Source organism: Chiroxiphia lanceolata, chromosome 2 (genome assembly GCF_009829145.1).
Source record: "Chiroxiphia lanceolata isolate bChiLan1 chromosome 2, bChiLan1.pri, whole genome shotgun sequence".
Lineage (NCBI taxonomy): Eukaryota > Metazoa > Chordata > Aves > Passeriformes > Pipridae > Chiroxiphia > Chiroxiphia lanceolata.
Window position 1 is genome coordinate 24,792,255 of NC_045638.1, and position 144,179 is coordinate 24,936,433.

The window sequence follows — 144,179 nt, forward strand, 5'->3', positions numbered from 1 at the left end:
CTGAGAGATCACAGACACATGTTTAGAAACACAGCACAGTCTAACAATGTCAACCGATTTGATATGGAACAAAAATTAATGATCTCAATTCTGCCAGGTTTTCCAAAAAGGTGGGAGGCATATGAATTCTGTGCAAGGGTATCACCTATGACTGCACTGGATAGAACTACTTTACATGTAGCTTCCTTGCATGGATTACTTCTCAGTACAGAGCAGACTTTGTTAGATCAGGATCAGGTAGCCTGAAGTCTCTTTTCCCTTAGTTGTTCTTCACAATCTACTGGTTTGGCTTTGTTTTTAAGGGCATGGGGGAGAAAAAACCCACCCTGCTGGAAGGGAAAAGATGGGGTGAATCGCCATCTCTGTTGAGGTCCTGCTATTTTATCAGAAATCTTTGAGCAGGATCAGCAGCAGGAGTAATTTGCCCTCCTTTAGGAAATGTCTACATAAACTATCAAATGAACCCTCCTGGGACCAAATTCAGACAGTTATGGCTTTGATTCACTGTCCATATTATTTGACACAAGAAAGCAATGCCCTGTCAGGAAGTGCTACAGCAGAGGGATGTCCAATAACTGAAAAGAAAGGGGTTGCAGACACGCCCTCAGGTAAATCTGCACCTGAAGATCAATTTCAACCTATAAAAAATCCCTGCATCCTCCAGACTCAATAGCATAAATTCATGACATCACTGCATTTTGGAAGCCCCACACAATTTCAGGCCATCTCCCTAAGAAACAGTGAGGTGGCCCAGGAAAGGCTGGCAGAATGAAGACAGAGACTGGCAAGGGTGTGGAAAGGCTGCTCTGAAAAGGGAATTAAATTGTTTGTAACCTCTCAGTCTGGGAAGGGGGCAGTAGAATATGACAGGAGTCTTAAGAGACACGAGTGGCAGAGAGGATTGAAGAGTTGTTATATTTTTATAGTATAAAATCTATTTTCTCTTCAAATTAAGTTAGTTTTTGTTTGTTTGTTGTGGTTGTTTTATGTGGCACATAATTAAACTATGGGACTTCTGGCAAGTCTGATTTTGCAGACCTGCAGAAGAAAAATCTATTGTGAGCTACCAAGAGGCAAGCTAGCACCTTTGTGCTAGGTGGATCCTACCTAGCCCGCTGCTGTTAAAAAGCATAAAGCTAAGGAGCATTCATCATACTCTGCTTGTTCCTCTGCTCTCCCCTTATCATCAGTTACTGAATCATGTCAGAGATAGGATAGGGAGCCTATGGCCTGCCTCAGTACAGCTTGTTCCTTACATGCTTACACAAGCTATATTTATAATGCATGAGCTCAGATCCAGCAGGAACCTATATCTGTAAAGACTGGCTGTTGCTTGCACAGTAAATGACCAAGAAGCATGGTTATATTTAAAAAGCCAGTTCTTTGGCTCCCATAGCACCAAAAATTTCCAGTATTGAGAAACACCTGTTCAGTATACATTCATACCAGTTACACCAGAACAGCCAATGTGTGTATGTATCTCCATGTTAAGCCTCTGGTTCATTAAGGCAAGCTAGGTCATCTAAGTGAGAACCGAGAACTGGAACACAGTACATGAAGTAGTCACAGCAAAGCAAGGGAAAAGACATATGTAGGAGCTATAGAACTCCTTTTAGAGGAGAGCAGATCACAGAGTCACAGAATATTCTGAATTGGAATGGACCCATAAGGATCAAGTCCAGCTCTGAAGTGAATGGCCCATACAGGGACCAAACCCATGACTTTGGTGTAATTAGCACCTTGCTCTAACCAGCTGAGCTAATCTCAGGGATGTTCCATGAGAGTTTGCAGTGGGAGGAGCTAGAGCTTGGAGCTTGTAAATAATTTCATTAACTACTCCCTCTTTGTGAGCTGGAGAGTTCAGTTTGTTGAATTAGTATATTTTCAATCAGTACTGATGTTACTATCGCTAGGAAAACAGGACCAAATCCTGAGAATATGGAATTTATCAACAAAACATTGGCTAATTGAAGTCCACTTAATACTTATCTTCATAAATTATACCATTGTCAAAACTGAAGGGATTATTATACCTCACTGTGACACTCCTATCTGTTTTAAATATTTTGAAATTTATTGTGTTTATCAGCATTGGAAGAAGCTTCATGCAAGGGTAAAATAACTAAGAAATAAGAGAGTTCAGAACTTTGAAAAGAGTATGTACTTTATTTTCCTAATAAATACTTTAATAGATTTCACATAAAAAATACCTCAGTAATCTCCCTGTTCAGCTCAATTTTCTCCAAAATTAAAAAGCACCGGAATACAGCTGAGAAAATAAGCTCTGGATAGTATTACTTTGTTTACATTTTATTTATGTGTATCAGCTGCAAAACAGAGTGTTAGTGCTATCCCTCTTTAATGAACCTTTGTACTAAGGACAGGGAGTTTATGAAGACTAAACCCTGTGAATAATATTGGACTTCATAACTAAATCAGCACAGTAGGACTAAAATGCTTTATTGGATCTTATTCACAAGAGGTTTATACTATACTGCTGATATCTTCCATTTCACTTAATCACTTTTACGAATACAAGCCAAGCTCCTACTGCAAATTGCCACCAGAGAGCTTAGGAGTCTAAATGATATTCCACTGAAGCTTCAGAAAGTCTCTTTGTTCTGGAGAAAACATACTAAATCACAGCAACCACCTAACCCTCTTAGTTTCTTATTTGCTTTAGAAGGTATTTGTCTCCACTCTTATTTGGTAGGATCATATGCATGAACAGAGACATTATTGAAATGCATCTGCTATTCATCTCTATTGCCACAGCCTGCATTGTCTTTAGGTAACTCAGTAAGTGCAAGGCCATTTATTTGCATTTCCTCAGGCAGAAGTTTAGTACACGGTTTGATAACTAATTCTATAGACACCATTATTGTCATTGTCACAAGTGTCATTAATTATCTCCCAATTTATGGCAGCAGTTTTATCTTTAAATTAGTTTTGATTCACCCAAGCACTCTTTACATCAGTAGCAACTTGAATCCTTATTGAGCAGAGGTCTGAGGGATTTGACAGGTCATCATGTCTGTAGTAAGGAACTAAGCATTCCATGAGCTGTACTCTGGCATCCAGATCAACTATAACTGATTATTTCATAAAAATTCCAAGCTGTTCCCAGAGACTGGGAGAGTGCCAACTAATTTGGGCCAGAACCAGGGCAGGAGCACCCTAGCAATTCACCAGGACAAGCATGCTAATAAAGACACAGACTTTGGTTGCTCTGAGCTTGCACTTCAGTTCTCTGTCAGGGATAGTGGCACTTCACTGGAACATTTTGAATTTCCAAATACTGAAGATCATATGGTGCTCAGCTACAATATTAATAGGAAGAGGCGGCTTTGGCATGGAAAACAAAAAATAGACACTTTTTCCATAATAACAATAAATGCACTATGCATACTAAAAGTAATTGAGAATAGCAATATTGTCGGCTTAGAGTTTCTTGGTAATATAGTGAAAAACATCAACATATTTTAACTTGTATGAGGGTGCAGGAATGCATCTCTAAGAAGGTAAAGTGCATTCAGATCACAAAAGGAATACTCCATGCAGTGCATCTCTAAAGATATTTCATTTCCTATGGAAGCGCAAGGAGGAAAAAAGTCTACATTGTCATGAAGAGAACCTTCTTTACAAAAGTATTCATTTTAATTGGCTTTTTTTGAAGTCATCATTTTCAAACAATACTGAAAGTGTCTTCTGACAGTAGCAAAACTGCTCCTGCATTATTGATGATATTATAAAAGAAAGTAATTAAAAATTCCATGAAGCCATTCATTCTGACTGTCCCATGTGTAGCAAGACATTCTTTCCCACTGTGCTAAAATTAACTGTTTCAGAGAAACATATAAACAACATGAACTACAATCGATAACATCTGCCAGCAGCATTGCAGAGTGACAACCAATCTAGCCAGCACTGGGACTGACTGCCCAGATTACTTTCAGTAGATCGAGTTCTAGTGATCAATACCAAATATTAACACTTGTACCTCCTCCTTTGCTCAAGTACTAAGAGGACAGACTGAAACAAGTTTGTTGCACAATGCTTTCTCATCACTGGATTTATCTGTTAATTGATTCCCAAAAACTTCCCAGCTTTGATCTCCACATTCCTCAGATTTTACAGGGAAACAGTTGGTGAATTGACTAAGAAAATAATCTGTGTGAGTATTGTTATCATATATTCCCAAGGCCTGATGTCTTCTTTTGTGGGCACTGTGAGTAACTTACTTACTTTATTTATTTATTTAATAACAATCCCATTACCTTTTCTACTGATCAAGTCAGTCTGAGTCTGCCAGCTGATTAGCTATTATGTCAAAATACTTTGTAATCCCCTCCGATATCTTCTTCACAGTGATGCTGGGGCAGTGATACTCTCATTTGAATATGCTCAAACATGCAGTCATAGGAACAACTCAGCATGCTTACCAGTTTTTTATTTTGGTTTCTCTGTGTCCAGAACCACAGGCGAGTCTAGAAGATAGTATTTGTTGCTCTGACTTTCTACAGGGGCAAGGCAGACAGTGAGGCTGCTCCAGAGCTACATGGGGCAGGGGCAGAAGGGACTCAGAGCTCCTTAAGTCTCTGATCCTCAGCTGCCCACATTTCCTTTCATAACAATGAATGGGAGATCCTAATCATTCATGCCTTCCATTGGTGTAGAACTGGGATCCTGCTCTTGGATCCGGGATGTGGGAAGCAACCTCTGATTCCCTAATCCTCAATATTTATATTTCTGGTGCTTCTACGCCTCAGAATAAGTAAATTCAGCAGCTGTCCTGCCTGAAGTTTACAGATGAGTATCTTCATCTCGGGTCTTAACCACAACAAAAAATGTAACAAAATGGGAAGAAAGCAAACAAAAATTAATATTAAATCTTGGAAGACAAAAACACTGCAGTGCCAAATTATCCTTTGGTAAACCAGCATAAATTCCTTGTTGTTTACATCAGCTAAGTGGAAGAATGGAAACTGCTGACAGAATTGGAGCTCAAGGGCACATCAGTCACCACTCATTGAATTTCCATACTCTCCTGACCTAGTAATGTTGTTGAGGCATTCAACAGAAGATGCTGCTTAAGATGCTTTTTCATCCCAATAAATGAATTTTTGCATTCAGGCTCCATACAAGAGGTTTCCAGAAAGCTTTCAAACAGTGAAGAAAAAATTCAGACTATCAGCTTGAAATCAGTTAGTCTGCATCTCAGGCAATAACTGCTTGCCAGGGAGATCAGCAAGGGTAAAACAGTCTCCTAAGGGAAGCAATGGAAATTTCATCTTCATACATCTCAAGCTACCTGGATAAAGCAATAGTACATGCACAAGAAGAAATAACCTTGCTTTTCCAGGGAGGTAAGCTGAAAGATTGAGCTGCTAAGATACTTTAGGGATAAGTGTGATGAGGTCTAAAATAAACAGAGTGCTTCTTGCACTATCGGTAATGTACCATAGACAACTATCCTGGTTGTTGTACCCTGTCAATAGGGTTTTATCCTGTAAATTTCCCCCATTAGAGAGAATGGGGGAAAAGGAAAAACAACTCTGCAATTAAATTTTAAAAAAAAACAACCAAGCCATTCAAAATTAATTACTTATGTATTCTCACTTCAGAAAGATAACTAAAGAGCAAACACATGAATTGAAAATCCACAACATAAACATTGTGTTATTTTATAAAACACTTCTATTCAATGTCACTTTCAGTTGCCTTCATATATGCAATGCAATTACCCTCAGTTTCATCATGTTACTTCAAAGGGGATTTATGGACAGTATAAACACATGTCAACATCTCACTTTAACTGATTCACAAAAACTCTTCCTGTGTGAAAAAATTTGCTCTAGATTGCACTCAGCATTCACCATTTTCAGTATGTCTTACTCTATCTCAAGAAAAACTTCTTTTGATGCAGAAGTTGGAATAAACATTCCAGCCATTTCAAAAAATTAAGTGAATAGAATTTGAAGGCAGAATATTGGTCTGGCTCATGAAGTACTTATCACAGTTTGCAGAATTTGCCAGTGTAAAACATTTATCCTAAAATCCAGAAATCTGAACCAACTCGTCTTATTTTCTAATCCTTCAGTAACACCTGTGGTTGCTTAAAAAATCTTTCAAGGGACAGAGGCAAGAAAGAATAACATAACTTTTGCTGTAATTAAATGTGAAATCAGGAACTTGTGTGCTAATATATGCATGGGTGGGAAATCCCTTTCCATTTGTTCTGCTTTGTCAAGATTTTTCTTCATATAAGTGCAACCGTTCTTACAAAAGAATTTATCAATGACTCTTTATTTAAACTTATACTTCGTCTCATAGACTTGGACATATGCAAAGCACATTGTTTCACTTTGAAGTTGTAACATAATAACTTTGAGCATTTTGTGAACTAAATCTCATTATTCTCCTCCTTGTGCCTATGACTTCTTCTGTGATGACACGGTGCTGCAGTCGCATCAGTAGCATATGGACAAGAACTACAAATAACAGTCCTGTATTTCCATGGCTCGAGGCATTCATAGCTTCAGAAAAAAAAAAAAAAAGGCACAAAAAAACACCTAAACTTTCAAGGAAGATTTTAAATAATTTTTAATTGAAAGAACACTAATATAGTGTTTGCAGTACATAAAGCTTCGTCCCAAAAACATGCTTCATTCTAGCTATACACAAGACTGGAAAGCTAGTTCCTCTTATTTCCCATCAAAGCTAGTTCCTCTTATTTCCCATCACAGTCAAGTGATCTATTGGCATGACAGAAGATGAAAATATTTTTGTTGTCTTTGTGGGGGAAAAAATGTTATTTATTTTATTTTCACATTTCTTACTATAATTTTTTTTCCTCAACTCTTTTTTTGGAGTCCCATTAGACTTATTTTTATCATCTGCTCCATTTGTATGCAGGCCTCCAATTGACAGACTGCTATAACTAACAGAGACACTTCTGTATATGTTGTGATATGTCCTGTGGTAATCATTTCTATCTGATCCGTGCAAAATCATTTCCCTGCTTCTTCCAGCAAGTGCCTGCTGGAAGTTTCTGCTTTTTAGTGTGTATATCCCTGCCTCTCGTCAGAGTGTGGCCACTGAGTAGTGGTCATCATGGTTCACAAGAGACAGTGAGAAGTCAGCCAATTGAAAATAAAAAATTGTGCCTCAGTCCAGTCTCAGATGCCTGACACTTTTGTCTGTTCTACATCGCACAGGACCAGTTTATCTCAGATGCTACATATACATTGTGAAGTGAGCATTTTTCCTATACAGTAAGTTTTCAGTCTATGTTAGACATATGGAAAGCGGCAAACTCCATGTACCAGAAGTTGAGTATAGAAGGGAATCTAGTTACAGTTCTCCTGGGCAATACATTTCTAGTTTAGCTTTTCATACTTCAGCAGTGATTTGATAATTTATGTATAAAGTCTGCAAAGAAATATAAGTTTTTGATTTTCAAAGAGTTATATAAAATCTAAACCGCTGTTGGTTCTTATCAAGTATATAGACCTTGATTTCAAGCCATAATGTGGCTTTGATAAACGAAATGGCATTCAGCAAAGGTAACTTAGATCAAATCACTCAAATGTTGCTCTGAGTGAGCGAGTACTGCTGGTATCTCCCTGGCTTATTCCCAATCTCGCAGTAGCCAGGTCCTTCAGCCTTTGAGCAGCATGTCAGCCTGGAAAATGGGAGACTTCAACTACATAATTTTTACAATGAATGTTTTACCCCTGTCCTACGTCACCCTGCCCATGACATTGCCTGGAGCTGCAGGGGAACCCATTTCTCTCTCCAGCTCAACCCAGAGCTCCAGACTCAGCAAGTAGCTGCAGTTCTGCTCTAGCCATAAGATACTGAGCCAGGTGGAGATTTCCAGAGAGCTCCGGCAAAGACCCTTAAAACATCCCAGCTCTGACAGAACAAGCTGTCTGGACCCCACATGTCGAAACTGTACTTTATACACAGTATTCACTGACCCTCAGTAACCTAGGGGTGTCAAATATTTGCTCTTTATAAAGCCAATAACTCTTTTTTTCCCGGAAGTTTCCTTGCTTGCTTGAAATTTCTTGTATGGATTTCAAAGCAGAACAGTGAAGCAATGTTGTGTTTTAAGCAGCAATCTCAAATAGGAAGCCAAATTCACGATTATTTTTTTCAAAGCATTCAATTAAGTGTAATCTTCAAAAAACATGAAAAGAAGAGCCTTATTTCTTCTGTGCTTGGCAGTTACTTTTTGTTAAAGGATTTACCTAGGTTGAATTTTGCACTTAGAGCAACGTTTAATCAACACTTATATTGCTTAGCGTTGCTCTGTGAATGTCTAATCATTTGACTGACTAATTCAACTTCTCTTTCCCTGTGAAACACTGAAATGAGGGACTTCTTTTAAAATGGGAGAAGGCTAGTTGCCTGAAGGGCCCAGTTTAGGAGAAAAGCCAGTCTCCTAACATACAGGACTGGCAGCCACCCTAAGTGACACAGGTGGAGCTCTGGAGGGTACCACACATGAAGAAGGTACAATGTCCCCCATGCCACAAGCAGCAGCTCCAGCAGTATCATGGAATATGTGCTGTCTCTGTTCCTTGGCAGCCTACAAACTACTCCTGGTAGTTGGGAGGAAAGGAAGCAGGAGAGACCTCTTACCCTGCTTTCCCATTCTTCTCTCAAAGATGCTAGCACCCACCATAGCAAAAGACCCTATCATGGTTTGCAAATTGCACAGAAGACAAGCTTCTGCCTTCTCCTTCTGTGCTGTCTATGCTGTGGTTTCCCCACTGACTTAGCCTAATCCACCTACTTCTGCAGCCCTGTCTCAGCCAAGCAGTCATGTGGTCCTTCTCTTTACCTGTCGCTGCAAACAGGAATCCCCACAGAATGTGTGTGAGACTCACTTAACATCTGCAAATCATTTTGAGATCATGAGGAGCAATGTATAGTTTAAGCAAACAATATATCTACACAAATCTTTATCCAACACTGCATATTGACTTATTTAGATTTTTCATTTAATACTAGTGTTCATGTAATTTATAATTAAACAATTCAATTTGTCTGCTTGTGGAATTTCTTTCATCAAGGTCATGAATCAGAGCTCTACCAAAACACTATGAAGTGTTTTGAAAAACCCGACTGACTCCCATAAGTACACAATTACAGAATCACAGATGTAGGAAGGGATTTCTGCAGGTCATCCAATCCAAACCCCTGAGTTTTGAATATCTCTAAGGACAGACTTTCCAGTCATCAGGAACCTCCCTCATCTGTCATGATCTCCCAAAAATGACAGAAAAGGACCTCACAATGACACCAAATAGCTCCACGAGCACCCTCGAGTTCTTCCCGTCTAGTGCCATGGACTCATGTATGTTCAATTGGCTTAAAGGCTGCCTGCCCATATCCTGCTTTGTGTTTCACTCCCGCAGACTCTGCAGATAAAGGAAACAAATGTTTCTTCACTATTTCTTATAAATTAGGAGAATAGATCTGTGAATGGGTTCAAAAAGCAATTAAACAAAGTCAGGGAAAAAAAATCTGACATCATGCTGCCACTGCTTCACACCAGGTAGTCCTTATTCCAAAGATTGCCAGACAGCGGGATGACAAACATGGGAAACCTCACAATATGATAACCACACTGCTTTTCTTTTCCTTGTGCCTGGTCACAATTGTTGTTGGCTTATGCTGAAGAAGAATAGATACGACAGACTTCCACACCACCACACAAGGTCCTGGACTAAAGAAGTTTTTGTTCTACACAGTAAATTCTTGCCTGGGATGTTTAATGTTTTTTCTCTGCAATTTAAAACATAAGTTTTAAAGCTTCCAGTTATGGTGAGAGCAGTAGTGTATTACAAGTACTCCAGTGATACAGGCCCAGATGTGAATGCCTGGTCATTCCAATGAACCATCCTATTAAAAAATGCTTTCATTGCTGTAGCTGACCACCTACAAAAGCCTCCTGCTAACTGGACTATAGCAGCAGAAAGCTGAAAACGTTCTAAAAATAGGTTTTAAACAGCCAACATAAACTGCACTTGCAGCACCTACGAACACACAAACTGGCTGCGGTTTGCTGTAGCCTCTTCTGCTGCTTTCTCCTACTCTGTCAAGGCTTCTGAAATAAGTGTTACGAGCCATTTCAGTGGTATGTAATTGCAGGGCAATCTTGAGTCTTTAAAGCTATTTATTGATTCCTGACCTTGGCAAAACCGCACAAGATTTAAATCTGCCTCCTCTTTAAAATATTGTCATACCCTCGAGCAACAAGTGAGGAATTCTACTCATGTCAAAGCTAGTGGTTTCATGAGGATAGCAGAAAGTGGAATATGAGGTTGTGCTTCATATAGATGATTATCTGAAGCCATAATGACCTTTCTTGAAAGCTGCACTGAAGAATAAAGAAGCATTATATAAACTGTGCCTCCTTAAGAAAAGGCAAAGGGTTAAAATAGCATCAAATTCCATTAATTACTAATAGATCCTGTCAAAAAGGGGACTTTTGCTATTTAATAACTAATTCAGACTACTCAGTTATTTTTATCTCTAAAATTCTGCCTTATCAGTCATTTCATACAAAAAAAAAGAGCTATTACTTCTGATTTTCAGGATTTTTTTAATGTGTGTATTTAAAATCTCACGAATATTCTGAGGGCTTCACATGTGGAGGTCAGCAAGAGACTGTGCTAGCACTGCCCTCTTTAATATGTATATTAGCCACTGGTAGTTGGGGAGATTGCTAAGTGTACAGCATAAGCAATTTGCCGAAACCACAACTCTCTGCTTCCCTGCTATTGAATGTAGATGAAACAGGATTTTGTTCTACCCACAAAAGAGGCTCTCTCTGAGACTAGAAGTCAATCCAGCTAAGGGACAGGTATTAGAAAAATGCAAAGAAAATGAGAGCAAAATAAGTACAATGAAAAAACCCAAAAAAACAGTACTGGTGTTAGTCAGCTATATGTTATTTATTCTCTCCAGTATAGGTTTCATCGCAACATTGATGGAATACAAATTGACACAAAATTAATGTAAATTTATGTAAATGCATATATAAATGAGTTGCAGCCCTCAGGGTCCTGGCAAGTTGCCACAGTGGCTCTGAGCAGAGCAGACTTTGCACCACTGTAGTACTCTGAGAGGTGTTATTGTGAACTGGAGTGTAGTTTTCTTAGAAACATTAGCTTTTATCAGTTTCTACATGGAGTTTGCCAGGGGCAAAAGAAATACCACTTGTGAACTTTTGGCTTCCTAACTGAGTTAGTAATAGTACTGAGCTTAGAAATAGCTCATGTGTGACCATTACCACTCTTTCACTTTCTCAGCAGAGTTTATAGGTACTGTGAGACAGAAACACGCAGCTCATGAACATGATAAACTTCACTGGCATTTCTTTGGAATCTTTAATAGCTATGAACTCAGAAATAGCTGGTTCATGACCATTATAAACTCCTTTGGCTTCTCAGTGGAGCCTTCTAATAGCCATGAGCACAGAAATAGCTGGTTCACAACCATTAAGATCTTTGGCAATATGTCCATTGGGAATATAATGGTTGTAAACCCAGGAACAGCTAGTTCACAGTTTTTACACATTTTTTACTTCACCATACTGAAACACAAGCCACGTAGATATTTTGCCTGTAACAAATAATGCCATCATGCAGGCTTACTTAACCATTCAGGGATAATGCAGAACGAAATAAAATACATTAAAGTAAATGGCAGGACTAGATTTAAGTAGGTTTCCAAAGCTTGTGCCTTATATCTGATGTATTTCTATATATCTGTTATGCTATTTAGCACCATTGCATTGGCATTCATAGAGTCCAATCCCACCTCCATTCACAAGGGGAAAGGACACCTCACAGACAATAACAAGAGCAGGGATGGGGTACTAGGCTGAAAGTGTGATGGACTGTTCAGGGAGGCAGCTCTTCTTATTTCCCTATAAAAATAACAGGATGAATATGACACCTCTACAGCCTGTCTATGAAAATACCTGTGGCCAGGTCTATAGAAGTACTTGCTGGATTTTTCTAACTGAGGGTATATTGAGTCTAGCTGGTTGTCTGTTGATCACACAGCCCAATTAAGACATTGACATGGTAGCTGATAGTCTGCAGCAGAACCCATGGCTCTCACCCATACACATAGCCTATGCTTAGCCATGGCATGATGTGAAGGAAATCTGCTCACAGCCCTCTTATTCTCCATGAAACACCCGATCTTTGCAAAAGAACTTCCTCCACTTCAGAAGTCCTCTGGAGCAAGTATGGGAAGCCTTCAGGGTCCTCAGAGGTCCTTTGCTAGAAATTCTGTATATTTACAGAATACCTACATGACAGTTTGCAGACTTTTCCAAAGGAACAAAAAATAACCAGTCCCAACTTCTAATTCTCAAAATAGAAAGGAAGCATGGAAGCACTTTTCCTCTATAAACTTCTCCACAGCCTCTGACTCCATATGTTTCCTTCAAATTCCCCAAGATCCCTCTCCTTTCAACCACTTGCCACTGATCTGTAAACACCTCTCTTGTCAGACAGACAGTTTTCCGGGGGCAGAAAGTCTCTCCTTTGCCCAGCTCACATGAAAAGGACTGAGTCCAACAAAGCATAAAAGTCCTGGTGGTACAGGCAGAAGAATATGTATCCATATGCTCTTCTCCCTAATGCTTTGGGGAATTTATTATTTCTTTTAATAAAAGTGTTGTGCAAATTAGCCCCTCTGGGGCCATGTAGTTGTAGTCTTGGGACCCAGTTCTGAAGTCAGTGGCCAACTCTCTATTGATTTCAAATGAAGCAGCTCCAGGCTCTTTGGTGTTTTCTCTGTATTTCCCATTAAGAATTTGTTTTCTTTAAAGCTCTGACATCACATGATGCAATCCACTGTAAAAATTATGCTTTTGATGTGTATAGGTGTTCAGAAATGGAGAAGTGATTTTTCAGTGATAATGACATTTCTCTGTGGCACAGCAATCATGGGAGCCAAATTACTGCAGGACAGAAAGCCTCTGGAGAAACCATGTACTAACACATCAGGTTCAGAGAAGAGATCATGTTCCAGCAATTAAGCATAAGAGAAACCAACTATTTTAAATAGTTTTATCTTAATTTTCCCAGTTTAAAAATGTCCTACCTTTGGAGAATTTGGAAAAAGGACAGATGGGGTTTTCGAAAGTTGAGGGATGAAATAAAAGGTTGAATAGGCAAACTGGCAGGAAAACAATAACAGAAAGAGATGCTGGAGAGTGTTGTGGTGGTGGTGCTGGGAAAGGACATTAGTCCCAAGATAAAAGAGGACATGATCAAGGGCTGATCCTACAAATCTTTATTTGCTTATGTGAATGATCTCATTGATCTTACCTGGACTCTGTGCCTGAGAAATTGTATGTGGAATCAGATCACAGAATGTTAAAGAGCAAATGCTACCTCATTCCTTGCCTAACCTGCAAACATTTAGCCAGAGGAACAAATCGGGGGTGGAGGGAGGAGGAGGAGGAGGAGGAGGGTACATCAGAGTAAGAAGAGACAGTAACACAGCTGGCGAGATTTTGCTCTGGTGTTAGCAGAGTGATATCACCTTGTCACCCCTTGATCTAAAAGAAAGGGGAGATCCAGATATTCAAAAGCCATGTAGATGATGCACTTGGCGATGTGGTCCAGTGGTGGACTTGGCAATGGTGGGTTAGCATTTGGAGTCGATGATCTTAGAGGTCTTCTTGAGAGTCTACTTAGGAACATATTTTAAAAATTAAATGCATTTCCTCGGCTGAGGTTTACTTCTTCCAAGGCTTAGGCCAAGGAAAGGTTGGACAATAAAGTTATGAAAACCCTCAAAAAGTAAGAAATATTGATAGGAATGCACGTGGGCTGGTGTAAAAACTGTATCCTACTGATATATCATGCTAGTCTATGAAGTATCATGAAACTGCTAAAAAATAAACACCTACTGAAGAAATAAATGTGTCAAAGTAACAATTTTGTGTTAAATATTCATTTCTTCCTTCTCCCTTGTACTCATTAAAGTACCTGAACAGTCTCACATTCTAAAAATGTATTTGAATGCCTCATTCCTACCGAAAGCAGTAGGAGTTAAGCACTTAAATGTCTTTAAGTGCTTGAGCTCTAATTCATTAATTTTACAAATGTAACAGTGCTCTATCTGTTTTCTCCTAATCATGCTTCATCCAGTTTCTGATTGTTTATTTTGTTTCACTGCACTGGTAGCACATTAAGAATAGATATTTATATACAGGAGCTATCAAAAATGTTTTCCATTGAAAAAGATTTTCATTTCCAAAATCTTTGAACTGAGTAACAAGTTACACATTAGTTAGTGCAAAAAATTATTTCTGGCAGTTGTATTTTCCCTAGGACCAAAAATCTATATTTGTTGCTAGGTGCTAAGGTCCTTCTGACCTTGAAGGCATAAAAGGTTACTTTATCAGCCCTTAGAGAAAAAGCAAAACAGTAGATGCAATGTCCTCTCTTCTACTGCATAACCTGCTGCTAAACACAGAGCAGCTTAATTGCTACAGTGAGAAAGATAATGCTTTTAGCTCTAGCATTACAGACACTCGTGTTTTAGAGCAAAGCTTAGGAAAAGGATTTTTAAAAATTTAAAACAAGAATAAAATGATACAGGAAAGTTGCCTAATTTGGCTGCAAGGTCTACTGTGCAAAAATATATTAATGCTGAAACAATGGCAGTCATTTGCTGACATGCACTCAGAAGAAATGCAGACGGAACAAAACTTTATCATCTACTAATAATTTTGGGAAATAAAGAATATTTCCTGCTAATCCTTTCCATGTTGTAGAGAGGTAGGAAGGTAGACAAAAACCCCTGCAAAACACAGGTAGGTGACAAGAGAGATTTCTTTTAAGGTCCTGAGCAGCATAGAATAAATATCTATTTTCCCCACCCTGCATATAAGTTTAGTTTCAGGAGAAATAACTCAATAATACATCATGCCAGAGAAGTCTGTCCTTTCACAACTTCAAGCATAGTTTAATCTGTTTGAGGCCATAAGAATCAGATATATTTTTAGCAAACCTAATGCTAAAAAACTTTCTTTCTGTAATTGAGATCACTGTAATAATCATTAAAGGTAGGAGATCAAGGCACAGTTCCTTAAGAACTATGACTGCAATAAATATTGACAATATTGGCAATCTTTTCTAAAATAGAAAAGTATAATATGATTCTGATCTCTCCTGAGAATGTAATTCTATGGCCTCACTAAAGCTTCTCCACATTTACCTCAGCATCAGTAAAATCTGTAGTAGACTTGCTAATTCACCATTCTGAGGAAACTATCTGACTTTTTGTAATGGTAGAATTTTTTTAACCACTGTTTTTGTGAGCAAACTTCTTTCATGAAATACTAAGGGTCATACAGGGAGGTGCAAAGTGAAACCCTAAGACACATTAACTGCGGACAACAATCCCCACTAAGTTTCCAGACCTAGAATCATATACAAGAATCATATAATTTCCTGTTATGAATATGAATAATTACTAGGATTTTTTTGGTTTGTTTTAAGGTTTGACTATTCAGACTCAAGATTGTCTACACACATCAAGTCTGAAAAAAGCATGCACTGAATTTGACACATTTTCTTCCCTTTATTTAAAATTCTTGTCATGACACGTTTTTTTCATAAATTATATTCTGAAGGTTTTCCCCACTTCAGCTATCTCTCCTCCCTTTACTCTTGTCAATATAAATACTTTCCAAAGGACGTTTGTTCATGAGTGCTCCCATTTATCAAAAGGTGCCCACTACATAAATATAGAACAATGCACACTTGCTAAAAATGCTCTGGGACTAGTAAGGAGGAGTGGTTACATGGTAAAGGGACATAAGGGATAAGGTAGAGTCCATTTAATTTCTGTGAAGGTGTGGCCTGGCATTCAAAGGGAAAGGCAGCTCTGGAATCCTAGCTGTGGTCAGTATCAACACTGTTCAGCACCACGTGGCCTAGAGCCAACCTCCACATTATTGTCACCTGAAGTAGGCACATCAGAAGCACCCCTTTATTTTCTGTTGCATAAAAGGCACATTACAAAATGACAAAACCAGCAAGTTATGCATATGCAGACGAGTCACCTGCAGCCAGTTATACTGCAGATGAGGTGGAGCATAAAATTGCTGATTAAGCCTAAAGCTTACTAAACAAGTAAGAAAATTGCACTTTGATGGTCAATATAGTGACACATTGTGCACCAAAGACAAGTGTTAGGAACATCCATATTTGCTGGTAAAAGCTTATTCAGATGTCTGAAATGTTGCTGTTCCACACGACTAGAGGATCCACCGTTGTGGTGGTGATTGGCACCCTCTCAAAGACTATTTGGAGATCACCTGTCTAAGCACCCAAAGTCTTCTGGGACCCAGTCTAACCCATGCCCGCATGTCTCTCCTTGACTATTCAGAATTAAAAATGATGTGTGTGTGTCTTCTTTCTAATAGCCAAGCAATTAGACCATCCCACCTTGTGGTAGGAGATTTGGTATTTCCAGATTGTACCTAAACAATACAGTTATTCATACTTATTAAAAGAAGTTTGCGATGAAATGACAGAGAAAAACCTATGATGAGCAGGAGTCTCCAATTCAAACTAAAAGTATCTCATTCTCTCTGTGTGCTGTATAAATCTGGCATGTATTTTGGAAATACCTAATATGTGTCACAGCTGAAGCTTGGAATGTAAACAGGCATAAGAATTTGGCAGATAACCCAAATTACAGCCTCGCCATCGCAACTTCATTAGAAAAGAGATATATTAGAAAACTAATCTCCTAGGAGGTGTGGAACAAACTGACACTTGTCTTTAAGCTCTTAAAATCTGAATTATAGAATTTATTATTATATCTTAACATATTTAAATGAAGTCAGTCAAGAATGTATCTGAACTCTAGAATGAATTATTATCTCTGTGTCACTGCCTTGAAATCTGTTAATTATCTAGGAAGGATCCATTTGCAGAATTGCTGCATAGATAGATATGTACCATATGCCTGAACTGAAGACATTCACCTGTCACTTAAAATCAGATTAATCTCTTGCATTTCAACACTTGAGTACAGAGTCATGAATCTGAAGGAAAAGATTCTAAGGCAATTCTAGTTTCTTTTTCTGGAGGGATCTAAAGTCCTTGGGACATTAGCCACTTGAGAAAGATAAGAAACCACCTACTCTATAGTGGAATTTAGGACATTCAACAGGCTAAATATACTCAAGGTGAAATCCTGACTCCAGTCAAGCCAACAGCAAAACTCCCTAAGACTTTTAAAGGCCAGCATTTTCTCTTATCTCATCACATGTGGTTTTGAGCCCAACTTTGTAAGATAATGAACGTACAGAAGTAATGATTATTCACAGTGACTGCCAGAGTTATGACTTGGTTTTAGATCTGGCATATCTGAAATGTTTCTTCATACCCTATATGGGAGGAGATGCTCTATACATGTGGAAAAAGGTCCTTCATAAACTGGCAGTAAAGTCTGTCTTCCTTATCAGAGTACTGTTTAGGGATCCAGAGAGTGGAAAAAAGCTTCAAAGGAAGAAAATCCTCTGCACTCATTTCTTCCATCTACACTCCTCCTACCCAGGGGCAATGAAAGAAGTCCTTTTTGCTACCTCCATAGAGAAATTTTCCTAAGAACCTATATGTTGAATTTTCCTTAGAACCTATATTTTGAATTTTCCTTTGACTAAGTGGAAAAGGAACCAACAAGAAAATTTAACTTGGTTACTAGTCTTCCAATTAAAAACAGAATAAAAATAAAAGTTACAGGACAGCAGCACAGTAAGGAACAAGGAAATAAAGCAGAAAGGAAACAAGCAATAAAATTCCTATTGATTTAATAAAATAGTCCAAATTGTTCTCAGAACCTGAGTCAGGGTCAATTATGTTATGGGAAAGGGAAAAAGGACAAAGTCCTAGTAACAGAGAGAAAACTGTTTCAAATATGGTCTTTAGACCTTGTGAGAACAACAACAACAACAAAAGATAGTATGCAAACTGAGAAATCATGTTCTTTATTTAAAGGAAGAATACAATGGATCAATTTCATTCATTGTTACATTCCTGGATAAAGCCAGCAGGACTCTATAGATGTTAATTCAAAATCACACGGAACCCAATTTCAAAATCCATAATTTTTTTACTTTATTACCCAGTAATATTGCAATTTCCTTCTCTCTCCTGAACAAATTCTTCAAGAAGACATCCAAATGGACTACAAGTTTTCTGCATTCCTATTGTCACATCTTCATCTTCTTACATTTCCTGAATGTTCAGTCTTAGCTCCATTTCTTAAATCTTTTTATCCCTATTTCGTCTGGGGATTTACATTCACAAACTCAAAAGCTTTCCCCTTAACAAGGTGTCTAACATGGAATATTTATAAACACTGGAAGATCTCAGCCAGAACAAACCATAAAGCTGCAGTAGAAACTGTTTTGACCAGTCAACAGCAAAACATCTCAGTCACCACTGGAACTGCATTCTAGCACCTCCTCTTCTGCAAAATTACCTCCAGTTACAGACCTTTTTAAAATACAGTAGTAAATTAGGTATCACCCAAATTCTGCAGTAAATTAGGTATTACCCAGAGTAACTAGCTTATATCCATGTGTATCCACTTGGGTAATATCTCACCTGCCTTACTAGAAATGTTGACGCGATTACATTTCTGCACAGGACTGGGTAATGTGACCTGGTAACTGTAGCAAAAACACCCCCCCCCCATCAGCAACAACAGCCTTAGTGTTTTATGCCCTCTCCTTGTCAAATCAGTCACATTAGGAAATAAATCTCCTGTGAACCCCACAGTTGCAGCTGCTTTTTTTTACTCCTTGCTTTGAAGTTTTGATAGCACATACTTTATGTCTTAGTTAGCTTTTGGTGATGACTTGCATGTTTCTTGGGGCTTGAAAAATAAATCTTCATAGCCCCAGAATGCCTACAATAGTTCAAAGTGGCAGACCATGCACATTTCTGGAAGTAGCCAAAGAAATTCTTCCAAGAACTTCTAAGATAGATCAAATAACCTTGCAGTCAGTGTTTTTTCTGAATTCCACCTAGATAACACTGATCCCAAAGCATTAGGGTGTGCATCTTTCATCTTTTTTAGCCTTTCTAATGTCACTACTGTGGTTCTATCATTCATAAAAATTACAAACCTTATTTTGACTTCTTGGAAGCTCTTGGTTTCTATAAGACAGAGCTAGACAGACCTGTTCGAACAGAAAGAAACTGAATTCTAACCTCCACAGAAGATTTCCTAAAGGATTTTACTAAGGTTCAGGTACAGATCAAAAATTTAATCTTGACTCTTAGTATATGAATAGTGTAGGATAGAATCATAGAGTCAGAGCATTAGAAATAGTCTGAGATAACAACACACCAGTACCAGCTTAGCAAAGCATGAGTAGCAATTGCAAAAAGTGCGTACCTAGCTTACCTTTAGTCATAGTAACAAGAAATAAGAAGTCTGGAAAGCATCAGTAGTGAGAACATTTATATTTTTAAAGCTGAATGACAGTTTTCAATGGGTGAAGATCAGAAAGCAGTTCTGATTGTAAACAAAGGAGACTTCTATCCCTTCTGGCACTGAGCCTCTATTCCTGATTAAAACCCATCTGCACTGGCACTAAAACTTTCTTGAAACTTTGAGGGTGAACTGAGGTTAAGTTAGGTAGAACGAGTCCTAAATGTCATACACTTGCAGCAATTTCTAGAATACATGTTCTCCCTTTTTGTTTATTATTCACATAATTATAAATCTGATATATTCCATATTACTGTAATATATGCTAATAACAGCTGGCCTGTGCTTCATGGCTCTTTATTTTCTTATTAAATAATACATTTGAGATTTTAAACAAATTTATTTTAATCTCCTACTGAGAATATGGTTCATTATGATATGGTTCTTTGAAATATCTGTTTCCAATGATATCTAGGGTTCAGCATGAGCACTGTCTTGTATCAGAGTAACATTCTTTTCAAAGAATAACTTTGAAAAAATGGCTAACACTACTTATTGAAATATTTTTATTTAGAGTGATGCTCTATATTTCAAATAATTTTTATGAATTAGAGAAGGAACACTAGCTCTTCAGTCCTCCAAAATATGTTCACTGCGGTGGTGACACAGAAAAGCGATAAACAATCCAGGATTTAAGGGTCATCACATCCAGAGGAAAACCATGTTGGTGTTTGCATTACCCTCAAATCAACTTTCCCAAGACATTAAGAAATAGATACAGAAGTAGATGCAGAAACAGTTATGGAAAACAACCATTTACTGTGATTCATATAGTTACAGACTTATTACTTGGTTTAAATTCATATTTAAACAAATAAAATAGGGAATAATGATACATGTGTTCATACTTGAGATCCACTCAAAGACATTTTTCTTCATTTCAAATACTCCTAAAATGCTCCCATGCACACTATTCTTAGGATGAAACTATTGTCTTTTGCTCTCTTGTTGAAGGTAGATTCCTGTTGAGCTCATATTCAAGCTCAAACCTTTACTCCACCACAGACACCTGTGATCTGCAATTTAATCAAAGTGATAATTTTGACACTTCTCCTGAGGGGTTGTTTGCCCTCCCCATCTAACTTTGCGACTTATTAAGATCCCTTTCAGGTGAAGTCATCTCCCCATAAACAGAAGCTTGCTAGGGAATATTTTTGTTTTCAATATAAACAAATCATTAAGACCCTGGGGAGACAACATTCCCTCATGCCTGGTATTCAAATTTCAGCTCTCAATGTATATATTCTTTACCAACAAAAATCTGTATCTCATGTAAACATCTAAGCTGACAGTTGTATTTTATACAAGCATATAAATTACAGCTCATGAGTACTTATGAGATGGTCATTATGTATTTTGATTGAGGTTGGATGTAACACTAGACAAAGATCTATTAGGAAATAGGAAGTTGAAGGTTTCCTTAATCTGGATTTAGCAGAATATCATGGTCTACTTCACATTCTCCTATGTCAAGCAACCACAGCTATGATGATGAGCATTTCTTTCATTCCAAACCTAGAAAATGTTCTTTATACACATTTTCTAAGTATGGGTCAGTCAGGTGTAACAAATAAGGCCCACAAGCTCCCACAGTAAAATTATTTCTTTGTTAAAGCTGGATCACAGGAAAGGCTGAACTGTTCTCAGCTGGCAACAGTTCTCAATTTATATGATCAAAGCTGAAAAACACAGCTGTCACCTTGATGTCCTTAGCCTTTTGTTGTCACTGTAAAAATTTATACTTACATCAGTGGTTAGAAAAATGGTGGCTAGAGTTTATACTTACATCAGTGGTTAGAGGTTCTGCTTCATCTGTTGCTGAACATTACCTGGTTGTGTTTCCTGCAGCCTTTACTGAAAACAAAACCCAAATCTGCAAAAAAAACCACCTTAAATCTAGACACTTGTTTTCTCCAATGGCAAAGCAGTGTAAAACAGTTTCTCGCTCCCCTGTTCCTGCCCACTTGGTTCCCTTCTTTGCAAACCCACTTGGCTCACAACTGCAGCTCAGTGCCCTCCTAGCTTTGCCAGCTGAAGGGGCTGCAGGGCTGACTTTGGCTTCTTTGGGCTGTGCTCTGATGGCAATCACCACAAGGATCAGAGGTGGAGGGGTTTTCTTTAAAACTACTTTTGAAAAGGGAATTCGATAATTTCAGTGATCCCAGTTTGCAAGACATCTCTACAAACAGTTGTATAAGCACAACTAACAAACTAGTAAGAGAAACATCGTGGACAGTGGGAACAGAGAGAGGAATAGGAAAATCAGAACCTCTTACACTGGTTTTGCTGATAGGAAAAATATTACTGGAAAAATGTCACTGGGATGAAGTTTTTGGAGTGTGGTTTTGTTCAGCAGCATTACCCAAATAACTGTTTTGCTGCAGGAAAAGAGAAAGCCTGCTTGCCTTTGCCATGTCTGGACTCTTGCTTACCTTGTGCCAGCTGTGCTGGTTGTCTGGCAGCACAGAGGGACAACCAAGAAGTTTAGCGAATTCAGTTCATTAAAATTATACTAACATTAGGTGGAACAAAAAACATAGGGTTGTTGTTTGGTTGGTTTGTTTGTTTTTTTCCAAATGAGGGAATTAGCTTAAAGAGTGTGAAAATAAATGAGATATGTGGAAGAATCAGGGCAAGAAAAGAAAAGTGAAGGAGAAAAAGGATGGAATGTGGTCTGTTATGGAACAGTTATTCATTTGGCTCAGTCATGTCAGGAAAACTTGTCATTACTCTTTGAAAAAATAGCAGCATTAATAAAAAGATAACCATTGCAACCAATAATAATTATTCCCTTGCAGTCAGGCTTTTTGTATATAAGAGAGAATTGGATCATCATTACTAAGCAAAACTCCTCTGTGTGATGCTATTTTCACAGATGTGTGTGTCTGTTGGCACTTCAGCAGGTGGAAACAAATGGCTGCACCCCAACCTTACCAGGCTGGACTTTGGAGCAGGGGATGCAACAAAACTGTATATGCATCCATTGCCTGACATAATTTTTAAAACTCTCTGAGGCAACTTTACAACACTGAGCCACCTTTCAAGGACTCATCTTCCTTCCAGAATTTACCAGCATATAACCTGCATTTTCGTCAACTCCTCTTAACATTTAAGCCAACAGTATTTGTTGCACATGACCCCAAAGCAAGAACAAATAGCAGGATGCCATTGCCAGAAATCACTGCAGTGATGCTGTTGAAACAGGTTTTGGGTTTTGTCTTCTTTGCGTTGCCTACAGGATTCAAAATCAGGATAGACCAGTCTCTTTTCAATAGTAACAGACTTGCAAAGGAAAAAGGAGTAAGAACCCTGAAATCAACAACTTCTCAGTGATAAGATGATGTTAGCATTGATAAGTTACTAAAATCCCTGTCTGATACTTGCCATTGTATGAAACTACGGTTCTTTCTGATTTTTTCCATTTTCACAGCTGAGACTTCAGTTTTCATTGGCATGTTCCATTTTTGTACTTCACTACACTGGAGTTAACCCTTGATGGAGCAAACTGTAACCAAGCACACAGTAATTTAGCATGGAATTAAGAAACCCAAAATAGATGACAGAATCCTGGTAGCCTAAGAAATGAAACAGAAATTTGTTTTCACAAAGAAGCAAGGTAAACAGCAACAGTGCCAGCAAATCACTGTGTCCTTCAACATGACCGTGCAAAAAAAGCTTTACCTATTGGCAAAATTGTTCATGAGTCTGGAGTTCCTCACCTACATCTAATTAATGATAATCAGGATGTCATACCTGAAAGCACTGTCTCATCCTGCCATGGGGATTTTGAGAGCATTACCTAATTTTCAACTGACCTCTTTGAACTTGGGGTGATCAGCAGTTTTCCAAAAGGACCATAAGCTGGATAATTTCAATATTTTTGCTGAAAATCTGCCTTCTGGTTAATGATGATTATCATCCTACATCCTTTGAAAAGATCATTTTCTCCTTGGAAAAAGTAAACAAACCACAATAATTTCCTCTGTTAGAAAAAATTTCTTCAATCTCTTTTGTCAGTACATACCTGACTGCTGCTATGGCTGACACCAATAGCCTTTGCTCTGTTTACTTTAAAGAATAAGCTACGGCTGTTTGATTTAGCTTTTCATTTTAATGTGTAAGCCCTCTCTTGATCCTGCATTCCAGAGAGAAGGAACTAGAGTTCCTTTAAATATCATGCTAGGCACCTCTGAAGCCAGAGTTGTAGATGTAAATCCCCCCAGCAAATTTATATAACTGAGATTTATAGGAGGGAAAAAAAACCCCACACAACAAAAGTAATCATGTGAGCACCAAGTTCCCCTGGCAGCATTAACATGACAGGTGTACCTAGCCCAGCCAGTCACTTTTCATTTAACTGTCAGTACACTTGTTTAATGCTTCTAGCTGCATTGCACCAGTATACCTTTTTTTCTAAAGGTCAGCCACTCTCACCAAAGTTCAAAAAGGCATTTAATGCAAACAAAAGATCAAATAAAAGGTGTTTCATCAGACCTTGCTTGAACTAGCTTGGCAAGATAAAGTGTGTTAATATGCAGGTTCCAAATTTCAAAGCAAAAAAATTCTTGTCAGGGCCATATGAATTGCAAAACAAGTAAGCAATAAGGAATTGTGTTCTTCCTTATGTTTGTGTTTGTTTAAAGTATTAAAGCTACCAGAGTTATACAAGTAGGGATTTCTATAAAGAAGGAAAAAACACTGAAGAATGAAATTTAATGTTTCATTCTTAAGGGAGAAATAAGGACCCTGATCTTCCCTCAGGGAACTCTGTGTAGTTGATTAGGGTGGCCAGAAATTCGTTTGAAATTACTGATTACGAAGTGCCAGTCCCAGCTCCCTGATCTCGAAGGCACTCTCCAAGTCATCGTACTGGAGGTAGCTAATGAAGCTGTGATAGCCACTCCACCATATAATATCAAAAGAGTGATTATCAATGCAGAGCCCTGCTATCTGAGGCTGCCAGATCCTTCCCCAGTCAATGAGAGAGGCAGAAAATGAGCTCAATGACTAAGATAGATGTCAATAGAAGACGTATCTATACAGCTCCCATGAAACCACTTACAAGGAAAAAAATGTCACTTCCCCTTCTCTCTTCCCTCCTTTCTCAGTTCTGGAGGAGGTGGCAGAGGAAACACAACGGTACTTCCCAAAACCTGGTGGTCCCACTAGGTAGGAATATTCCTTCCCTGGCCAAGGTGTCTGGGCTTTTTACTGCCAGACGAACAAAACAGTCAATATGTCCAAGAAGATCGGAAACCGTAAGGAATGTGAAATTAAATAGGGTTTTGGTTTGGTTTGGTTTTGCACAGGACCAAACCACAGCAACAGCCGCTCAAGATGTAAACATAGCCCTCTTAGGATGGAAACCACTTATTCAAGTTGTTTGAATCGGCTGATCTTCAGCAAGAGAAAGACGATGTTATATAAATCCTACACTTCATCCCAGATAACAACATAGTGACATCTTAATCCAAACGACATGGGGCCTCATCTTTCAGATTCTTTGTGTGAAGACTGCATGATTAATTCCCTGCATCAGAAACAGGTTACTCATCTATTTCTAAGTGCATTTGTCTGATGCAAATATTTACAGTTCTTCATTAGGCAGCTGCATTCCTTGGACACCTTAACTGACTTCAAGATACCCTAGTCTGCATGGTTATCTTGGAGACACCTCTAGGGATGTACAGCAATCCCTGAGACAATATGACTATTCTAAGTTAAAAGGAATAGATTTTTCAGGTGGGCTTTCCAGTACTTTAAAGCTTACACAGCTTACAGCCCCAGAAAGCAGGAACTGCAAACTCTCCTTCCCAAGGAAAAGCAAAGTCTGAACAAACCTGAATGTCAAATTCAACCATGCTGAACATGCAGAATTGGACTCTGACTCAGGAGTCATCATATCTAATCTTCAAAACTTTCAGGTTGGTTTATATATCACATGCAGGAAAACAAACAAAACTCAACGTATTTTTCTCTCTTCATTTTCATGTCATTTTTTAGTTCAGACCTAGGGCTGATGGTCTTATATATTTTTTTTTGTTCCTGTGTAAAAGAAAGGATTCAACTACAGTTTGCTTATTTTTTCATGTTTTGTGAGAATTAAAAAAAAAAATTTCCCATTGGAAGCTTAGCTTTTCGGAGTTTATCAGTTTTCTTCCTGCGGAATGTCAAATGATTTTGTTATCAACTGAAAAGACATTTCAAGTGAAAAGCAACTTTTAGGGTAAAAATTTCATCAGTTACCTTTTGAATGCAAATCTTCATAATGTTTATACAAAAACCCGGTGCATTTCAAGGTACATTCATATTCCTTCACCTTCTCCAATGAGGCTATGCAGAGGCTTAACTTTAAGTGTTTGTTCAAGTGTTTCGCTGCAGAGGAGTCCCTGAGCCCTTGATGCAGAAGGCATTGTTGTGGTGATTTCAGACCTCCAGGCAGGAAGGAAATTGCACATGTGGCATTTTGTGAAGGACAGAAAATATCTCTGTTTTTTTCAGAAAATATAAAAACAGGTTTTTCCTTGGATTCTAAATGGACAAATTCATGGTCATCGGTAAAGGCAAGGAGAGCAGAAAAATTATAGAGAAAGTGAACAGCGGAAGAATAGATGTCTTTCTCCTTACAGACTTTATTGAAATGCTTTCAAACAATTGCCTTTGGATGAAGAATTCCTGAATTATTTTGCAAAACAAAGTAGAACTACAAATGAAAGCAACACTGACAACAAAAGGAGATGTTTCCCAACTCAAATAAAACAAAGGTTGGAAGAGGGAGAAATGCATGACTCTATAAAAGAAAACAAATTGAAAGAGGTTTTTAAAGGGGTGGAAACGGCTGGAAAGATGGGAAAACACTTTTATTTTCTGATGTTTCAGTGGTACATCTATATTCTCAGTGTTTCACAACCCTAACACTGACTGATGTGTTTTGTAAGAGAATTTGCATTTTTATCCTACTGCCACTATTTTTGCACATCAATAGAAGTGTTTTCCTCCAATCTCAGATATCCATACACTGGTCTAATTAAACAGGACAGAGGACAAACCAGTCTCCCATTGTTGTACAGTCCACCTAGAGCTGTCTATAGAATCCCAAGACCATTTGCAATGCCTTCTTTGAAGGCATATCTTCTCCACACACCTGAGATACCTGTGCTTCAGCTGAGCGACCCAGGCTACCCTCTCACCTATCACCCACTCTAGGCACTCTTGTGAACGGGAACCCCCTTTGCTACTTTATTAAGTCCTTATACAGACCATGAAACCCATAGTCCATCCCTACATGCAGGGCATCGGGATTGAGTTTTTTATTTGGGATTTCTGAATGAGAGATTGTGCAATGCTTGGAAGGCTTCCATTTTTGTGCCAAATTGCACATATCTTTACTGAGGACTGGTCATGCTGGACCTTGCCTCATACGAGGTTACCTCACTGCATTGTGCAAACAGCTGCAGTCTAACAGTGTGGGGCAAAAGCTGTGCTTACAGATGGATAAATGTCACTGGCAAAGCCAGCAAACGCCTGAATCGTCAGCATACAAGCACCCGAAAAAGTATCTTTTACTGAAGACATTTACATTAACCTCATTTTGCTTTTGGATTGGAAGACACACATTAACCTCATTTTGCTTTTGGATTGGAAGACTCTGGGAAGAACCATGCAGAGAAGGGCAGTAGCCAGAGCACATTTCCGAAGAGCAGTCACTTGTGCTGCTCTCTGGTTATCTCCTGCTTACTACACACATGCGAGTACACCACGCTCTAGGTTTCATACCAGGACATACCCAAGACTCCATCAGTGACTGGTGCAGGGCACTGTTGAATCATGGGGACAATGAAGGTCCCCAGAAATGTGCAAAAATGAGTCCTTAATATCTCAGTTTGGAGTGCAAGCAAAGGGAGTGCAGTCAAACTAAGACTGGAAAATACTCACTGCAGTCAAGCATTATTACACAAACTTCCACAAAAACAATAAAAAAGGAATAGATTTATTGCCTGTATTCAGGAACCTGACGGAATAAGAAATGGATGCTGCTTACCGTAGGCCAGAGAAAATTCTAGGCCAGAATAAGATTTTATTAATGGTTTAACCACATTAATTCAAGAATTCCAGACTTGGCACTGAGAGGCTTTGTTTCCACAAACGCTTTGGTATGGCACTGAGGCCAAAAGAAGCAATCCCATTCTCATTTTTTCTGACTCAACATTGCCCTTTCCCTTGTTCTGGTATTCAGAAGGTGTGTGTCAATGCAGCAGACCGAGTGAGGACCAGACCCACGCCTGAGCTAGTCAAGCCTCTTTTCCTGACCCAGCTCTCTCCTGGCTGGGTTTCCCTGTCCAGCGCCCTGTGCAGTTATATGAAACCTCAGGTGGCACCAGGGATAGCATAGGTTCAAGGGGGACACCCTTGGTAGGGTTTGGAACTAGATGATCTTTAATATGCCTTCCAACCCAAGACATTCTACGATTCTATGATTCTAAATATGCACAGGATCAAAGAGAATGCTGGAGTGATAACTCCAGCGGCAGTAATGTCTGGTGGCTTAACTTGGCTGTGAGTGACTGTGGTATCAGCATCATTCCCTCTTGCTGTAGCCTCCAAATTCACTGACCTATTTTGGAAGTACATCCTCTAAAGCAATGTGCTGTAAATGTGTAAGAGGATGTTATTTATACAGGATATTTTTAAAGTGATTGCATAAAGCTTAGGCAAAGAAAATATACAGAACATGCAAAGAGTATGCAGCACACATATTACATGGGTTTATAAATGGTTTTAATTATATTGATGCTGAGTATCCATATCTGGAATTCAAAAGGATGTGTTTTACAAACACTGGCATAACAATGCCTGATACAGAATGGGAAAGGAACCTAGGTTAGAAGAGCTGAGCATATGTTCTCCTCAGATCGTGGCTACCAACAGATACAGCAAACTGCTGTTGAAAAGACCTAATGAAAATACAGGCCAAAAGAATTATCTGATTTTAACAACAGTTTAAATAAATAATATTTGTTTTTCTCAACTGAGTTCTGGATAGTCTTTAATAACAGGGAAAAAAACCCCAGTATTTTTCTAGGACCAAAAAGGAGCAGCTCAGCTGCTGGCAGGAGTGCCTGTAGAGTACACAGAAGAAGAGTGAGGAATTAAGCTGTGCTATTTTAAAAGGTTGCTTTCATTGACTGAACTTTATTCATTGGACTGCAGCACATTAACACCAGGAAGGTGTTTTTTTTTTTTTGCAATTCTTAGAACTTAGAAATTTCCTAGTACCAGTCAGACTGAATATTAAGTAATTCCTCTGTGATCCTGGTTGTTCTTCTGTACTTCTTCCTCTTCCCAGGACAGATTGATCTGTTCACAACCAATTAGCTGGGCAAACACTTGGATTTACACATTGCCATTTGAACCTTCCATGATAAATACTACCGAATGCCATGTTGCATGTGGCTCCAGTTGAAAACAAGGATATGGTTTCTCCTCACCAATCTTAGAATCATAGATTCATAGAATAGTTTGGGTTGCCATGAGCAGGGACACCTTCCACTAGACCAGGTTGTTCAAACCCCAACCATTCTCGCACTGAACATTTCCAGGGATGAGGCATCCACAACTCATCTGGACAACATGTTCCAGTGTCTCATCACCCCCCATAAAGAATTCATGCAGGTAGAGGACTGTGCAGGCTACATCTTACAGAATCAAAGGTGTAAGATCAAAGGGGATAAGGTGGGGAAAGAGGCAAGGGAGGTGGGCCATGTGGCTAGCACACCACAGAGCAGCAGACTGGTGTTGCAAAGGCTATGAATGCATCAGCACCTAATAATTTTGGTACTACTTCATATCATGTGGGTTTAAAATTGCAGCAAGCTGCCTAACACTCGTGGAAATGGTGGAGGGGTGAGAATTGTTGCTCTTGCTTGGGATTTTTACTGTATTCTAACTGGGTTTTATCTTCCCTTGTAGCGAGCAAATAGTGGTTACTGTACAACATAAGGCTGACTATTAGCTGACAAGTAGGCATGCTAAATCTGCTTCTTGTCCCCTCAGGCAGTGGTCCCTAATTCTTGGCTCAGAGACAACATGTTGAGCATCAGATTCCTCAGTGCTACTTGCTGATATCAGGGAAAGCAGAGTACAGCATCAGACATCACTTTTGGTTCAATTCTTCAGTACATTACTCCAAACTAGTGGAAGATGGGATTCTCTTCTTGGGTTTAGACATTGGTCAAAGACATCAGAAAGTGAAAATAACAGATGACAGAAAAGGAGTTGGATGATCACAATCTTGCCCAGTGCCTGAAAGCTCATCTTTTCACTTCAGCAAGCTCTCAAATAAAGGACTGGGCAATTCTCTGCTTTCAGTGCCTTCCACCAACTCCTTCCTCAGGTTAATGAGAAGACAGATACCATCTCTGCACAAGTTATGGACTCTGGTGCTGTACTGTATTTCATGAGGTAACTGGGAAAGCCACATCTTTGTTTGACACAAAAAGAAACAAAAACTCAACAAACAACAACCAAAAAGTCTGGAAATATAAGACAGTAATTGAAGTTGCACAGAGCTATTCACCTAGTTTGGGATGATTGCTTTCCTCAGTTTATAAACAATTATTTAAAACATTCTGAAGTTCAGACTGGCTTCACACATCTGTGTATGATTTAAGTTTAAGCAGAAAAAATTTACCCATTAAATACTACTTAGGTTGCAATGCACTGCTGAACCATAGCCACTGACAGACTCTGGAGGTATTTATGTCCTATATTCCTGTATAATAATGATGATGGAAAGATGCTACCTCTGCCTCTGATGTAAAGGGCAACAGCAGTAATGGCTATTCACCAGAAATAAAAGGCTGTCCAAGCAGACAAGACAGATACACAAGTTAGTCTCATAGATAAAGTAATTCTAGTGAGTCAAACTTGAAGTGAAACATGCATTTAGGGGCATTATTTCAAGTATGCACGTGCCTGACGCTCTCCTGATTTTGACTATAAAGGTTACACACAGATGAGTTAATTCTCTTCATTGCACAGCATGCTTGTGACTAAGAGAGAGAATGATCCTAAGGGATCTTATCTTTGAATCTTTACTCTGCATTCAGGAATGCTCCCCAGGTAGGGCTAACACTCTTGTATAGGTCTCCTCTGTGAAGAGGAGAAGAATACCTTTACTGGCCTCCTGTAGCTATCTCTGTTGGGTCATTGGCTCTCTCCTCAAGTGTAACAGGCTACCTCAGGTTCACTTTAGCACACTAACGATGTGCTCTCCTTCCTACTGAGTAACTTTTTAATACCCTGCAAGCTCCACATGTCTCTTAGTTGTGCTGCGAACCGAACCGAGTACCTGCAACAGCACAGCTTGCCTTGCAAGTTGCCAAGGCTACGCTGAAAACTCTTCCCTCCTTTTCTCTGCTCGTGTATCCTTTTCTTGGTACGCAAATGTCAGCAGTTGTAACCTACTATAGGGAGGCATCTGGCAGTGATGGCTGCCACAAAGGAGGACGCTCTTGCTGAAGATGCTCTGCCAGCAGTGTTATGCAGGCTCCCCTTCTCAATTCACATTTTCTTGGCACCTGCACCCCTGTCTGACTGACTTTTAAATGGGCAAAGAGTCAATCCAACAGATGGGCTAAGTGACAGGCAACCAAGATGCTATGAATGTACATTGTCTGGGTGTGGAGAGTCAAACTGCCAGTCAGGAATATCCAAATTGCTGCCCATCGCACGGCTATGTGACGACAGCACAGAGATATGCCATGAATAGCCAAGTTTAAAATGTCTTCCATAACAGCAGCATTCATAGAGAGAAAAGTACAGTAAAGGGGTTCGCAGCTGACTGCACTTGGGAGGAATCCAGGAAGGAATTGCGATGGAGAAGCAAATCCAGAGAAGAATGACTTTCCTCTCACAAAGTATCTGTTGCCATTTCCCATCACAATACCTTCCAGCATCACAGAAGACAATTTTATAGGACAAGGCAAGCAGCAAAGTTTATCTTTTGTCTCTCAGGAGCCCTTTAAAATTAGTACCAAAAAATCTAATGCATTAAATTTTTTTGCTAAATGGCTCAATAAGCTTTGTACAATATGTGGTGGCCTCTGCATGCATGGTGTGAGCAGTCTAGCCTAACAAGTCTAGTTACCAAGGAAACAGCTTTTTAAACTTGAAACATAGGTATTTGTGATGACAAAGGGATCTTAAACTTTTTTGGAACGTGTCTCTCTTTTGAGGATGAAATGTGGAAGTTGGCTTTCAAAATACTCCTTGCTGTGGTCACGAGGCCAGTGGAAAATGTTGCATTGCTGACCCTGATTCACTGGGTTAGCAGAACTGGCAAGAGAATGGAACAAAAGATCATTACACAGCATCACCTAATGCTTTACCCTAAAAGAAAGCAAATGAGGATGTTAATTAGACAAGGACTTCCGGGCGCCAATCAATCACATTTTTTTCCATCCTGAAGGGACAAGATTTATTTTTTTTTTAACGTAAGTCTTTTAAGCCCCAATGCTATGGCTTTATAGGAAGAGGAAATTGGTCTCAGCCATGCCCTGACAGAGTGGCACTGAACAGAAAGTGTCTTTCTTCCAGAATGTGTTCATTAGTTCCTTCTCTCAATCTGACCTTGAATGCATTTGATTAAATGATTAAAACAATTTCATCCCAAAATGACAGTCTGTAGGACAAACTTAATTAAGCTCCAGAATAGAAGAATGGAAAAGCTTGTGCTACGCCTCTTGCTTTGTATGAACTCCTATACTTAAATAATCACGAGGGCCATTATAAACCCTGCAATAGGTTGGGCATCTGGCCTCCCCGATTCCTCTCCACCTGATGGGACCTCTGAGCCCAGGCAGCCACAGGTTACTGCTCCCTGCCTGTCTCACTGACCCAAGCACCACTCCCTTCCCTAAAAGCACCAACTACCTGCATTGTGAGCAGAGACACTCTTTATCATCTTCTCATTTCACAGTCCATCAAGAATATACAAACTGGCCACAGAGAGCTTTAAAAAAAACATTTAGTGCATGTAACGAGAAGGAAAAGACTCTGCTAACTTCATTGTTATCTCATCATTTAAAAATACAAAAAAAAAAGTTACACACTGTAGAATAGTGCAGTGAAAGTTGTGAAATCATTACTTTCTCATCACTTTTTTTGATTAGCCTGTCTACACCATGAAAAACCTGAATATGATTTCTCTACTAAAATAGCACCACCACTTTTGGCAGCAGTGTAATATTAATGCAAGTCAAGATCTTCAGCATTGTTTCTTTTAAATTTCTCATGTTATCTTATCCTGGCAGTTTAGAAATATGGGGCTTTATTTGCTAACATTCACACTACATCTAGTCCTTTTGCAGGGCCATTGGTGCTAGCAACAGTGGATATATCACATAAATACGCCCTTTATACAAGGCTTGAGAGATGCTCAGTTATAACTAAGCAATTCTATTGACTTCAGTGGGGCTGCACAAAAATAACTACTAGCCAAACTTGGCTCAGAAAATTAAAAATTTTAAAAAATCCTTAAACAACAAACAGTATGTGGTTCATTTAGCAAACAATTACTTAACTCACCAACATATCAATGATAAAAACAAACTTACCTTATTGTCAGCCAATAGAAAAAAAAAAAGGACTAGGAAGCAAAACTGCCTATGCAAATAAACCTGAACAGGAAAAACATATTAATGAATTTTCTTTTAAGAGGTAAACAAAATGCTGGCTCCTCGCCAAGGAGCCACGCATAGAAATCAAGCAGGGGATCCCAGAAAGCACAGCAAAGCAGCTGACAAAGCCTCTTTAGTGCTGTCAATGAGGCAGACAAAATCTGAGAGATGGCTGCACCACACACACGCTGTGGAGGGGCGAGGGGAAGCTGTGAGCGCAGCCACCGGGGAGGCTGCCAGGGGACACTTTCCTCCAGCAGCTGCCTTAGAGGAAGGTGCTAAAATACTTTGAGGGCTGCACTCTTGTCCTCTCAGTGGGGAGAGCATGATGGCAGAATTAGCCAAGGCTGAGTTTGATGTTTTGTGACATGTCCCCACTGGTGTGGCTGGTTGGAGCGGGAGCAGCTTGAGTGGACCTCAGCAGATCGTACATCCATCCCATTAGTTCTCTCCGTCCCAGTGGCTAGGGAGGTTGCATAAAGTATTACACTACTGCCTTACCCACCACCATAAAGGTTTCCTGTAAAATGATGCACATGGTTCTCTGCTTAAGCTGGAGGGGTTTATTTCTTTCCTTGTCAGGCTCCAGAAAAACCTGAAATGGAAAAGGAAATAAAAAAAAGTCTTTTGCTCAAGTCAGACATCTTCCAAAGCCTCCTTGCAGAATAATGCAGTGAGACAGCAATTCCAAAAGAGCTTTGCAAAGCCCTTGTCCTCACTACATCTCAGTCACACAGATCAATGTGATGATTTAAATAGACTAAGAAAGGGGCACAGCTAGTGTTTCAGGCTCTGAGGCACAAAGATGAAATCTGGTGGCTGACAAAAGTTGGAGGACAAACGTTGGAGGACCATTTGAATTATTTTTCAGGGGACATTCAGAGGTTGCACCTTGTGGGTCTTCTGTGCTAGAGGACAAGTAAAATAGTCACCCACTCATCAGCAAAACAGGACAAACAAACACCCTCCAAATGCATGTCAATGGGTACACTGACATCTGACAAACTATATCTGAATGCACACAAAGCATGAGATTTCTTGTGTAATAACAAGTATAATGAGGCCTTTATCAGAGTATCCATTTGTTGTTATCCAGAGTATCCTTGTGTTGCTTCTGCCTAAGAGGAGAACCCAAGCATTTCACTGAACAGCATGAGAGTGATGATGCACCTGGCACTGAGACAGTATATCACTGCTTTACTCACCAAATGGAGGACAATCACAGTGTCCAACAACAGAATTTCTTGAGCTCATAATTTTTCATAAGACAGGGAGTTCAATGGCTGGAAAGTGTAAAGGCAAGACCAAACATAAATGAGGTTCTTCCGCCCATGGCCTCTGTATGTTTCTTCTAATCTGCACGTCTGTAAATGAAGTGCACAAATCACAGATATAATCCGGCAATGGTGTACTCTGGGTACATCACATATAAGTCTAATTGTTCAACAACAAAAGATCAAGTTTTCAAACTGAAAATGATGATATCCTGAATTTCTTTGCAGTGCTGCTTCTCTGGCTTTGAAGGCATTGGACTAGAGCTGCTCAGCTAGGAATCTCATTTCTTTTTATTCCCTCGGAACAGAAAAATCCTGGTGTCTGTTACCTTATGAGAAATACAGACACAGTCAATAAAAAAATGAAATGTTTATATTGTCCACATATTTCCTGAAGGAAAACATTATTCCTCTTTGGTCAAGCCTGTTACTAAGAAAAGACTCTACTCAATGTAGAAATACTTTAATAATTGTTCTTTACATAAATAAGATGAAATTTTAACCTTTACTGTTCTGAAACCTTTAGAGAAACATTTATCTGCAGCTGAAATTAAAAATGAATTGCTTTATTGAATCATTGGCTAAAGGCACAGACTAGCTGTGAAAATTTCTCTCTGCTTTCATTGACATATTGAACACAAATTAAAAAAAAAAAAGTAATTTAAAGGCAGTTTAGCCTCAAGAAAATGGGCAGTCACTGTAAGGTCCGGCATCTTATAAGAAAAAAAATTCTTCATGTATCCCACTTAGGAACCAAGATGTTTATATGGAACAGCTTGATAGACATGATAAATAACTGATTATAATTACATTTCTTGAAGTTCTGCTCAAAGGCAATCTTATACCACAACACAAAGAGCCTTCAGAGGACATAAGGTTTAAAAAACAAAATATCAGAAATACATAAACAACATCCCAAATGACTCTGAGTCAGAGTTTCAGCTGCAGTAAATCACTATGAATGCAATGGTGGCATATTCCTAATCTGTGGCCACTGGAACTGGGGCTCCAGAGTTTATCTTTGTGCAACAGCTTGTGATATTTAGACTACAAATTGGCAGCAGTAAAGGGCAACTGGCGGTCATGTTGTAGGTGATCTGGGTGACCGGTGTAAACTTACTTCCAAGTGTCTGTGTCATCACAATACCCTGATCCCAAGTGTGAGATAATTTGATGTAATCACTGCTCCATAGGGAAGGTGTAAACACCTCACAGTTACCTCTGGGTTGGACTGTAAAATGAGGGCATTGTTGTTCCTTTATCCCTTATTTCTTCTTTATCTACATTGCTTAAGTATATACACATTTACATGAACCATGACACCCTCACCTATGTTTATCACACAGCTGAAGTCATGGCATAACACACCCTGCCCCATGTGCTTTCTGGTCCTTTTGCAGGATGGTCTATTTTCTTCAACATCTACATCCAAATCAGGCCAATTGCCAGTAAAGGGCCAATGTTACAGAAACCGTAACTTTTTTTTTCCAAGAGTAGCTGCCCTGTCAGATATGGTTGTAATGTATTGCAGCACCAGAAATTTATAATACACAAAAATGTGTATCATAAAAGATACAGGGAGACCTTTCCACAGTCATTTAGTGTACAAATTCATTCAAAAAGCCATTATGCCTGAGTGAAAGGAAACATTTTAAAGTAATTAAGAGCATAAGAACATATATTATATCTACAATTTTAAGGAGACTTTCACACAAAAATATTCTAGTGGAGATGTAGTAAATTCATCCCTTATACACAAGTTTAATCAGTTGATCTGACATTTTGAATTATGGGAACACTTCAGTTCACTTTTTTTTGGAGAGAAATCTAAGTCATATTACAAGCTCTAAGTATGGACCCTTTTGCTTGAGCAAAATTTCTGTGCTGGAGTTTTTCTGAGGTAGAATGGTAGTCCTGGATGTTCATCTCTGCAATACAGCATTTTTCTCAGACCAAAGAATGAATGGGGAAGTAATAACTGCATTGTTGCAAACACCCACATTTTCAGACAGGATCATTACTTAATGAGAAGGAAAACTATTTTTGGGAGCAGCAGCAGAAATTTCAAAGGTTGAGACAGATTAAAATACTAATGTTTAACTCCTGTCAAATGTGGGAGTTCAATTTAACTGGTCCATCTGCAGCAAGCATGTTTCCAACTAAGGAAATCCTGTTCCTTTATCTAGTCCCTCCTCATATTCATAATAATGGATGTTACAAGGTGTGTATAATTCCATCTTCCGCCTACTCCATTTACAATAGTAAACACAGCCCAATGTTTTATCCTCTTTCTTATGTAAGAGTTAATATTTTTGCAGTAGTGTTTCTCACCTTCTAGATATACTTTGTACATTCAGTTAGCACTTACTGATGCATTTTTATGATTGTGTTTATTACTCACTTTAAGCAAAGGGGAAAGAGAAATGAGAAGAGACAAAGAAGCCCTGCAAAGAAATACTGAGGGTCAAGTGGACTTTCCAAAACCCTTTGGCAGCCACACATTCAACACATGACACTATGTTGCCTAATAAAATGAAAAAATTATGAGGCCATAGCTCATATGAAGCAATGTAATGCACCATACCCATCCCTCAGGCCACAGTTTCCTCATCCCTAGATTGAACATTGTAACATATATGTTTAGTCTGATATATAGACTGGACACATCACAATGATAAATAAAAATAGTTTTAAAAAAGTCATTAAAAAAAAACAAACACAAAAGCAAATGGTGACATTTTCTGTCCCTAATACTTTGGTAGGCCATTAAGATGCTTCAGAGAAGTCGTGTTTTCAGAACTCAGATTCCCACTAAATGTCACAAATCAAGAAATATCTATTATCAATTGTAAGTTAAATAATTACAGCTCCTAAAAAGAAAAAAAATCCCATTTATTAAGTATAATCTGTTCATAGACCGTATCAGAAACTCTTGCCCCCCAGGAAAAGCCAGGTGCAAGTCAGGTGAGTCTTGCACTGCATGTTTTTATCTCTGCAAGAGCTGGCTGAACTTCCTCAAGGCAGAAAAGCCATCTGAAAAAGACTGAAGTGTAGTAATATACTGAAAAATCTGGCAGGTGATCTCCAGCCAAATCTCTTCCCTTTACACTATTCAACAACGGTTCTCCCAAGAGCAAACTCCAGAATACTCACAAATTACTTCAGAATTTGCAAAGCAAAGACCTGAACGCTTTCCTCTTCCCATGGTCTTTGAGAATAGAAAGTACGTTGGGTAACATCTGGCCTTATCAAACACATTCTTCTTCTAAGGTGTCAAGGTACCACTCACCTGTTGACAGCAAAAAAGGAGACATTCTCCTGGATAGTCATATTTCTCCAGAGCATTTCAAAGACTAAAGCAATTGCTCTTTCTTTTCAAGGATGTAGGCACCATGAGATCCAAATGTCCCATTTTTTCTCCTCTAACAAAGCCTACAGCTAAGAAGGTCAGGACAGACAAGAGAAGGAACTGAATGTTCTCTTTTTCACAATCTCAAATTCATTGTCTGTGATTTACTTCTGCACTCTGTGGCTTATATAGACACTCTAGCGACCACAGGATGATCCTATGCAGCAGGAAACAGAATTGCTCTTTTCCATTCCAGCCACTTTCTGAGAAAAAAATCTTACCACAGCAAGCCAGATTTTGTCCTTTAAAGGTCAAATTATACAAGTATGGTCCTTCAACCACCCCCAAAACATAAGGTAGTCTTGAAAGTACCAGCCCACCTAGTTGCAGATGTGGCCAAAAGAATATAACATACATATCGCAATGCACGACTTCACTTCAAATGACTTTAAACATGGCAGACAGAGAGATCGTGACTCCTTGCACCAGCAGGCCTTGCACATGATTAAAGGTAAGTCACTCAGACACCCTTGAGCTTAAACAAAGGAGTTCTCAGCAAGAACTGCTGCAAACAGACATCAAGCTTTTTATGAAGCTATTGTTGCCATCCCCTGCCCCTCATCACCATATTTCCTGTCATGAGTCCATGACCATCTCACGTCATTTGCCTGGGTGCAAGGGACATTGCAAAAGGGGTCTAATGTCAGGTATAAGAGACATTCCTACCGCCCAAATCAGGCTACAGTGACCCCATGGTGTCTGTGACTGCAGCTCAGATGCCCCGCATGCAAACTAGCAGCTGAAGATACCTATAGAGAGCATTAGGTTCCCACTCACCTTGTACCAGTGTGACTATACAGTTTGTATAGGGCAAGTCTGTTCCCACTGAACAGGCTGCCAGAAAGACTCACATAAGTCTTCCACTCACTTTTAAAACTGGAATTAAAAATTAAGACCAATTTCTGCTCCTAGTTATCTCCTCAAATCACAAACTTCACCTTTACAATACCAATCTTTTTAGCATTAAAAAAATATTCAAAATTATTTTGTGATTTTTCAGGAGTGCTATACATGTTAAGAGGAAAGCAAGTATGTGCAGAGCAGTTAAGATTTAACCATAGAAAGTGTGTTTCCATTTAAAAGAGAGAATAACTGATTCCGTGTAAACCACGAGAAAAATCCATTCACCACTAGAGAAAACAGGCACACAAATACTTTATTCCTTTCATAAATAACGTATTTTATTGCATATGGCTATTAAGGAGAGCATCCATGATCAATACAGACTAAATACAATACACTACTCTAGTTCCATTTACTCTGGTCTCCAGCAGCATCACTTTATCCTTATATACAGCGTGTACATTGGAAGACACAGCAAGATAAGTTAAGTCTCTTGTCATATCACAATAGCAAGAATATATTAACATCTTGATATCCAGAAACAATACGTACCCAAAAAGAAAGCACTGCTTAATAACTGTTAAGGTTATAGCAAAAATATTTTAAATTTAAGGTAAGTCAGGCAAAATGTACAAAGACCCAATATACATTGTGAAGTTATAGCAAACATAACATTTATACATTTTGGTTCCGTTCTGTAAACTAAATTAAGAATGTAAGTATTGCATATGCCTTTGTGAAATATACAGGATAGAGAATAATGGACTATATTGTCAAGTTGTTTCGAAGTTGCTGTATGCATTTTAGCCATTTGTTTTAGTGGCATGATTTCTTAACTGATACAGAGGGATACTTCAAAATAGAGACGTTCAAAACATTGAATTCAGCAGGTACCACACTCAGTGATGGTGGGGTCAGGGGTCAGGGGAACGGTTCAGACAGAAAATGTCAAATGTATGTAGTTATTTTTCATTCCAGACTTGAACAAGCAGCATTTTAGAAATTCTGAGAGCCATTTATAGCATTATTGTTAGAAAAAAACTCAAACAGATCAGATATTTAAATTGATTTTAGATGTAATGTTGTATTAGCCTATGCATTGCTGTGATTTAAGACCCCAGAAATTACAGTGAAAAATAAAGTGTGTCATAAGGTAGGGAAAAATTAGTTTACATTCATCTTTGTCTTGTAATACAATCCTCAGTTCTAAAACTCAGCATGTAAGCAGGAAGACCGCATTGCCATTCATTGTATTTGTAAGACATTGACTCTTGTCTTCCTCAGGAAAAAAAAAAATCCCAAAGATAATGCATTGCTGATAGTGAAGTACAGGTTCCACCTAGCACAATGATTAAAAAAAAGTCTCACATAACTCATAACTTAGTAATACTTACATGTCTATCATGTCTATCAGAGCAGGCACTGGGGAGGTACCCTTTAAATGTATACAAACTCTTCAACGAATTTAGCAAAGGAGAAGCAAGATGGCATGACATTCTGCTAGTCTGGTGCAAGAGTTGTATGTGACTTCTGTGACAGTAGCTGCCACATCACTCGGATTTTCAGGCCACTGGAAATGTGATGCACAGGTAGCCTTGAAAAGAACTCAGGATAAGTGACTGCAATGGTTCTTCTTCCCTGTAATAGTGCCTGCAGCTACAATGGTGCTTTCCTGGTAGAAGGCAAATATCAGGACTTTCTAGATGGCAAGATAATACTGTGTTAATATTAGCGCTTGAATCTGCCCGATACCCATTATCATCCCTGCATTCCTAGCATGCCTATGTGGATTTTTGGTTACAAGAAACGCAGCTAAGAACAGGGTTAGCTGACAAAAGTGAGCTTGTAAATAGAAGAAAAGGCTTTTGCAATCTGAAGTACCTACATAAACACCTACATAGAGAGGATTAAACAAGTGTGTCAAAGGTACAGAGAGATACCTCTAATACAGTTGGATGTTTTTAACTTATGTTTCTTCAGTTACACATTTTATATTTTTTAACTACTCTGAATCCTTTGTCCAAGTCTAATTCACAGAGTTTCATCCCATGTTAGAATTTTCAGTGCCCTACTTCAGCTTTGTCTGAGAAGTAAACCCTGCGGCTAGCGATTCAAAACCCAGCAGCAGCAGCAACTGCACGCATTGCAAGTTCAGTAAGGCTGGCAACCGTTCTTGAGAGACTCAGCATAGAGATAAAGGAGTTCCTGTCGTACACCAACACCGCAAATCCGGCTTTACTTTGAACTGAGGTAGTACTGTCGTAGGCTTGAAATTATGCCAGTAAATACCAGATCTTGCTGCTTCAGCAGGTGTTACAGAATCCCCTAATATGCCAAAGAATAAATACAGTTGTCTTTGAAGAAAAGAAAATGAAGGCATTGGCCATTAGTAAAGAGGCCAGCAGAAAAGTTCCTACAATTTAAAGAGCATCTCCAACTTCTGTCGAAACAGCAGCAAAATACCATAGATGCCATGGACAGGTAATGATTAGGCAAGTTGCTTTCCCTTCCTCCTAGATTTGTTGCACAGTTTGGCCCACAACAGGTAAGTAACTGTTAGGACCAAGAATAACAACAATAAAAAGTAAACCTTAAGCAGCTTCAGTTAACAAAAAAAAATTAAAACAAAAACCCAAAACCAAATAAACAGAAAGGTATATGCCGAGCAGCTTCTTTGAATGTTGTACTCTGTTGTTTGAGGTCATGGTCAGAAAACTAACTCCTTCACTCTGAAAAGAAAAATGAAAGAAAGTCAATAAAAGAGGTAAAAATTCTCATATATGATTTAAACAACACAAAAAATACCACAGAGAGATTATTCAGAATAGGTTTTCACATGAAAAAAAAAGCTATGCAATAATTACTTTCATATTTGTATAAATCATAAAGTATTGCAGAGGCAATAAAGGGAGTACTCCTCAGTATTTTTAATTCCTTTGAGACAATAAAACCAAAATAGATTATATACAAAACCTGGATGTCAAAGTAAGCACAGTGCTTATCTGTGCAAGTTTCAATCCATATAAGCCTCTGATAAACCAATAAAAAGGCTTTTCCCTCAAGTTTACACAAAAACAAAGGCTGATATACCTTGACATATATGTGAGAATTGCTAAATTGTTATTGAATCTCTCAGAGCTATGGTTTACTTAAGAAATTAGTCCTGCTGGAGTCAATTGGAGCCGCTATATGATCAGATACTTAGAATATTACTTGGTATTTTACTTCATGTCACAGCCTGAGATTAATTACTAGCCTGCCAAGACCAAAAGGAAAGCATCTCATTGCCCCCACTTTTCTCATCAGAAACTAAGTCAATCTACCCACTGAATCTTCAGTGAACTAGCTTTTGTTGTTTGGTTCGGAAGGTGTTTTCAAATTAAGAACTTGAACCGGCTTATGATGAACCAGAGCAGCCCAAACCTGCCACCATCATCCCGAATGGCTGTATGGGTGAACATGTGGCAGGATGGACAGCTCTCACACAGCAGCAGAGATCCCTCATTGAGGAAGAGACGCCTAACAAACCACTTCGTTCCCATTTTTGTTCAGGGAAGCAGCATAAATGCATCATGTAGGCAAACAAGTGAATGTTTAAAGGTCAGTGCTGACTCTGCATTACTGCTTTCCTCCTTCAAATAGAAACCAACATGACAACTAAAATTACATTCCCAAAAGTGGACAAATGATAGTGAAAGCCAAATAAAGTTTAAACAAAAAAAAAAATCTCGCCTTCAGATAGGGAAATCAGTGGAAAATGCATAGAGAACAAACAAGTATCTTTCCAGAAGAATGTCAGCCTAAGGCAGACATGAGGGAAGATTATTAGCAACTGAGTAAACCTGATGTTGTGCTTGCAGCACACCAGGTACTGTCCAGTCAGAATTAAACTGGAGTAGGTGAAGTGGCTGATGCTTCAAAGCGCTTTCAAACTTTGTTCGTGGGGTTTTGTAGATGGAATTATAGCCTAAGAGCCTATGATGCAATAAACACATCATTCAATGACTCTATAATGCTGACCTATAACTCAAAATCTACCCCAAACAGTCTTCAATAATGAAACAACTTTCCCTGACTTCAAAAAGTTTTGAATCAGGTTTTGAATAAGCTTTGAATCGAGAAAGGAAAAATAACTACTGCTACCACTTTACCCATGTAATAGCAATGTCAGCTTCAGAGGAAGCCTACTTGTAAGAAATTAATTTGGAAGTTCCACACTAAACTAAAAACAGAACCCAACCAAACAACAAAAAAACCCAATCAATACCACTGTTAATTTTTACCTCAGTGATTAGTATCTTTTATTTATTTCAAGCCAAAGGTCAACATTCCACTCACACAGCAAGTCACATCAGTATGCACCATATTTATCCAGAAACTAAAAATTCCTACAGGACACGAACATATTCTCTGGTAACTTCATTCTCCATGGACATGTACAAATCAAAATATAAAGTCCAGCACTGTGTCAATACTGAGGTTTCCTCTTGGTTTTGGGCTTTATTAAGAAAAGCATCCATGATCATTGCTGAGTTTCCAAAACAACTTTTGTCATCTGATTCCATTAGTGCTTCTTGGGGAATAAATCAAGGAATAAACACACAACACAAACTGCTAGGAAACTAACAAATACTCATAGACTTGTTAAATATACTGTGAAGAGAACACAATGGTTACCTAATTAACGAAAATCTACTCTGCTTATTAATTTTCAAAGTCAGTAAGCAATGAATAATTTTTTTTTTAATTCCTAAAATAATTCTCATCTGCTAAGAAGCACACAGGCAAGAACAGTTATTCATGTGGCTCATGGCAAAATATGTTGCTGGTTATGAATAACCAGTAAATTTATTCACTGGCAGCGTGACTGCCAGAGCAGATCAGGCATCGGACGCAGAACCCCTGGCTCTGCTGCAGGCTTCTGCCCTGACTCCAGACAAATCACTCAGTGGCTTTATCTCTGTTTCCCCTCCCCTTGCTGTCTGCCAAATCAATTAAGGCTGTGGTTCTGCTAACTAACTTTTCCTGGAAGAACACTCCAATTAATAAAACTGAACCTGGAGCTTAACAGCACGTAAGTTCATGGGCATCAGGCCAGGCTGTTAGACAGCACAGCCCAATGAACTGAATCCCACCCACACAGAGATGCCTTTGGTACCCCAGACACCTGGGAGGAGATGTATGGCACTGGGCAAGGCAGCTGGCCACCCAGAAAGGGCTAGTGTACCCTCCCGACCCTCCAGCTTCCTCCAGCTCCATGCATCATACCTGGCCAGGCACCTCACAGGAGATGGGCCTGCACAGAAGCACTTTTTCACACCCAGAGCAGTCTGCCAGCAAGCCAGTGGAGCAGAGAGGCAGGGGTTGAGGGTGGGAAGGGACAACATGGGTCCTAATAGTAATCAACCCCGTGCTGACCTGGCACTGACAGCAACAAGAGATGGTCTGAACTGCAGTCTCCAAGGGCTGCTTTGTAGGAGGGATCACAAGATGCACACACATCATAAGGTGTAAACTTGGCCAAATGCAAATACAGCCTGCCTGCTACCCAGGGTGCTACTGGGGAAGTGCACAGTAGAAGCCAAATCCTGATGTGGCTCCAACTCTCATAAAGCAATGCAATGAATACTGTACTTAATGTTATAGGTAACCCCGCTGAAGATAACAGAACAACTCATGTGCTGAGCTATGGCTCTTCACAAGTAATTCCAGGGAATCTGAGCTCCACTCAGTGGGACTCCTCTTATGAAATAAAGCTGAGTACAGCCACTGTCAGAGGAAAAGGTTTCAACCAGAGTTTGAACACTAGCTTTATCAACACTTTGCAAGAAATCATGAAGTAGTACACTCTGAAAGTACACAAAACCCATGAATAATATCCATCCAAAGTAAATTGATGAGAAAAACAAGCTAAACTATGAAACGAAAAAGCCATTTTTATTTTTTTAAACAAGTCATGGTTGATCATAATTGGAGACATGCTGCCCAAAGTAACTAGGCTCTTTTGATATGTTATTCTACTAAGAAACAGCATGCAATGTTATTTAGATATGTCTCTGTTGTTTTATGAATTTAGAAAAGTGAGCATCTGACCAACACAGATTCTTCATGACAAATAACAAAAAAAAAAACCAAAACCAACCAACCAACCAAAAAAAAAAACCAACCATACACTATATTTCTTTAAAGTAGTAAGGTAGGGAGTTTGCAGCTACAGTTATCTATACTAAAATGAGCTTTATAATACTTTTAACTCTTGTGTCAAATAGTTAAAAATCATATCATCTTGAATTGCATTAAGATAACCATGGAGAAAGATTATTTTCTAAAGTGGGAAACAAAACACAAGATTACCTGGGAAATGATGCTGCATGTCAGTACCTGCAAGTACCTTTTGGTTTTTTATGCCTAGCATACACACAAGAGGTTAATATGTTCATCTGATGTCATGGACAAATACCCAGAACTTACAATAAGTGCTGACTTTTAACCAAAGGTACTAAAACCCAAAATAATTTGGATGTATTTTGATGCCATATATTTACATGACTAACACTTATTTTACCTACAATCTTACACTGGAGTTTAAGCAACGGAGTCTGCAATAGAAGTACAGACGAGAATGTTGGCTATGCTTAGTTGACTCCAGAATTTGATAGAATTTGTGTTTCATATAATTTTGTCAAGGTTCTTATACATTTTGTAGTACTAAAAACTAAACATTAAAATGTAATTATGTGGAAAATAAAGGATTAAGCTTACAAATGTCATTATAATGAATTTATAGTGCTGGTCCAGAAATACATTTTCCATATCAATTATAATAAATATAGGCACTTCAAATTTAAAATTAAGAAGTAGACATGCTCATTTTTCCCAGGATTAATTTAATACAGCTGCTATTATATCTCTTAATTTCAGAGCTACAGCCACTGTGTACTATTAAAGAAGTTTGTATAGATGTGATTTAATCTCATGATTAGGAATACAATAAATTAGACAACAACCTCTCAACATAATATTATCTGAAATGTGTTCAATTATCCTCTCCCTTGCAAGGTGGGTATACAACCGTTCAAAAGCATTACATGAAATTAAACAAAATCCATCTGCTTTCTCTGTACAAACAAAATCCTAGAAAATAAACATGTTTAGTCCTTCTGGCCTTCCACTGGGAGTTTGTAAGAGGGACAGAAACGCACACAGAAGAAGATGTAGAAGCTATATAGAAAATTTGCCACTGAAAAGATTAGTCTGTGGCAGGCAGGCAAAGAGCCAAGAGCCACTCCACAGTTCACACGCACAGGATGCACAGGATTTAACCATCGTGGAACAAGAAGTCACATTCTTCATTGATGACCATTATCATGCAAGTGGAATTGCCTCCCACCTTACAACCACAAAATGATTCCTATATTAGTGTAGATTCAAGACCCAACATCATAAAAGTGGCCTCAGTGAGGTGACCGGCTTAATTTTTACAGCTCTTTTCACTACACCAAGGAGAGAGAATAGCTCTTCCCAGGTGCAGCCTGACAGCAATATCTGCATACAAAGTGAGGCTGGAACTTTCTTAAAGAGACAGAATTTTTGCAAAACAACATGCTCACCTTCCAAATGATAAAGGGTGAGGGTAGAAAGGATTGGTGACTAATACACTGAACTACCTACCCACCCCATCTCTGGAGAAACAACAACAACTGAATTAGCACACCTGCCTCAACAGCACAGACCAGGCAAGACTCAGCTAAATTCTACCAAGCCTTGCGTGTACCTCCACATCTCTGACCTACTCACCCTATGAGAAGCTAGTCACTCTAACTCCTTAGAGTCAATGGGAAGAAACAGCCACTTCTAAGCAACAATTCTTCTGTCCTATTTCATATTGGGCTGTGATGAATAAGAGTTCTGAAAGATCCCAAACTCTGTGAGGTGTACGACTTGGTATTATTTTAGGAAGAAGAGATCATATCCTTTTACACACCTTTACAATTGCTGGGAAGTTTGCTCAGCTAGTATGTCAAAGACATATTTGTCCCTCTTCTAATTTATATCAGTAGTCATTAACAAGGTCAACAAGGAAGAAGAGCTCTTGTAAGTAGAGCCTGATATTCTCACACAACTGCCGACTGAAATGCTGTCAGTGTTGGCTTTCCTATTTCAGGCAGCTAACAGTGAAGTAAAAAAAAAAAAAAGCACAATCAGACTTCTGGTTAGATCCATAAGTGAGAATCTGAGTGCCATCCTAAGTATCAATGGACAATACCAAAGTTCAACAGCTGCTCCTGAGCCACTAGGTTACCTCCACCCACATGCCTGAAAACACAACATTAGAGTACTCTCAAAGAGCTTAAAGGTCTGCTTTTTCTCTCTCTCACTTGGGATAAAAAGCAATCTTTTCCACTGACTAAACTGAAAAATTATTCATATTAAAAATTTAAATATTAATAGGAACAGAGATAAGGACTCATGTAAGTTGTGGGAAGTCATGCTCACTCTCCCTTTCCATTACAGTGAAAACCTAATATCATGAAAACAGCTTTCAGTAAGAAAGAACAAGAGCACTCTACCAAAGAATATATGGCAGAGATCTGCTGTAAGATGAGGAGGGGGGAAAGAGGACTGAGATTTTTTTTTCATCCAGAAAGGTACTGGACACTGGTCAGTCCTGGGTAAGTGCTCTAGCCATGTAAATATTGTGGGGAGGGGAACAGAAACACTTCATCCAGGCACTCTAAAAGACTGATCCCTGCCTCTATCACTGCCAAATGGGTTTAGGCACCTCATATCAAAAGCAGCTTCAGATTTACAAGGCCTTTGAGAAAACTGGAGCATTCCTCCTTCCTAGAGGAAGACATGCATGTGGAGATACTTCTCAAAGTTCTCATCTAGTTTCTACTGATTTACCTACAAGGACAAGCCAGCTTGATAACGATCAAGAGTCAAGCTCGTCTCGTTAACTTCCTAGTATTGCAGTAGAGTTGCACTGTAGACCAACAGCAACTGCTGGCACAGTGGATACTGTCTGAAAGCCAGATTCACAAATTTAGTGAGTTGCCCTTACCCTGTTGGTTTCAACTCCTTCACCTGCTTGAGCCTTAATAGTTATCCCTCTATGGAAGCCCACTAAGTCTTCTCGAAAACAGCCACTCTTTCTCTAACACAATCCCCCAGGAGACATTTCCCACTATTCCTTCAATAAACAGTCAAACACCCTGGTAATCAAGCCAAAATGACGTCTCAAAGAACAATTTGTAGATCTATTATTTACAGATTGTATTCTATTCTCCCTTGCATTAAATATGTTTCTGAGAACTAGAAAAATAAAAAAAGTTTTATGTTACATTTTTAAAACAAACAGGCATCTGTAACGTCCTACTCTAACTTTTAAGCTCAAGCTGTAACTGCAACTCTAACTTTAAGCTCAGATGATTAGCATTTCTTTCTGAAGCTGGTATGGATTTTATTGCATACAGAAGTTAGTATTATATTAAGACATGAAAGGAAAAGATGTATTTTTGTCACATGGTCATGATAAATATCATGCACCTATCACTCCTGGAGGCTAACTGATACTCTGTTGGAAAGCAGAGGCAAAAAGCGTAGTAAGCTGTCTAGGAAAATAATTTTGGTGGTTGAAATTTATCTTCTGAGAACACCAGTTTCAAAACTGGAAGCTGGTCATAAAATAATTTGATAGCAGAAAGCATATAATTACCTCCTCTTTTTTACTCATATTTTACTTTCTTTCGCAAGCAAGAAACACAGATTATACTGAATGAATGAGATTGTTCCCAGCTCCACTGGATGCACCTGAATCCTCCCCATCTAAGAGCTTATTGCAGAAAAAGAAGTGAAGCAAGCCCACACTAATTTGCTCTGCAAGACAAAACAGATGCCAAAAGTGAATGCAAAGCGCCAGGTTTTACCTACCCTAAGAAACAAGAATATCTGAGACATGCAATGAATCTCAGTTTAGAAAACAGTGCTTATTTGTTTTTCCAGCTATGAGACCTGCTGTATAAAATGTTACTTTCCTCAAGAAAAAAACCCCAAACTTAAAGTATGAAAAATACTATGATGTCAGTGTGCTTTCACAGCACTTTTCTCAAAACTTCAAAGGGATAGTTTTTAAAAGAGCAAAAAATTAGTGTTGGTTATATACATTACGCGCTCCAGAGTAAGATGCACTTTCTTCTGTAATTACACAAGTTCTCAGTAAATATTTACAGAAAAAGAGCTCTACTCTACTGTTTCACCATTTTTTTCCTTCTCTCCCAAGTGCTCTTACACAGGTGTCTTTGTTTTGTTTTACGGTTCTCTACATTTTTTGCCATTAAATATATTTATAAGCAACCAATTACACTTAATTTCCTTAAAAAGGAAATTATCATTACTCATCAGTAACTGATATAGCATTTTAAAATAATGCATTTTACTTATACCAATATATCTGACCACACACCTATATAACTGACATTGTCATCTTTTTGAGATTGTATCATGTTGCCAGGATTGTTTCTATAAAACAAATTAAAACCCATCTATGTCACTCAAGATGCGATACTTTAGAGTTTGGCTCTAGTCCCTCAATGCTGAGAGAAATTCCCCTAAAGTTCAGGGAGGCTTTCCAGTACATCAAGACCTGCATGTATTTTCTCCCATTGCCAGCATCCCAGCTCTTTAAAGATGCTTAGGACATCTCGAATAGGTGTTATGAACACCTCCCAATGTCACATCAAGGAACTATGACTTCCTGTAGAATATCATGCAGTGGTCCAAACTTTATAAAGCTATGATGCTCTACAAGTTTGCTCTGTCAAAACCAGAAAGACTGCAGACAGTGCCACAAAGAAATACTTTGCAAAATCCCAGTATTTCCCCCAAGGCATCTGCGCCTTTAAAGCCCAAGTTTGCTTGCAAGCGATAGGGCCCCAATACTGTTGCATATTTCCCATATTGTAATTGACCAGGAAAAATATTGGAAAGTGTTCAGCCAACAGTGCAGCAGCTGCAAACAAACAAACAAACCGCAAATCCCTTTTAATTTCACATTTACTGCACAAGTACAATATACATCATCAACTAACTAAAGTACAGTCTGGGTCAGGCAGGAATACTTAGCTATGCCAGCTGATCCATATACAAATGTCAGTCTCATTTCAAGTCCTTCTGCTTGAAATAGACTCCACACGGCAAGGTTGATCTCACAAGCTGCAGATCTCTGGAAGTTCGGTGTTCCATTTATGCCAAGCATGTAAGCTCTCTTTCTATGGTCAGGGGAGACAGCTTTGTGCCAATCTCCAATTCAGGCAGCCTCTTCAATACTTAAAAGGCACTTGTATCCTTCTAGTGACTACTTACAGAAGCCAGATCCTTATTTTAGGAGAACTCCTTCAGTAGGCTCCTAATAAGGTACAAATTAAGTGACTACAGACTAGATCAAATCTCTCAGTTCTGCAAAAACTGCAAGAACACTGGCTAGATCAAAAAAACCACCATATATGTAGAAATCTAAAACAGGAACATGGACCCTTAGGACATATTGGAAACACTTGAGCTGGAATCTGCAACATAAAAGACATCAAGCAGCTTCACTCAGGACACCTACATGAAGGTCCCTTAATATTTGGTCAACCTCTAGCCTCTGCCTTTTAATTATAGTCATGTCCATTAGATGAAAACAGGAACCCAGTACAGCTGAATTCCACAGAATCTGTTAGGAAAAACAAAGATAAATGGCCTCCTCTGGAATATCCTCCCTCGGCTTGCAAATAATCCCATCCTGTCTGTGCTAAACAATCCTACAAAAACATTTCTGCAAACACAAGATGCCTGTTTACAAGGAGGGAAAAAAAAAAAAAAATCAAGCAACCTGAGGCACTAATAAAAGGTAAAACAATTTTGACAATGTCTTTCACTTTGATGCCTCAGCCTCTCCAACAACTACCAACAAAAACGAAAGAAAAAGGCAGATTCAAATTATGTTTGAGACAACAGAGTACAGATACACATTTCTATACAGCAGGAATAAGACTTGGGCAAAATCACTTTACCATATCCATAAAACATATATAAAATAAACCCAACATGAACAGGCTGTAAATGACTGGTTCCTCCATATCACGGATTTCCAAATTACAGTATAAAGTAGTCTGTGGACCATATCAGAGGTCCTTATTTCCAGTAGCTATTTTTAAAGTACACTGAAAAAATTAATTGAAGCAATAATTATTACTATTCCAGAAAGATAATATACGGCCACAAATGGCCCAAAAAAGAACCTAAGATGATCAATGAGAAAGAAATGGTTTCAAGCCTCCCTATTAATATCTCATTACTGCTATGAAAAATCTTGGAAACCCATGTCAAAGTAAAAGTTACACATTACAGAACCAGAGGAGAAGTTAGAGAATGGTGTCACCATATACAGCAAGACAAACACACCTGGTAGGAAAAAAAACTTCCAGTACCAGCTGATCCAATGAAGAAACGATTTCAAATTTAAAAGACAGATGGCAATGCTATTCATTCCAACAGCCATAGCCACATTATACTATATCCTGTACAAAATGGGTACAACTTATTTTCAATGTTTTTCCTAAACTAAATCATGGAATTTGGACAAGTGTCTCCTGCTACTCAATTAACTGACAATTACCAAACCTAATTATTTTTAGCAAAGTGCTTTTCTGAACTGATGAGACAACAGGTTTTTATGTATCAAATATAAACAAGGCTAATTCTTACCTAGCAAAATAAAGTGTATCTGATGCAAATAAGTTAATATATTTTGAAAGATACTGGAATGTTTCTTTGACTACAGAATCAAAATTAAGATCTTAATCGGGTGCGCACACACACACACACACAGAGAAAAACACAGCTATACTAACAAATAAGATAAAGCCACTTCACAGGCTAATAAAACAATGTGATTCCATGGTAAAAAAAAAAATATTGCAAAGAAGAAATTTAATATAAAGTTTCAATAAAAGACTTATTTGTCTACTGTTTTGCCATCTTCAGCAGAACTTAACAGAACTTTGCCTCCAGAGAAAAATGAAGAAGAGTCAGCTGCTCCGGTAGCCCAATACAAAACATAGGAAAATGCCTCAGGAAGACAAGCAAAAAAAATGAGTGCCTGATAAAAGAGGCACCTGACTAAAGACAGGATGTATAACTTCATTCCACTCAGCATGGAGAGTTTAAAGTTATCTCCTATGCAACACTCCTCAACAGAGCCCAGTATTTCCTATGTACATGTTGTAAGCCCCAGTACCTTTTTTATTATAAAACCTTCATTCTGTTTCTCCTGTGCCTTATTAAGGAAGCAGTGCAAGCTGCACTAAATTAATACTATTCTTTAGCAAAGTAGAGTAGAATACTTTAGCAAAGTAAGCAGAATACAAGCCTGAGTCTACACAACACAAAATATCACGTAAATAACTCCCAGTATGTTTTTTTAGAACAGTATGGATGAAATGCTGTCACCTTGTAAAAGTGACAACAGCCAAACTATGAGAATAAAGGAAATTGAAAACATCTACGGAGGAGTGAGAGGAATAGAAAATGCTGCAGCATTTTCTCTTAATATAACAACATAGCATCCACGTGGCCAGTATGGCAAGTTAATGCTTGCCACATTCATGACAGATGAAGCAGACTCAACACTTAAGGAATTCCTTAATTTCAGACTCAGAGGACTCTCTAAATGATCTCTAACAATGACTCCATCAAAGAGCAGCCTGGTATACAAACATCCGACATAGCCCATTCACAGCAGTGTCCTGCTTTCTCTGCATTCAGGTACAACAGTTTGACTATGTTCACTCAAGCTGCAAGATCTAAGTATTGTTTACACTTCCTAGCACAGTCAAGTGTACATTTACTAAAACAGAAGTCCATCAATTTATATCCTGAGGGCTGAATCCTAGTTCTACTAAAAATCAATTATATTTCACTACTATCAAGTTGTGACTTTTTTTTCTTTAAATAACAGGTGTACTATCTCATGTTACCATATCTTACAAACCTCTGAGTTTACTGTCCCTTGAATATTCATACTGACGGGGGGGGGGGGGAGGGAAAAGAGGACACAGACTAGAAATCACAGTGCTGAAATACATCAGTGCATTTGTATCTGGAAATCATCCTAATGGCTAACATTCAACAACCAAGTACCATCAATTTATTTATTTAGAACTCACACAATCTACCATTTATTTAAAAATACACTGGTTAAAGTTAAAATCTTATCTTCATAGAATTTTCATTTGGTATTTAAAGATTAAAACAGAACAGTACAATAATTCACCTTTCTGTAGATATCGAAAAGAAAGCAATACCATCCTAGCACTCGTTAGAGTATGTTAAGCCTCTCTCCCATATTTGTGAGAGTAACTGCTAGCCTATTGGGATTATAAAACAGTAAGTACTAACAGTTTTAAGTTTATGGCCAATTCTTTCAAGTATTGTGTGCCTCAAGATCATATATATATATATACACACAGGTTTATTCCTAATGGTCCTCCACATAGTTCATTTTCTATAACTATTATTAAACTCACGAGCACTAATTCTGTAATTTCACCATTCAGGGAATTATGTAACCTTGCATGAAGTTATAAAAGATTGATTCCAAATCCAAACATAAATGTTCAAAGTTCTATGCTAGATCAAAACTAATTAGCTGTAAATAATTTTATAATAAAATGCCTCGTAGTTCACAAACAACTTTCATAGTAATCATCAACACAAATGTTTATTGTTTCTGCACAGGATTGTTACAATGAAAGCGTAACTTTTCTTTTTGTTATGTTAGAGACAGTATTATTATAGTTACATTTCATTAATTTTGACAGAACTAATTGCTTGGGACTGAAATCTCTTGTAAAAGATGACAGCCCACCCTCATATAAATTTTTCCAAACTTTTATGATGTAAAAATGAATGGTGTTAGAACACAACTGAGTGCAACTGCCTTAACAGCCCACCCTCATATAAATTTTTCCAAACTTTTATGATGTAAAAATGAATGGTGTTAGAACACAACTGAGTGCAACTGCCTTACAGAAGAACTTTACCTTCACCTTTCAGTTCCAAATCTCATAATTCTGTCACCAGAAGTCTTTTTTAGGTGTAAGTGAAAATTTTGGTTAGACACATCACCTAACTTTTGGTCTGCCTTTTAAAGTAAACTAAAAAGCACTTCCTGAAGTTTTTGAAAAAAATCACTATCAGAGAAACTAGTAAAAAGACTACAGAAGAAATTCACACCTGAACTTCTCAGTAATTCAAGCATGGGAGAGACCACGGTAGTTGAAGCAGTCAACTCGGTGATGTAAAAGAGTTTTGTATTAACTGGAAAACTCATGAGGTTTGTGTCTGCTTGTCAATTTTACCCTAATTCTTTTAAATAATGCTGAAATGTAACATTACCAGTTATTGCAAATAAGTTTCTATAGCCTCAGTTATCTTCATCAGTGAAGTAAGACTAAGCCAAAGTCATCATTGCTTTCTTGTTCTTGAGCAACTATTCAACATCACTGCTTTCTATGTAAGAGTTAAATCTAACTGCCCCAAAAGACTGTCAGATGTCTTGGTCACCAGAAGTCACAAAACTGACTGAACAAAAGCCTAGATCCAAAGCAACAACAACAAAAAATCTTCCTAATTCTCATTCCATACATTAATTTGACAATGCTAATCAATTTAATGAAGTGTTAAACTGGACATTATGACTGCCTTAAACACTGTTTTTTAAATAATATACTGCCTCGGAGGAAACAATGCAAGAGGCAAATCTAAAACTGCTTAGATCTTATTTCATTGACATGATTTTCCCACTGTTACTGGAATGATTTATTGATTTGTCTTTGACTGAAGAGAATCAAAGTCCTCTGCCTCACGTTCCACTTATAGTCATGTTCTTAGTCTACTTTAAGATATCTGTAAAACAGATCTGTAAATTGAAACTCAATGGAAAAATAAGTTTCATACGTTACACTCATCATCACGGCACATATCAAACAAACTTTACTACAGCATCACTTGGAAAAGCTTGGAAAACTCTCCACAGTGCTCTACTGTTTCTAAGAAGCTTCTGCTGTTTCTGATTATCAGCAAGTTTGCTATTTTGGCATCACACTAAAGCCCCAGTGCCTCCATTTCTGACCCCTTCAACAAAAACAAGCTGCTCAACAATGTCTAATCCGTGCGTCATGTAATCCTGCTTAATACCCTACAAACTCTGGGTAATATTTGGGTAGTTTTTAAATTTAGCAAAGAACATCCTGGCCTAGTTCAAAGATACCCTTGCCTTGGGTAGTGTCCCCTAGAAACATCGCCCACACTAGTTACAAAGAAGAAAAGCAAACACACACACATGCATAACAGAAATGAACAAAAAATAAAAAGTAAGAGATCCTGGTCTAATGACATAATAAAAACATATCAAATTACAAATCAAATTATTGAAATGGGAATGCATTATGCAAGCACCAAACGTGCCATTCAAACAATTAAAGAGACATTCTCTGTCATTCTAACACCACTTATGGCCTCATTTGCCAGCGCGAGCACATCTAACTCCCTGCTTGCAGCGAGGGCAGACTATGCCGCAGAGGATAGTGGCACAGCCAGCTAAATCACACCAGCCCAAGCCTTCCTCCCATCAACACTGAGCTATTAATATAAAGCCAGCTACCACTCTGCCAGAGAAGCAGAAAATCCCTTCTTTGAGACATTGCTTTTTGAAGCATCATTATCTTAAAAGTGGCTCATACTAGAAACACTAACTACCAAAGAGGTCTAATCTAAATTCCATTATAATTTTTCAGCATACTGTCCTGACTGTCCTGCCTAAGATTTCTCAGCCTCTTGCTGAAGGGCAAATACGTTCCTACTTTGTTTAGGCTGTCAGGCAGACAGTCTCCAATCATTAGCCTCTTGTCAACAGCGATGCTGGGGTAGATTACTACTGCATAGTGCTTGTAATGGCAGGTGCATGGCCCTGGGGCTGCCATCTGCCAGGAAGGAAGTGTTCTCCTCCAGGATGCTGAAGAGATTGACAAATAATGTAAACGAAACACTGAATCACTCCTAATCTATGCAATAAAGCTATTGCATTACTCTTCTGCAGTGTAGATGTTATCATCGGAGGTGGAGAGTTAGGTTTGTGGCTAGGGTTGTTTTTTTTTCCTATTTTTGTGATTGATTTACTGAGGTAAAAAACACACTCTAAAGTAACTTTTATTTAATTGAGACAGGCAATTCTGAATTTGAAAAAAACCCAACACCCTAGTATCAAAGATGTTTATTCTGAAAGTATCTCCCCACTGTTAGCTCGTAACATATCTCTTTCCAGAGTGTATAGCCCTTTAGTGAGAACAAGAACTGCATTTTTTAAAATTACTATTTTTGATACACCTACACACAATTTGGGGTCATTATCATTGATAAAAAATTCAGAACCTCTGTTTGAAAACTATTTGTTAAAGCAAAAATAGTAAGAGAACTCCAAGTATTGTCTTTGGTCTTTTAAATCAATTTCTAAAGGCATTTTTTATCATCGGATTGAACAAGTCTCCTAAACAGTCCTAGTTTAGTGGCCAATTTGTCATCTCAGCTACAAAGCACTAGTACAACTCCATAGAAATATACAGGCACTTATCTATTCTTCAGGAAAGTTACTCATTACCATTTAACTGGCAATCCAGAGATTACAAACTACTGCTGTCTTTGAGTGAGCCTCAAATGTTACTATATATGTTAGCACTTTAACACTCCATGAAATGTATTTTTAGGTGATCCTCTGTAAAAATCTCTGCATTGATTTCTCTGCGGTTTGGATAAGGCTTATAATATCTAAGTCTTAAAAGCTTGTTTTAACTACGAACACTTACAGCCCTGCAACTGAGGGATTCATTCTGCCTATATTAGTGTGGAAGCTGCAAACACAATCTTAAACCAGTAATCCTGGTTTCCTCCAAAGCTGACAGAGATGCAGAGGAAAAATCCATGCTGCTTTATAACTCGCATTTAAAAGACAGAGGGAGCAGTCACCTTTGCTGGCTCTGTTTACTGCTGCATGTTCTCAAGAGTGCCTGGCAGACTGACTAATCCAAGAAGCCAACATGCTGGATAGCTAAAGGCAGTTGACACAAACGCAAGCGTAAAAAAAAACAAACAACAACAAAACAACACACACAAAAAAAAACCCCACAAAAAAAGTTTTCCCTTGAAAAGTCTGTAGTAGGAAAGGCAGCCTTTTCAACAACCAGCAGCAAGGGGACTACTCAGCTGAACTTGGCTTTTCAAAGCTGCCACTCTTGACCCCCTATGTGCATATGCACAAAAACCTTAAAAATAACCATATGCCAGACAACAAACACACAAAGAAAACATATCTGAACTTTGGGGTCACTACACAGTCTTCTAAAAACTCAAGGAATACTACTGACTTCTATGCTTACACAGATCACTTCAAGCAAACTTTTTACGAAACTACAACAAAAACAGTTGTGAAACCCTCATAATTACAAGTCCTAATTTATCAAATCAGTCAATATATTCACTTTAAATTGCTATTACATATACTGCACCAACCTAATGTTAAAACTTCCACAAAACTGCTGGACTATATCATGACTAACACAACGAACACAAAGAAAACAACATATGTACAAACAGTACAAAAAGCATACTATACTTCAACAAAATCAGAAAAGCCATAGATTTATTACTTTAAAAAGAAATATATTAATACACATAGTATCTGTCCATTTTTAGATAAAAACTGATATAGACAGGAAACATCTGGATGTAACTATGTTGCCATTTAGCTATTGAATAGGGAGGGAAGTCAGATTACATACACTAGCTAAATTTTTCAGTGGATGCTTGCTGTGTTTCAACTTATAAATCACTTCAGCATTCCAGTGTAATTAACGCTGTTTAAAAATAACAGTAAATCAAGTGTGAAGAAACACGTTATTCTCTCCTTATTAATAAAACCCAAACATAAAGAATGCCACCATATAAAACATGTCCTAATACTTTTTCTGTTTAAACACTCATTTATTCGTACTACTTACAAGCCAACATTAGTCTCTGTAGCTATCTTGAAAGAAATCAAGTAATCAGAAGCAATCATCAACCTAAAGCATTTCCTCTGCCTTAAGCAATGACTGTACTGGTTCAGTTTAGAACAAACCTACCATTCAACTTGGTCTATAACACTTTATCTTAAATGACTCAAAGTAACCATGACATTCTTTCTATGAGCAGTATAGCTAAACATAATTTAAAGTATAAAGAATAAAAGTCTAATAGATGTCACGCATTTTAATATTCTATCTGCTTGTAAAAAGCTGACATCCCTATAATCAACATAATTTAAAATATCAAAGGCTTAATTTAATCTTAGATAATTTCAGTTTATATTTCATGTTTCGCAAGTGGTACTGCTAGGTTCAGACCTAAGCATTCAGACCTGACCAAACGGTCAGCTGTAAAATGCTATCTGAAAGACAGTAAGTGAATTTTGAGATGTTGTAAAAAAAAAAAAAAAACAACTCTCAAATTTTTAATTCTAAGTTAAAGAATCAAACTATGTAAGTTATTAAAAGTAGTTCAGTTCTTTCTGTTGTTAGTTTTGATGTTTTCACAGAACTTTACAGTAAGAGAAACTACTACAACTGATTTATTAAAAAAAAGACTTTAAAAAAGTATAGATTTCTAACACAGCATATATTTTAATACTTCGAAGAAATAATTTTACAATCAATATTAGTTTTGTTAAAGAGACAATTAAACATTCTCATGTTGCTCTGAGAACCAAAACTTTATGGCAGCTGGCATATGAAGAGGAAGGAAAAAAACAACTTAGTAATATAATTCATTGTGCAAAGTAATCCCAAAGAAAAAGGAAACAAAGGTTATTTCTTTAACAATCTAAAATGGCATTAAAAAGACACAAGAAGAGATTTCTTAAGATAGGCTTTTATTGTTTAGGTGCAACCATAAAACCCTCACAAAACTGAAAGCTAACTGACAAGGCAGGAGTGGGGGTCATGATTATCAAAAATCACCTTATTACGATCTTAAGTAGATGCATTACAGATGATCACTTCTTTAAACAAATCAAGACAAAAGAAACTAACACAGGAGGAAAAGAACCTTCAGCTTTTTTTGCACCATTACACATAGTATCTGCCCATTTTTAGAAAACTAGACCAACTACTAGAAACATTTACAAGTTAAAGGTACAGAGCACTTTGTGAATGGAAAAGAAAACAAAATTAAAGATTAACCACCCAATTCTGGTGGTTTCAATTAAGTAAAATTCCCTATTATACATTCACTAAATTTAATGGGAATCTTAAGAATTTCAGGAATACACACAAACGGTAAAATCCCCATTAAAACAGAGACAAAACTACCATTTGACTTCAAGAGAACTAAGATCCACTACAGAAAGTCACATCATTATTGGGTATAATCTCTCATAAATATACTGGAATAAATAATTTGCACTATATGAAAAAAACCAGTGTAAACATCTCCATAAATAATTAAATCCATACATGGTTCATATGTTTTTAAGCAAAAAAGCAGTCATAATTTAAGAACAAAGGCTAATCATTAGCAAGTAACAAGCTTTAACCAACCAGTAAAAGTATTAGTTTATTTACATTTCAGATGAAGGCAATTGTTTCTCCAATTACTAAATATTTTCACATTTTCAGAACACAGTAAAACTAAATGAAACTATCATTTTAAGCAACGTTTTAACTGTTCTGTTTTGACATCAGCTGTGGATGCACTCCTTGCTTCTACCACAACAGGATAATACGGAGAGAGATTTCCAAAAGCACAGCACTCCCTGCAGCAGAGGCAAGTTACAGATAGTAGAGACAAGCTACATGTGAAAGCCAGCCACCTTCAAATGATACAAACAGTTTCCCTCAAAACATTTATCCACACAAGTACTGCTACAAACCTTAAGGAAGAATTAAAACTGGTTTTTTACATGTATTTTACACAAATCAAATATTAATTTACTAAGAGGGCAATTACAACGGGCTTATCTGTATAGTCTGTATCTCAGCCTCCTGTTCTAAATATTAAATATATGTGGATTCTCCATTGTTTTAAAATTACTAGGAGCCACACTTGGTTTTTGAAGAAGTAAAGCTTCTCACTTTTCTAATACAGTTAAAAACAAAATTCAAAAACAGTGCAAACAACTAAACAAACAACACTGATTATATAAGCTCTCTCCTGTACAAACCATTTTTACAGAATTAGGGTTTTCTCAAACCTGCTGCATGACTAATGTTAAAATAATCTTGCTTACCTGCAAAATACTGTTTTCTTTAAACTGCATGTGTTTCTCTATAAAACATGAAATTCTTAGTAGTCTCCCAAATCAAAATGTTTGAAATTCAAATACATTAATACAATACTGGTTGACCTTTCTAAATGGTAGCAGAAGTCCTTCTGTAAACAAACTTTGGTGTGAAATCCCAGCGAAAACCAAAAGGGAAACTAGGAAATTTGCAGAAGTTTATGCTTTGATTCAACTTACACCGATTAAGTCCTTTGTGATGTATTTCTCCTTCCCCATGGTATGACTTTCCCAGCTTGACTGACAAAAGTGCAATTAACCTGATGCCTCAATTTTGGTACCCAACCCTGCACACCATTGGCTGACGATGCTGGTGGTGTGAGGTTCTTCCTTATCACCTTTGGCCTGACTCGGGTTACATCCATTTATCCCTGTACCCCTGAGTGCACCCCACAGGCTGGCACCCCTCTCAGGGAAGCGAGGTGCTGGAGAATCTCCGCCCACCTCCTACAGAGCCGGTCAATCCCAACGAGCCTCCCCGCACCACTTCTCCACGTGACCTGCGTTTAGAAGCTTACGGGAAAGAGGAAAAACAAACACGCATGCAGATTAAATATTAAAATAAGGCAAGCCTATAACCATCCTTGGACAAACACATGCAGCAGCACTGAGCCCTCTCCGCTGTACGCCGAGTACCACATTAACACGGCTGCGTTATCCTTTTGTTTACTGGATGGGAAGGACAGCGGTCGTTCCCCCCTCCTTATCTGCCCGACGGCCTCTCCCATTCCCGCGTGCCACCGGGATGCCGGCCGCGCTCCCGCGCCGGGTTTTCCCGGTAACCGGTGCCCGCCCTCTCCCGCCCCCCTCCTCCCGCCTTAGGGTTAGCAGTTTGGGGAATGCTGTGGAAATAGCTCTTTCCCAACACTGGGCTTGGTTTGCAGTTGGGGCTGTAGGTGGCTCAAAAAAAGCTCCTCGTTTTTGTGAAAAATCCGTCTGCAAAGCAAAGGGGCGTGATCGTCTGCTGGCGCCCGGCAACGCCATCCCAAGGCCGGGCAAGGAGAGCGGGGGCTGCAGCATCCACACCGGGCTCGGGCAAGCCACAGGGATCCTGAAAACGACCCCAGCAAAACTAAAAGCAAGACACAAATAAGGCTCTGCCCTCAACCCTTCCAGTCATTCAGAATAAGCCTTCATCCTTTCAAACTCTGACACTGCATTCAACAATCCTCTCGTCTTAATAAGGTTCAAAGCTTGCTCTGCAAACGGTGGATCTCTCATCTTTTCCATCTTCCTGTACTTCCTATCAAAAGAGAAAATATTTTCTTCTTCAAAATCAACTAGCTACTAAGAAAACACAAGGAAAAAAAACCTGCATGTGGCTTTTACAAGCTGTTGCTGTTCACTTGTTATTGATGCCTCTATAGCACTGTGAATACAGAAGCAATACTTATCCCCCTCCAAGCAACTACTTTTTTCGTAACGTCATTTCACCCAGCTAGACCCATAAACATGTATTACAGCTATATATGCACAGAGCTTTAAGCTACCACGTCTTCCATAAATTCAAGAGCCGAGGAAATCCTAATGGTGTCTTATCATTAACTTTTTCTCCTTGACAGATTGGCTATTTTGTGCCCTCCTCAACCAGCCCCCAGTTGTGTACAAACCCTCACATCACTGAGGGGAAGTGGGTTGCTATTTGGGGAGAAGGAAGGTATTTGTTTCTTATTTTTTTCTTTCAACAGCATAACCAGCACCTCAATAAAGGAACAGCTACATACTTAAACCTAAATTCTCTCTCACACAAAGTTCAGATTTCTTCAATTTGCTTTTCTCTTCGAACACCAACATTTAAATCCATACAAAAGGAAGCCAACCAACTGGTCATCCATGCTGGGACTGAGCCGTCAGGGTGGGCCCTTAAGTGAAATGTGTGATACAACGTGTAACAGCTCAAGCATATAGTGACTTCTGGAAAGAATTATTACATTTTTTTAAATTCACATTCCATGCTTACTATGATTTACTGTTAAACTTTTGCAAGAGAGAAGGTATTTCAAAACCATGATATTAAATTTATCTTTCTCACTTTGATATTACAGACATTCTCAACTAGAGAGCCAAGGATTGTTTTTGTAATCTGATGTCCTCAGTCGACAATCCTGTTTTAAGTCAATCATTTACATTTTTAAGTAGTATTCAGAAGCTGCATTAACATGAACTATTTGGTCACATTTTCCAAACACTTTCCAAAATTTTATGTAAGAAAACTGAAGACAGCCCAAACATAGTAACTGTTGTAAACATCAGCTTCTATTGGGATACCCAGAAGTATACACTCATAATAATAGCACAGCAGAACTGAAACATGAAGAAATATCACAAAATTAAACCTTTTTTCTCATACAAAGAGCCACCAAATTCCTCCAAAACTGCTTATTACAGGATGTGTAAAAGTGGGATAAGAGTGATTTTTAAGGAAGCAAGGAGGGATAGTGCTCTGCACGACAAACACACAACACTGTGATGGCAAACAGTAGGCACAAACACACATAGCAAGCACTGTCAGACACAGCTACTCACCTTTCACAGCACTTGCTTCTTTCAGGTTGTGAGACAGAAAGTCTATGCTGGCATAGGCGCTCATCTCTACTCCATTGATGCCCCCGTTCAGGAGGTGCCTGGCTTTCAACCTGGATTTGTCACAGTTTGCCAGGGACCCATCCACTACGTCAATGGCAATGTAGTTGAGGCCATTCTGGAAGCCAGCTGAGGTCTCACGGCACATGGGACTGCTACCCTGCTCCTCCTCCAGGCCTTCGGTTTTCCTGAGGGACACATTCTCCACTGAGGCCGAGTTGTGTCGTTTGGGGTTGTGTGCGAAGGAAGGGGACACTGGGGTCACAGTGGTGGTGGAGGAAAAAGTTTCTGAGCTGTGCCTCCTCCGCCCCTGAGGATCTGCCCGGATGACTTTGGCCCCCCGGTTTGGGTCTGGGGGAGGGCTTGAGAGAATGAAAGCCTCCACCCCAGAGAGGGTGAGCCTCTTCAGTCCAGCTGTGGGGCTCGTGACCCGGGCACTTTCTGGCTTCTGAACGATGGGTTGGGGTGGGGTGGTGGCCATGCCAAAGGTCATTTCAGTGTAATCCCCACCATCTGACGGGCTGGATGAACAAGCCACCCCCACAGTTGCCTTCAGGTAGCACCCATTGGGCTGGCTGGTGCTGGAAGAAGAGCTTGGTGAGAGAGCTTCCAAGGAGCCCACTGAGACCGTGCCTGACTGGGAGGGTGACTGTGATCCAAAGTCCATGTTCATGTAGTCAGAAAGCGGGGAGCGCCTCTGCCCAGTGCCTGAGCCCAGGGAGGAGGCCGGGCTGTCAGCAGGCAACGAGGGGGGAGAATAGACAGCAGCATCCCCAAAGTCAATGTTGATGTATTCACCAGGGCTCTTGGGCTCAGGCAGCAGAGGGTGCTCGTTCATGCTGGGCAGCACCGTCCGCAAGGTCTCCAAAGAAAGGCGGCTGGGCCGGGCTGCCCGCTGGCACCGCTGGCTCAGGAAGCTCTCAGTCCGGCTGTGCCGCAGGGGTGAAGGCACCATGTGGCTGGAGGAGGTGAAGGTGCCGGCAGGCAACTGGCCCACTCCACACGCCGCCTCCTCCGGGATCATCCTCCCCGGGGAGTTCATGAAGACATACTGGTCGCTGTCCTTTGCCAATCCCTGGCTCTTATACGAGCGGGGTAAGGAACTGTATGAATAGCAGCCGGGCTTTGAGGGCTCACTGGACCCATGCCCTGATGGGGCAAAAAAGAAGTCGGGGGGGGTAAGAGAGGGAACCTGGGGCCCATGGTGGGGGTCCCGAGGGGACATATTGATATAGTCTCCGTTACTCAGTCTTCCATCTGAGCTCTCCACAGATAGCTTGGAGCCACACCACATCCGCATGTACCCACTATCATCAGGGGAGCTTTCCCCAGGTGAGCTGGTCTTGTAGCTGCTCCCATTCCCGGGGGACCCACTCCCCACCCCTGTCCGAGGCTGCAGGATCTGCTTGGGGGCAGACACACTGGTGGGGCTCATGGGCATGTAATCATCGCTGCCCCGGCTTCCCTGCCCTAAGGCTGCGGCCACACCAGGGGTCATGGGCATGTAGCCATCATCATCTCCCCCACCACCACCCGCTGCCGGCGGCCCCAGATTGGTGCTGCTGCTGCCGGAGCTGCGGTGGGAGCCGATCTCGATGTCCCCATAGTCCTCGGGGTACGGGGTGTAGGTCACTTTGGGGGAAGCCCCGGCTTGGCAGGAGGGGAAGAGGCGGCCGGCGCTGCCGGCGAAAGTGGCGCGCATCAGCGTGTACTCGTCGAGGGAGGCGGAGGAGACCTGAGGCGGGGCGGGTCGCTGCCGGCACGGCGTGGTCAGGGAATAGGTCCGCTTTCGATGGCACCTGTCGCCGGCGGCGTCGGGGCAGGGCCGGTAGCAGAGGCGGCCGCTCGGGGGCCGCTCCATCGCCATGTAGCCGTAGAGATCGGTGCCGCCCCCCGGGTCCCGCACCGGGGGGGTATCGGCCATCGACTCGGGAGTGTTGCTGCGGTTGCTGGCGGTGGAGGAGGAGGAGAAGGGCCGCAGGTCGCCGCCCGGGCTGGAGCCGTACTCGTCGAAGGACATGAAGCCGGCGTCGCTGGGGGAGCCGGAGACGGAGGCGCTGCCGCTGGACGGGCGCTGCGGGTGATGCGGATGGGCAGTCTCGGAGCCGAGGCCGCTGCTGGAAGAGAGGCTGATGGGGCTGGTGGCGGAGGGGGGCGAGTGGGAGGCGGGCATGGACATGGAGCGGCTGCTCTGCAGCCCGCCGCCGGCCAGCACCGGCAGCAGCTTCCCCGCCTGCCGGCCTCCACCGCTGCTGAGCGTGTGCGAGCGGCTCAGGGGGGTCCGCACGGGGCCCGGGCTCATGGGGCTGCCGGCCGCCGAGCCCACCCGGCAGCCGTCACCCTCGCTGGCCGTCCTCACCCGGCACGGCGTGCACTTGGTGCTGGCGCCGGCGGCGAGGCTGTCGGTGCGAGAGCGGCGGAGGAGGCCGGTCTGGCTGGGAGGCAGGTTGACCAGGTGGTGGTGCCGGCGACCGGGCACGGTGATGGGGTGGGTGGCGGAGGCGCCGCTGCCGCCGGGCCCGCCGGCCCCCCCGGAGGAAGAGGAGGAGGACGACTGGCTCTTGCTTCGAGGCCGGAACTCGGACAGCTCCTTCAGCGCCTTCATGGCCTCGAGGATGGTCTCGTGGATGTTCTGGGCCACCACCGAGTCGTCCGCCTGCATCCAGAGCTCGCCGGGGCCGGTGGCGGCCGAGCGCCCCACCTCGATGAAGAAGAAGCTGTCGGAGTGGCCGCAGCGGCGGATGTTCATCAGCTGCAGCGTGACCGAGGGCAACTCGCAGTTGAGACGCACGAACCCAATGGTGCGGGCCGAGAGGCAGAGCCGGTGGACACCGGTGAGGTTTTTACTCTGCCCCAAGCCCTTGGGCTTCAGCGTCACCTGCCAGACCTCCCGGTAGGCAGCAGTGGCCGGCGCGATCAGCCCGTAGTTGAGGTCTTCACCGGCGGCGGCCAGGGAGGCGGCGGCCGCGCCGCAGGAGGCGGAGAAGGGGGAGGCGAGGTGGCGGTGGGGGGACCCCTGACAGGCCGCCTTGCCCTCGTTGAGCAGATCGGTGAGAGCCCGGTACCAGCCCTCCTGCTCCTGCTCGTTCTCGGCAGCCACGGCGAAGTACTCGTCCTTGGTGTAGAGGGCGATGAGATACTTGTGTTTGGCGTCCGCCCGCTTGTTGATGTTGAGGCAGGAGTCCAGGGCGATCACCCGCTTGGGCGCCCCGGACTTGTTCCTCCATTTCTTCTCGCTCTCGTAGTACTCCAGCCGGGCGCCCCCCGCCTCCTCCCCGCCGCCGCCCGGGCCGCGCAGTACGAAGAAGCGTTTGTGGCCGTGCTTCTGCTTGCGCAGGTACCCGCACTTCCTCACGCCCTGGTTGTTGTTGTTGTTGTTGTTCAGGTTGGGGCCGGGCGGGGAGCTCAGGGGGGGCAGCAGCCCCAGCACGGCGGGGCTCGCCATCCCCAGCCCTGCGGCGGGAGCACCGCCCGGCTCCTCTCGCTGCTGCCGCCGACGCGGAGCGGAACCGAGTGCAGCGGCGAAAAAAAAGGAGAAAAAAAAAATAAAGGAAGAATTAAAAGAAGCAGGTAAAATAAAGTTATTCCTCTGTAGAAAAACGCAGCTGCTCGGAGCCGCAGCGGAGTCCTCCGCTGTCGCCTCTAGGCAGCGGGTGCTGCCGGCGGCCGCCCGGCGTCTTCCCCGGCTCGGGTACCGGCGGCGCCGCTGCCGCTCCCGCTCCGCCGCTGCTCCCGCTGGTGCTGCCGGCGCCGGCGGGAGTTTCGCCGTAAGTAACACATCGCGCTCCGAGTGCCCCAACTAAAGAGCAAAACAACACGTGACCGCCGCCTCACCGAGCGCTCACACACCGAGACGGGGCGGGGCAACGGCGCCGCCGGCACCGCCCTCCATTGGCCGCTGCGCCGCAAGATGGACGGCTCCGTCCGCCAATGGGACTGCAGGGCGGGCTCTCGGGTGCGGGACGGCGCTACGCCATTGGCCGGTGGCAGCCTCACCTCTCACTCCCTGCCCGCCCCCCGCGCTCTCGCCCACACCCCGGCCCTCCCCGGACCAGCGGGTCCCGCCTCCTGCGCCCCTCCTGCCGGTGCCCTCCGCGCACACAGCGGGGAACGTGCCGGGGATGCGGGCACTGCGGTAGACCCGGTACACCCGGCAAAGCCCGGGTGATGCCCATCGCCGCCCATCGGCACGCGGCGGGGCGCCGGCGTGGATCACCGCAGCCGTCAGGTGCTGTGGACCCGCCCGACGGAGCTTCCGGGCGCGCGTGTGCGCGGCGGGCGCCCCCTGCACACCCACCCAGCCCCACCCCCGCATACACGCGTGTGTGCGTCACCCGCCCCGCACACGCACGGCCGCTCCGTGCGCGCGCTCCCCCGCGCGCTGTGTCACCCGCGCCCACGCGCCCCCCGCTCTCCGCACCGATCCCCGCGGGGCCCCGCCGCTCCCGCCCCGTGCGGCGGGGAAGTGCCTCCCAGGGAGGGCGCGGGGAGTGTGTGCCGCTGTTCAGTCGGTTTCAATTAAACACATTAATTTATCCGGGCGTTTCGCCGTAGCGGTGAATAAGGGCAACGTCCGCGTTTCCTCTGGAAACGAATCCGGCCCCGCTGGAGGAGCGCGGCGGAGCGATCGGCGGTGGGGGCTAAGCGGCCCCCGGTCCCCCCGCCTCCCTGCCTTCCCGTTCCTCCCCGCTCCCCCCTCCTCCTCCTTGCTCCCCCTGCCTTCCCCCGCTGCCGCCGCTCCCGCGCCTTCACCAGGCGTTCGGGGACTCCGCAGGGGGCGGAGGTGTCTCGCTTGTTTACCGGGGACCCGCAGGCTCGTCACCAGGCGGGCCGCGCCCCGGGATCAGTGGGAGCCTTTCTCTCCCCGCTGTCAGGGGGAGGTGAACGGCGGAGGGGCCCCGGCCGGGGTGGGCGGCAGCAGGGGCAGGGGTCTCCCTAACCCGCATTTTCCCGTGTGCGGCGGGAGCGGGGGAAGGAAGGGGGAGCGCAGGGGCCCGGGAGGGGGCTGCGAGCGAGGATGCCGGCCTGTCGCCCCACGGTGAGGGCGGTCGCGGCACCTCACGAAGCGCGCAGCGTGATGCGAGGAAGGCAGCGATAGCAAAAGTCGGGGGATGGAGAGAAGAGGCTGTACTGAAATCGTCCACCCTGTTCCTAACGCAGCCGCATCCCCGCCCGCCTCGGGAACGGCGGGGGAAACCTCCCTTTGCACATGCCCAGGAGGAAAACCGAGGTTGGGGTCAGGTGAACATCCATCCGCGCCTTCCCGTCTACCCCCTCAGTGCCGTCAGGACACGCTTTCATTTGTCGTCCTTCGACGAACCTGAAGCAACCGGTTTTGCGTGTAAAGCCGAGGGGAAAAACAAACAACACAAACAAGGTTAAAAATACGAAAGCAATGCGGCGCCTGCCGCTGCCGTTGTGCGGGGCCGCGGCCGAGCGCTCTCCATATTCCCGGCGGAGCAGGCGGCGGGGCCGCCCGCAGCCCGCACCGCGGCCGCCCCTCTGCTCCCTCCTGCCCGAAATTCTCCGCGGTTTGGGTCATAATAATCCATTTAATCAACAGCTGTAACTGGGGGGGGGGGAAGTGTGATTGGAAAAGACCACCTCACTGTAAATACCGGTACGTCGCAATAAAGCAGCTTTTGAAGATAGACCTCTCCCTTCGTCGTACGGGAAAACATTTACATACAAGATAGTAGTTACCTGGGTTTATTAATATTTTTTTTTTTTAAAGAGGATGGGGGCGGAGTTAGAGAAGTAATTTGAGATCTGAGGCACTGACCTCTCCGCAGGAGCAAGAAAAGAGTGTAACCTTGGGCAAGGTACCTGTGACCTCTGTGTACCTGTATGACTCTTCACAGAAAATGATGCTGACAATCTTTACTGTCCTGGTAATGTTCTTTGGTTTCTGTATCTGGACAAATGCATAGAAATAGCAATTGCAAATTTATATGTAATGATTGCATAACATCTCAGTGAGGACAGTTTCATATGAAAACTCGGGAATAGTTGATTTTCTGGCTGTGGCTGTAGCGGTCCAGACTATCCCCCGTACTCACACTACTGAAGATATAAGGAAATTAGGTATATGAACAATTTCTTGCCACTCTGAGCAATCTGGGTCCATAAACACAAACTTTTGTCTGTAAACGCCTTGGGAATTTGGAAAGATTTTTCCAGATGTTTATGAAATATGATTGGTGACCTTGAGTACACATCCTTAGGTCTGAAATGTAAAAAAAAAAAAGACTAATGTTAATTCACCTACGTGATATTTTTATATATTTACTCTTGACCATGTGGGCAATACACATTTGATATACTGGCTATAGCAGCAGAACCAGGTTTGCAAACAATTTCTGTGACAAAGGCATTAGGATAGACTAGAATCCAAGGTTGCAGTTTATACTTTTTATTTCTGTATTGGCATTGATATAAGGAGCATCTTTAGTAGCTCATTTTTAGCAGTGGCCAATTCATAACAAGTATTATTTCTTCCATAATTATGTTTGGAGTTTGGTTTTTAATGCATAACTGGGGTACAGAACACAAGAAGTGCGACTCAGGTGTATGTGAAATTCAGGTTAAAAAGTCCTATTGTATCATGACCAGCGCTCTGGAATGAATGACCCCAGTTTACATAGGTGATCTTTCTTACTCAGAGTTTTCTCAGAACTCCTCTCAAATGCTCTTCAACACTATATCCCTTCTGAAAAATTTTCCCAGTCATTTCAATGTAATTACAGGGGCATTTAATTACAATAAATGCACTAACACCACTCGTCCATCCCCACTCTCAGCTACAGGTGAGAGGTTCTACAGCTGCCATGTCTTATGATTCAGCTGTTCCTATCTGTTGTGTAGCATGTTAGCTTTATTTTTCTGGAATAAGTGGTTTTTCAGACATACAGAGGGCTGTGAATTGGGATGGTTGAGCATAACACATGCATCCTTGTTCCACCAAGGAACTTCAGGCAGAACACAGGGGTGGACAGATAAAGGTAGCGGCATCTTCAGTGACTGCAACAGTTCTGCCAGAGGATGTTTGCTTAAATTGCTCTGTAGAATAATTCCATCATGATGAAAGAAAAAATGATCTCATTTTACCATCCCATTCCTTTTCTTTTGTCATACCACCCTTCCCCATCTCTATTTCACTACATTTACCAGTTTGAGGTCTCAGCTGGGAATACTTTGCTAATACACAAAGTAGACCAACCAAGTAGTGGTAATAATAGCAACTTTCCTGCCTCCTAAACTATGCCTTTGCCAGCATACCATGCTTCAGCCATCAACTTTTTCCTCCAAGAAAAATAAACTATGCTGGGCAAGGGTCAGATTTATACTATCTATGTGAGGGGCATCATGTATGTCAGTCATAAAATATTACTTCTGTCCACCCTAAACTGGCAGAGACATGCCTAGAAAATTATTGACCTTGCTTTTGATAATGAAATTTAGATATAGCAAATACAGTTTTGCCAGCACAGAGCCCTACTGATTGCACATTTCCCAAAGCACTCAGGGTTCCTTGGCTATATTAAAAAAAAAAAAAAAAGTGTGATAATGACATTTATGCATTTATGTATAAATATATTTAAACTTCCTGTTTTCCTTACTGAACTGTGTGGATGGATGCTAAACAGTGGCCTGCAACACTGTTTTTCAAGCCATGAACTTCTCAAGCCTTTAGTGAATTTTGTTTTGGAAAGCTGTTTGAATAATAGTTAAATGATTGAGTTTACTACTTCTAGGGGCATGCAACTGGTTTTAGTTACATGTGGAAGCTTGATTCTACAAACCTAACACACACAGGATCCTGTTGGGGGTTTTTTTGTTGTTTGTTCCACACACAGCCCCCTACACTGGGGGGGATTGAATCATGAGGCCCTGTGAATATGTAACTATATTTAAATACTGCCCAAAGACACAGCCAGTTACTCAAAAAACACTTTCTGAGAGACTGGATGCATGAGTAGGTTGAATTTCAAAATTTGTGACATCCTTTAAATATATGGTTTTGTTTGTTCTTAGGCTAAATCTCATTTTTAAATATCTTTCAATTTCCGGATAAGAAGTAAGAGTTGAAAGGGATGTGTTTGATGTTTGGCTTGGCTGTTGCCTTCTACCTGTTGCCAGGATCACAGAGCTGATGGTAGTGAAGCCATGGGAAAAAAGTGCAGAGAAAGGTTATGTGCGTCAGCAACACTTTCTTATACTATCAAGAGTACAGTTATCTGTTCCAACAAAACAGAGTGATTTATATTTTGATGTCCTTGAACTTCTACATAAACAGGTGAAGTCAGTTTATTCCCTGGTACATTTATCTGCATACTTCTGATACAGTGTCATTCTGGTTAGATATTTCATAACCTTACTGTAAGAGGACATGAACTCCCATCAACTTCTTTCTCACTACCCTTTCTCAACTCCTTTGAGTGGTAATGTACCATGACTGCCCAGTAGAGAAGTCTGTGTTACTTGGAAGGAAGTACAGACCATCTTTCCAGATAGTTTTACAAAATACTTTGTTGATACTACTTATTTAGTAACTCCTAACATCTGGCTTTATTCCTCTATAGCAAGAGTAACACTAAGTTGCTCTTACCCTTAAATTGGGGCTGCCAATTTCCCCCTCCCCCCAAGTCCTGAGTAAACAATTATGGGTGGCTTTGTACATGAGGAAAAGATATTCAGAAAGCATAAATTCTAAAAATACTTCTTTCTTAAGTAAAGGTTACTTGCTTCAGTGAGTATCACACCCAAAGATTTCCAGAGAATTACAGGTTAAATAAACAGGAGTTATGGTTATGCAACTTTGGGCATATTCAGTAATTGTTGAAGCTACTACTACTTTTATTAATTATTTGAACTATATTCTGAAATAATGTTGATGTCATTAGCTTGTACATTCTTATATGGGAAGGGTATACCAGAAAATCTGAAGCATGACTTATTTCCAGTTCATTATTTTTTGACTAAGCGTTTTTGACTAAGATGTTTTTCTGCATTTGGATCATTTCTTCCTCAAAATTCGTCTCTCAAGCGGCAGGTTCAGAACCCCGCAGCCCACAGGCAGGCCGATACACTGGCGGTATTTTGGAGAAAACCCTGAGCAAAGTTCCCGTGGTCTGAACAGGGAGACTTCTTCCTGTGGCAGGTGAACGCAGAAAAAGGCCAGTTTGGGAGCAGGTCTGCAGCAGCGCGTCCCCAGGTCGGCCGATGCTCCGGGCTGCCGGTTTGGGGTCCCTGGGGCAGCTCCCCGGCCCCTCCCGCCGTCCGTCGCGGGGGCTCCGCGCCTTCGCTGCCGCCTGTTTGCCGCGGAAATCGCCGCCTTTGGTAAAGCTCCCAGGAGCGAGCCTGGGCGGAGGGCTGGGGGGCGTGCGGGGGGCGGGGACCAGCTCCTGCCCCGCTCCCGCCCCTCCGCTGCGAAAAATTACGCACTGGGGGCTGAGATGCGTCAGCGCGTCGCAATCATCAGGACTTTTTTCCTGGAACATCTATTTTTGTTGGTGCGGGTTTTATTTTGGTTCGGCTTTTGTGTGCGAGCGTTTTTTGTATTGTTGGGGTTGGTCGCCCCCCCATTCCCGCCTCCCAGAAGCGCCGGCGGCGATGGCGCAGCCGCAGCGCTCCCGGGGGGGGGGGGAGGAAGCCCCGGGACGCCCCTCGCCCCCCCCGCGGGGCGGGCGCCGCGCCGGTGCTGCCCCCCGATGACGGCACCGCGACAGCGCAGCGCGGGGGCCCTTCTGCAGCACCAACCGGCGGCTTGTAAAATGGGGGAGGGTTGTTTTTGTTTTCTCGTTGGGTTTAGTTCTGTCTCGTTTTCTTCTTTTCTTTCCTTCCTTCTGGAGTGAGCGCTAATTCAGAAAATATAGTTATTTGAAGGAAAAAGGCAGACAGAATATAACCAGCCCTCTCCTAGGAAAAGAAAAAAAAACAAAACAAAACAAAAAAAAGTCTTCGCGAAGCAACAGAGCCAAGTATTTTCAAGCAATAGTTGAAGTCGATACCCCTCTTGCATCAGAGGAGAACAAATAAATATCTAAAGTAATTGAAAACAAAGCCTTTTTTTGTTGTTTTTATTTGTTTGGTTTTTTAAATAAAGAAGTTTTGTAATGTACTTTTCTGACCCATATAGATAGCCAAGATCTAGAGTCCTTTAGGGCATTTCTCTCCGAGAAGAGAACGGATGATAGAATTCAATATTTCTTTGATGCAATATTTGCAGAAAATTTGTGAAGGCTTATTTGCACAAACACCCCAGCACTCCAACAGAAGAGGGTTTGTTTGTTTTGTTCATTTGTTTCCTGCTTTTTTCAATTCAGTTTCTTTCCAGGTAGCTTTCTTTTTGAAAATCTATTTGTTTACTTTTTTTCCTTAGGCACTTTATTCCAGCCTCATTTTCCTGTTTGTTTCTTACTGCTCTTGGAGGCTATTCTCTAGCAAAACCATCCCAGGCATTCAGCTTTCCCCTCTGCCTTACAATTCATTTGGCTATTTGCCTTTATTTCAGATGGCCTTTGCACCTGCTTTAGGCAGTTGCTCTTTTTCCTCTAGATTTTTTTTTTCTTTAAAAAAACTTCAGAATGGACTTCCTTCATCATTTATCTTGACATCAGGATAATTTTCCTAACAGCAGGGGTAACGCAGTCCTAGAGTAGACTGTCAAGAGTTTTTTTTAGACCCTATCACTGGAGCATTTTAAGCTGTGCGAATATTTCTCAGGAATGACACAAGTACAGTTGTCCTGACTCAGGGCAGTGTGATAGCCTAGATGATCTCATGTTTACTTCCAGTCCTGTTTTATTGGATTTCTGTGATATATACACCTTATAAATAGCCCCAGGATTATTACTGCCGAAAGAGAAAAAATCCAGTCTTCTCTTTCTCTCTCTTTCTTTTTTTTTGTTTTCTTTTTCTATCTACTTAATTGATTGTGCAAAATAAAGAGTATAAAACTGTGATTATGAATCATCACTTACTCTTCCTGTTTGGGATATGCTGTTGGTGCAATTCTTACTCGTGCAAAACATTTGCTGATCTCATTTGTGTACACGTAAGACCACTGGGAAGATGAAGAGACATTTGGGGAAATAGAGCTACTATAGAGGAAGATCTTGCCTGCTTTTCTCAGTGTACTGCTTGAGTGGAAGTTTTATGTGAATAAAGTAAGGAAGGTTTGCCCTCAGAATGGGCTGACTGCTTTCAAGGAGAATTATCATCTATCTGCATTATTTAGACAGCATCTGGGAAACTCACTACAGCCTTAGGCTTCCATTGTGCTAGACACTGTGTAGATGGGTAATTAATGGTGGGCCTTCTTCCATTTTGTAATGTATGTATTGTACATATACAATGAGTTGAGGAAGATTGCTGAAGTGAGGAGTCAAATGAAAGACAGGCGATTCTGCAGTCCCAAGAATGGTGTGGCTGACAAGCAGCAGCTTCACCTTGCCAATTACCTAGCTGAAGGATGCTGCAGGCATGCTCAGCATGTAAAGAACTAAAGCATGCCAGCCTTCCAATGTTTTGGTGGGCTCATATGCATGAGCAAAGCACAAAAGGCAACACGTGTGCTGAAAGAAGAGGTGGAGGATCTTTTTAAATATATTTTTGGAAGCATATTTTTTCAGACATGCAGCTTAGGTGCAAGTCTGGCAGAGTTCAAGAAGCATTTGGGCAATACTCTCAGGCACTTGGTGTGACTCTTGGGGTTGGTCCTGTGCTGGGCTAAGGGTTGGACTCGATTATCCTCGTGACTCCTTCCAACTCAGTCCATTAATAGTTCTGTGAACTATTAATTTCAGAATGACCAAGCATCACAACAAGATGAGTACAAAACTATTGGGCACTAGAAATGTATGCAGTTTCGTGTGCCTATGAGAGAGATTGAATAAAACTTTCTGCCAGGTTTTGGACATCATGGTTGAAACACCCTACCCGTGGTACAGACTCTGTTATGGTTTGTGGGGCAGAAGAAAGAGGAGTGGGCATCTCCAAGGTCCTTGTTTTATCAGTTGCTACCATGGTAGGAGGCAATTCGCATGTCTAATAATAATAACTTGCTGAAAATAATTACTTTTAAGTAAGTCCCACCAAAAAAAAAAATATTCACACCTGTTCTGCCAAGTGCTCATGAACACAAAATAAAATGATTATTTAATATTTCTAAAATATTTGTGTGAACATGACATGTTCATTACTAAAATGTGAAATCACAAAATCAAATACAATTGAAGAGTGTGCTTTTAGTTAAACTGCTGATTAAGCAAAGAAACAGTATATATAATGAAGAGAATAAGGTAATCATGGCAAATGAACATGTTTTTAATGTCATCTGTTGCATTTAATCATACAATAAGGGAATGTTTCTGGATGCCTCGCTTAATTCCTACACAATTTTCTTTCGAGAGAGTCTTTGCTCACTTGTAAAAATTTTCAAGGTTACAGAAGTGAATAACTCCAAACTCAGATCTTGCAAGAGCTGCTGTCATCTCTTGAGTGCAGCTGGTATGAAAGTGGATCAGTGAGCTAAGATTCAGTCCACTACCTTGCAGTGACCAAACCAAAGCAAACCCTTTCTTCAGCTGGAGTTTTATAAGGACCTGGAAGATGCCTCAGAAATGAACCCTTCTAGGGATATCTTTTTCTTACACCCTCTGGTGAGCTGAAAGGACCTTTCGTTTCTGGTACAGAGTGTTCTGAGTTTGTCTGCTAACAAAAACTCCTGTCCCAACAAACTTAGACCGGGTGACAGATTCCTGGGCTACACTACTACAGTAGTTTGGCCTTTGGTTTACCCTTGCCAACCTATGTATTTACAGAAGTTTCCTCTGCAACTATTTCCTAAAAAGGTGTCCCTTTTTGTAACAAAATTACCTTTTCTATTTTGTTTAGGACTGGGACAAGCACAACAAATGTGTTAAACATGTAACTGTATCACAGCAGTATAAATTACACAGGTACAATTTATTGATTGTGGAAAGATCAGATAGTTTTCAAGTCAATGGTTGGCTGTCAAGTTGTTAATTGAACATTTGCTGAAAAATGCCCGTGGGTAAGTGATCTTGATATTCTTGCAGGATAATCAAGTTTAAAAACAACAGTTGTCTGCCACCCTACTGTGTTTGCTATATTTAAAGAAATACCTACAACATAAAAATCACAGTCCTCAAAATATTCACACTCAGACATCCTCACATTACCAATCCTTTAGGCTGGTAATATAATGACTTGTTGATTTAGTGGAAAAAAACAAAGTAGGTTTTCCTGTTTCTCACTTTTGAAGGCTGTCTATAATTAATTTTTATTTGCTTTTTCCATGTGCAGGTTCAACTTTGTAACCACATGCATACAAACACCAAATTAATGTATTACTTTAAACAGATATCTTGCCTCCACTTGGATTTTAATGTTTTGAAAAATCTTAAAGTCTTACAAAGCATTTGCTGAATCACAGAGTGAATAAGGTTGGAAGGGACCACTACAGGTCATCTAGTCCAACCTTCCGGTTCAGGCAAGGTCCCCTTGAGAATGTTGCTCAAGATTGTGCCCAGATGCCTCATGAATATCTCCAGGGAAGGAGACTCCACAACCTCTCTGGGCAACCTGCTCCAGTACTTGGTCACCTGCACAGTAAAGTTCTTCCCCATTTTCAGGTGGAACTTCTTGTGTTTCAGTTCCCTCTGAATTGTTTCAGCAAGACTCAGGAGCACACATAATTGGCAAGGCTCCCTTTTATTTGAGAATGACCCCACAGAACTGGCAATATTTTGTCTCAAGTTCATTAGTTTCAAATTAATTTCTGTCCCTCATTATAAAATTGTAGTGCTGAATAGACCAGGGGTATTTTGCAGAAATGCAGCAGTTGTACTCTGCATTTCTGGAAGAGATGTTATATCTGTAGAAAACCATCACAGTCCACAAGACCTATTTTCTCTCAACAAGCCCATTCTGTTATTTTTCTTGGATAAATCTTATACTTTTTTGTAGGCTTAATGAGTCACTTAAGAATAGATATTCTCAATTTAAGTTGTGTTTGTTACAGCAGCATGGATTTTAAAGCCAGCTGTAGAGAGTTCAGTGATTTGATATCCTCTGCAGCATGAACAACTTGTGATCAAACTAAATTATGATATTTAAGTCTTTCTATACAAGTCTTGAGTGGCCATTAAGTTATACCCATAAGTGATGGAATAAGTGAAGAAATGCTGTAAAGTCAGCCGAGTCTATTGTCCCTGCATATTTAGTGAGGTGGTGGTCATATCAGCTAAACATAGGTATCCAGAAGTCATATACTAATGTATACTAATGCATTTTAGCTTCTAGAATTCCTCCAAAGTAATGAAGGGAGAGTTATTAATCCTTTCTTCAGCTAGTTCTGAAGTCTATCAGTGGGTATGGTGAATCTGGGTTTATGTGCCTCTTAATAATGGAAGAGATAATATGTAGCCGTATGATGTAGGTGTTGATTTGTACAATTACAACTACTAATTCAATTTTTTTTTACAAATAATTAAGACATTAACTTTGTACCAGGAAGTTTATGTCCATCCCCTCTCATCACGCCACACTTCACATCACCTTCATTCCAGTTAGGACATCTTTAGAGCTCCTGTAGCATAAAACCCTGATGCCAGCATGGACTCGACATTGTGTGCTCTGCTCATTCAACAAAAACATTCAAATTATTTTGAAAGAAGTGTTCAAGATATGCTTAATATATCTTAAATTCATTTGTATGCAGTTTTGGTATCAACAGTCAAAACACAATGGCTTAAAAAAGGTATGACATATTTCCATTAGAAAATAACCGTCCTCCATTTGCCATAGAGGGACTCTAGAGAACTAGCTTACACTTATCCCTTCTCTTTTACGTGGCCAAGCTGAATATATGCATTTGATTACTTGCCTGCCTGGATACAATGTGACCACTTTGGAATTTATTGGAAATCTTCAGGAAACATTTTAGGCATTATGGGGCACAACACTGATGATTTTTCTGAAAATCAGAAAACTGGAAGACATTTGGACTTTAAGGTAACTCATTGCTCTCCAAGTGCGGTGTGACAGCTATGGGACAGATGCTTAGCCAGCAAGGGAAGCCAGGGGAGAGCAAAATATAGACATTTCATTTTTTCCCTCTCCGTCCTCACAGATGATTTGTTGATGATGGTAGAGAAAGAAGGAAGACACCAGCTGTTGGGTCATTGTTTTAGAAAGGGTAGAATTGCAGACTATTTAGAAGAAGGATTAAAAACAGAAGCCCAAAATATCCTTGATGGTGAAGATGTTGAGGGGCAGGGATGTTGTTCATCAGTGCTTTATTTATAACCTATCCATTTTATCTCTCTTGATCTTTATTGATCTTCACATTCCATATGAGTATCAGCAGCTATTAGATTAGGTAGTTTTTTTGACTCCTGCATTCTTCCAGCACTGATATCAGTCCTGCCCCAGATTTGCCTCTCAGTTCCCAGTCTGTCAAATCTCATGCATCAACTGTGAGATTTGTACTCTTGCTCCTGCCTAGCACTTCTCTCCATTTGATCCGCGTTGCACCCATTTTTGCTGCAGGCTCTTCTGCTCCATGAACTGACATACTAGATGCAGCTGATTGACAAACCCCTGGTTTTACTGGTCAGATATAGGATCATGTGTCAGATCAGAGAGGAAAGTCTGCAGGATGGTAAGGTAGTAAGTCACCAAAGATATTTTGCACCCTTAAGTGCGTGGGGTATATGCCTGTGTTGCAGGGCAGCAGCCTCACAACATGACCTGATGCACCAGTTTGATTCCCCATCACATCATCAGCCATTGCTTCTGTCTTATCCACAGACACTGAGTAATACCAAGAGATATGCATCTCCCCACTTTTTTCTCTTCAGCTTCGCCTCTGCTTCCCTACAGCAGCCTACCTAGCTCTACCAGGTTGCCAAACCCCAAGCAGTTTCTTCAAACTTCAGATTGGGCTCCATACAGAAATGAAATCTAAACATCGAGTGGCCCCTTTTCCTGCTCCATGGTTTCCATCTGAAACCCTGGCCCTGGGTTTTGGAGAAGACTAAGAGATCAGAGTCCTGTGGCTGGCTGCATGCAATCTCATATAGCTTCTCAGGTCAGAATCAAACTTCATTTATATATGCTTTCTCCTTTCCGAACTACAAGAGTGAGGTGAGACCTAAAGAGAGTCTTTATCATCTTTCCCTTTTAAATTATGCCAGAAAGGAAAAAAAGGAGTGGAAAATTAGTGTCTTTCTCTGGTGCTCCTGGAGAAGGGAGACTGGAGGAAGAGAGTTAATTGGGGATGGTGTGTGTATGTATGTGACAGACAGCTCTGTCCTTCCATGCCAATGATGACTGCCCAGGGAGGGACCAGGGGAGCATTCCAACTCTTACACAGCAAATCCCTGGGGACCAGGGGACAGGAAAATAAGGAGTGGACACTGTCAGTATAGGTTTCCCATGAAAAAGCTCAAAAAATTTCCCCACTGCCTCAAGCTTTTCTATTCACTCTGAGACATGTTTTGTGCTTACTAAAATAAAAAAAACAAAAACAAAAACAAAAACAAAAACACCACAAATGTGCAATCTTATTTACAAATAACATAGCCAAAGCCTTGTTTCCCCAAACACAACAAGGAAAAACTCCCTGCTGTTCTACTGTGCCTTATTTATGCAGATGGACATAACCCCTGCTAAACATTTCTTCATCTGCTGTGTTTGCAATATCCTAGAGAAATTGCTCTGTTTGTATAGTCTGAAACAGAGTAATATGTGTTTGTAGGGTGGTAGCTTTCACAGCTTCTGCTATTCTCTATGGAGAGCTTAATTTGGTCTGACCACTGTACTCATAAGAAGACCAGCTCTCACCCCTTCCAGAGTAAAACTGTGGATCACATTAACTAATTTTATGCTATTTTACACTAAAAAATTGACCAAAAAACATTGGCTAACCATTTTTTTAGATCCATGACACTCAGTCCTGCAAGTGTAATCTCCATGTCCTCCTCTGAAAAGAGTTTTTAATCATCAATATTTATACCCATATCATTTCTACTTAGCTACAGTGTTGTCTGAATTCCTTTCTGTTTGTAATCTGTCCTCATGATTTCTCTCCTTTTGTCATTTGCATAATTTAGAATTATTACTATAGTTTAGTTTATGGATCTTTTTTTCTCATGCCATAGGTAAAGGTTTTGAATAACAGCATCTAAGACATGAAAGGATCTTTGCAGCAGCACACTGGCAATACTTGGTAAGTCTTAGTTAACAATTATACATTGAATTTCTGAGTTATACAGTTTGGTCTCATTTATTATATGTTGTCCTGGTTTTGTTCTGGTGTAACATTTAGTCTGAGTGTCATGTGGTATCAATGCTTAACGGAAGTCTTAAAGACATTGTTTTGTCAACAGAGCTACTTTTGTTAAACAAATAAAATAATCAAAATTCTTATCTCATAAAAGTATTATGCGGTTTGTTTAACTTAACCTGTTTTGCATAAAGTCATGTTGACTGGCAGTAATTATGTTACCATTTTCTATTTCCTTATGAACAGAGTCCCATATCAGCTGTTCCATTCTTTCACATGGAACCAAGGTCAAGTTAACTCATCTACAGTTACCCTGGTCATCCTGTTTACATTGTTGAAATATCAACACAGCATTAGATTTTTCCAGGCCTTTTGGACTTCTCCAGTATGCCAAAGCTCTTTGCCAATGCACAGCAGTACAAATTCTTTTTAAAAGCTTTTAATCAAGTTATCTAGTCCTGCCAATTAAAACAATTAATAGATGCTCTTTACCATCTGCTTTGGAAAATGTCAGAATACATGATAGTTTGGCAATGCAGACTCTATTTTTCTTTCTAAATGCAAATCAGAAGTATTCAATGAAGGTTTTTTCCACAGCTAGTGATGGAATTATGTCAGCACTAAGATTTCTATTGTGCTAAGTAGTCCTTCAGAAAATCAGAATAAAATAAGAACATGTTCTTATTGTCTTTATATTTACATTTTTTCATAGATATATTTAGTTTGCATACCAATATACTGCATGTGTTAATGTATGAAACTACAACTGTTAACTATAATTGCCTTTTAATCATTCTATTAGCACATATATATATACATATATGTATATATATGCTAAGATACTGATGTACTGCTATATGCACTAATTATAATACACATACTAATCAGCAATTAATTCCCTGTGGACATCTTAAATTGGATCACTGCTATGTACTTCTTGGCATGTGTTAGTTTTAAGTTTAGTGAGCAATCACTTTCACAAGAGAGAATGAAGGATAACACAGTATTATAACATGCTTTTCTTTGTGCTAGAGATTTCAATCTTTAAGTTTTATAGGATCTAGGTCATTGTAGGGAATGTGGAACTAGAGTTTTAGCACGTATCATTCTATTAGTAGCCCTTTTTTTTAGAGAGGCAGTGTTTCTTTCTTTATAGATATTTATTCTTGGTCACAAAAGTTACATGGGGTGGAAATCATCTCACTTTACTTGATAACAGAGATATCCACATCTAAGCAAGTGATTCCCTAGGGTGACCATGCCTCTGTCCACAGAGAAAATCAGACATTTTAGAGCTCAATGAACCTGACCTATTTTAGATGCCTACATTAGGATGGTATGAATCATGCCTTAAGTGTTTTTTCTCTCTTTCTTTTTCCATCTTCCCCCCACAGACAATAAAAGGAGCTCATGGTGGTTAGTCCTGATCCAGTTCTTTTGCACACCAGACTTCTACATCTGCCCATCCATACTGCATTTTTCTTTCACTGAAAAAATAGTTTGTTATATAATCATGAGGAAAAGAAGCAGCTGAGCCTCAGAATTTTCAAGATACAAAAATTATTTAAAACTATTCATTTTCTATACCAACTTTGGAGTTGAACACCGGAGTGTCTCAATGTACAGGAAGGACTTCAGTCCCACTTATGTAAAACAACTTTCAAATGAAGTCTGCTGAACAGCCCTTCATCATTGTTACCTTTCTCTCCCATTCTACCATTTACCTGAGAGTCATTAATATCTAACAGGGCAACATCACGTGGCCTAACGAGTGTACGATAAGTTTATTGTTACAGCAGGTACTGGATTTTCTGGCTTATTTTTATTACACCTTCAGATTTGAACTGAGTTGTTACAAATCACCCAATTCTGACTTCAGAAATATTTTAATAACTGCAGAGATTCTCAGCATTTTATATAATTGGTGATATATTTTATATAATTGGCAGAATCCCGTTTATTTAAAAGATGGCTTCATATTGACCCACAAATATTAAAAAAGAAATCTTCAGGCCAAGATAGTTCTCTATTTTGGAATGGATATTGTGCAATTAAGGAAAGAGCAATATTTTATTATTCTTGGCACAGAGGTAATTTCTTGGGTAATGACTACCTGTTGCTTTTTATCTTTCCCACCCACGCCACATTGCAGCAACCATGGCTGCAGGTGCCTACACTGGATGAACACCCATCCAATCCATGCAAAAAGGAAAGGAAATCAAGGGGTAGCATATTTACTGATTCTCTGTACACAACAGAGTGATAAAAAGATGGAGAAATGAAAAAAAATGAAATTTAGCATGATTAAGGAGAGAGAGTAGAGAAGAGTGGTCACGACCCTTCAGAAATAGCTTTTGCAGGAGATAGAAAGCAAATATTTCTAAATATGCTTTTTTTTCAAAGATGACCCCCTACTTTTTGTGTCTGTCAGCCTTTCTTTAACAGCATGTCTACTGAGGTAGCACCTTTTCACAGCAGTTTGCAGGTACAGCTTTGTCCTTCCACATTCCACATTGAGAAGTAACAAATAGTATGGGCATGGTGTGGGACCCCATGAACTTATTCATCTGCCCAAAGGATAGGGTATTTCTACAGTTCCACAGACTGTTTTCCTCTGCTCTCTTGCCCTAACTAACTTATACCTTCTGAAGTGATTTTCCTAACCTTGCTTGATTATATTAAAACCTTTGCAGAATTGAATAAAATCCCTGTGTATGATATATTAAAAACCTTCAGGTATATGCACTTCCCTATTCCTGTCCTAAGAGAGCATCCATTTTGTTCACAAATCTGCACTCACTTCACAAGTGAAATGTGGGGCATCCCAGACTGTTGTCTCCTTCATCAGATGGAGGAATGCACCTTCACCACTTTTTTTTCTGACTCAATATGTCTCAGTGTTTCTCTGTTTACTTTGCTGTGAAAGAATCTGCATGACACAGAGAAAATAATTTTCATTAGGTAGATATCACCAATCAAGCATCAAGGTTTTGAGTATTGTTAATGCACAGTTTATAGCTACCCTACTTGACTGGGTATAAATGAGCTTTTCTTTTCTTAAGCATCCTTCAAAAGTCTTCAAAAACAGGGGAACCATGGATGTTTGTGTATACTTGATTTTTTGAAAAGACAAGAATAATCACAGCACTATTGTTTTCTATATTTGCCCTTAAAGAAAAAAAATAGCAGTGAATAGTCCAGTGTTTCTAAAAATGTAGGCTTCTTGGACCTACTCATCGTGTCATTCTAATATTAGTAAGTCTCCCATAGTGATCATCTGCTACACCATGGAAAAATTCTGCTTTCTGTTAGGTACGATCTGAAGTGATAATAACCTTATCTGTCACATTATTCATAGAATCATAGAATGACCTAATGACCTAAATGCAATTAACTAACTTCAAATACTTAAACTCATCAATAAGTGCCCGTCTGTTGCCAACTCATATAAGCTAAACAGCTTATATTAGTTGTTGCACATAACCCATTCACGATAAACCTGGCCATTTTTCCTGTGGGTTTCTCTCTGCAGAAATGGTTACCAAATGAGAACAGTGAGCCTTCAGATGAAAATGGATGAGTATATTTCACCAAGCCAAGATAAATTCCAAAGACATTTTCCATTCTTACAGTTGAAGGGTAATTTCTCCATGTAAGGCTCTTGAAACTTAATATTCCCAAACCCTGTTGAAATGGCTGACTCTCCCTGTTCTGCATCACTACTGAACCTCACCATTTCATGCATTAATTCTTAGTCAGTTATCTCTGCTCAGCTTCAGCTGTGTCCCTGTTCCTAAGGATATGCAAATAGCACCAGGAACCTCTCTGGTCTTCACTGCTTCTTGCATGATGATCAGTAGTCCTTTGAAAAGAGAGCTCACTTTGAATGTTGTGATGAAATGAGAGCAATCCTGGAAAATACCCCACTACCTTCTGGTGGGATCTTACATGATGAGCAAGCAGCATGGAAAAAAACAGAGAGGCAAAGCAATAAAACATGGAATCTTCCAGGAATGCAAAGCAGGAGTGTTGTAACAGCTGAGTAGACATAGTGGTTCCAGAGCACTGTGTGTAGACATGACTATTCCAAATGCAAATTGCATTACCAAGGATAACGAAATGCCCTGGACATGCTGCTCCCTGATTCAGAGGACTTGTCATAGATACAGATGTCCACAGAAAGTTTCAGCCGCATATAGAATTTAGGGCTGATAAGCTTTGTGCTGTGTGGAGAGTGGACTACAAAAATGTTTCTAAGGTAGTACAACAGCAGATTACAAAGACTGGATCTTTGCTGCTAAAAAAACCCCAACCCAACCCAAACCAAATGAAAAAAACCCTATATTTTCCCCCCAAAATTACTTGTATATGCCAGATATGCCAGAGTGGTAACACAGCCAATTGTTGGATACTTTAACTTTAGCACAAGGTTACTTCAGCAAGATCAGTCCAGTCCTCTTGGGCTGTCACTGACCTTGGAAAATTCAATCCAGTCCAGAATCAAAGCACCTTATCTTGACTGTGTTTTTAGCACAGGAGAGCTGACACATGTTGGTTTCTCTAAGGCTAAAAAAAATTAATTAGTTAACCTTTTCAGCAGTAAAGTCCAAGTCAATAGTCATCTTCAATGGGTATCTCTGCAAAATAAATGTGTGTGTGCATTACCTCTGTGTTACAGATGTTCTTCTATGTGCTCATTATTGCATTAGAACATGTTTGGCAACCATGGTATAGATACAACATTGCATTAGTTTGGCTGGTGGTGGTTTTATGCAGGACAAGTCTTGAGAATGACATAGTATGAAATAAGGTGGAGGTGAATTTAGGCAGACATAGAGGTTGATACAACAACTAACCTTGATAGCCATACAAATGGCCAATAAGGTGCTTTGCCTTGCATCCTTTTTATACAGGTAAAATCCCAAGGGGAAACCCACTCATTGTTGCACAAAAGTGGTACAGCTTATTTTTCACTTTTGCACTGGTGCATGTTACATAGATAAAGCACTTTTGTTGCCTATACGGGCTCTCCCGGTCTTTAAGAGGGCTTTCCGGGAAGGCTATTCTGACAAATCTTTCCTGACACGGACTTAGCTCTAACTTTGTACCAGAGCAAATGTTCATGTGTACACTTCTATTATAAAGTAAGCATGATTTTCTCCATTTGTCTTGAATACATTAATGACAGGTTGAAAATGAAAAATGCCCTCCTATACCAAGAAGGTACATAACATGGACAGGCATTGCAGTAACTATACTGCCTCCAAAGCTAATTAAATTTACCTTAGTGTAGTTTTCCACCCTAGACAAACCCCCAAGTGCCAACCATGTCAATCATCGCCTCACTCACCTTACTGACCTACCTTTAAAACTAGAAAAAATAGCTGATCAATTCCTCTCTCTTTCAATTTATGCTTCCCAGCCCAAAGATCTTTTTATGTCCTAGCTTCTGGCATGATGCCTTCCAGTCACTGGTCAGATTCAGCAGTGGCAGCTGCTAGCAGAAAATCCTCCTATTCAAGAGATGACCTTATGTGCTCCAAATGCTTCTTTCTCATTCTGCCTAAATTGCTTCTCCATGTTCAACATGCCTGCACTAATACTGTGATGCAGATAGATAGGTTACAAGTGTTCTGGAGAGAAAGGTATTATTTAAAAGGTAAAAGATTTTGTATTTTAAATTCAAAGTGATGGTGAGACAGTCTTTTTTACTACAAGAAAATTTGACACATAACATCCAAATTTTATTTTGAAGTCAATGCCACAGTAACCATCCTGATTTCCTTATGAAACATCCGCTGTAAAATCCTTGTGAATGCCTTGTGAATAATGTTAGTGATTCATTCCCATGGAAATCTCATATTTTCCAATGCAAATATTGCATAGGTGTAGCACAGTACTCTTAAACGCGAACAAGACATAAACCAATTCATTCAGATTATGTTTGTGTCATAAATAAGGCTCTGTATCCACTCAGTTCAAATCGGCCTCCTTAAGCAGGCTTGCACTCGTTAAATCCTGTCTATGACCTCAGGCAGCCTGTTCTAAGTGCAAGACTCTTGCATGTGAAGAGAGGAGCTTAGAAAATAACACTGAACTGAGCAAAGGCTAAATCTATTTGGATTCATTACATCTATGACCGGACTGCCTTTGTAAACAACACTTATTTACATATGTTTTAAGAACTGTCAGGTTTGCATATGGCAAACAGAATCACGAGAATATGAAAAACTCCTTCAAGTATAGGTGACCCATAGCCACAAAAAAACCCCCTGGGTCCTTATCCTTCATATTTTACAGAAAATATACAGTCAATGCCCCTGGTGGTCTAGTGGTTAGGATGCGACGCTTTCACCGCCGCGGCCCGGGTTCAATTCCCGGTCAGAGAAGTCCCCCGGGCAGATGGAGCTCGTCAGCCCTGTAAGGCCATCCATCTAAGAGAAGGTCACTCTAAACAAACCTACGTCCTGAGGACCTCACTGCCACTGTCCAAGCTTGCTCGGCCCCGGCAGATGAACCTTAGGATTAAAGGGTGGGCTCAGCTCAGCGCACACTGTGTCTCACCTAAAAAATCCACTGCGCAGGCTCGAAGGGTAAAGACCTTTCCCAAATCTTCGTTCGCGAAGACTGGCCATACATATACAGTCAATGCATGCCCACTAAAATTACTACATTTTCCCTCTCCCTTTTTTTCCATACCATTCTTTTTTTGGTTTTCTTCTCATCACACTAGCTTGAGTATTGAGTAGATTTTAGATATGCAATTCACTATGTGTGTGTGTGTTTGTCTGAAATGGCTACTATTACTGAGTGACAAGCCAGTATCCAGGCATATTTTGATACTTTTTCTTTAAGGAACTTTAGGAATTTTCCAGTAGCACAAAGTATGGCAAAGTAAAACAGGTTACATATAAGAAGGTGACTGTTTTTAAGCAAATGTCTTCTTATAGTTTTCCTCACTAAAGGATACCTCTAAGGTAACAGTTTTTCTAGACGTTAACCTGGGTTTACTCCTGTTTAAAAGGTTTAATTCTGATCACCATTTAATTTTTAAACATAGGGTTTTTCCCTACTTTAATCTTTGCTTAGGAGCCCCATTAAGGTGCCATAACTAGAAATCTCCTGTGGTTGTGCTGACACAATTAAGGGATTTGACTCATGCTCACACAGGACTCTGACTCAGGAGCTAGAATGGCTTGTGCTGCCATGGCTGTAATGTTTCCTGCTCACAGTCATCTATTTTGGTCTAGCTTTCTCCCCTCTTTTTGAGTTTACTCACTCCACTGCAAGATGGGATAGGCTCTTTGGAAAGCAACCATAAGCTCAAAGGTTTTAGGCTTGTCAAAATAAACCCGCACTGATATGTGGTTCTTAAGTTCATGGCTATTGGCAGCTTCATTCATGACTTAGTCACCCTGCAGTAAAGGTGGGGATGGAGAAGTGCATCTGTGAAATGCTCTGTCTTGCCCACTGTAAAAGAGCTAATGGGGGAAAGCAGAGGGGTACCTCTCCTGAGACAATACTGTGAATCTAGGAGATTAAAACATTATCAGAGTATGCTGCTGTTTGCAAAACAAAATCCCTCATGAGCAGTATTGTGACCGGTGCAACACGTGTTCATCCAGAAAACCACCTCCCAGCCAGGAGTTAGGTGGATCAAATGCAAGTCCATGGGTTCCCATGTTGGTCCAAACCCCAACAGTTTATGTTCTGTACGGAAAGTTTATGCTGAGCTCATAGACTCTGCTGTAAAGTGACTGAGGATCATTCACATATTCTGTATTGCCATTTGCCTGAGGCAGTTGTAACCTTGGTCAGGGAAAAAAGGAGAGGTAGAGGACCAAATAGCCACAGGTGACAAACTTTTTAGATGCTACGATTTACTTGTCATCCTTCTAAATTTTCAGTGTCAAGAACAGGATCAAATGGACATCATGTGACTGTGTAGAGGTCCTAAATCACACTGCAGGGTTAGTGTGCAAGATCCCCCCTGTGCTTTGAATGGATAGTGGAGCTTGTATGTTGAACAGACTCATGCTGTAAAGATAAAAAACAGTTTGAATTATCTTGGCCTAAGGGCTGAGACCCATGGAAAAGTTGAGAGGTTTTTTTGCCAGATTTAGTAAGTATATAGTTTGGTTCTAAGTGTAACCTTTGACAAGTCAGAATGGATTTGTACAGTCTAGAATTAAGAGTAAATTAGCAACTCAGGTAACACTTCTTATTGGGAAAGGTAATATATAGACAGGATGAGTTAAATTCCAGGGAGGATGAACTAGATGAAAGCCTCCGGAAAACGGCAATTTTAATTTTGTTCAGTGCCTTGTGTTTTAGCAATTTACTAAGAAATAGACCTTTTACACTACTGGTCTTCTTATGAGAAGATATCAGCCTTCTCAGGAAGAGGATTCATTAGAGCTACTGTGCTAGTAAGGCCCCGAAGGAGAAAGACAGAGAAGGTAAGAAAACATGCGATCGCTGTCTGAAGGTAACCTCTGTCCAGGTCACCGCACATACCATTTACCACATGAAATGCTGGAGACCAAGCCTCATGCTCTTTAATGCTAACTGAATCCTCAGAAGACAGTTAAACAAAAGGCTATTTTCCTCATGAACAACAGCAAACCAACTGCATAAGAGTGCCTTAAAGAAGGGTGACACAAGGAAACCTGTGTTGATTCATGCTGGAACAACTTCAGCAGATACTGCCCTCAGCCTCTGCTGCACCTCTCTGTGGAGATTACCATGCCCACAGCAAAACCAGTGTGTTTGCGTCCCAGCCACATCAGTCCACAGTCCAGCACATTAGGTTTAACTGGGATTGGTGGCCATTTAAGCCAGTCTGCCAAGCTTGAGGGGGTGGCAGCTGAAGAGCAGACCCAGTGCTGTTTCTTTCAGGTTTACAAAGGGCTAACGATTTCTTCCAGAAGAGCAGAGCAGCCAGCAGGAGCTATATACTATTCTAAGTTACCCCAACTGTGCTCTTTTTAAAGCATTGCTTGCTTTTTCTTTTATTTGCTGATATTTTGCATTTTCAGCTGATATCACATACTTTTCCCAAGTGATATTGTGAAAACGTAGTTAGTGCTGTTGCAGTTGGTGCCACCATACCCAAGCCAGAATGTTGGTCTGGTACTCTGCTCTCAGTGTAACCACAACAATGAGAAGTTCCACATCTGAAACATAGCAGAAGGTATGTTAATATCTTCTTCCCAAGGAGTCAGTTGACACAATACGAAATACAAGCCCTGTGTCCATTACACAATATGTTTCAACAGGAAAACACTAGGAAAATGACCACTGCTATGAAAAATAGATTTTTGGAAACCGTCTGTAGTTACTCACTTGCCAAGATAGTGGTAATCTCTGAGCTGGTGTATTTAACATCTTTCAGGTTGTTTCTCCCTTTATTTTGAAGATCAAGTGCTGTCCCTCAGTTCCCTGGATAGGAAATGGGGGACTATTTAGCTCAGGGGTCCTTCCAGATGTTGCTTCAGAGAAATCAGAAACCTCGAAAACTGTCAGGTAGGTTTCAATCTATTAATTCATTTAATTCAGTTCAATCATTAGTCTATGAAGATGAATAAAAGACTCTTCTTGTAGAGTCCTTTTATCTTCAGGACAAAGGCTCAGTGATGTATCAAAACTCAAATTTGAAATTCCTCACACTACTAGAGAAAGTGCTGTTACCACACCAAAGGCATTCGGTATCAGAAACAGCTTAAACCAGTTTGAAAAGTCACAGCCACTGATGGAACTGGTTCTTCCCCTTTGCTTATGGCCACATTTGCCCGCTATCCCAGTCATGCTGGCACACAAAGTTACATTGAACGGTTTTCTGATATCACTAAATACTGATCTTACCAAAAATAAAAGTTTCACCTGGATCAGAGAAGGAAATATGAAAGCACTGTCAGGACAAAATCACTACTTTTTTGAACAGTGTAGTCTTAGATCACTTCCCTGACAGAATGACTGATTAGTGACTTTGTGTTCAAAGAAATCTGTCACTCGTTTTACATGGCATTCTTCTTCAAAACCGTTTCAGTTATTAATCCAATTTATCCCTATTAGAATATTGTTCCAGACCTTTATTTTTCCAATGGTCCTGGTAACTGTTTGATTTTATTGAATGGCAAATTGTAGCACATTGTTCTATTTCACTGGGGAGACATTGCAGGATTTATGTTTTCTATGATGAACACAATGAATTCTAGTTAAAAGAGAATTGTAGGTGAAGTTTAGCTACAAAAGAACAGCAGCATTAGCAAGACCTAATTTTTTTCAACTGAGACTGAAAGATAACACATTCATCAACAGCTTTTTTTATTATCATAACTCTATAATAAAACTAAACAACTTTTGAATTGTGTCAAAACAATGCACTGCATCCATTTTGCATCAAGTTACCTGTGTTGAAAACCAGCGCTCATGTGGTGTAGCAACTATTGACATAGGTCTTCTCTTGCCTAATATGAGGCTGAATTTTTCATTGGTAAATCACAGTGTGCCTGGATCACTGATGGCATAATGGGGAATTACATTTCAAATTGACTTTAAAATTAGTTATTTCCTTTACACTTTCAATCATTTACTAAATAAGCACTTAAATCTTCAAGTGATCATTTGTGTTTCATTGTCCTTCCTTTTCAGTACTAGATAAGAAGTAATTAGAAAGCTATCTCCTTTGTGGGTACTTTCATTTTAAAATAATACCTATTATTACATGTGTAATCAGAAATAGAGTGGGATCATCTTAAATATATAAAATTAAAATGAAATTATATCATAGCTAAAATAAATTAGTAAAAGGAACACTGTAACTTTTTGCGAAAGGACTATAAAATTACTCTGAAATAAAAAACTTAACTTTGCCTTGTATTTTATTCTGTATCTTATTGGAAATATATACATATATTTTTTAGGTTATTTTTGTCTTATTGACAGAAATACTACAATAAACTGCAGGAAACAAGTGTAAATTTACTTGTATATCTCATAAATATATTCTAAAATATAACATTAAAAAAATTTTTTTGAGTGACAAAGCTAGTAGTTGTAATTTCACATTTATGAAATGGAAACATTTTGTTGAAAACATGTTCTAGTTTCCAAATGAATGCAAAATGATTTTTTGTATAATTAGCACACATACTTGCAAAGGTTCAGATAAAATTAGAATTCAGTCAAGATGAAAAACTACTTAAAATGCATAAAAAGGGACCCACAATTAGAGACTGGAAGGGGGTTAGGCACAATAGTGGGAATACATAATTCAAAATGTCACTCAGCAACCTACTTTGGAATAATATTAGTTGTATGTCGATTCTCCTGTTGGGCAACTCAGAACATACTTTGGCTTAAAACTGGAAAATAAAATGTAGTTCAGTTTGGAAGGATGGTGAAAAGTGGAACATTTTCTGACTGTTTCAAGAGACATCCTTATCAAATTAAATAAGGTTGCTATCTTTTATCTGGTTATGACTCAAAAACATAATTCATTTATGTACAGAACTCAGTGCAGATTTCTTAAAGTCTTCAACATATCTGCCCTAACATTTTAGCTCATTAAGCAAAAAGTAATGCAGCTTAACATGGACTAGGTTGAAACAGAGGAAAAAAACACGTGGGAAAAAAAAAAAAAACAAAGGAAGCAAGTCATATGAATACACTATAGACATTTTAAGTCTTTTCAGGAGTCAAAAAACCTCATGCAATTAACTTATTCTTTGCTTGGAGCTTTATAGAGATGTTTCTTCAAGACTTTCAGAGAAGGAGAATTCAGGGAGAAAAAGAAGCACACTGTGGAATAGCTGAATAATATAGCAGAAAGGATAGCATATGTGGCATGAATGGTTATGGAAAACTGGCAGATAGTGACAGAATAGTCAGTGGACAAGAGCAAAGGGCAACATAAAGAAATGAGTATTAAGACCCTGAAGCATGGAGAAAAATGTCTACACACTAAACAAAATTGTTTACATAGTTTTGATTTATAGCTGCTGCATCATGAATTTCAGTTACTGCATAAGACACATTTCTCTTCAATCCAGACCTTGACAGTAAATGAAAATATCTGATTTCCAAACAACCTTTCAGAAAAAGAGTATTAAGTAACATATGACTGATAAGTATCTAAAGTGTTATTAAAATTAATCTAGTCTAATGTGCTCCCTGAGTTAATTGTTACACTTTCAAAAGCTGAAACAAAAAATAAATGGACCAAAACACGTTTTAAAAGACAAATATAGAAAAATTTCAAAACATTACATAGCTCTAAGTTTTGCCTCATGCTTGCAAGTCGCAATTCAGTTACTTATTTATGGATGGCAAGTGAGATGTCTGACCATTAGCCTTCCTGGATGCTATGAGACATTGAAAATGCCTTGAATCCTAACTAGTATCATCAGGCACCAACATCTGAGACCTCTTTAGTTTCTTGCAACCATTCCACATTAAACTACTCTGCAACCACAGATAGTTTTTCAAGTAGCAGTTCTAGCCAGAGTTGGTCCTTTCTTGGATCATTCTTTGCGAGTTTTACCCATGGCTACCCACAGAAGTAGCTCTGGAGGTTTGCTCTGTCCAGACTACCCAAAATAAGTTGTCTGTTTACAGGCTGAAGTTGTGCATCTGGGATCACAGTAATAATTTAATAAATTAGTGAAGTAATATAAATATATGTAGATAACGGCTGAGGGAAGGAGTGTACAGAAGCCTTTGTCTTCATTTCTGCAAACTTGTGAATAGAGGAGAATATAGAGAGTGCCACTGCATGTCTTGGACATTGAACATGTAGGACACACTTCATGGCCTTTCAGAAAAATGTGAAACAAATTTCATCATTTAGAAAGTGTTTCTTCAGCACATTATCTGGTGTGGTTGGGTCCCCTGGGACATGGGGACGTGTTCACTGCAGAACACGTGTACTTAAATATGTTTTACTTTCTAACTGCTTAGCATCACCTCTCTATCAGATATCATTTCCGGAGCAAACTATGTGAGTATGCTTCACCCACTGCAGTGCAAAGTTACTTAAATCAATTTAAGCTTCTTTTAAAATGGAGCAAATAAGTATCTTTATGTAGTCAGTTCTAACGTTGATGGACACTAACCTCCAGTAAAATTTTTTTAACAACTGAAAGTGTCAACGATTTAAAATCAGTCCATTGCAATTCTGTTCTGGTTATCCAGTCTACAAATGATTGCTTCCTGTAGGTCACTGCAGAAGTCTAAAACTAGCAACGGTTTTAGATAGCTAAAAGTAGGGAATTTACCTGACACCTGAGATGGCATTTGGAAGCCACCTTACCTTTTATTAAGGTGACTTCTAAAGCCATAGTGAACCTTATTCACCAAAGAGTGATCTTTGATAGTGTCTCCTTTGGTTAGTTGTTTGATCTATTTATTTGTTTTCAGCACTGATTATAGGATGCAGTAGACTTTAGTGTCAGCATGTGACAAAGTATTTACCTGATCAGGGGTACAAGTAACAGGAGTGTTTAGTGAATAAAGAAAACAAACAAAAAGACCAGCATAAAACTGCTGTCTTGAGTTACTGTCAGAAAATAAATGCGGAACTTCATCTTCCATGAAAATTTTATAGAATGAATATTAATGTTATGAAGAGAAGTAGGGTGGATTTGCATTATGTATTTGACTTGTCCCTGGAGCACAGAGGCTGACACAGACTTGTGACTGCATTAACTATAGCCAAATTTTAATTGAAGATGATTGATTGTTGAGTAATCTGTTAATTAACCTCTTATTCTGTATTTTCCTGGAATGCTCTGTCGAAGTATGTTTTTAAATTTAACCATCAAAAGATATGGACTGTACTTCATTTAAAAGCAATGCCTTGTAATAGCAATCCAGGAAAAAGAAAATAAGTAATAGCAAATAAAATACAGCTGGATTTGAGCTCAGAAAGAGTTTAATGAAAATCAAAAATTATTTAAATCCAAGCTAGTTATTTATCATTTCAAAACTAGAAGTGCAGTCCTCAGACACTTGTAAGGGCCTGGTCTTTGTAATATAGAGGTAAGCTGTCACAAATCCATTTTAATAATAAAAAACCAATAAATTAATTTTTAAAAAATATGCCTGAAAAATATCTCCCCCCCCATTTAAATGCAACCAAGTTTGTTTTCTTTGAGCTTTTATTTCTCCCTTTTGTCTTGCATTTAAAATTAAATGCATATTCAATCACAAAATAAAATTTCTTCTGCATTATTTGGTAACAGATTTATGCAATATGTCTAATTCCTCATCCTGGCATAATACAAAGGTCAGATTTGTGATATGAATGAATAAAATAATTTTCCCAAGATAAGAAAGGATACTTGTTTCCTAATGCAAAACAGCTTTTTTCTAAATCACATAATTTTCCCAGTTGCTTGTACTATGAAGGAACCTTTTACATACAGTGACATAGAGAAAGGGAGGGATTCTTCTCCAGTCAATACTAGCAAAAACAAAACCAACTGTTCTACATCTAATCCGGCATCACTCCACCACTTTCCGGCTGCCCCCCAAGTGGCATCTTTGAAACATCTTGTCAGTGACAGTCTAATGCAAATTTCAGCACCTTTACAGTGCAAACCAGATCATGATTCTAGAAAACTAGAAGGAAAACAAGGCAGTTAAAATGATTAACCTGTTTTGGGATGGCACACTGTACAGTTCAGACTGAGATTTAAGGCGGGATTAATCGAAACACTGAAGTAATTTCAACACTGGAGGACTAAGCTGAATTGTTTCTCTGCCCTCTGTCAGTGTGTGTTCTGGAGAAGAGATAGACACCACCAGACAGTGATCACCCCATTCTAACGCGGGTGTCAGAGGTAACGTGATGAATTGCTTCCCAAGGTACCTAGCTCTTTTCATGGGCTGCAGGGAACTCACAGACTTCACATCTTATTCTATAAACTTAAATTAGGTGAGATTAAGGCTACACAGCTGCTCCAAAGCCAGACAGCACTTATTTTCCTTTTACACACTTCATGGGAGGTGCAGATAGCAGGGTCAGGAAAGGATGAACAGAGCTCAGTGAGTAGGTAGTTGTTCAATATTTTTTTTCAGACTCATCTCTCAACGTATGCTCCATCCGTTATTTACCACTCACCTTCCAAATGCTGCACTGAATAGAGATCACTCATTTTCTCACAGGCTTTTCCATGGTGCTCTCACTGTAGTACTCTATTTCTCTGCAAATATTAATGAATTTATCTTCACGACACCCTGGTGGTATTGTTATCTTCCTTGTCCATGTTGTTACTGAAGGTGCTGAGAAAAAGGAAAAACAGTCCTGTGATATTGTTTCCCCCCATGTATCATGCTTTCCAGCTGGATTTTTCAGAAAACTTGGCAATTTTAGGGTTTCATAAGGTCAAAGTACAGTTCTGTTTACTTCTGCTGCAATTATTAGCCCTTAGCATTCAACTGAGTAATCTCTAGGTGTTTTAAGATGGATACCCAGAGAAAAATGAAGGGAAAGCGGGGACCTGAATTTTAAGTTCTCTGCCATATTCATGACACACTTTTCAACATTTGCAACCAAACAAATTCAGGCCTTTTTCATTGTTCACTGTTCACTGTTCAGCTTTGACTCATTCCATGTCTGAATATACTTCCTTTATTTCCCCTCCTGTCTGGGAAATCCATGGATTTTTGGGCTGCAAATGGTTGGACTTACTTGGTAATGTTAGAGGTCTTTTCCAACTTTAAGGATTCTATAATTCTGTGCTTCATATACCCTCAGACATATACAGTCACAATGCAAGCCATGTGTCAGGCCCTCTGCTGATGTGAACAGGCTCTGTAAGACTGTTCCTAAACAGAGCAGAGGGTGTATGCTGTACCAGGGACAGAAAGGCCCATAAATCAAACTTAAATAAAGAGGCCCATAAACCAAAGTTAAGCACTGGACCCCTGATCATTGACATTGCTGGGTCTTCTTTCTCTGAAAGAAATTCCCGGATGGACAGGGGTAATTATAGCCTGGACATCCAGGTCATCGTAGAGGTCACAGCACAATTTGCACCATGGCACCAATACCCATCCTGATGAAGGAGCTGTGCCTGGGCAGGGTTAGCATAAACCTCTCAGTGCCACTTGGTTTCAGCAGCAGGAGCTGGTCCTTGATTCTCTAATTTAGCACAAACATTCCTCCAGGGCCATACAGTGAAAGCAGCCTCACTGTAAGACAGAATGAACTGGTGAAGGGTGCGACTCTCCTCTTTCCACAGCTCTGCCTGCATTGTGTCAGGCTTGGAATACATGCATTGAAGTGTACCTGCTTTTCCACTACTTTGTTATGAAAAGGCTGGTGGTAGTGTTGTAGCTGAGATGGGCTAAAGATACAGAAGCAGAAGAGTTTGCAGGAAGAAATAAATTTTTTTATCAATTATGGAATAATGACAAATAAATTTTTAATCACCTGGCTCTAAATAATGCTTGAGTTTCAAAAAGAGCCTTTTTTTTTTCAGTGTTAAACAGCCCCGACACCTAAAAAATGAAAAAATGAAAAAGAGGAAAAAAAAAAGCCTTTCTTGTTTATGAAAGGATTGCTGCCAGAACAATGTTTTTGCCAGAGCTGCGATCTGTCCAGGCTGTGCGGCAGGGGTACACCGACTTGATATGTTAACTGAGTAAGCTTTATTATTTCAGTGAATTTCAATTATTCTATCAAAATAAACCAGACTGTTCCTCTTAAGAGTGAAACAAAAGAAGTCACAGGGAAATTTGGAATAAAAGTCATCAATACCTTGGTCTGATTTTAATTTAATTAAAGTTAAAGCATGATAAGCACAAATGATAAATTAAGATAAGTACAAACAGTGTTTATAAAATCAGCATAAGTCTTGGCTTGTAACGATGTAAAAATAAAAAGTGAATAGAATACTCAGTATTGCCTAGCTAGTAGATTTCCATAGTTGAATATGGTATTAATTAGAGTACATTAATCTTAATTTTCTGTCAGACCAAATATAAAGAAATTTTATTTTATCAACCGCATTGATCATTTTTACCATTTACATTTCTTAGTTTGCACAGAACACTCATGTATTGCTACATTCCTATTTTTAATGGGAATATTTTCTCCAGGAAATTGTGCAAAAAATAGATTTGACATTGCACTGCTTCTGTCTTCACAAGTCCTTCTTTATCTCTGTATCCATTTAGCTGACTGTTTGCAATATGGATTTATTTCTGTCTGCTTCTTACACCATCAAGGTCTTTAAATGAAGTTCTGCCCCTGCACATGAAAAGACTTCTTAATTTGCTGTTTCACATTATATAGAGATTAACAGTAGAAGGTTATTAACAGTGCAAGGTTATTAAGAGCATGTATAATATTATTTGAACGATAGCAGAATCCCATGGAATCCCATTTCAGTATAACTTTATTAATGACAGAAGTATTCAGCTAATTCTCTGCTTTTTCCTAGAACGATGGATAATAAATTACTGCAAATCAGTATGCATTTTAATCTTCTTTTCAGTTAGCAGTTGACAATTTTGCGGTCTATTAGAAGCCGTGGTTGCTCAGAGTAAATGTTGAGAAATGAATGTACTTTACCATTGGTAAAGCTAATAATAGTATTACTATTATTTCAAAGAAATTTCTTTCTGGTTTACATAAAATCATTGCAAATACATTTGGAAATAAGCTTAATTTTCTAAATTCTGATGAGAGTCAGATCCTGTAATTTTTCACTTCAGTGCAATCCAGGAAGGAGAACAGGGTAAGCACAGAGGCTATATCAGCTAATTTGGTTTGTAAGGTGCTAGAGGTGATAATTTCTGGATCTAACTGGGGCTTATAATTAGGCACTCTGAGAGGTGTTACTAATCTTTAGCAGAAGGTCTTTGTCCCAGAGCTCACCTGACATCATGGATAGACCAGGAGTGCATTTTCCCCTGCTCTGACACAGGCACCCACATGGACACTAACCCGCCCAGATGTGCTGAAGGATGGCACCATCAAACCACATGGCAAACATCTTAAACTGCCAGGACTGTTTATAAAGTAATGAAAAAAGTCTAAGCTCCTAATCAGCACCTATACTGAAAACACCATAGACTTAGAGGAGTCAACTAATGCATTAAGAGCATATAACTAAACATATAAAAAAACCTCTTCTTCTCCAATCCAGGGTAATACTTCCCCTGTAAAGCTTCAAAATCTCACAACTGGTTTCAATTCTTATTCCTTTGTGATTTTCTCACAAATTTCTTGCAAAATCAACCTAAGTGCACAAAGACGCACTTCAAAAAAACTTGTTCTAGTTATCCACTAGAAAAATAAAAGGATGATTTTCAGTTGAAGGATAGACTTATTTTAATTTTATAACCAAACGGACTCTAGCAGCTTTGTTTTAACAGCACTTTGTTTATATAAATTCCCTGCTGTTGTACAGCATATGCAGCATACTCTGTGGGATGCTCATATAGATGAGCCCATGGCTGCTATCTTCATATTGTCCAGCCTTACTCAGACAAGGGCTGTAGTGTAGTTCCAGACTTCTTTTTGTCTGGTCACAAAACCAATTTAATAGATTTGCATTGTTTCTCACCCCAGTTATTAATTCTTTCCCTTGTACCACGATTTATCACCTCCTTAGTTGTGCCCATGTTGCAGGAAAATGTGTGTTCAGTACCATGGCCTAAATTAGATTAGTGAAATAGTCTTTGTTGAATAGACCTTTCTATTTTCTTTTCTGGAGGATTTTTTGTAGCTTAGAAAATTTTGTTGATCCTATTGAGTAAAATCTTATTAATGACTCCACTGGCAGAACTGAGGAGATAAATATCAGTAGGGGAATGGAAGCAAGCAGTATGAGAGAAAAATATTGTCAGAAGGAAAATTACTCACGGACCTCCATCCTTAGATGCTGGAGAACCAGAACTCCTGTCTTCTGTGATATGGAAACCCTGCAGTGCAAAGAAATCTTAAAAAAAAAATGTAGTCATAACTGTGAAATCCACAGATACCAAGAACTCTTAAAATCTAGCAAACACTTTGGAATTTTTATTCAGAATAGAAAATTGTTCTTTGTCCCCTAATTTTATTGTCTATTCAGCTCTCTGCCTGGGTCTGGAATTTGCAAATCTATAAGAGCTGACTTTGCACTTTCCATTTGAAAAGCTATTTTTTCTGATTCCAAAGGGGGTATTGCTCCCCCATCACTCACAATATTTTGTTGCCTGTCTCCTTTTTAGCCTAAGAGTGTGAGATAACTGACACAGAACAGAAAAAATCTTGAACACATAGCCTGTGACATTTGTGAAACGCACAGTATTTCTACACACAGCGCCTAGGAACAGCCAAAAAGAAATGGTCCATGGCTTGATCCCAGCAAGCTATGAAAACCCTGGAGACACCTCACTTTTAGTCTTGGGCAACAGGTATGTAGGGCATACCTCCCCCAGCTCAGTGGGGCCCGTGGCCACGCAGGGCAGGGCTCGGAGGAGCTGGACTGTGACATCACTAAGGCAGGAGCTGTCAGTCCCAGGGGGGCTGACATGAGTTCTTGGACCTTGGACAGGGTGGGGGGAGTCCTGGGTATGGGCAGGGCAGGGAGATTGTCCATGCCCTTGGGGCCATGCGAGGTCAAGAGTCAGGTCAAGGAGTGATAGGGTGAGAGAGGATAATGTCATACGATAAATCTAGATCTGCCAGAATGCATTTGCCCTGGGTTAGGAGAGAAACTGCAATGAAAAAACAGTAGCAGATTTAACAACTTGCTGAATGCAATTTGTTATAATATTGATATAGAAATAAAACATACTCTAGGCCTCAAAGCCACTGAAAAGCAATCATAAAATTACTGCAAAAAATAAGCATATCACAATGGAAAGAAACGTAAAATAAATTTTTAGGGCCTTGTCTTGCCTCCTATGAGAGGAGGGAAGTCTGCTCTATTGTTTAAAAACATCACAAAAAAGATTTTAGACAAAAGTTATTGGAAATATATTTTCATTCAAGCCTGCGTGATCCTGCCTCCTTCCTGCTCCCACTACATTCCTGATTTAAAAAGATGGTTTGATATGTGGCTCTCTAATTTCTTGCCTCTCCCTTTCATCTCATGGGTTTCTGTGGGATGTTAGTACCCAAGGAGAAGATAGATATTTTGCCCTCTTCTGCCTTATTTTATTAATAGGTAGAGTTGTTTAAAAAAAAAAATAAAGTAAGTAGAGAGACAATCAGATGATTGGGGTTTTTTTCTACCTTGAAAAAATAGTTCCATATTTTTACTGGAAGATTTTCCGAAGAATGTAAAAGCGCACTGTACCTTTCACAGCAGAGGGAAGAGCAACAAGATTCAGAAGGGCAGTGTCTGGGCATTTGAGCAGACATGCATGCCCAAATCTCCCACAGCCGCTTGCCTGCCTGTCCCACCCACATCTCAGTCACTATGGGACTCAGTTGCTGAGATTGAGGAACGGGAGACATTTACTAGCACAGTTATGTCACCTTGTCCCTAACAAATGTGTCCATCTACAAACCTCTAAATCAGAGGACTAGGTCAGCAGAAGCACTGAGATGTGGGAAGCACCTGTCATACCTGTTACACAGCTCCTGGCTTTATTGTGCTTTCTGCGGAGTTTCCTTCATTCCAGTTCTTTCAGCAAAGAAAACATAGTCTTGCTTTTCTCCGTTATAAACCCCACTGTGCATTGTTTAGAGACAGTGATGAAAAGAAGCACTTGTTCTAAGCTACAGGGTTTAACATTTTTTTCCGAATTTTGGTAAGAATGGGTCCTCTGTAATTCTCTTCCTTCTACTTTTGGACAGTTCATATTTTATGTGAAGTGGGATCGCATCAAATAGCTGAAATATACTTTTTCTGCAATGATAGTTTCTAATTACTGCTTAACTATAAAACTGAACAAGGAATTAGATGGGCAGAATGACAGAGTTTGACATAAACATTCAAAATGAAAAATAAACTGACCTGGGAGTGGCAGGGAGGAAAACAGCAACATATGCAATTTTATAATTCAGGACAGTTTTGAATTCTTCAGCTATTGCTTCAACTTGGCAGAGCTAAAGGCAGAAAAATGCAGATTACCAGAATACCTCAGCTTTAGGGTTTGTATGAAGACAAGGTGATTTATTTTGTTGACTTTCTCTAGTGAGATTTATGTTCTGATTTGTTGATGTATAATTATGATAATGGTTCTATAGGTCTAATGCAAAAAGTCTTTCATTTCCAGGTATCACTTGCAAACTGTCATTTCACAATATGCCATCCCTAACCACTCATTCCTGCCACTCCAAATTGCACCACCTCCACAGTTGTGTCAACACAACTGTTTGTGGAACTGCAATCTAAACTGGATCACTGAACTGATTTGGATTAAAAATAACATTTGCTTTGGAGGGGACAGGGCATGGGAATGAGCACTGAGGGCAGAAAAGGGCTGTCTGAGGTGGAGGGGAGGAGAAAAGATGGGAACTCATTAAACTAGTGTTACTGCTGAAGCTGACTTGTGTGAAACTGAATTCATACTCACCTTTTAGCTAGGACAGTCATGCTTTTCATCTAGTATTAATCAAATTAGACACATTGAATTCATGTTCCCACTACTTTTAATACAAACAAGGGGACAAATTCCATGAAGAGTTTATGAACCATCAGTCAAGACTACATTAATCCCATGTACTGGTCATAATATACCAAATAAGTCAGAAGCAAACAATGCTACTGCAAATGTCTAACCCAAACCTTAGGGAGTTCAGTGAAGATACACCTGGATAAATAAGCAGGGAGTGAGTTCTAGCCCGGTCTTAATCATCGCCACAGTGTTTCGTAAGTTTACTCCCTTGCTCTGCACTGGCTTGTCACATCTTGCTTATTCACAGCAATTCTTATATAGGAAGGACTAACCTAAAGCGGTGTGGCTACAGGTCAGAGGAAACACGTGGACCCTGACCTCCCTTGCTTTGCTTTCAAGAGGCTTTAGGTCAGGATCCAGAAATTGAATTGCCAAAACAAGGTGTTCATATTTGAATGAATACTGATGACTGAAGACTGAAGACTGGAGAGAGGTTTTTTACAAGGGCGTGTAGTGATGGGACAAAGGGCAATGGCTTTAAATTGATGGAGGATAGATTTAGATTAGATATGTAGGGATAGGTACAATTTTGGAAGAATTTGTGATGGAAAGCTAGAACTTGATTTCGCCTAGGAAGACTGTAAAACGCCTTCTCAAACGGGTTACATTTTTTTTTCTTCTTTCTGAATTTCGGAGAAAGTTGCAGGGAGAAGCTGTGAGTAACCTGTCTCTCTCCCTGGTATACACAGAGATAACATGCTTGCAGACATGTGCAAGGCCTCCCTGGGCCAGAGAGAGTGGAGTAGAAGAAAGAGAAGATACAAAAAGCCTTGGAAAAGGTGGGGCATTGCCTTTTTTACCTGGGGCCCGGTGTGTGCAGCATCGTTAAGAAGTGGTCCTTGCATCCGAAATAAACCTTTTTCTTAATCCTTCCACTGCCCTAGCATTCTTGGGAAGGATACCTGTGTATGTTTTACCTTACTGATATTAAGAATAACTTCTGTACTGTAAGGGCAGGGAAGCACAGGTACAGGTTTCCCAGAGAAATTGCAGACTCCATATCCCAGGAAGTGTTCAAGTGCAGGTTGGATGTGGCTTTGAGCAACCTGGTCTAGTGGGTGACATCCCTACCCGTGGTAGGGTGATTGGAACTAGATGATCTTTTAAGTCTCTTCCAACCCAATCCATTCTATCATTCTATGAGTTTCACACAGGGATTTAAGCAACACAAATACACTTGTAGACCCTATGTATATTTCACTTAAAATAGATCTGGAACTAAAAGAATTCAGTGGCTGAATTAGAAACTGACTTCATGAAAGGATGATTCCTTCTTGTAAAAATCACTATGATTACCCAGTGATCTGGAATAATAATTTAATGTCATCAATATATCAAGTAAACAGTTTCATAACCAAACAGCCTAGTGACCCAGATGTAATTCCCTTATTTGCAGCACAAGTATCAACAGTACACAGAATTGTAATTAAACATACTAGATTATTTCCCATAAGTTGATCAAAGAGCTGCTAAAATAATTGTTAATATATCATCATCTTGCATAATGTTTTTGACATATCTTAAAGTATTATTTCATGTAGTCGTGTCAGCTTTCTCCTAAAGAACAATTATATCCCAGATGCCCTATCAATCCACATAAATAAAAAGCCTAGGAAATTTGCTAACTTGTGAGAGTGAGAATACAGTTAGACTTTTGTTATCAAAACATCCTTGGGATTATGCCTAGAAACAAAGTGACTCTCTTTAATAGAAAGAGATAAGATCTTATGTCCTCTTACAAAGAAAATCAGCACCAGCAAATTAATGTTTCCTAATTTTATAGTAATTGTTATTTTACTAGCCATAGACCCACAAGTAGTTCTGGTTTGCAATCTAGCCTGTTCTGTATTAGGAGAGAGCTAAGTACAATCTAAGTTAACATATCAAAGTCGTGATTGATGAAGAAAAAGAAATTAAGATTTATGATTTCTCTGAATGTTAAGCCTGTGAACACTGCTGATAGTGGATAGTGTTTATAGGCAGAGACATTCAGATGCTGTTGCTTAATCCTACTTCAGCAAAGGTTATTTTTTTAAACAAGGTTATGATTGTCACTGTCACAGGCCTATTAGTGCCCATGTATCTTTTGCCAAAAGTGCTATGTAATTCCTTATGGACTGTGTCTCCCATTTGACAGTGAATGACCCTCTAGAAATATTTAATCAGACTTTATTTTACCAGGGGACCTACAGAGGCAACAGGTTTCCTTCTAGCACAGGATATCATGGTATGTAATGCTTTGCTCCTCTACCAGAGGCAGAGAAATGTAACCGTGCAATCCCTGCTTCTGATCATGAATGTCTTTAGTCTGTTAAGAAAAATCTTCACTTTTCTCATTCCAATTGCACCCACAGGCAAAGGACAGATAAATAACATAACCAGATTTTACAATACAAGAATCACACTGCAATTTTTTTCAAAGAAGTAATTGCCAAATTCTAGTCAGATATAGCCTGTATCATTTGGGAGGAATGAATCTACACCCTCTTCCTCAAAGAAGAGCTGCAGAAGGGAATGACAGTCTTTGTCTACCTACAAATGCGTCCCCATGTTTGTTAGATCTGAACAATGCAGTCAAAATGGAAAAGAAGATCCAGTGAGAAATAGCTCTGTAAGTGTGCTGTATCCCAGAATCATTAAGTTGGAAAAGACTTCTGAGATCACTGAGTCCAACCTATGATGCAACACCACCTTGTCAACTAGACCATGGCACTAAGTGCCACATCCAGTCTTTAATGTATGACGACATGTGTATGAGGAGTTCAAAGACTATGATTTAACCAACTCTTGGAAATGGAAGAAACAGAGCAGGATAGTTTTCCAAATTCTGGAACAGGAATTTGGAATTTGTCTAGAGTGACAAGTGATTTCTGGGACATGGGTTCACGCTACAAAGGTTTTATCCAGTAAGATTTTGAGTTCTGCAGAGCTGAGGGTCTGCTCTCAGCCACATGCCACAGTGCAGGGTGGCAGGAGAAAAAAAGAGAAAAAGGTATCTAAAGCCAGTGTTTTCGCTGAGCACTTTATGCCATGAAACCATATCTTAAATATATTCCTTTTCGGATATTCCTGTTAGGCAAATCAAAAGACTGGAAAACACGAGTCCTTCTCAAAACCTAGGACTTTTCAATAACGGCTTGGACTAAACTGCCAAAGGTTGACACACTAATGTTCATTAGTCACAAGAAAAAAAAAGATTATATTTATCTCTTGAAGTTGTAGATCTAATTACTAAATTCCTAAAGTATGACAACCAATGAGTACAAAGATTATTCTCTATGGATTTTGGTCTGTCTTAGACAAGAAATTGTGTTTAAATTACCTTTTCTGATGTACAGTCATCAGTTTCTTCTTGTAGGCATTAAAAACTCTGTAGAAAAGTAGCGGGTTCCATAAATAAAACAAAGAAATTAAAACCTGCAAAACATTACTGGCAAGTCTGACCAGAGACTTTTTAAAGCTGTACCTAAAGTCATTGTAGACAACAGCTGAATTTACTGTGAAATGAATTAATTGTGGAGACAGATGGTAGAAATGATATTCCCTTATACATGGGAAAACAAAGTGAGAACTATTTGTTACCTAGAAGCTGTGGATTTAAGCCAGTTTTCCAGCAACTTCATAACTAATAAGATTTATACAAAGCATAGGATATCCTGTGTTTCTGTTTCTATATTTATAATTAGAAAAAAACCAGCAATACTGCCCAAATACATATATTTTGCCTCAAAATATATCTGCAAGTGCTACTGGTTTAGATTCAGTTTAAAAGTTGCATCTAAAAACTCCAGCATACTGAATGGGGAGCATCATGAACACCACTCAAGTATCAGTGAAAAGTGCAACATAGTTTTATTAGTCATTAAAAATAGTGCTCTCATTTTCCCTAGCGTGAGTCATGAAGCCAAGTAGGCAATTATGTAAGATAGTGTTTGGTAAGTATGGAATGACATAAAATGGATCAGTTTAATTACAAAAACTTCAGACCATTTCATGAAATGCTGCGTTGCTTTCTCCTGTCAGCTTCAGTAAATATTAAGTGTTGTCTGTATCTCAAAAATTAGGGCTTTTTTTGCTAAAAGTTATGTCAATAATTTTTATTGTCAGATTACTGTGTATTGCTAAAATTTATTAAAAGTAAATTGCAAGATAGTAATAAGAATCCAGGAGAACAAAGGGAACAAAATGCTTAAGTGACACTGTGTAGTATAAGTCAGAAGAGTTTCTAGATTTCAAAGGCTACATATTAATCCATATCTGCTAAAGACATAATTCGGTAAGTACACAGATGCAGCCAACACTTAGTGAATTTATTTTTCTGCTGAGGGTCTATGCACATCCTGTCCGTTCTCACTCACAACAACCTGCACGTTCAGAACCTGCCCAATGTGATCAAGAGTACAGAAAACAAAGCCATGAATTATCAAGAATCAGAGACTTGGAAGTCTGGGAAAGGAATTTTTGTTCCCATGTTTTGTTGCACTTGAGTTCCCTATTGAGAGTATTTTTCCAGTCTTCAAGTAGGAGCTTGGCAGTTTTCTTTCTGAACAGCAGCAGTTTGGCCGGGGCCCCTGACTGCGGGAACGTGGTTACTGCAGAACACTCAGAAACCAAACCACTGTGCTCCGTTCCCCATGGACAATGAATTGCTACCTGAAAGGTGCCAGACTGACCAAACCAGGAGTCCAGGTGAACAGTGGGTTTATAGAAAAGCAACTAGTTTTTCATTGCTTTTGCAAATATATCTGGAAGGAGATGGTGCCCATGTATATCACCAAAGACTAATTCCTCACCAGTAAATCCTGTAGATTTACTGCTGGTAGAAAGAAGATGACATTCATGTCTGAAGAAGTTTGTAATACAGAGTAATGACAAAGATACACTGAATTGTTAAGAAATTAATGCATTTCAAAGTACATATGTTTCAGACATGAATTCATTTCAAGAGGGCTTCAGGAGTAGGTCAACAGTAACTTCTTTGGAGAATTAGTAAGAGAGTGAAAGGTAAGTTGATCTGAAATACGTGGGTAAGCACTTACATTTTATCCTCACCAACTAGCATCTGGGGAATTAAAAAACTTAGCAAGAGTCTAAGAGAAGTGGTCCCAAACTTTTAGGATCAGATATGTCTGTTTTTAATGCTTAAGTTTTATTTGCAGACTGCTCTATGCCCTTTTATTATGAAGGTTCATGGCAAGCAGTTTAAATGGTTCCAAGGACCAGATGCAAACAACTTACCACAGCCTTTCATTACACAGTCTGTGAATGGCATAATTTTAATCTACTGTTGATTACAGTCTAAAAATATTTTCTTTTACAGAGAGCTTATTGGACTAGTTTCAATTGTCCTGAAATAAAATTGCTGTGATGGGTTAAAGTCAAAGACTTAAATAATGGTTCGTGTGATAAGGACTATCTCTACGAGGAAGTCTAGAAATATCTTCCTAATCCCAGTCCTCCAAACCACCACCAGTTGTGTAGCTGACATACTAGGAATTTTATTTGCTGCCTTTGGAGCTGAGCAACTATTTAACACTATTGCTTAAATTCTTAATAATTTTAAATAGCACTTCACTAAATTATTCTTTCAAAATGTCTTAGCTAGCCACCAGATGAGTCCATCAGAGAAAGCTTTATCTCTCTTCTTGCTTCTTTGCTAAAAACTGGCAGCAATTATTAAGAGATAAAGTAAATTCCGATGAGCATTTCTATTTTGTGATATCAAAATTTCTCTTCACATTTAGCAGAAAAAATAATTACTTAATTTAGTCATTCTAAGGTAGATTCTAGAAAGAAAATATGCATAAATTTGAGAAATTGCAAAACAAAATATATCAATGAAATTTAGTTAAAGGGTACCAACATCACCCCAGGCAAAGAAGCTGGTAGGGACACTTTACATTCTGCATTAGTCATCTGGCATGTGTCAGCATCTTCAAGGTTACCCCTCATCACATGAGAGGCATCAGTTTTCACTGAGCATGGGAGTTACTATTACAGCAAGCTTAAACTCAGCATGGTTGTGCTCCCCAGTTTGTAACGGTGTTTAAAGCATTTGTGCTTATCTCTGTAGCTTTTTCTGGCCTAAAGACTTTTGCTGTTTTACAGTTCAGGGTACAGTGTGTGCTGTGCTCTGGAGTATCTCCTATCTATATTTCACATACAGTTGAGACATGAATCATTCCATAGTAAGTCAATTACTTACTACATTACAGATTTTCCCTTGTGTATAGATTTCTTTCTACTCATGTCAGAATAGCTAAATCTTTGTATCTACCTTTATTAAGCCTAAAGCATGCAGATATATTACCTTAGTTGTCATATATATTTTGTATTAAACTGAGGTATAATAGTAATTGTAATAATAAATATTTTTTTTCTTTTCTGAAAATTAATCCTCCCTTTCCCCCTAGAAATATACAGATATTTAAGAGACCTCTGAACACATGATCTTGAAAGACTTTTGCATACAATAAGAGCATTTGAACTCTGAAACAAAATCACCTTACAAAGTCATAAATTATTGAGTATTGGCATTCGTATCAGACAACTTGTTTCTGAAGATCCAATCAACAGGTCCATGAATCTTTTGAACTCAAAGATCTTTCCACCTATATTCCATAATATATTATACATATTATTTGTGACAAGCACTGAAACACAGTAAATTCCATAATTTGCAAAAAAATCCCTATCCTATTTTCATGTCATTAATTGAAAGGAGTCAATGGGCTGCTTTTCAATGGCACTTACCACCTAGCAGCCTCCAGTCCCTCTGGGCAGAGTGGAAAGATCTTGCATGGAAGTGAAAATTCTACTTTAGAAACAAGATTCTCAGTACTAATTTTAAAAGTTCCGGAAAAGGCAAATAAATTACTATGCCTAGACCCAGGTATGTATATGTTTCTTTTTTATAATACCATTTATTTATAAGACATATATTATAATATCATCATTGATATATCTTGGGAAATTCGTGGACTATATCACAGATACAGACATCTTTGTAAGGCTAATAATGGAATGAATGAGGAACACAAAAATGCAGTCTGTGCTTCTGTGTTCTGTGATTTAATGTACCAGAGAAACATGCATTTGCCTTTTGTTTTTACCTTGAAATGTGATATACAACCAAGCACATCACTGGTGCTCAGAGCAGTTTCCCTCCAGAGGTGATCAAGGTTGAAGAAACACAGAGGGCCACCATTCAGAACAACCCACCACAAGCATGAGCTCAAGGTCCTCCAGCAGTCACCTGCCATGCATGCACTGTTCGAGCCATGGGCCAACCATTGCTGTGAATCTTACTGTTGTTCTGGGTGCTATTGAAAGGCATTTAAGGAATAATGCAGTTGTGAGGCACAGCTAACATGTGTTCACAAAGGGAAAGTTCTGTTTAATTAATTTGATATCCTTCTATGATAAGCTCACACATGTAGTGGATGAAGGGAAGGTGGTGAATGCAGTTTTTCTGGATTTTAGTAAGGCCTTTGATACTGTCCTTCATACTGTGTTTCTGGACGAGTTGTCCAACTGTGGGATGAGCAGATTTGCAGTGCATTGGGTGAGGAACCGGCTGAAGGGCAGGGCTGAAAGGGTTGTAGTGAATGGGACCACATCTGACTGGCAATTGGTCATGAGCAGTGACAGCCAGTTCTGTTTAAGGTATTTATCAACAATCTGGATGCAGGAGTTGAATGCACTGTTAGCAAGTTTGCTGATGATACCAAACTGGGAGGTGCTGTTGACTGTCTTGAGGAGCAAGAGGCCTTGCAGAGGGATTTAGATAGATTGGAGCACTGGCAATGATTAATGAGACTAAATTTAGGAAATCCAAATTCCAGATTCTGCATCTAGGATTGGAAATGCCAAGTATGATTTGGGAAAGGACTAACTAGAGAGCAGCCCTGCAGAAAGGGATCTGGGAGTGCTGGTTGACAGCAGGCTCAGTAGGAGTCAGCAGGATGTCCTGGTCATTCATTCATTCATGGCTAGGCTTCGCAAACAAAGATTTGGGAAGGCTCTATCCACATTTGTTACAGGCATGCTGGTGGCTTATGAGGCCAATACGTGACAGACATATCCGATTGCAGAAAGCACAACAGAAAGACTCCTTAGATGGTATATTCTGCAAGACACGATTCTTTCTGCATTGCCTTTTCTCCTCGAGAGTGATCCCGCGTGTGTTCTCAAAGTAAACAGCAGCGTTATAGATGGTGTGTCTCCAGGCCTCCCAATTGGAGGCCAGAGTAGACCAGTTATGGTGATCAATATGGCCAAGGCTGAGATGTTGTTTCAGGGAGTCCTTGTATCTTTTCTTCGGGGCTCCTCTCATGCAGCAGCCGGTGGCAAGTTCACCATAAAGCAAGATCTTAGGAAGGCAGTGGTCCTTCATCCTGGAGACGTGCCCTGCCCAGTGCAGCTGTGTTCTAAGTAACATGGCCTCAATACTTGTGACTGCTGCTTGTTCTAGAACAGATGTATTGGTCACAAAATCTGACCAGTGGATGTTTAGGATTGTACGGAGGCAGCGTTGATGGAAGCTACCAGGATGTCCTGGTACCCAGAAGGCAAACCACATCCCTGGGGTTCATCAAACACCACATCATCGGTCACTCAAAGCAGGTGATTATTTTGCTGTTCTCAGCACCAATGCAGCTTCACCAGGGGTCCTATGTGTAGTTCTGAGCCCCACAGTTTAAGAAGGATGTGAAGGTCCCTGAACATGTCCAGTGGAGGGCAACAAAACTGGTGAAAGGGCTGGAAGGTGTGTCCTATGAGGAGGGGATTAGGACTTTGGACCGGTCTAGTTTGGAGAAAATAAACTGACAGATGACCTCATTGCTCTCTACAGCTTTCTGAGGAGATGAAGTGGAGAGAGAGGTGCTGATCTCTTTTCCCTTGGATCCAGTGGTAGTATGTGTGCAACTGGCTCAAAGCTGCAACAGGTTAGGTTCTGATTAGGTATTAGGAACCCTCTCGTTACCGAGAGTGCAGTCAAACACTGGAACAGGCTGCCTAGAGAAGCGGTCAATGCCCCAATCTTGTCAGTGTTTCAGATGCATTTGGATAATGCCCTTAATAACAGGCCTTAACATTAGGTCAGCCCTGAATTTTTCAGGCCATTGCACTGGATGATCACTGTAGGTTCCTGCCAACTGAAATATTCTGTTCTATTCTATGTTTTATTTTATTCCATTCTGTTCTGAAGATGTAATACAGATATATGGTTCTGGAACCACAGTAGATGTCAGCAAGACAAAACTCAGTTCTTCCACTTTGCATTGCACCAGCTGCTGATAGAGATGTACCACAAACATTAAAAAGAACTCTAAAATATATACATATGTATAAATATGTATATAAAATTTGTCTAAAACATGTGCCCATCATTTGCATAATACATTTCTGACACTCTTATTTGGGCACTCTCACATAATGCATCTGGAAATAGTGTGGTCACTCCACACACAGGTTTATTCCAAGAAAAGTTTTATTTCCCAACGTTATGTATACATGTATGCAGAAAATAGGCAGAGATCTAATTGGGTTTCTGTGGCCAGGTTTTGGTAGCAGGGGAGGTTCAGGAGTGGCTTCTATGAGACGCTTCCAGAAGCTTCCCCCATGTCCTGCAGAACCAATGCCAGCCTGCTCCAGGAAGGACCTACCATTGGTCAAGGCCGAGTCCATCAGGAATGGGCCTCTGTGATAACATATTTAAGAAGGAAGAAAAATGTTATTGGGCAGATGAAAGTTGCAACCAGAGAAGAGCAGAGTGAGAACATGTGAACAGCTCTGCAGACACCGAGGTCAGTGCAGAAGGAGGGGCAGGAGGTGCTCCAGGCCCCAGATTTGAGGTTCCCCTGGTGGTGAGGCAGCTGTGCCCCTGCAGCTCATGGAGGATGCAGAGATCCAACTACAGACCATGGAGGAGACCCACACTGGAGCAGGTGAATGCCCAAAGGAGGCTGTGACCCCGTGGGAGGCCCAAGCAGGAGCAGGAGCCTGGTAGGGACCTGCACCTATGGAGAGAGGAGCCCACACTGGAGTAGGTTTTCCTTGTAGGACTTATGGCCCTGTGGGGGACCCACACTGCAGCAGCCTGTGCCTGAAGAACTGTACCCTGTGGAAAAGTGACCTGTGTTGCAACAGTTTGTGAAGAACTTGCCCGTGGGATGGACTCACACTGGAGAAGTTTGTGAAGGACTGTCTTCCATGGGAGGGACCCCGGAGGTGCAGGGAGGGACTCCTCTCCCTGAGCAGTGGCAGAAATTACTGTAATCTCCATTCCCCTGCACCACTGCGGGGGGATGAGGTAGAACTTGGGAAGGAGAGAGGGGTGGGGGAAAGGTGTTTTTAAGACTTATTTTACTTCTCACTCTCCTGCTTTGATCCTGTTAGTAATAAATTTAACTAATATCTCCACTTTGAGTCTGTTTAGTCCGTGACAGTGATCAGTAAGTGATCTCTCACTGTCCTTATTCAACTCAAGAACACGCTTATTTTTTCTTTACTCTCTCCAGTTGCAGAGGGGAGTGAGAGAGGGCTTTAGCATCCTGCCAGGGTCAACCCACTTCTGTTGTCAATACCTAATTTTTAAGTAAAGGTAGTCTCACACTGATTTGAGGGGAAGCTAAATTGTGTGTATATAGCCCTTATGCAATTTACATAGCATTTCTTGCCAATACAGAGTACATTTTCTTCTATTTCTTGATATCATAATCAAGAATTTTTCAGTTTAGTTAGAGATCTATAATTCACATATAAGTATGGAGGTGTTTTAGAAAACAGCTGGTGAAAAAAAAAAACAACCAGGAATTTATTGTATTTATTTATTTCCTTTAGATAACACAAGGGAATTCAACGAAAATTTTCCACAATGTATTTTGCACCAGGATGTAACATTTCTACTGTGCATTGGCCCAAAAATTCCACCATTTACATTTTTGTTGGTAAACCAATAACAGATTACTGAGTTGTGATAGTTTCCTTTTCAAACAAACCAAAAGCATTTATGTATGAAATTTATCTGTGGCTTTCATGTCCTGCTTTATCAGTCGGAGTTAATAAGGAGAGACATGGTTTCCTCCATGCAGAGCCAACATTCCACTCATACCAGTGGAGAGTAATGCTACTGAGGTTACGGACATCCCTTCTGATGTTTCAAAGCTTCAATTTTAAATATAGTTGGCAGACAGCAAAAGCTCAAGCAGTATAAAAGTCCCAGAACACTGATATAGGAGTTTAAACTAATAAAGGGTTTAATTCCATTGTATTAACCCCTCCTTTTTGTAGTGAATTCATGGAGCTCCTTGTTTCTGCAGTGAACAGACTCCAGCACCAAAACTGAGCAGACACTCTTTGTGTACAATGTGGATCTTCAAGTTTAACATGAGTGACATCATAGCATAAAAATCAGGAATAGTCGTGAGATACAGGTGTGGATTTATGTGGGAGCAGTAGGAAGATCGTTCTGACAACAAGTTTTATCTATAACACAACTACAAGGTGATAAAGATTAAATACATTTGTCAATAGCCATTGATGCAAGCCAAATATAGTATTGCTTGGAGAAAATACACACTTGGAATGCTGACAACAGAACCCATCTTCAAGGAAGCCTGCATTCAGGGAGCACACCTCTACAATATTATGCCACAACACTGTTACTTGGCAATTTTTAGTCTCTTTTCCTCTCCATGTCTGCACAGACTTGGAATCAAATATTCTCCCTGAAGTGAGCTCTGTGTACATGTTCTGTGTATTGTTTTAATTTTGGTACTTGGCTGGTAGTAAGTTAACAGCAGTAGTAGCATTATAAACAAAATGAAAAGGCCATCTTCCATCTCAGACAAAACCAAAAAAAAACCCAAACAATGAATATGAGGTGAAATAAATTCTGCAGACTATGAAGATCGTATTTGTATGAAATTACAAGTTACTTGATGATTCAAAAACCTATTCCCCTTAACTTCAAAGAGCACGTGCCTTTAATATGTCAAAATACTAAGTAAGTATATTTTCTAAATCTCTTGTCCTCATTCCAGTATGTTGACAACAAAATTAGGGAAGAAAACAAAGATTGAAAGACTTCTGTAACTATCATGATACAAGAATGCCAAGAAGAACAGGAAAAACGTGAAGTCAATGAATTTCTGAAATAGGTAGAAGCTCTGTCAAAACATCATAACTTGGATTTTGGAGAGACACGGAGAGGTACTTCCGGTATAGAGCCTAAGATATTCTTTCAACCAGGGAAGGCAGTAGTGATGTTGCCTGCAATGAGAAATGTCTCATTAAATTAAAAGTTTCTTCTCTGTTTTCTGTAGGAAGTGGAAACAGAGCGCCAAATTCCTGTCCCTCCTAATGTCTGATTGTATAAGCAGCAAAATATCAATCAGAACTTCAGTTTTCATGTAATGCTTAATGCCCTTGGGCCTCAAAAGAGGTGCCAAAGGACAGTATTGCTCTCTGCAGTTTTTGGGCAAACTTTGTCCTGTTCCTGCAGTTCTTCACTTAGGCAAGATTCCTGGTAGTGCCAAAATGTCAACCATGCTCATTCTGAGGGCTAGGCTAAGCTAGGTCTGAGCAGCTGCTGTCTTTGGGGGATCAGGTTCTCTTTTGCTAACAGGACATACACAAGAGGTAGAACATTTGTTTGGGGAAACAAAAATTTTCTTCCTGTCGTATAGCCAGATATCACCTTAATAAAAATAATAAAGTGTGAAATGCTCAGAAACAAAAGAAGATTAATGATGTATTTCTGAGGGCATGGAAAAAAAGAGCTAGAAAAGGACTGCAGATGGCTTTTAGGTCTCAGTTTCTAGCAAATAATTGGCAGCAAATGTCTAACAATTCATATGAGGGAATAAAAATATTCATTGTGTGTGTATGTGTGTTGGCTTTGAATACCATGGTCACCCTCCAGCTAAGGAGCCATTTACATCTGCCAGCCAGCAGCCAGACACCAGTGGGGAGTTGGCAGAGACCTCATGGGCTTATTGTGTGCGAGTCCAGCCAGGGAGCAGAGCCAAGACTCCCGCTCCGGCTCTCCCCAGCAGCCAGAAGCAGTAGCTCCCCTTGGCAAGCTAAAAATGACCTCCCTGCCTGCTGCCTGAGCCCAGAAAGGTACTAAGCTCAGGTTCAGTTGGATGCTGCTCCCCACTCCACACAGCCTCCAGTGTGGCTCCTGTGACTGTCAGGGTATGGTCCTGCTAGGGGCTCTTTGACACAGTCTGATAGACTTCACTCAAAACTTTTCACTACCGCAAAGTTTCAGCCTATGGTTTACTAGATTTTGGTATATTACTGCAGTCCTGATATGTAAAGCAAAATAAAATTATCAGAACAGTATCTCCTGCTATTGTTCCAGAACTAAAAAAATATTAACAACCAAAACCTTGAAAATCTGGTGGACTTTTTTTTTTAAATTATTTATAGACAAGTACAGCTCTTGTCCTAGGGTGAAGTTAAAAACTCTCTTACAAAGCTGTAGCGGAGGTAGAAAGGTGGTGGTACCTGAAGGAAAAGGTGCTCAGATCGGCCCACCTGGTCCAGTGACTCCACCAGACAGTTTGTTTTGATATATTTTCTTCCAGTGAGAGAGAGGGAGTTGCTGGATACAAGCTTTGCCGTGCCCACCCATATATGGGTTGTGTAGGGGAGTACTACACAGTACAATTGCCACTTGTCAGCAGGTAACAGGGAAAAATAGATGGAGAAAAGACCTTCTGCTGAGCATGGGAGATGAAGCTGCAAAAGATGAGCTTATCTTCTGCCCTTAAGCCACCTGAGGCACCTGTATGGTGTGCATGAAGCAGTGCTGAGAGGAAATTTCCACAGCAATCAAGAGCCTGTTGACCACAGCCCAAATTCATGACACAGCCTAGCCACTAATAGGAAGGTGTGAATAATCTACTTCTTTCTTTTAGAGAAACCTTGCTTTTATCTACCGGTAAGTCATCTTTAGATGTTGCCCATGGTCACAGAATGTGATCCATTAGCAAAATTATGATCTAAAGCAATCATATATATATATATATATATATATATATGTTATACCTGGAAATATAAAACAGCCGGGGTCCAGCTCTGTAATCATGAATGCATTTTGTCAACAGATTTACAGTGTGTCACAACATTCACAGTGACAAATTTATCTCCTTCAGTCACTCAATACATTGATACCAAGCAAATATGACTATTCAGAAGGCTATGGCACATGCCAGTTTGTAATTCAGATGTGTGATCTTTTTAAACAAGTCAGTGGGACTATATTTACATTTTACAAGTGGAAGATGAAATGATGGCAGCAAGTCCATAATTATCACTCTTGCTTGACTCAAATTTGATTTTTGCTCTCATTTTCTTAAATCTTGAAGAAAATGCCTCTCAAGCTCAAATATGCTGCCAGATATTTTTCCTGCCTGTTCATTTTATTCAGATAAGTCCTTTGGAAGCAAGAAATGAAAAATAATTTTTAAACTCACTAGGAAATGATGTGGAGAGGGATGGGTTAAAACTGAGATTGTCACAACCTTGAAAGATTTTTGTATTTAGAAATGGGGAAAAAATAAAAAAGCAGAAAAGAAAGTTGTATTTCAAGGCTGTTGGTAGAAAAATGTGAAGTTTTAATGCATTTTTATTTAGCATTGCCAAACACAGGACTGAAGAGTCAAACAAAAATGAATGAGATTGACTTAAACATAAAATTTTACCAGTGATAAATTTGGAGTTCTTTGTATTTTTAATAACAGTGATGGCTAGAAAACTTCTAATAAAAAGAACGGAGAATATTCTACGTCTAGGAGAAATGCATAGTGTTAAAGAGAAGCATAAAGTGACAAAGCCCTGTAAACTGAAGTACTATCTAAATTATTTTTGGAATTGTGTAGTGAGTTCAGTACTAGAAATTTCTTTGTGATAAGAGATAATTGGTAATTTTAACCACCAAAAATTCTGTTGTTGGGTTTCAAAGACTAAAAAAGTTTCATTTCTAAGGTCTAGGAGTTTGCCTATAAAATAATTTTGAGCAGGGTGCACTGTAGAAAGTGTTTGTGCTCCAAAATAATTAATAAAAAAGTGCTGTGATTTATTTTTGTGACTAACTTTAGTGACAAATTAGATCTAATGCATTTCAGAGCTCAGCAAATACTTTGTAAGTGTGGTGAGTGAGAAATCTTGTGGTAGCGGAAAAGTTCATCCTGTTCCTATGGAGTTTCTGATGTTCAATGGCAACAGGGAAGAAAATAGAAAAGGTCAAAAGCTCTATGCCCTGAGGCATTTCTGGGGAATGAAAACTGTGCCAGGAGCAAGCTCCTTCCAAGTTCCACAGGCTTCTGCACCTTCACCTCTGAGAGGATATCTTCTGGAATGCGGAAAAATAAGTTTAAAACAGAAAATAAACTCCTTGAGCTATCTGAATCCCTTATTCAGTAAGTGGATGGAAAGATAATTTTTAAGTAGGTAGTGAGTGACGTTAGCAAATGGATAGATGTGAGTGGATGAGTGATGAGATAATGAATAAGTGAGGAAGGAAAGACTGGTAGGTGTGATTTGAAAGGACATAGCCCAGAGCTGTCTTACAGCCTTAACAAGACTCTCTAGGAAAAGATAAAAGAAGCAGGAGAAGTACCTGAGTCACTTGGACAATCAACTGTTGTCAAAGCTTTCACTCCTTTTTTTTCTTCCTTTTCTTTTTTTTCTTTTTTTTGAACTTCTGCATCCATTATGCAATGATTGTAACAATTAGGCCTTTGAAACATAGTCAGCCCTAATTCCAGTCCAACTAGGACTTATCTGCTTGCTTGTAGATAATGGGACATCATTATCTCTGAATGGAGCTACTAGATAGGCACAAGAACACCTCCAGCTCCAATAAGCTTACAACACAATTCCTGAAAAAGCTCAGGCTTGTGCTTACTGGTCAATTTAGCTGGGATAGCTTAGGCAGCTTGCACCCACAACTATCCCATCCATGTCCCAGCAGTGACTGAGCAGAATAGATATCTGAATTACCTCTGTTAATGGTTTGTCCTGCAGTCATAAAAAGAAACTGGTAGTGGGTTTGTGTAAATGCTAACTACAAAATAATATATCATGCTGCAAATTACAGCGGCAGACAATTTGATGTTAAAACCATTTAAACTTCTTTGTTATTGTGGTTGAAACTTTGAGCAGAGTGGACAACTGGGAAAATGGCCACTTCCCAGCTAAATCTATTTCTAAATGCAAGTTAAAGCCCAGATTTAAACAATCTTCAGCTGAAGTCAATAATACTGAAAACTTAATAATCTGACTTTTGTTTCTAGCGTAATTTACCTGTACTATGATTTACTTGGGATTGTAAAAAAGTACATCGGACCAGTATTAGAAAACAGTGTGGTGTACTGTAATTGTACAATTCTTTTCACTGATTTCCAAAGTAGTGAAAACTGTGGTTTTATCTTAGACCTGTGTTTCTGCTATACTGTTGACAACCTGAAGTAGAGTGTAATCTCCTTTGTAGCTATATAGCTTACACAAAACTATCCAAAGTACCTATATGATCCAGAAATTCCACTGTCAAAGGTAACACCTGTCCCTTTTGTATCTAGGTCTAATTTAATGAGATTTAAGATTTCAGGCCTTCAGAGAATAAGATTTCTGTATGAGTGTTGGCAATGATGCATAATGAGTTTAAAAACAAAAGGAGACTCACATTTAGTTAATAGTACTTTTGGATAAGACTACCTGTTTCTTGATGCCAATGGCAAGCTCTGTAGTTTGGCTTGTCTCCTGTTGCTGTTTGTAAGATTTCCATAGGTGAAGTGGAACCTCGGGAGTGATTAAACAGGGTAACAGAAACTCACTACCCACAGAATGTTCCTTCAAGTACTTAAGCAAAATAGAAATCACAAAGTTTGTCTTCCACTCCCATGTAGCCTAGCAGGGAGCTACATTAGAGGGAGAGAGGGAAAGAGCCTTTGTCAGAACAAAGGGAGAAGAAAGGAGGATACCTACTCAGCTACTCTTGGGGAAAAAAAGTGTTAACTGCGTATTGAACCGAACACCAGATTAAGCAGTCAGTTATGACATACATGAGTATTGTATCCCACAATATAAAAGAGAAAAAGATATTTTAAAAATATGACAATACATGAATTAATAAAAAATACTAGTTATTCAGGACAAAATTTAACATGAAAAGTTGCCTAATTCTGGAAATAAAGATTAAGATAGAACCCAACAAAAAAACCCCAACTAACCAAAACAACAACAACAAAAAAAACCAAACCAAACCAAACCAAAAAAACCCACAACAAAAACAAACAAACAGAAAACCCCCCGAAAAACCAAAACCAAATTCTCAGCAACACAGTAAACTGCTAGTGTTACATGTTTTGGACTATCACAAAGCTTTATGAAGGATGGGGCAATATTATTGCACAGGGCTAAAGTGAAGATGAAATCACAGCTGTTCCATCTCCATTGCTTATTCAGTGGTCTTCAGTAACAGCAACTGTTGACCTCTCTGCAGAAAAGTAGAGAGAAAAACAGAGGGAGTTATTTTCCTCACATTTGTCAACAGTGAAATTAATACCCTTAAATATCTTACTTTTGCTGATTTTTATGATCTCATTACCTCATCAATGCTTACAATAGAGAATACTGTGTAAAGCATAGTTCCTCTCTAGAAGCAGCACTGTTACTCAGGTAAGGCGTTTTTGTAAGAAAGCCAGTCTGGCAGTTGTATCACATTAGAATACATTTCAGTGAAAGCAAATGGAAACCCACAGCTCACTAGGAAAACAAATCCATTCTGCTACTTGTGCTTCCTCCATAAGTAAAAAAACAGCGAATGAAATAAGTCTTCTTGTGACGCACAGTTCAATATGGTTGAAGTGTTATAATGTGCTGCTTGAGTCATAACTGACAGGGTGCCAGCCTTACATTTGTTAGAGCAAACAGAGATCAGCTTTAAATTTCCGTGCTGTTACACAACCACGTTATTACTTAAAGGACTGCTTGTACTCAAACAAGAAAGGCCATCTACCTTCCTGTTACAGTGCTGATATAATTGTCCCTACTACAGGCACAATTTCATACCCACACATATATATTTAAATACACACATAGACTGCAGCATTTTGACTGCTCTAAGGGAGTGCTTAGGATCTTTCCTTATTTTTACAGAAGTTTGAGACTTGGGGTTGCTGCAACTAGGGAGGGAAGAGGTGGCAGCGTAGTCCAGCTATCCATATGATCCAATTCCCTACCAATCTCGGTAGGCAGCAGGATTCACACAATGAAACATCAGAAAGCAATAATCGTGTTTGCTGCTGGTAGTTTCTCAAAAGCTGGTGCCATTATAACTTGGCTCTCACTTTCATTAGTCAGTCATCAGCACAGTTATTGTTTTTACCAGGTCTCTATTGGCTTTGTGGGAGGTGTCTGCTAATAGTGTACAGAGAAAATACTTACAGTAACATTGTTTGGAAGACTGTTAGCAAACATATTATTACTGAGAGTAAGTTGGGCTCCAGGTTTCATTGGGCAACGGGTTACTTTGCAGTCTAGAAATGACAGATCCTAGGGTTTGTCTCCAGGAAAGCCTAGGAAATGGTAGTGCCTAGGTGTCACCAAGGCAGTCAGATGGCAAGACAAACTGAAACCCAGGGGGACTGACCATGGGACAGCTGCTTGCGTTTAGGTGCTGCAACAACGTACTTTGTTTCAGAGCCTGAATCAAGATAGCAATGCTATTCTAGTTTATCAGAGTGAATCAGATGACTAATGATTAATCGTTCAAGTATTTATCACTTCAGTAGAATTTCTGCATACTATTATTGGGGTTGCACCTTCACTGGTGGCTCAGGCATGACTGGAGCTGACACTTGGGGAGCATCTTTCAGCAAAGAGCTTAAAGAGCTTGAGAGCCTGAATACTGACAACAGGTGAGGCTGCTGTTGGCTTGGAAGCAAACAGAGGAACAAACCACAACAGCTGTGAGAGAAATCAGAAGTAACACAATTTGATATCATCTCCAGACTGCCCCTTTAGGTCATCTCTGCAGACCCAGGACTCTTCATCCACCGTGATAGGAGAAGGGAAGAAGGCTGGTGGAAGGGACTGGGCAAAGGGCCCAAACTAAACTGCCCTGAGGTATGTACCACTCTGGCAGCAGTGTGATACTGCTTGCAGAGCCCCCGCAAATGTACTTCCTGGGTGGCTTAGCTCCATCTTTCCACCTTACCATATGTTCCCCATGCAAACAGCACAAACACTTGTGATGTCTTCTTTTCTCGAGGAACTCTATAAAGTTTGTGCCTCACCTACTCCAGCAGGATAGAAGTGAAGGTACAAAGCAAACTGAAAGGTAGTCAAATAATCTCTTGGCTCGCAGTATTTCAGGTTTGGGTTTGTCCTTTATTTTTTTCAATCTGAATGCTGGTAGGGAGAACTTTTTCTGAGATGATTGTGGCATGGAACTTTTCCCCTGCTTCAGCTTTTGATGGAGTGTAATTTTCACCTGATTTTTCTAATGGCAAACCTGCCTGGGGACAGCTAACTCTGCTATCATATCGGTATTTCTGGATTTCTTGACAGCCTTTCTATCAGCACAGTTGTCTCCTCCTTTTCATTTTTCTCTGTTTGTCTAGGCAAGCCAGCTGCAATCATTTCTCCAGTCCAACTCCTTCCCTTGCCTTTCCCACTAGTTGCTTGTGGTTCAGGCTACAAGACTTCTGGCCTACCAAATGTGTGTGTGGGCTGGGGGGAAGAATATGGTCTAACTTTTCTTAGCTTCTTAAATTAAGTTGTGTATCTATCAGAATGCTTCAGGGTTTTTTTCAGAGATTGTTGCTACTGATATCCATGAAGTCCACAATCTACCTTTCCTTCACTTCACAGAGAAGAAAGAAACAGTGGCTATCACAGAAGTGGCAGAACTACAGACCAAACACGTAATACAGACACAAGCATTGTTTATTTGCTTATATTTGGCTTATTGCTGAAGGCACAACAGAGTATTTGTGGATTTTAGTCCCTTCTCCCAGCTTTAGTTTAGTTTAGTAGTTTAAAATAGCCATTGATATACAGAAATTGTCCTGGAAACACTAACAAAGGCCTCTATGCTTTCAAATCAAGGCAGTACCTAAATGAGAATCTAAAAATGTAGTTTTGGTCATATACATTTGAGGTTTTTGGAGGATCTGAACCCTAAATCCTTTCTTACATCTTAGCCCAACTTGTAATAGTGCCTTCTTGTGACTCCTATCATAGAGCAGGAAGTTCATACCATGCTTACTGTTGACCACAGTTTTGTGGAAGTGTGACAACGAATGGTACAGCAATATGAAACAACCGTAAGACCCACTTATTGCTGTAAGAAGCAGGTCAGATGGCCATCAAATAAACAAGAGCAATTAATACCACTGTCATCCAGGCCTAGCATTGGTCTGGAAAATCGTTGGTTCCCAAGTACATTCTCAGCCTTTTTCTTTACTGTTACTTACTGACGTCTCACCCTCACAGGAGGAAGGCAACTTCAAATTCTACCTCTTATTCCCTTCAGAAGTGAGTCCTGTCTGTTAGATAATCTAATGTCTCATCACTCTGGGTCACATTCAGACGCTGTTGCAAAGTCCATGCTCTCAAATGCCATGTGGCCAGAGGGTTGTCTTTTCCTTCAAGAACTCCCTGCAAAAGGACAGAGCAGGAACAGGGTTTTCTGGTATGACTTAAAGGTCAGAAATTGTCAGCCCTGTGTTTGTACATAGATGATCTCTTGCCTGAACAAGCCAACACGATGCACATAAAAGGTAGTGCCGTGGTTACTTCCCTACTTCAGGCTGCAGCTGGTGTTCAGCATTCGTTAGCTGGAAAGGAGCCAGCTATCTAGTTACCCAGTTATCGTGGCGTCTCCACGGGGGATCTCACAGACCAACAGTACAGCCTTCCCTTCTCTTTTGCCCTCCCAGCATGTGACAAGTGGTGCCCTGAGATGCCTCCGTAACACAGCCACATGCACGCACATCAGGCCCATGATTCCTGCACCCTGGACCACTGCTACCCATCATTTGACCCAGTTCATGATACCTCATAGTCACGGAAGTAACTGCACAGTCTGTACTCACATTCCTGGGAAGATTGCTTAAGCTTGCAGACGGAATATGTTTCACAAGATATGGCATGTAAAATTTCTGCTGTTCAGAGTATGTACACGTATTAAAATAAAGCTGTCTGTGTTTGTGTGTGCTTCTCTGGGGATAACTGTGTGTAGAACTACGATTTAGTCTTAGGGTAAAAGTAAGAGAAGCACTACCTGGCAGGTATTTTAAAAAATATGATTCTTAATAAAGTGATGATAGTCCTACTTTTCATTTGGCTTCTGTTTCTGCTGAGTAGTGATTTTTCATAACGATTTATTTGGCCCAGCTTTTTACTGTGGTCTTCCTGCTAACACGTTAGGAATGATAAAAAGCCTTGGTCCTAAAATATAGTGCTTTATAGATGTCTTCTGGAGAGAAATATCAAAAAGTGTCTAGGGTTAACCAAATTTTTTTGTCTATCTCATTTCTGCTTGGCTCGAGGCTTACTTATTACACATTTTCACATTCACATCCCTTGAAAGAGAAAAGTTATAAATTCAAAAATTTGGCACATGCACAAAGATATGCCCTGACATTGACAAAGCATTTTCTAAGGTTGTAGCTGCTTGAATTTCAGCTCTTTAATTAGCCAGATGCCTTTAAGAAGGCATCTTCTATCTAAAAGGCTTCTCTGAAGATTAGATTTATGCTGGGGCCAGACCTGATATATCCATGTATTTCCAGACCAGTTGTCTTTTATCACTTAAAAGTTTTGGCCTGTTTGAGGAAGACTCTGGTTAATAATAAACAGTAATTTTTGATGCAAAAGTCAGGTATGAAGTAAAGCCAGCACAAGCCAGAACATGTTGGCCTTATGTGTGAGTAATCAGTCTGACACTATCAAAAACTAATAGTCTTGGTGCATATGTGGGGATAATCATCAGGTCTGACTTGTCTGAGAGGCACTGTCCTTGGGGTGCTTGTTCTGCCTGGTAGGTGTGCAGAATTTCTTGCAGACAAATACAGAGGCCTTCCCTCATCCTGACAAACTTAAAAGGTTTTGTCTAGACAAGAGAACATTTTTGGCATAATTATTCTCTTGCATTTTAATTTTACATGCAAATAATTAGAAGTGTGGTGTTATAATATAATTTCAAGTGGGCCATGCTACCTGTAGGGACCTGAACCAAACACTGAGAGGCCATTGGGAATAGAAATTAAAATCCTGACAAGTCAGCATAGTATCTTATAGGAAAACAAATAAAAGCTAACATATTTTTAAACACAACACTAATTAATATATATACTGAAAGCTAATGAAGGGATGTGATCCTGTTTCACAACTGCACCTTTGGAGTGATTGACAACAACTGAATACACACACACACACACACACACACACACACACTTATTTTTGCTTTCGAAATTATTCATTACCATCTTTAACAGCATAAAGTTTTTTACTTTTAGATAAAGCAGTGGAAGGCTCCATGAAAATAGAAGAAAGATGGATTGTTATTGTCAGTCTGCCATTCATTTCCCTTTGTACACCACATGTGCTACGACTGTGTGAGATGCCAAACAGGGCTCCCAAAGTGGAGTGAGGAATTAATACAGATTAAAAAGATATATTTTTTTCTGGGTGTTTTTCTGGGTTATCAGTTTCTCAGCCTGATGCACTCTGCAACTGTACGATGGGAGAGCATATGGATGGGGAGACAGGACATGTGAACTCACTATGCCACAGAAATAAATGTTCAACTAAATGGGGCCTTAGTCAATTTATCATTCAAGCAAGTAAACTAGTTCATTATGTTGGATGTACTGTACTCAAACTAAAAAAAAATCCTTATCTCCATAGTAAATATGCAAACCTGGGGACTAAAACTCAATTTTTTTTTTTACTTGGTACAAATACATTTGACATAATCATCTAGCTTTGTAAATGTGATTGTAGCAACCTCACACAATTTACGAATGAAGAAATATAAGACCTTTTAGAGAAATTACTGACAGAAGAATTATATGAGTAATCAAAATCTTCATATACACTACATATTTTCTTGCTATTCCTGTATTACAGAATGCCTTCTCTTTAAAGAAAATCTAATTCGGAATAGAAATTATTTCATTTTAGGATATTTACTCTGCTTTGTAAGTAGAGTAATTATTCTGGAACATGCTCATTTACATTTTGGATAAGTGCCTGAAGAATGTCTCAGAGGAATAATTATTTTGGAAGAGCTACTCTGATCGATTTCTGCATCTGAGGCCCTGCAAACCATATGTGTCAGCAAACGGAGTCCAGAACTCCACAAAGTACTAATTGAGGCCTTTGACTTAAAAGCCTTCAACACCATTTGATGTAAGATTTAGAATTAAGTATTTATGATTTAAAAAAATACAGTTATCACACTTTTAGGGCACTATTTATAAGCCAGTTAAGCACAGTATGTAATCACTAAATGCCTACTGTAGGAATTTCAGTGCAATACAATGTACTGTTAGTGCCTTTATGGTCCCTGTGAAAAGGGCTTTGTGCCATGACGCACTGGGTATCTGCTGATAAACAAAAACTCAGGAGAAAAGTTCAGTTGGCCCTTGGGTGTCAGCACCAGGTTTTTACTGAGGTGGTCAACAAGCTAATTAGTAAATCCAGACCAAGTTCTTTTCTTCAGCACAGCACCTCTGCATGCCAAGCCAGAATCCCGCAGTAGAAACGTCCACCAACACAGGGATGAGGGACTTTCTGGATTCAGTAATGCTCCCTGGTAGCCTGTCAGTTACTGGTGTAATCACAGTCTTATATCTGTCAAGGAATAAGAACAGTAGGGTGATGCCTAGTTTATTTTACTGTTGGAAAATGTTAAGATTTGTATATAGTATATCTCTTCGTTGCTATCATGGCTCACATCACTTCTCCCTATAGGAGAAAAAACAAAGTAACATATGCTAGCATCAAAAATCTCCCAAGAGGTGCTGTGGAGAGCTCCTCTTTCCATTGGGTGGAAGAAATGCTTTTCCTACAGGAATGGTTGTGAGATCTGTCCCAAACAGTGTGCTTACCAGAAGCTCAAGATTTATACCAGTAGGAAGGAGAAATCAGAACCTATTCATTAGCTGTTCCATAATAGATTTAAAAATACAAACTTGCAAGGTCACTTACATAAAGCCTGCAACACCATATGCTCAACACATTCCAGAACACCAAACACATGAATCACTGCAGTTATATTCATAAAAATACTCTTCTACTCCCCCAGCACATCACATAACGATGCAGTTACAGGAACTTTTTTTCAGGTGGCAGCTGATTTAAGAGGTTCCTGCATTTGCTGCTTATTCTTGCCCCATAACTCTAACCAATCACTTCCTCAGCTGTGCTGGTTTAATTCTGTGGAGGTGCTCCAGCCAGTAAACTGCATCTAAAACCATAAACCAACCGAAAACAAACCCCCCACCAACACACAAAGCTGTTTGAAAACAACCCTTGGGTTATTTCAGTGATGTAACTGTTGCTTCAGCTCTGCTGAGGGGGCAGTGACCTGCTGCCCAGTAGTAGAAATGAGCAGCCAAAGGTGAGGAAGGGAAGAGTTCTTAAACCAGCTGTGCAATCTGAGACAACACACTGATCAAGCTGGATTCTGAGGGAACAGTGAGACCAGGGACATAACTGAGCAAGCCACCAGAAAGTGTCCTTCTCAGAAACATTTGCATGATTTTTAAACAGTAAAGAAAATCAGTAACTGTATGACATACGTCTGCATAACAATAACAAATCTGTGAATGTCCCAAGTCATAAGTGGGCCAGATGTGTGAGCTGGGCTGTGACTAGCATGCAGGGGCTCTATAGCTTCTTTAATTATCAGACCTTCTGAAAAGTCTTTTTAAAAGATGTATAATAATAAAAATACTAAAACGGAATGTTATACAAACAAATTTTATTAAGTGAAGTTTTTTTTAACCTGGACTTTATCGAAATGCAATTTTACCTTAGCCCTTTTAAAAAGTTTTCTCTGCATATTCTGTGTGTGTGTTTATATATATAGCATGAATCCTCATCTGTGGTTGTAGTGTTTGCACAAGCCTTCAGACTCAATAAACATGTGGGGTTTTTTCTCACTTTCACTGGAATTAGACAAGAAAACCTCAGTGGAACTGATGGAATTAAGCCATTCTTAAGTAAACAGTGGTGAAAGATGAAGCAAAATCTCCATGCCTTGAAAATGAGATCAATTGGCAAACAAATTTCCGAAGTAACTAACTTATTAATCAGTAGAGAACTTTCATTTGTTCCATAAAATTTACTCCATTTGCTTAAGGAAGTTATGGTGTTCTGAATATTGAATGCTAGAATAGATAGGTGTGTTTGGAAGATGGAATGCAACTGTGACCATTGTGTTTGATAGAAGCTTCTTCAAGACGATACTGCTCTTTCAAAGAGAGAACCAGAAAAAAATCCAGCATTATTTTATATGTTTTAAACCTGCCAGTGTGTTGGTGCATACTGTTTTACAAAAACAGGAATGCAAAAAAACTCTCTCTTCTGAAGAGAAAAGACAATCAGAAATCAAAATCTGCTTTAACTTTTCACTGAAGGACAGATTTTTTGTACTACCGCTTTTAGAAATAAATGGCAGGAATTATGGGAATCAATTTTTTTCTTTTCTTACCATTTGATGGAAAAGCTAGCAGTTGTTCTGTGTCTTGAATAAGTTGAGTCTAGAATAAGAACTTGATCATTGGCACAAGGGCCCTTTTCTTCTGTTTTAAGAAAGTATTAGTTTACAAAGCAGGCTCATAAGAAGTCTGTTTCAGTAAACAGAGTGGAAGCAACAAGGCGATATTTCCCCACTGGCAGCATTGTGGGCTCTGATTTACTAGTGGGGATGGCACAGTTGAGGATGTCTGAGGTGATTAGACTCAGTCTTCTGCCCTGTTGCTTCCAAGGACTGTGTTTGCTCATCCATATGAGAAGGCAGAGGGCATATCTTACTGCTGTCGGCAGCTGCTTCAAGGAATAAAGAAGAGAGAGCCAGACTCTTCTCAGAGAGACAAGGTGGAAGAAGGAGAGCTGATGGGCACAAGCTGTAACACTGGCAATTCCCAACTGGACATACAAAAAATATTTTCACCATGAGGCTATTCAGACACTGAAACAGGAGACCAGGAAGGTTGTGGACATTCCACCCATAAAGATATCCAAAGCTTGACTAAGCAAAATCCTGATCTTGCTTTGAGCAGGTGAGTTGCGAGAGACTACCTCCAGTGGTCCACTCTGTCTTCTATCCTCTGCTTCTGCACAGACAGCAGATCCATTTTTGAAGCCACACCGGAAGCACTGGTGAGTAGTACTAGGTAGCTGTCACTAGCTTTGATTTATCTGAGAAGTTTAGGCAGTGATCTGAGGGAGTCTGACACCCAAGTGATAGATGGGCTCAAGTTGAAGGAGCTAATTGAGCATCAGAGTTGAGTGACCTCTTTAGATCTCGTTAGTAATGCCTCTCTTCCCCAGTCAGTTACAGCCCAGACAGATTCCACTGATATCCCTTGCCTTTGTCTTCTTCTCTCTCCAGGATTCTTAACTGCTGAACTGTGGGCATTATGAGTATTTTCAGTGATCTTACACACAGGCCCACAATATGAACATATACCAGATAATCTGTGTCAAGGAAAGAAATCTCATTTATCTGAAAGTACTATACCGGATACTCTCTTTGGCCTCAGAGCTCATTCCCATTTGGTCTTGTGCCTTCTGTTGTTTTCTATTCTTACAGATAAAGCAGTAGTCTGAGCTATTACCCTGACTGTCACAAAGTCCTCTTCTATGGCCGCAACAAGAGACATGAACATCTGTGCACAATGTTGCTACAAAAATGGCTTTGACTTATCACTATGACAACATCATCCTCAGTGCTACATCCCAACTTGACTTCTGCTTTGTTCGTTGCATCAGTCACTAAGCACTTGTCTTCAAATCCCATCTATAGAGAAATCACTGGCTCCATGAGTGAACTGCTAAACTTTTCCTCCAGGATGGAGCTCCATAACACTGAACTTCATGTTTGGGAGAGAAAATGAGAAGTTATAGTGTGTACTATGTTAAATAAGGACAGATATACATAGGTCGAGTGTAATAACCAAATTAGAACTAAAAGGTTTCCAAAATTAATTATATTACTACTTCCTGATGTGTTCAGTTTTCTCACTGGGTTTTGAGACTTAATGGGGACAGGGTGATGGCAGAGATAAAACGCTTTTATAAAAACTTCTGTGCTACTTAAACTTATAAGTACTTCACTTGACTCCTAGAAAACCACTGACTGAGTTGCATGTGTCATAGGAGGGATATAACGCTACAAAGTGGCAGTAAGTTAATCAGAACCTGGCCTTAGGCATAAAACTCTCCTTGAAATGCTCTCCACTTACATCCTGTTCTGACTTTAAAAGCTAAAAGTTATATTCCTTTTAGCAAAACAGCTTATAATTGAGACAAAAAGGACAAAAGCAGCTTTCAATTTTGTACAATGATACGTGTGTATGTGTAAATTTCTGTATTTCTTAGGTACCAATACAGAAACTTGACAAAGCATTAATTTTGTATATAGCACCTCTGAGCCGTGCTTGATGTAGTGTTGCGTTTGGCTAGAATTCAAGATGTGGCATGATATTTATATGCTATTTTACATTGAAATATGATTGCATGCTTTTAGAATTACAAAACTCTAGTCTTGCCAGGAAATTCTTGCCTATGAAGCTATTTTAGAACTTTATCAGTTAAAAGGCTTAAGAGCTAAATTTTATCCTCACATTGACTTAAATGGATACTGCATACGCATATTCACAGGCAAGCTTTGGCCTTAACTTTGATTTAATTGTTTAGCATGGTTATAAATATATACTTAAAAATCCAGAGTGATTAATGAGACTGGTGACAGTTTGTGAATTCCTAAGATTTCTCTGATACTTTGAAAAATCTCTAAATTTCTTACTCTAACATATCATACAAACAATAACTTAAATCCCTGTGTGTTTTCTATTTGTCACAAATACAGATGATTTAAAAGTTTTAATGAAAAACTGACTTTGAAAAGAAAATTTTCACATAGCGTATTTCCTTCTTTCACTTTTTCTCAGGAACAAGTTAAACAACTGAAACATTTCCAGTGTTCAGAATCAGTTTTAGTATTGCACAGAAAAATTGAAATATGTCTTATTTTGTTTATTTTTTTCTCTCAGAGAAGTTCTTGTAGCTCTTTTGTAAAATTTTGTGGAAAATATTTACTGTTTTCTGGCTGACACGGAGACCTGAGCCAGAAGAGCAGACAGTTGGTCAGTAGCTGCTCCTGGCAACCATTACAAATTTAGCAGCCCATTGGAATCCCTCAGGAATCCAAGCTTTAACTTAGGAAAATAAATATGTTTTCCACCCTAACCACTCCAGAAAACACTGAAAATATGAATTGAAAGAAAATCCATGCATTGTTCCTTTACTGACTGTGCAGACAGTCTGAAATAAAGCCTGGAGAGATGGGAGTGACTAGATCACAGTAGACTACTAACTCAAAATCCTTAATATGATCATTCAAGTCTTAACATCAACAGAATCATAACTGTTTATCATTTTAGCAGCAGCATTCCACTAATGTGCATGCATTATGATTCTCAACCAGCTGTCAATCTTCTCTGTGTGAGGGCTGCCAGAACCTCCCCCAAACCTGAAAAATATAACACATTGATTTTTATATTACTCAGAAGTCAAGTCACAGAGGCCTTGTTGCATAAACTGCTAATTAACGCAGAACAAAAGGCTAGTCTCTGCCCTAAGGAATTTGCAGTTTAATTATGACTGGAGTCAGCATGTAAATACCAACAGAAAATAAATGAACATAAGGGTTCACTTAAGATTTCTCCAGGGAAGCAGGTTTAAGAGATTCCCATCTTCTTTCATGTCAGCTGCTCTTTCTAGAATTGAAGTGTTCCCATCTGAAAAGCACTACTACTACTTTTAGCAAAGGGCTGGGAGGCTGTTAGCTTTCCCTTCACTTTTCAGCTCTGCAGCATGGGTCCAAATCCTTGCACGGAGCTGGATCAGCAAACCTGATGGGATGGCAAGCCAGTGTCCCATGAGCAGTTGATGCTTCAGCCTGAGACTTGATGGTGCAACAGGGCACAACTGCCAAATAGCACAGCAACATGGCAGGGTCACAGGGGCAGCTCAATAAGCAGCAGTGTCAGAGTGCCAGCTCCAGGGAAGAGTCTCAATGCCATTGTGGTGTGCTTACAGAATGAAATAGCAGCAGTGAACGCACTGAGTACTTGCTTGAAGCATAACAGGTAGTGAACGTCAGAGTCTTTAACAAAGAAGAGGTGGGAGTCAATGTTGCCTTACTATATGAAGCCAAAGAGGAAGAAAATTGGAACAGTCTGGAAGACAAAGCCTGGTCAGTTAGGTACTGGCTGCGTATTAGCCTTTGTCAGCACAATATCTCGTGATTGTGAAGTTAAATCGGAAAGAGCTGAAATTTTTTTCATCTTAAAGCTATGAACATGCAATATTTGTTTACACACTTCAGTAAGAAGGCACATGAGAAGTCAAGCAGCAGAATTTCCTGTATTTTGCAGCAGAACAGGACAAATTTCAGCATCCTGATATATGGAACACTTCACCTGTATTGCAATGTGCTGTAATTTGAGGCTATGGGACAGGATACTTATTTTGCTCTTTTATTGTCACACAGATAAAGGAGCAGCACTGTCTATTCATTATAACATGCCTGACTTAAAGGATAGTTGTTATCACAGTGATATTTTCCTGTGGACTTTATACATACAGTAGCTATTATAAAAAGTATAAAGAACTCCTCTCTAAGTGTATTATCTATACACACCAACTGGGCCTTGCTGAATCCCCTGTGTAATTCTTATCCTTTGTTCAGCTTATAAAAAAAGCTCTACAGACCACCATGAATTTATGACACATGGCAGCTTTAAACTTGTTTGTAAAGGTTTAAAGGCAGGAGTTGAATTCCCTGGATTAAAATTAATTTTAAATGCTTTAATGGGGTGAGCTCTCTTATTGAAGACTGATGTGCCTGCAGGCTTTATAAAACACCGGCACTCTAAGATGCAGAGATAATCTCTGAGTCAGGTTGCTAAAGGATATCCCACACCAATAGCAATTACCATTCTCCCTATTGCAGTCACATACAGTGCCATAAAATGGGCCCCCGACTTCCTTATTTAATTCCCTGGTTTCTTTTCATCTCAAGCACAGGGCGAAAGAAATGCATTTAGCTCAGCCTTGTAAAATAGTACACATTTTCTTACTGTTATGCCTTTGAAATATTGCTCATGACAGTGAATATTTAGAGAACTGCGCGAATGGGAGATTTGTAAGCAGCCTTGTCCTGGGGATATTTATTGGGACAAAGGTTTGGTGTCATCATGCTTCAGTGTTACTGAAGAGGGCGGACAAGTTTGTGCTGGTGGATGTGAGAGTGTGCAGACTCTTTCCAATTCAGAAGGGTGACTTGTCTCCTAGCGTGGCTACCCCAGGATCATGCAATTCATGTGCAAGTTAAACATTTGCATACTTTTTATTAGACTGTTTTGAATGAAGAGAGATGTTAATGCTACTTTGTAGAACTATTATCTTATTGCAACTTCAATTTGACAAGTGATAAATGTTCTGGAGTCCAGTGTGATCTTGGATAAACTGTTTCATGGAATGGACAAATTGCATGATTTTGCCTCAGTTCAGCTGTGCATTAGGAAGGTTAGAAATTGTACAAATCCTACCATCCTCACTGAAAATAGTCAGAGAACCCCTAATGAAAGTGCTAAGATGGTGTGAAGTATTTAGTATTGTTATACAATTAAAAATTAATGTAAGATGTTGAAACTTTTCACTAAATAATGAAAGATCTCAGGACTCCTAGACAACCTCAGTGATAAAGACACTGCCAAGATCAGCTATGTGATTTCTCAACAGCCACTCAGCGTAAGAAGAACCAGGAATGAGAGATGAGTAGACGATGAGGAAAGAAGAAATGGTCAGAGAAAGGAGATAAAATGGAGAGCAGGTGGACTCTCTGTCCTGCTGCATTCTCTCCAGGTACGAGCTACAGTTGAAGTGCAGGGCAATGCAGCTCCAGCTCAAGCAGCTGGCATCAGATTGCTGCAAAGCAGTTGGCACTGCACATCCCTTTCACCTGGCTGTGACCTCTGTTCAGAGGCAGAAAACCTACAGAGAGAATTATTCTGCATCTGTTAACCAGTGCTACCAGTAAGCTTCCTTCCCTGGCATCCCTGTGCTGACCTGCCAGTCAATCCCCAGTGTAGAAGGCCAGTGGGACCACCACATGCTGCCATGACTTGCCCACTCACCTCGTTCTGTCTAAAAAACCGTAGTGGGGCCTGGAAAATGCTGCTTTGACAAAAGACTTATTTACTTTTTCCTCCGTGTCTTTTTTTTTTTTTTTTGCTTTGGGAGGGGGGTGTTTTTTGGTGTTAATTGTTGGATTTTTTGTTTTGTTGTGTTTGTTGGGTTTTTTTCCCAGAGCTGGTAAGCAAGCATTTTGGTCTTCCCTATGCCTTAGCTGCCAGCTTCTCCCAAGGAAGTGTCTGCCGGTCTCTATGTAGGTCTGCCCTTGTGCTAGTCAACGAGGAAGAAATCTGAGTTCCTCTGATCTCCAGGCAGCAGGATGTCAGATTTTCCTACAGAAAAAAAGGAAGGACACTTTTATTAAGGCACACATTTTCACACCTCAGACAATAAGGCTTCATCTTTTAAAAATTATGAAATACTGCTTGAAATTTACCCATAATGAGCTCTGGACTAAAAGATAGATTAAAGAAATCATTCTTTTTACCCATTTCGCTTAGCAACAACAACAAAAAAAAACCATTTTTTAAAAAAAAGGAACACACAAAACAATAAAGATACAGGCTTTTAAAATCTGTAATCACTCTGTTTTGCACAGAATGAATGAGTCAGAAGCTCAATGAGCTGAAGAAAAGAATTTCAGAGGGAGCATGAAAACAGTCCTCCTCCATAGCTGGATAATCTCACTAATACCTGGAAAAATAAAACCTCCATACTCTAAGACTGAATATTTCCTTTTATATTCCTTCCTATACAAATTTGTATGTCTGTTCCGTAGCACACATTGTCACTAAACTACCAGTTGTTGTTCTTGTGCTAAAGAGGATTCAAAGGTAAAAATATTAGAAGAAGGGAAAAGACAATCAAAATATTCAATGATTAGGTCACCACTCACCTTCTGGCAACTGCAGAGGAGAGTGGTGAAGAGCCCACTTTCAGGGCTGTTGCTGCCCGACTGCTAGAGATTATTGTCTTAGGGACCTGATTCTGAGCTACTTGGACAGTCAGTCCCTGACCCACATCCATCAAAATGAGCCAAGTTAAAGCTAAAAGAGGATAAAAAGAGCTAGCACAAGCAAATCCTTGAAGGGGACAGTGGTGGGGGTCACCAAGCACTCTCACTTGAGGCATTGCTGCTGTCAGCAGAGGACATGTGGTCAGTCTCTTGGAGCTGAAATCTATGGGGACCTACCAATCTGTAAAGTGGAGGTTTTTGTTACTGAACTTCTACTGTGCTCAGCCTGTTGGTATCTAACAAGCTCTGCCCTGGGGGTGTGAAACAGGAACACATGCAATTAATTCCTCTTGGTGATATTTGCATAAGAGTAGTTGCACAGAACATAAATGTGTATTTTTGGGAAAGCTCAGACATGAAAATATGACTGCTAATAGTTAACCTAGTTGATGAAAACAGAAATGATAATTCTCAGTCTAATTTTAGTGTGGTAAACTAAGGACAGGACTCTAGCTAAAATGTAAATGTGCTGAAAACATAATTCTGTGTTTCACCATACTTAAAACAAGATACTGATATCTAGAACAATCTTTGAGGAACTCATTTTGCAGTTGAATTAACTGAGAAGCTTCTCTAGGATTTTATATGTTTATTTACACATTATTTGCACTTAGTATTGCATTCAGAGCTTAGGAACATTCAGATGTTCAAGTCCAAAAAGAGCACTTGTAAGGGGGCATAGGTCCTTAATCCTGAGTCTCTATATGTCAAGCACAGCTTTACTTGTATTGCTGTAGAAGGAATGGCGAAAAGGTACATTGGGGAAACCTTGTAAGAATATGTAATACCTTTTATTAAACCAGCCAGCAAAAAATGACCAGCCTTTTGGGTATGCATGACTTCTTCAGGCCTGAAATCAAAGCTTTTTTGTTGTCTTCAGTAAATGTTACATCAGGGTTGGATAGGTATGGGAAGTTGTTTCTGCCATAGGTGAGAATGAAAGACAACTGATTAATCATTCATCAGTTTACAGAAAGAATCCCTAGATTATTTCCCTAGAGAAGAGGGTAGGAGGAGATGTGAGGTGCCTGTGGGTGTGCTTCAGCTCTTCTGTAGAAGTTCCTCCCAAGAAGACAAATATGTGCATTTATATATATATATACATTTTGACTTCATTACACACTTGACATCTTTCAGGGTGACTTTCCTTTGCAGTTGAGAGCCAAAGTGAAATATTACTAATCCTGTGGCAAAAGCACGGGTTAACTTATTTAGTGTGTCTGGTGACTTATTGAAATAAAACATAGGGGTCTATCACACAGGCTCATGACGTCTTGCTGATTCCAGCATATAATTCCCACTTTCACCACCACTGAGGCCCTATCCCATGAATTTATGCACGTTCTCTCTTCTATCTGTATTAACTGGTCAGCTTCTTCTACGATCAACTGGACAATTATACTAGAAGCAGAAAGGAACTCAAAAGATATGCTGAAAAAGTCTAATCCTCCCAGCCTCACATCAAAGCCTCCCCTTTCCTACAACATGCCTATGAGGTATTTTCCAGTTCTGAAGGTTCAATGTTAGGGGGGAGCTCGTGTCTTAGGGATTAATGTACAGCATCTTGTGTACTGGAGCAGACCAGATTTAAATCCAGCTGAAAGATGGTCAAAGCTGCCAACAGATATAGGCATGCTTAAAGGTAATGCATACACTAAGCATCCTTCCTTCAATATATACTGAAGCAAGAATTATACATTCATTTGGTCAGTGGCAGCTGTAATACTAAGATAATGCCCAAAAAAGCAAAACTTAAGTTATGTGAACTGATAGGTTTCTCAGGGGCTTACTTGCAGAAACAGGATCTGATAGTACTGATCTACTTTGCAGCTGGGTGTGAGGCAGCCAGAAAGTGAATACAGTGCCAGAAGGAAAAGAGAAATCCAAATACTGTTGCCTTCAGGCAGTGCTTTTTTGGGCAAACAATGTTTTTTGTTGAGGAAGTACTAACGAAAAGTTTGTCTGAATTCCTGAAAATAGAAGCTACCTCCTTCTTAGTATCACATGTTCAGGAGAACAGAACTTTGACATTTTTTAAAATTTTTCTAGTGTTAAATATTTAAAGACTGTACTAAAGAAATTCTCTATCCACAGCTAGCTACTTCTAAGATAAAACTCTTCTGGGAGTTTCAAGTATCAGCATTGGGTACTTGAATCAAGAGGCAAAACTGGGTTTCCACAGCAAACAGAAGCATCTCACAGACAACTGAAGATACATTTGTTCAAGCTGTTTTGCTTTAGCAAGTTTGCAGGGAGCGTGCAAGAGAGCCACTGTGGTTATTCAAGCCCTTGTAGGGCACACAGCTGGCATGGCAGCTTTTCTTTCATCAGTTTAATTTTGAGACAGGACCAGGAAGATGAAACTGTAAAGATTTTGCAATTTTTAATTAAGAAATTGTGTAAGTATATGAACAGCCACATGATGAACAAAGTAACTAGACATGAAAGAATTTATGTTTACACAATACGTACACTAATAAAAAAAGACTCAGGTAAGGAGAGAGATACCTCCCTTCAACCTACTAGAAAACAGTGTATCCTGAATTACCTCTCCCTGTGCTTTCATGAATACCCTCTTGTTTATCACCAGCATCTTTATCAGAATTACCAGCAGAACTTAGCCATACAAAACCATTGTTGAAAAAGAAATGAAGACATCATGCATTGCAAATGGTATGGCACCTTGAGAACAGATGTGTTTTCTGTCAAATTAAAAAATGATATGGCATACACACATAGATGGAAAGGCAGAGATGGCTGAAGGAAGAACACTGAAGTTTCCACAGGAGCTTTACCTGTGCCCCAAAATCTCCTAACTTCCCGGGACAGTAGCTGGCGGGCTGCCCATTGCCTGCAGAGCCCAACTGCTGGCACAGAACAGTGGGACCAGGGCCAGCTGTGCTGATGGAATGGCACCATGAAGGGTTAATCTGTGGCAGGTTGTATTTTACCTGGCCACCTAATTAACTTTTGTTTCTGAGGAAGGTGGACTCATGGGGATGGAGAGATTTCTCAGCATTTGAGACAAAGGAAGGTGACCAGATTTGAAAAGCATATCATAATTTAACCAGTGAGAGGATGAAGGAATGGCATGAAAGCACTGTGTTTATGAAGCAGATAACCTTATACACAGAGATGCAGTCTCATATAATTAATGTTGATACGGCCACACCTTTATGAAGGCATGGAAAGACATGAAAAGAACTTGGGAAATATCATGTCTCTCTACACCTTTGGTTCATAAACCTTATAAACATAGACTAATTTACCTAATGTTAACATGCAGCTGCACTTTATGGAGTTGCTGCTTCCCCCTCCATTGTCTTCTAGACCTTTTCCTCTTCTTTTAGATTCTCTTGGCTCAGTGGAAGATCATCAGCCTATATTTGGGTAATGAATCAAAGGGAAGTAATGAGAATGGAGTATATAAAGAAACGACATGTTAAAAGAAATTGGAAAGGTATGTTTAAAAGATAAATGTTAATATGACATTTTTTAGAGTTAAAAATATTTTAGAAAATAAGTCAAACTTTTTGACAAAAATCATGATTCCCTTCCTGATGGTGAGTGGTTCCTTATTCAGTGAGACCAGTCAGACTTCCTCCGAACAGATTATGAGGTATCTTTGAGTTTATTGTAACTTGAGCAATAGGAATGGGCAAATGGTTTGAGTCTTATTGAAAGTGATGATGACAAGACAAACTTCATTCTTTAAATTTCAAAATTAAATTTCAAAAGCAGTTTCAAAGAGACCTAAAAGAATTTATTTCACCTCAGAAGAATAATTTGAAAGATTACAGCTGAGTGAGAGGACAACTCTTCAACAGTTTTTACTCCAGAGGCTGCAAGGTTGATTTGAAACTTCCTTGAATTATTTGAGGACTAATTCCAGAATTAGTCTTGTTTCAAGCAGTGTAATTGGGATCAGAACTGAGTGAGAGGATTTCTTCACACTACCTCATTGGCTCATGTTTAATAAACATGAACGTATTCCCTTTTTCACTCACTGACAGTATCATGGACTAACATGGAATTATTAAAAGGTTTTTCCAGCATTAAATATAACCATAACATTGTTAGGAATTTTTTAAAAAGCACCAAAACCAAATCTTCTCATAGGAAGTAACTTAGTAACAGTTTGTAAAAAGCTGCTTCTCAAAAGGTATTGTGGTTTTAGACATATATATCTTTTAATTATTTCCTATGCAGGTGTATTCAAGCTGCTGTTCCATCAGAAAGCATCACCTCTGATGACAGGTATATCTTTGAATTTGGCTCCATTTCAGTTGCTTCTAAATAAAAATGAGGGCATCTGACATTACTCAGACACATCACTTGTAATCGAATTATAAAAGAATCTCTGTATCATGTTGCACAGGGTTGGTATTTGTTGCAAAACATGTTGTTTACCAGTAACATATAAATTGTACAGACACGGGATGAAAATAGTTGAAAATATGCAAGCAAGACAAATAATTCTCTGACATGGTTTCTATAATATCCATATTGGATTTCGGCTGGAAAAGTACAAATTCCTAAAAATATCCATGAATTTTCACACACACGTCCCAAAATTTCAATTGCTCTTTAAGAATATGGCAGAAAAAACCAATAAAGAAAAGTAGAGTTTTAAAAATACTTTATATTATTATGGAAATACGCAGAGAAACATCACAGTTACTTTTTAATCGTTTAAAGATGTTACATTTTTCTTTGCAGATTTTAAGTCTTAATCTGTGCACAAATATCTGTGTTATGCCATGTGTATGACTACTTGCACATATCAGTCAGATTTCACTATGTGAAAAAACAATTTAACTGAGCCGTTTATGTTAGTCAGGTTAAACCACACATATGCTGTCCATGTATCCACATTTTAAATTTCAAAGGTTATTTATAAAATTCTGTCCAATTATTATGAGAGCTTACACTGACATTAGTGTTTAACATAATTTATTTGTCTATTGTATATAAGCCATGAAAGTACACTTTGAAAAGTTATTGTAAGAATAGAAGACTTTTTAAGGTCAAGCATATGCTTTCAACATTACTTTTACAGTGTAATTTTTAAGATAAAAGATTTTATTAAAAACTTTAGTTAACATAAGGATTTAGGAATAGAAACATCTCTTCTTCAGAGGATTACGGAAGACAGTGTTCTCTATTACCGCCTCTAGGCCAGACCACAGAAGAAATATGAAATAATGAGTGAACAGAGCTTCTCAAAAACAGACTAAATTTTTCACATCCTATATAATCTTCTAAGAACAATACTAAAATAATGGGAGGTCAGACTGCTGGTAAAACAGTCAAGAGAGAACTATATCTAACCTTATCTCATCCTTCAATAAGATCCATAGAATGACCCCCAAAAGTCATACAGTCTTCTTACGTATGTATTGTAATCTACTTCACAATGCTGGATGTAATTAGGCTTAGCAAGGATAATAATCTTACTTATTTTTTTTTAATTTTTATTTTTATTACACTCTTTAAAATAATTTCCCAGCCTTTTTGAAAAGACTAAAATTCTTCTGTCACCTTGAATAGAGTCACATCACACCATTATTGAGAGTAGGTCAGTTTGTCAATTCTGTGATCATAGTAACACTTTTTGGATGTTAAAAACACTGTAAATACTGTACAACTGTGGCTACTTAATAAAAAGAGTCTTCTCTACAGGTATGTTTCACTGAAAAGAAAAAAGAAACTTGTGAGCCAGAAGCAGAGAAATTCATACCTCACTGTGGATCAGACTGAGAGCTATAACTTCTAATCCTTTTAGAATGGACCAGTTCATCTCTGAGACTGTCTGTTACCAGATCAGTGATTTCTTTCCAACCCCCAGCTCCAGGTAAGTGCTCAGTTTTGCTCTGAGGTGAAAGAAAGAAAGCATTGTTCTTCCTCTTCCTTGCTTTCACAGAGAAGACACCAAGGTTTCGGGGCTGGAAGGGAATGCCAAGAACCAAGACACCCTGAGACCCTCAGTGAACTGCAGGTGTCAACTGAGCTGTCATTACCTCTGCTGCCAGATAGTACATCCATCAGTCCCATCTGTACCCTGACCTAGAGCTCATCTAGATCAGTCTCAGGTCATTGTTTCCCTTGAAAAACCCTGATTGGACACCGCAGCCTGTGCTGATCCTACCAGACTTTTTTGGGAAGGCTTCAGCCCATTTAGTACAGTCTCAGTACAGAGCAAAAGGCTTCCAAGTTCATCAAGGTCTCAACAACTCTAAGTATTTTTAGAAGGGCAGAGCAAAATACTTGATTTGTGTGGGTTTCAATCTCTCCTGGATCTCTCAGATCTAACTTTACTGTCTTTATGGCATGGGAATTACCATTTGCCAACATAGCATTGATCCACAAATGGTTCATCATTCTGAGCCTGAGAGAAAATGTTTCAGGTAAAGGTGAACAAAAAGGCAGAATGAACAGGTGCAGAATAATCTATCCGTGGGGGTAATATCAGCCTAAGCTCCACTAACTTGTAGTTCTCTTATACTGTTATACACCATAAGTATATCCTGTCTAATTAACTATGAATGTTCTTATTATCTATATAAAGTCAAATCATTTTTCAAATCCTGCTGAGCCCTTTGCTTCAATTATCTTTTAGCAAGCAGTCCTAATAGATAATTACATATTGCATAAAAAGAATTTCCTTTAAGCCATGTTTAAACGTGTTGCTTCCCAATTTCATGTTATCCCCTCTCTCTTCTATTATGAGACCCATAAAAGGAGTCTCCCAATTTACATTCTCTCTGTCTAAATTTCCAATATTTTACCTCTGTCACTTAGTCTCTTACTTGTCTCCTTCTAACATAAAATATCTCACGTTCTCACTTTGCAGAGATTTCTATGTAATCCTCATGATTTTAGCTCATTGCTACTAAACTTCTGTTGAGGCTTTGTTTTGTTTTGCTTTGTTGTTCTTAGATGTGACTACCATTATTTGGTGTACTCTCAGTTTACATAGCCATATCTTTTTCCATCTTCTTGTCTATCTTAGCACTGTTTGATTTCTACTACTGATGTTGCGTTATGAGCAGAGATTTTCACTGGAGTTCAGATGGTGAAAAAAAATGTTTTTCCTGCATGTTGACAGGAACTTTAGTTTCCAGCACTCCCTAGAAGCTCTGTTTAATCCAAAATAGATAACATTATTTGTCATACATATCTTCAATTATAAAAATTCTGTGATGGGCTTTAATAAAAGCTCTTTGGATCTCAGGACTGTGTGCTTTTCTATTAAGGATGATTTGTAATTTTTAAACAAAACATTTTTATATTGAAATCCAACTTTTTTCAAATGTTCTGCCCTTCCAGAAGAATATTCAGTGGTAACCTTTCTACCTATATTAAGATCACGTGAAATTGTGACAAAAATAAGTGTGTGTGTTTGTGCTTGCATGAGTGTGAGAACAAGAGTGGGAGGGAGGGAGAAAGATTGCCAGTGCTATAGAGCTGGGTCTGTTCTCCACGATGAAGAGTGCCAAGACTCAAGACTCCACTCTGAGTGCTGAAGTCCTTGACTATGTTCCTGGATCTCCTGTCTACCCAGAGCTCCTGGCATTTCAACAAGAAGTTGAAAGGATCCAGACTGCTCAAATATCAAATTTTCATACAAAGTGCAATTCTTTTTTTTTTTATCAGGCCCATCCCTTGGAATCTGCTGTTATGCTGAGACTTTCAGAAATAGACTTTTTTTTTGCAAAGGCAGCACTCATTTTCCCCTATTACATTCATCACAGCATTTTATAACTCTGATTTTGAATACTACTCCAATTAATTTACTAGTTAATGAAGAACTGGTTTCTCTGGTTTTGATCTCATGAACATCCCCTATTTGAAAGAAAGATGCAGCACTTAGTGCTGTCACCCTGGCTGGTACAGACACTGATTTTGATACTTTGTGTCATGTTTCTACTCTTCTTTTATCATGTACCTCATAACTGCTACCCCAAACCTAATCACAGAATTGTGCTGGATTTCATTTACGAAGGTTAACTATTATTTGTAAAAAGAACACAAACTTCTCTTGGTGACTCTCTTGCTTTTGTATAAAGATACATTTCAATGGACATTTTAATTTTTACATGCCTCAGAGACGAGCGCGGCAAATTATTTTTTTGACTGCTTTTGCTTTGTAGCTGGCTAAATAAGAATTAAGGAAAAACTGGCAAGGTATGTGAGTTCATGGCCATTTGGTTAGAGGGGTTATACATGGAGAAACAGGCTGCTTTACAGCTGGCAGCAGAGTTGGCATGATTCAATGAGTCTCTGTTGCAAAGAGAGAGCTCAGCAGCAGGGATGGCAAGAGTCTGCCCCAGACATATGATACCTTTCAAGGACAAAGCACTCTGAGAGGAAAGAGTAGGAAGAGGGCAAGCAGCTGCTGAGAGTCAAGACATTATGGATCAACAAGTATGTAGAGCTCACACCACGGGTTGTCTGCGGGCAGTCAAACGTTGATGGAGGTGGATCTATTATAACCTTAACTTGCTTTAGCTAACAGCCATGCAAACAATATCTGTAACTGTAGCACAAGCAACTTGAGGAGGGAGTTGTACTGCCATGGAAATCTAAGGTGTCTCATGCTTTTTCAGGCACCTAGGCAGTACTTTACAAATACATTTAGTGTACAGACTGTGTAGACTCCAAAAGCCCCTGAACACCCCCAGTCTACACACTTAGGAATACTGAAGGAATTTCCCCAATATTTTTTGAAGTTGTACTGGACCAAATATGAGGACAAAAGCTAGCATTATGACCCTACAGGGTGTAAGGCACCTTCCTCTTTCCAAGGGTATTGTCACATGATGTGAGGCCTCCATGAGCACGGGCTCAGCAGGTTTCACCTGGTGCATTCACGTGGTGCATGTTTGGTATTGCATTGTTCATGTTTTTAACACTTGTGTAATGATACCTAGTACATTGCTACTGTTCATCTCTGACCTGTCAGAGCCGTTCTGTGTGGAAAGAAGAATGCCATGTTTCCTCCACATCATGTTGGGATTTTGTCCCACAGCATTATTCTTTAGCTCTCAATTAACCTCTGCCCTCAACCACCCCAGATTTTGGGAAGTGTGTCTTTATTGTCACAACAGTGGTGGCTGTTCTCTAGAAACACACACATATATGCACAACTAAGGATGAATTTTGTCTTCCTAGAGGAGAACTGATGAAGATTTCATCTTCATCACTGATGCTTGACTTGCTGTTCTCACTCTTGAAAGTGAGAGTACTAAAATGAAGACAGTAGAAGGTGAGCTTCCGGATGTTGTGTACATTATATGTATAAGCAGCATAAAACTTGGCTAACTGGACTTCAGAATCCAGATCAGCCAAGTTTTGGAGCTGCAAACCCTAATGAAATTTGATAGGAACATACCGTCCTCTATCTTCTAACCTTTTCAGGTGCAGCCGTACCTAATCCCCCTGAGAACAGTAAACCAGCATGTTGCAAGTGGACACAAATTCTTAACCACCTCTACACTAGCTGGGTGTACTCAATATCTACATCTGCAATGCCAGCGGGCCTTCTCAGATGCAGATCTTCTGTTTATACTTTCCTTGGTTTTCCAGGCACAAGGGCACATGTTGGCTGAGTTTGCTAGAGCAGAATCTGCAGTTCTCCTTTGCCCCAATTCCTTATGCATGAACTTTTCATGCCATGGGTGAACAAGTCTTGACTTTAATCCCTGATTAAATCTGGCAAAGTGACAGAGAAGAAAGGAACTTAACCGGAATTTGCTGACTACTAAAACTCTTTTATATATATATAAATATATATAAAATCTTAATATTAAAAAAATTCTTTTGATATAAACCACCAAAGAATTACTGAAATTCTCCTAGTCTGGCTTTTGCTCTTTCTCTAAATCAGGACCTCAGGGCTTTGAGGATGAGTCCTTTCTGTCCACGCTCTGTAGCCACATCTGGAAGGTGTAATATTTGCTCAGGTATTTTCTGTGCACAGTTGGGGACCGCATGTTCTGGCCA

General features: G+C 39.8%; 1 protein-coding gene and 1 long non-coding RNA gene across 5 annotated transcripts; both read right to left on the bottom strand.

The window, feature by feature from the left end:
* Window positions 1-20,055: 20,055 nt before the first annotated feature.
* LOC116783075 lies at window positions 20,056-27,940 on the bottom strand. Of its 2 annotated transcripts, XR_004355458.1 has the most exons (3): window positions 27,185-27,940; window positions 23,379-27,148; window positions 20,056-23,068 (listed from the first exon to the last, which is right to left on the bottom strand). It is a non-coding gene; the product is annotated as an uncharacterized LOC116783075 (long non-coding RNA). The 2 variants fall into 2 exon arrangements; XR_004355457.1 differs by having other exon boundaries at window positions 20,056-27,148.
* An 11,144-nt stretch (window positions 27,941-39,084) lies between these two features.
* IRS2 (insulin receptor substrate 2) lies at window positions 39,085-66,586 on the bottom strand. Of its 3 annotated transcripts, none has more exons than XM_032678707.1 (2): window positions 62,707-66,585; window positions 39,085-41,497 (listed from the first exon to the last, which is right to left on the bottom strand). In XM_032678707.1, the coding sequence occupies exons 1-2, from the start codon at window positions 66,206-66,208 to the stop codon at window positions 41,493-41,495; spliced, it is 3,507 nt and encodes a 1,168-aa protein (XP_032534598.1). In that variant the 5' UTR covers window positions 66,209-66,585; the 3' UTR covers window positions 39,085-41,492. The 3 variants fall into 3 exon arrangements, with proteins under 3 accessions (XP_032534598.1, XP_032534596.1, XP_032534597.1); XM_032678705.1 differs by lacking the exon at window positions 39,085-41,497 and adding an exon at window positions 58,755-60,693 and having other exon boundaries at window positions 62,707-66,586; XM_032678706.1 differs by lacking the exon at window positions 39,085-41,497 and adding an exon at window positions 60,992-61,423.
* Between the last annotated feature and the right edge of the window lie 77,593 nt (window positions 66,587-144,179).

What these genes read in the sequence shown, in the direction of transcription:
- IRS2 (XM_032678705.1), bottom strand. Translation starts at nt 66,208, where the DNA reads ATGGCGAGCCCCGCCGTGCTGGGGCTGCTGCCCCCCCTGAGCTCCCCG. An exon ending in AGAAGCAAGTGCTGTGAAAG is followed by an intron (nt 60,694 to 62,706) that starts GTGAGTAGCTGT and finishes CTTTCCCGTAAG; the next exon opens with CTTCTAAACGCAGGTCACGT.